The sequence below is a fragment of the Leptosomus discolor genome, chromosome 16 (genome assembly GCF_034619465.1).
Source record: "Leptosomus discolor isolate bLepDis1 chromosome 16, bLepDis1.hap2, whole genome shotgun sequence".
NCBI lineage: Eukaryota > Metazoa > Chordata > Aves > Leptosomiformes > Leptosomidae > Leptosomus > Leptosomus discolor.
Genome location: NC_141406.1, coordinates 3,009,010 through 3,153,188, shown reverse-complemented (window position 1 = coordinate 3,153,188; position 144,179 = coordinate 3,009,010).

Sequence of the window (144,179 nt, the reverse complement as noted above, 5' to 3'; positions counted from 1 at the left end):
GCTTTTGCTTTTCTTTCCCTTTTGCAGCACATCCACCCGCTCTCCTCCCCGCCTCCGGGCGCCCGCGCCTGTTTTTCTCCAAATGAAGTATTTTGCGTGATCGATGGAAGGAGTCATTTGGCCCATAATTAGGTCAATAAAATCAATGTTTATTCCTCTGATGGCCTGAAAGCTAATAAATTCCTCTTTTATATTCGCTCCCTCCGAAGATTAGAAACGAGCTGCCCCAGCGACGACGGAGCGGAGCGGGGCGGGAGGCAGCTCCGCTCCGCCGGGGAGCCGCGCTCCCCAGTCCGCCCCAGCGACGGCACCAGCTGAGCCTCTCCCTCAAAATAAAGCTTTACACACCCACCCACCCCCGCAAAGGTTTATCCCACTCCCATCCGTCCCCGTTTCTGTTTATCTTTCAAGACGAGACATTTCACAGCGAATCCAGATTTAGCCTGACCCCCCCATCACACGCACGCACGCTCCCCTCCTGTCTCGCAGATAACTTCATTTCGCCTCATTCGCTTTGGAGCCCCTGATAAAAAAAAAAAAACAACACAAAAAACAACCCCCAAAAAAACCACCCGACAACAATCCAAGCATTTTCATGAACACCCAGGGAGGTTTGAAGGCGCCTTGGAGAAATCCTATTAGAGTTAGGGAAAGTAAAACTTTTGGGTCAAAAAAAAAAGCCCGACATTTTTATTTTGCACGCAGTAATAGCGAGGAAAAAGCATCCCGCTCCTAATCAGATCAATATAGAGACACACAAATCTTTGCAAAGGTTTAGCAGTTTACAGTGGGTTCCAGACCTTTGACATACATTGCGGATTAATTGGGCACTGTCAAGAGGGGGGAAGAGGAGGTGGGATTCCAGTTAATTAGTCGCGAAATGAATAAAAACTAAACATTATCGGAATTGTCTGCGGGTCCCGGTTTGTTAGTGGGGATTTGGGGATCAGCTTTTGTGCACCGTAAATTGGATCTGAGTAGCGTGGTGCTGTCTTACACTGTCGTTTTGTGAACTGGCGACAGCTCGAGTCCATGGGAAAACTTAAAGGGAACCTGGGGCCGGTCACAGAGCCTCATTATCTCATGTCGGATACCATCTTTCGGGGAGAGCGTTTAATCAACAGTGGCACACAATCCTCCCCTCGCAACCTGGGCAAACCACACCACCTTCCCTTCCCTCCGCCCTGCAAACGGCCCAACGCCGCAAGACACCAGTCCGAAAGAGGGAGAGAGAAAACAAAACCAGACACACACACCCCCCACCCCACCCCCACCCCCCCACTTCCCGAGAGGGTGAAAGCGTCCTACGAGCCGGGGGCCGTCGGCGTAGCCCCCCGGGCAGGGGCTGCCCGCGGCCCCTCGGAGAGCAGCGGGTCCCCGGGCGGACACGTGGGGCTTCGCCCGCTCTCGCGTTTGAAGGGCTGGGTCTCCACGCTCCCTCGGGCTCTTGCCTTTCCCCAAAGGGCAGGCAAGGAGCCGGGCCCGTGTCTGGAGCGAGTTTTCCTCACGGAGCTGGACGGGGCGGTCCCCGCTGCCCACCCGCGGAGCAGCCTCGGCCGACGCTCCGCGCCCGCCCCGCCGAAAGCCTGGCACCGCCGGCTTCCCTCAGGGAAGTCACAGCTTGTCACCCGCTGCCACCCGCCTCCCCGCGGCCAGGAGCGGGGCTCCCCGGACGGGCCCAGGCCAGCGCAGCCCCGCCAAGGGTGTCCCCTCGCTCCCATCAAGGTGGACGCCCAGACACCTCCTCCGCCCCCTGTCCTGAAGGGTCCGGCTGGCAGGGAAGGGGGAGAGGCAAAAAGAGATGGATGGGAAGGACCGAGGGATCCGGCAGCACCTTCCCTCCAGCCGCGGAGAGGGGAGTCCTTACGGGGTGAAAACCTTCGGCAAGGAATGTTGCTCCCCACCGTGCCGGTGCGCCGAGCACGGGGGCTCCGGGGGCAGCACCCGCACGCCGGGGTCCCCCGGTGCTTCCCGGGGCCACGGCGGAGCCCAACCGAAACGGAGCGAGGGGAGCAGAGAGGGGGAGCCCTCAGCCCACGGGAACTCGCAGCTGGGTGTGGGTGTCCCCTCCCGCCCCGAGCCGCTTTGCGCTGTGCCCCCCTCCCCGGACGGGGGGAACAAAGACAGGTGTCCCTGGGGAGATGTCTCAGGGGGTCGGTGCGTGTCCCGGGAACCCAGCGGGACGGGGCCGGGCGGCACCGCACAGCGTGGCTTGGCGGGCGGGGAGGAGACGGTTGCGGTAGGACCGCGGGGCCAGGTACCCCGCCGTCCCGCGCGGGGCTGGGAGAGCCCCAGGGACGGACAGACGGACCTTTCCCACCGGTAAAATCCGCCGCGCACCGTTGCCGTACTTAGCGGCGGGGCCGCTGGGCGATCCCCGTCCTCCGGGCACACCGCTCCGCTCCTCCGGGGCTGAGCAAGAACGGGCCCCGGGAACGGGAACCGCCCGCCGGGGACGGGGCAGCCGCTCCCCGGAGCTGCTACCGTCCTCCCGGGCAGCTCACAGGCCTCCAGGGCCAGCGCGACACGTCCCCGTCGTCCCCCCATCCCGAGACGGAGCTTGACAAGAAGAGGGGTGGCGGCTCCCCGGGAGGCTGCGCCGGGCATCCCTCCCGGAGCAGGGGCAGAGAGGAATCCCTCTCGGGGTAGAAGAAGGTGAAAACCGCTGGGCTTTTCGGAAGGGGAAGCTTTGCAAAAAAAAAAAGGCGCATCTCCATCCGTGCCCGGGAGCTGCCCCTACAACGCAGCAGAGCCCGGAGCATCCCCGCGGCCGGGCAGCAGCCTCTGCTCCCGGCCTCCTCCGGGCCAGTAATTGGGTGTGCTTAAAATCAACCCGGCTAACAAGCCTGTTGTCCTCCTCACCCCACCCCCGCGTGTGAAACATTGTCATTAGGCGTCTAATATCTCCATCGCTTCCAGGGGGGAATGGGAAGAGGCTGCTCGAAAAAAAAAACAAACAAAAGAAAGTGTGTGAACTCCCAGCGCCCATATGCACAGCACAATGCAAAGCGGGTTAATATCAGTTAGCAGTTCTGCAGTGACCTGTAAAGTTGCCTCTCTGGAAAGATTCTTGATGTATTACTTAACATGGCTACACAGTTATCTGTCTCGGCATTAATGCGTCCATTAAATCACTGTTGAGTAGCATCAACCTACTCCCGAGTCTTTCCGTCCCCTGGGAATATGGTTTCTAAACAGGATCAAACATGTGATGCTGACAAGTCATGAGATAAGTTATAATTAATTAGAGTTTGCTACATCCACAGAATGGGTACTTGGGGGAGTGGGGATGGACTGGGCCATTAAGGACTTCAGCCGGCAGGGAGGATCTATAATATTGAGTTGGAAAACAAGAAGAAGTAATAATCAAAGGTGGCCGAAGAAAACTGCAAACCTTTAGCTTTCAGAACTCAGTCAAGATTAAAGTCGTTCTTGATGGGAAACACACCATCCCCTTCTTAATGAAAACCATGGGGAGACTGATGCTGCGGATGGCTTCTTAAAGAGGGAGAGAAAGCCTCGCTCCACGTTTGAGTGAGGACAAAAATCAACGGCACAATTTGCAAAGGGAAGAAGAGAAAGAGGAAGGAGTTGGGCAAAGGGACTCTGCCTTGCCTGGCCGAGCAGGGAAACCGCATCCAGAGGTCATGTCCCCACCCGACACACACTTTGGGGTCGTTTCGCAGATGTTCCCCTGATTCAGAAAAGCCCGGAGTATATCCCATCCCCCCCCCCCCCGCCTGCCCCAGAGCGCCCTGGAAGCTGCCGAAACCCCTCTCCTCCTGGCAGACAAATGGCCCCTCTTGCCCTGGGCTGGGGCCAGCCTCCAGCCTTCCCCCTGCCCTCTCTCTGCTGGGAATGACAGTTAAAAATCAGACTGCAAACAAGTGGATTTTGGTCTGAGCTGCAATAGCCCTTATTTGCTTTGCTTTAACAAACAGCTGGGGGGGGGTTTACTTTCAGGCTGGCTGTAAAAGCCCCGCACGGGAGGGGAAAGGCAGAGGACGGAGGTTAACTGGCGGCATGGGGTGTCTTTTCATGCCCTTAGCGAGTCAAAGCGATGGCTGGGTTTATTTGCTTGCTCTCTGCAATAAATGGGAGCCCTTCAGGTGAGAAGATGCTGGAAGGGTGGAATGACAGGACAGATTTACACCTGTCCTTACAGCTTACTCTGACAACCCCTATCGCCTACAGAAATGACCAGTGGTGCCGTGGAGTCTGGGGAAGCCAGCAGGTTCACTCTGCTTTTTTGTTGTTTTTTTTTTTTTTTTCTCTCTGTTCCCTCCCCCCCATCACCCCTCCCACCCCCCCCCCCCCCCCCCCCCCCCCGCTCCTGCTTCTTTCTCCCTTTACTCTTTTTCTTATGGCACGACACGAAGCACAGAGAGATCGCCTCGACTGATACGCTCCCCCCCCAGCCACCCCCTGCCCCAGGAAGACAAATATCACAGCTGACCCCATGGAGCCCCTTCCCAGCACCTCCTTGCTGCGCAGGGTGCCCAAGCTCTGCAGCCACCACGCTATAGCCTCCTGCTATACCACCGTTTCATCACTGGCCTCCTCCAATGCTCAGCTGTCCCCTCCCAGCCCAGAACGCAGAGTGGAGATAACCTCCCTTATGTCCTGTGTGTCCCCCCCCCTCCCCCAACCATCCCACCTCGATGACAGAGGCTGTCCAGATGCCTCTGGAATCTAGCTGGACCCAGCTGCCATCTTCATCTGTGGAGAGGACAAAGGCTGCATTCCCCATCTCCCAACCCAAGGGCCTGTTGCCACCTCGTAGTGCCTGCTGAAAGCCCTCCTTAAAGCCAGCTCTCAAGTGTGGCGTCTGGTGGAGCCAGGACCACTCAGCCCCCGCATTCAGCACTCCTGGATGAAGGGCTGGCTGCAGCCATTCAGGCTGAGGGCACGAGGGGTGTTGCTGAGGGTCCCGTCCCCTCTGCAGAGAAGGGTGGAAGATGTTTTGGTAGCCCCTAGCAAAAACCATCTTGTGAGCAAGCAACATCTTACCACCCAACCTGATGCAAACACCACTTAACAGGACCTTTGGATGCTCTCTTCCAGCATTGGTGCCTTAAGTTATATTCAAAGAGCCAAATATAAAAGCCACATGACACAGCAGGGCGTAACTGAGGTCCCCTGATGGATCCCACATGCCCACGTTAGGTGCCCACATTCCCCAGACAGAGCTCTTGGGCAGCAAAGTGCTCAGGCACAGGATGTAGGATGCCACACACAGAACAAACACCAGGTCCCAGGCTGCTCTAAGAATCTTCATCTGAAGTTTGACAGGTGCCACGTTCTGCTCAGGATCTCCAGCTACAATCCTTCTCCTGCAACAGGCAATGGGGCCAGTGTCACCCGTTCTTACAAAGAACCCAGAGAAGGTTTCTCCTCTCCCCGTGCCTATTCTTAGGCTCATTCCAGCGATGATTTCCCAATTACACAAAGTCAAACAGTTTCAACAGAAAAGACTGGGAATGCCCCACAGGAGGACTCTTGCCTCCCTGGGGCTAGGAAAGCACAGAGAACCTGACCCACATGAGGCAAGCAGGGGGATTTGCAAACAGGTCCCTCTGCTCATGGCGACAGCCCTAAGCCCTGGGCTGGGGTTATAGCCAGAGGCAAGCACTCGAGATTCCTCTAAAATCTTCAGGAACATCTAAGGGTTCGGCACTTCTAAAAATCTCTTAAGGCTTCTTCAGATGCCTGGAGAGAGATTTCACAGCTTGCTGCCCCTTAATAGCTGAGTTTTGAGTCTCTGGCCAGAAAAATAGTCCGTGCAACTTCAGAGCACCTTTTCTAGCATAATTAAGAATAATACCTCACCGTTTCACCTATGATACACACCATTATTGTGTAGTAATCATGAGACACTATCTTCCCTCGTAAAACTCAACCCAGGGAAGAAGATGGACAAGGATATCACAAAAGGGTACTGGGGGACAGGGAGAGGAGTTAAACCTTTTACAGCCTGGAAGCAGCAGGAGTGCCTCTCCCTGCTGTACTCCCTTTTGGAGGCTGAGGCTTACTGGGATGATTCCGCCAATGAAGACATCGCAGAAAGCGATGAGGCCAGGGACATCCTTTGGAAACTTAAAAAAAAAAATGGTTTGGGTTGATTTTTGCTTTTCCATTACATTTTTTTGGATACCATTTTTGCAGGCTAGTCCCAAGGAGCAAAATGAAGGCGACAGTCAATGCCCAGGTAACAGCGCCAGCAGAGCAGCAGCAGTGGAGCAGAGGTGCCTCCGTTTTCTCATCTGCAATGTGAACACTTCAGCTCAGCAATCTGCATATGACTACTCGGTAGGGTAAATGCCTTTCAGGGAAGAGGCAGAGATGCTCTTTGGGATTGGCAAGGGGAAGAAGAGGATGGAATACAATGTTATTTTGAATCGTCTCTTTTCCAGCCACTCTGGAGTTGATGGGGTGACATTTAAAGGGAGGCACCAATCCAGGTACATGACCACGCAGGCTTAGACACCGCAGTGCATCTCTCCATGGAGGTACTTACTCAGCCACTGCCGGCCAGAATTTCAGACAGAGGGTGCATTACGCCTGCGTTTGGTGATCTCGGATCAACCACAAAGACAAGTTCAAGGTCTTGTCCTCATTGCTTTAAATGATCTGGACGCTGCCTCCCAGAGAAACTACTTCCCCTCCTGTATGCTGGGATCACTGGAGTTTATACCAGGAGGAGGTTGCACAGGGAAGAGTGCTGACAGCAGGCTTTGCTCAGTGAGAGGCCCTTAGCAAGACAACCCACTTCTCACCTCCATTTACCAAAGCCTGGATGTGGTTACCTCTTGGTGGAGATCCACTTTTTTTCCATTGAGGATTTTCCAGATGGGAATGTGTGCCTGCTCTGCCCTGCTGCCCTGTCAGGTCCCAAACACGCTGGATTTCCTTCCTACTACTGCTCCCCTTCTGTAGAGCATAAACAACTCATCGAAGGCATCCCAGAAGTGCTGGGTTTGCTGCATCTCTCTGAGACACAGCCTATCTGAATATATTCAATGACCATGTCTGGGAAGTCTGGATGTGTTCAGCCTAGACATGATTTCCAGGCACGGAAGAGGGTGTGCTCAGAAACCTCAGACATTTTCTAAGCCTACTCAAGACCTGCCACAATCAGACAGTTTGTCCAGACAAAGAAGTCCTGAAGATGGAGCACATGGCTGGGAAACGTCAGATTTGGAGGAAGTTAAGGACGTTCAGAAGACACTTCCGAACGTGCAGTTTTTCTTGCATGACACACAGGGTCACTCTTGTCAACAAATATCCTATTTTAATATTTCATTAAACTTTCATGGTGTACTTTGAGTTCATGATATAGGCACAGTCAACAAACCTAAAAATCAATTAATCAGTCCCTAAGTGAATACCCACTGAGAGAGAGAAAGGCTCCCATTAATTTCTCCAGACTTCAGGTCAAGCCCTAAATGTATAAAGATCAAAAGACCTGGAGATTAGCATCGAGCAAAGTCATCAGCGGTGGGATTTCCAAGGGCCACACTCAGCCCCTTGCAAGTAGATGGTCAAAAAATAATTGACCCAAGATCTTTTAGTTCCCTTTTTTTTGCGATGGGGCAACTCTTGTTTTTTTGTTTTTTTTTTTTTTTTTTAAGAAGGGAAATGGTGAAAGAAGTTGTTTGCACTTTTCACCACAAGTGATAGTTTTCCTAGAGGCGTGTGTGTGCCTTGCACACACACATCCACACACACATCACTCCTAAGCTCCTGAGAAGATGAGTGACAGCCAAATTGCCTCGCAGCCTTCGCTCTTTGCACATCTCCCCTGCCAGGTTTGCACCGAGAACAGGTGGCTTTCGCACCTAGCACATATTTCTCTTGGCTGAGTGTTAACAGTGAAATCAAATCCTTTCCTTTGACCTAGGAATTTTGATGGGCGAGGGAAGGGTGTCTTGTTTGAGGGGGTGTGGCACTTCTTTCCACAAGAACATTTATCATTTCCTCTGCTGAAAAAGAGACCAATAACCCATACCCCGTGCCTGTTATTACCCTGTGAATTCAAAGGTGTCTCATTTTTAATGGGCCCTTAGCAATAACGCAGGCACTTCATCATTTATCATCTCGCACTGACATCTTCCTTGATGCAGAAAGCTCCTGAATGGCACTTTTAAAAGAGGTTTCAACAGAATGAGCTGTGAGGGGTCTTGTAGCTTTTCTTATAGCCGAGCAAAGGGAAGACCTGAGGCATGTTTTATGCCTTTGCACAGGGAAGAGTGACAATATCAGACACCCTATGTTCTCCTTTCTAGTATATCCCCAATGCCAGGCACAGCCCAGGGGATGAAAATCAACCTCTGAGGGCCTCATCTCCCTCTTCAGCAAGGGCAAGAGGGGTGAGATGCAGCGGCGTGGGCAGGACAGCCCTGCTCCCACCTCCTTCCCAAATCCCATGACCACATCACAGCCAGCACGGCACAGAGATGCCCCTGCACAGGGCAGAACTGACCCAAATTACTTCCCCTCCTTCCCAAAGCAAAGCAGAAACGAAGGGGTGAATCACAGCTTTGACCTACAATTTGAAGCCTGCTTTTTTCCCAGGGCTTTAAGGAAATCTCGTGTTAAATCCGTAACTGAGTCCTAAGGGAGACAGGCAAAACATCCTCTGACACAGCTGACCTCCTTTCTCTCTCTCTCTCTCTCCAAGAAGATGTTTTTCAAGGAAAGAAGCCAAAAATTCAGCTTAGGGAAATGAGCAGAGCTTGGCTGAGTTGGTAGGGCTGAGCTGACTTCGGCCAGGCAGAAGCTGCCTCCTAACCTGCTCCTATGCAAATCCCACCGCCACCACCACCGGTCTCGCTTTGGCAAGGCTGCTCTTTCCTCCTGGTAGCCAGGTTTGTGCAAACACAGTCTTGCCACAAATCCATTTGCAACGGCCTTAAATGACAACAGCTGATTTTGACGCTCGCAACAGTAAATCTTCCATTCTCCCCTCGGAGCGTTTGGCAGCGTGATGTTGATTTTCTTCTCCAAACCTTCCCTGGCAAAGGTTTCCCTATCTCATAGCCTCATGCAAGCACAACGCTCTGTAATTACCGGGTCCGGAGTCTTTCATTCAAGTGCCTTCAAGGACTTTGAAGCATGAAGAATTTTGACTTGGGGGCCCCTCAGGCAAAAGCCCAAGGATTACTTTGCTCAATTTCCTTATGAGTAAACTGAGGCACAGCAGAGAGGAACCTCTAATTTTCACGAGTCTGTTCATTCAGGGTTCCTCGTTTTCCACACTCCCAGCTCAAAAATGCCCTAAAGGCTTTAGTATTCAGGGCTGCTGAGCAGCCAAATCTTTGGCGGAAGGATTTTGCAGCACTCCAGAAAGTGAACTCCATCATTTTCCAAACCACCCACTCAGAAAAAAATCAGGGCATCCAAAACTGGTGGTTTGTTACACTCAGCTGATAATAGGGTTTGTTATTAATAAGCCCCAAATCTCAACCTTTCTGCACTTTCATTGAAGAGATATCTAGAGGGGAAAATAGGAAAGCAGGTAATATCTTCCCCCTCTTCTGCCCGAGAGCTCAGTGTGTGGGCAGAGGGTGGGATGAAGGGAGGTGTTTCCAAAGAGCTTCACAGGAGGCTCAGTGCCTGAGCTCACCAGGAGACACCTGTGTTGCAAGAAGCACGTAGAGCCACGAGCACCAGAACAGAACCAGCGCGGCCTGGTTTCCAGCAGGTCTGCCCCCACGGTTGATTGCCTGCTTTAACTGAGTTACACTAAGGCTCAGGCATGGCCTCGCCCCTCGTTTGTCCCCAAGGGTTCTGCACAAGGGTCGGACTCTCTGTTGAGTAGTTTCTCCACCGTCCGCTAACGTGTGGACGCCAGTGACAGCTTTATCACCTACTCTGGGTACCAAGCACTGTCTTCAGTGCAGATCCTCAGGTCTCTACCCAGAAATGTGTGCTTGCTATAATACGCACTGCTTTAGCAGGAATGACTAATGGTGTCCTCCTTTACCCTGCTGCCATCTATTTTCACAAAAGTTTTAGGAAACTGTCACCCTTTGGTCAACTTTGACTGAAACCACCATTTGCATTCAAAAGGTAGTAGGGGATGGGATGGGAGGGGAAGGGCAAAGACATTTAAACCTCCATTTCTTAGCAACTGGCTAAAAAAAAAAAAAAAAAAAAAAAAAAAAAAAAAGGATTAATTGTGTATTATTCACATGCAGCCAGAGAAGAAGCTACAGGAAAGAATCCATCAAAGACCGAAAGGAGATTCAGATATTCAAGGAAGAGATTTGCAAGTTGACTTATGATTTTTCCTCCAGGATCTCATTGCAATAGGCACTGTGCAAACACACAGTGAGAGACAATTTCCTGCACTAGATATATTAAAATCTAAGCTGCAGAGACAGAAAGAGTGTGGGAGGGAAAATGGGAGGGTTAAGGCGAACTGAAGTGACTCACCCCGGGTTACTTATCTGGTCAAGAATAGAGGCAGGGAGAAACAATCCAAGGCTCCAGAGTGCCAGTCCAACACTCTGTCCTTCAGAGAAGGTTGCTTCTACCTGCCCCTTTGATCTGTTCATAACACCAGGAAGCAAGGGCCACCTCCTGTCAAACCAAGAAGCCAGGCAGCAGCCAAAGAGCAGTACACGGAGAAATAACATGAGAAGATCATTCGAGAATGCCAAATACTTGTGAGAATAAAGTGTCTGTTGCCAGCAAAAAAATGATGGCATCACACGCATGCTGGAGTACATCGGCACGGTTCCCCAGCAGCCAGGGCTCTGCTCATTAAGCATCAGCAGGATCTGCTCCACGTTATCAATCACCAATGCCAGGCAGAGTAGAGGGGAGCTGTGAGCTCAGTCAAGGCCATACCCCAATTAGGAGAGCACCAACATGTGGTCCCAAGCCAGTGATCTGGATGTGTCAGGCAGGGAGAGAGAGGGGTGATAAAAAGAGAAAATAATGCCAAAATAGTGATGTAAATTAACTGCCTTGAGTAAAGGAAAAGAGAGGGGAATCTGGTCCTGGTAAAGGTGAATTAAACCTCCCTTATGTCTACGAACCCCTGAAAGAGTTAACAAAATAGTAGGAAAAGGAGAACAGAGATTCTAATTTATGGAGAGGTTCAAAGGGCTTTTGATAAAGCCCTTCAGTAGAGTCTCTGAAGGAAATTTTATAATCATGGGGTTGGGAGATAAAGTGCTGTCATAGATTAAAAACTTGTTGAGACAGAAAACAGAGGAGAAGGAAATAAATGGCAAATGACCAGCATGGAAATAATTTAGGAGAGGTGTCCCCAGGATGAATTTGGAAAGTGGTTAACTGTAGTATGACTTTATGACTAATAGCAATTAGACCTGGTAAATAATAAACAGAAGCATATTAACAACATCGATCCTGTACCCATTGCCTGTGTGTGTGCTGCAGAGAAGAGTCTGATCTAGAACAACTCATCAGTCATCTTTGATTACTTCGGGGGGGGGGGGAAGTGTAATTATTCCCATTCTTTCCCCATAAAAGTAAGAACAGAAACATTTCAACGACACCTCTCTGTCCCCCCATTCCCTTCGCGGGCAGACATTTCGAGAGTGCACTGACAAGGAATACCTGGCACCTGGAAAGCGGAGGAGCAGGATTTTTTTGGCTTTTGATTGCAATAAAGTTTTCAGCGATTCCCTCCCCCTCACTTCTCCCTTCTCCGACTGCCTTTCCTGACTGCAACCCACTGGCTGAGAAAGCCCCATGGGAGAAAGCAACCATCACGCTTTGCTGGCAACGAAAAACTATTCAGTTAAGTTGAGCCTAGGTGAGAATGCTTGCAAATACCAGGGGGATCCAAGAGTTATTATACAGAAGGGTGGGAGACCAGCAAATAAAGCTAAGCAGCAGCTAGGTATCAGCTTAAACTGGACTTTCCTAAGTCAGTCCTCTGAGTTCCAAAGGGATGAGGGAGAATCACAGTCCTGCCCCAGCTGCCGCTCAAGACCTGCTCCCGCTGCCCCCGTGGGAAGCCCCCCCCAAGCCCTCGCCTGCTCAGCCAGACGCGGCCAGCCCGTGGCTTGGGCAAGGAGCCCTCCAGAGCTGAAAGGTGCTTTGCAAGGACTGAGGATTGGGATTTACTTGGCGGCAGCTCGGCACTGAAGCGATTCTCCTGCACGCTGCGAGGAGATGCTGAGCTTCTACAGGTGCCACGCGTGGCACGGGGCACACAAACGAACTCGAGGAGTCTTTTACCAAAATAGGGGCAGAAAAGATGACAGCGAAATGCCCTTTTCCCACTTCCCAAACACAGGAAAACATCAACTACCTGGGATGCTTTCTGCAGGCTGGCTGCCCCCCACCTCGTCAGCTCTGCTCTGAGCCGCAGGCTTGGAAAAGATCCTTCGCACCAAGTCCGGCCCCTTGTTATCCGCAGGAAAAAAAAAAAAAAAAAAGAGCAGCGTGGAGATGAACCAGATTGCACTGTACCTTTCAACCAGCCTTTAATCAAGTCATGCGATCGCAGGATAATTTGGAAACAAATGAAAATGGATACATTTTAGGCATGCTGAGGGCAGGGAAGAGAAAGGCTGGATGCGGCTGCTGCATGGGCGTGAAAGGCGGTGTGGGTGTTCACGGTGGGTCCGTGCCCTCCCCGTGCCCCCGGGGAAAAGCAAGGCAGCTGCTCGGAGCAAGAAGGTGCTTGGCATTTTAAAAGAACCGGACTCTAAGCAAGGAAACGGTTGCAGGAATATTGATTGCACAAGATGGCTGGTTGCCTGCCTCGTCTTTGTGAGTCTTTCTATTTTTTTTTTTTTTTTTTTTTCTCCTCCCCAGCGCACCCACAATGCCATCCCTTTTATGACAGAATGATTTTAGTGAGCCTAAACACAATGTGCCTTACAGCTGTAATTCCGGGACTCCTCGAGCATGAATCATATGATGCACAGAGCTGATAGTGGGGGCAGAGGCATTTGCTTCGTTTCCAGACAGAGGGATGGAGTCAGACTTCCATCCGGCCGAACCAGTGCTACCACCGCTCCCGCGCCTTTTGCCAAACACCACGTCAAAGCAGGGCCAGGTACCTCTACGAGCCCTGTTTACTAAAAACCGCCCTCCCGAGCCGCAGTGTGTCTGAGGAATCAAAGCGCGGCGCTGCCGTCGAGAGCTCAAGGCATTCCAGTCCATGGTCTCTTGCAAAATCTCATGACCTTGTGTAGGCAAGGCCACAAAATTCACTTGTTTGACTTCATTCTCAGACTTTCATTGAGTTTGACTCAGGGAAAAAAAAAAAAAACCCCAACCAAACCATAAAGTAGCAGAAATAAAAATAATACCAAAGGGAACTGAGTTTGCAGGGAAGGAAATTTGCTGCCTTTCCCTTCTGCCCGGAGCTCCGGCTGTCGGGGACCCGGTGGCAGAGGCACTGTGAGCTGTCACTGCAAGCGATGGAAAGGCTCGTGGGCAGGATCGTGCCTATCCCGGGAAGATGGGCAGGGGGGGCTCTGCAGGGCACTGAGGGGAAGCAGGGATGGGCAAACTGGGGGTGACTGCAACTCGCTGCTACATGGACCCTCCCTTCGGCTGCAGCCAAGGGGCGGTGGTGGCAGGAGCCTTCGTAGCAGCCACTGGGGTTTAATTCTGTTTTAAATTTCCGCCCCTTCTTTCACTCCCTTCTAAGCCTGTCAGATCTGAACCCATCTATCCAGGCCTCCCAGAAAAAAAAGAAAAAAACAGTAAAGAAAATCTTGGGATGGAGATTTGAGAGGCAGGGAGGGATCTAAGAGCATGCACAGGTGCCTTCCACAAGCAGGATTTTGCATTTCTCAAAGGCCAAATGCACACTGGCATCATTCCACTGACTTCAGAGAAACCCTGCTACCTCGGGACTGGATTAATTTTCCTTAAGGAAATGCTCATGACATATTTTTTCACTTACTTTGGTGGAAACCAGCACTGTCCCCACCACCCTCCTGTTATACAACGCATCTCCAACACTTCTCTTACGTTTTATTTATGTAGCCTGATTCAAAAGGTCACCGGTGCAAAAAATACACAATTCCTACTATTTGTAGGTCATAGGATTTCACAGGTATGAGTGTCCTTTTATAGCATAGAAGCAAACAGCTAAGAACATATTTTGATTACCCTTTAAAACTTGCAATAAAGGTGTTAAAAGGAAAGAGTGTTTTTACGTGCCATGTCAAGCTGTAATCTACTCCATATCTCACACGCACGCTCTTCCAGCAGAGTGCAGTTGTTTCAAGTCTGTCTCCAATGTAGTTTTTTTTTTTTTTCTAAGTAGCACTTGTATAACCAGCAAAAGAAAAGCAGAAAAGCGTATCTGTGACTGGCTTTTTAAAGTAGCATTTCAACGTTGCTGTTCTCCTGCCCCAAGGAGTTACGTATGATGCTGCTATTGCCTTCCCATGGGAGGTGATAAGAAAGTTTGGGCTCAAGTTACCATCAAAAGCACTGGGCTGGTGACAGTGAACCTTTAGTGTCCTGCTAGCGAGGAGCGGCCGTACCCCCGACCCTCAGCTCCAACCCTCAGCTTTCTCCTGACCTGCCGTGTGCAGCTCCATACATCCCTACATCGGAGAGGGAGATGGGGACATGGGTCAAGCTGTGGGGTCTCTCGGGCCTGCAGAGTGCCCAGCCTTGTCTCCAGCTCCATCTATGCAGCGGAGAAGAATTAGGGGGCCTACAACCGCAATTAGAGGGGGCAAAGAGCTAAGCAAGGTAGTGGGAAACACTTAGAAGGTAAGCCTGGGCTTTGTCTCCCTTTTGCTGAGAGCTCCAGCGAGAGCAGGGCAAGGAAACAGAATACTTCTTTTTCGCTTTAGCTATCCGTCATGAAGTTGGGGGAAGAGGCCGCTTAAAATGCCATAAACTCATCCCCTAATCCCCCTCCCACTAGACAGACAGTTGTCAGGAGTGCCTGTCTTCCCAAGCCTACTGACAGCCCGCGTGTGACACCTCCGAGACACAATTATCATTAGCTGAGAGTCCCCAACAACTCCCAGAGCAGCCCCATCCCTGCATCCCGCGCATCCTCCGTGCCCCTCGCCCCGATGTGCTGCTCAAAGGCTGCCTGCAGCCTCTGCCAGCGATGCTTCTGCTCTCTCACTAGCCTGGCTTAAAAGCCACAAGGCAAACACGGCTCAACTCCTGATCAGCTTAAAAATAAACAAACGGCGGCAACTCTCCTAAAACAGGAGAGGCCAAACAAATAATTATCACCTCCCCCTTGACTCTGGCTAGCAGAGCCACAGAGAGCTGGCTGCTCTTTCTGCTTCTGTGTGGTCTCCCTTATAGACAGGCGAACATAAAGGACTAAGTCACTGAAACTTAACGAGTTACTGCTCGTTAGCTGAACCACATTAACTGCCTGCGTGCGTGCGCCCTACGGATAGTTGGGGCAAACTCATTTTATCTGTATTAGGAATGGGCTAGGACAGCATTTTCCAGCCTCAGAGTCTAAAGCTGGTTTCTAAGAGGTTTGCAAAGATAACTGGAAAACAAACCACTTGTCACCAGGGTTAAACCACTAACTCAGGGATCCACACCCAGTGGAAAAAAATAAAAAAAGGCATTAGAGGGCTGGCAGAGATAGAAATCACTGGGCCAAGAGCAAGCACTCAGCTGGTGAACGCAGCCCCGCTGATCAGCGGTAACTCCTGAGGTTTAATTGCGTGCAACTACCTGTCTGTGCTTTTATTGCCTGGGTACGAGGAGTGCCTTGAGACGGGGCCGACTGGAGCAGCCGCTCTCTGCTCTACATGCAGCGCAAGGACACCCAAAGGGAAAAGAAATAAACAAGCAAAGAATTCATACATCCATTTCAGTTTCTGCATTGTTGGAACCACCAAAGACGGAGGGTTTGTCTACTCCGGAGAAAAACCATGCTCCAGCTATTTTTGACCTATCTCTTTGGGAGTGCTGCAAGCCGTAACGCATTCAAAGAGTTTTTGAAGTGCGACAAGTATTTTTAGGAAGGAAAAAAGCAGAAAAAGTTATGTGGGGTGAAAAGGGAAGGAGGAGGCTCTGCTCTGGGTGACTTCCCATTTGGTACGGGGTAAGAGCAGCCCCATGGACAGTTAGTGCCGAGCAGCTGACAGGCTGTGGCTTGTCGGCGTGGCCCTGCCCCTGTGTCAGCAGAGCTGTAGCTGGATAATTATACTCCTCTCTCTCTCTCTGGACATTTGCACAGAGGCAAAGCTCAAGGCGCAAACCTAAAGCAAATTGCATGGTGGCATCCGTGTGCTAATAAAATGCCTCTGCCTTTGCGAGCGTGAGAAATAAGCTGGCTGGGCTTGAAAAAGCAGGAGGGTGAAGGGATGACAAATATCGTCCCCATTCATCCTTGGGGTATGGGTGTCCCCACTCGGGAAGGGTTTCAACCCGGGTTAACCCATCCCCTGTCAAGGCCTTCCTTATCTATCTCCCACAGGGGAAGTCAGGGCTAAAGCCTCTCAACACGCAGTTCACGGGGGTCTTAGATGTAAGACCAGGGCTTTGGCACGGGACTGCCAGCAACAGCAGCGCTGCTCGAGCCAGTCTTCTGCCCAGGAAGTATTTATTTTTACAAACTGGTTTTCTCTCCATCAGCAAAGCTTTTAGAGAAGCGGATTATTTAGGAATATTTGAAATCTTTGGGTTGCTGATTTTTTTACATCGGTTAACTTGGTTGTGATCTCTGATCTTCTGTAAAATTCTACAGTTTTATTTCAGGGTGGAAATTGCATACGAAATCCAAATGCACTTTATAATTCGTTTCTGTTGCCAGCTCTTTTATTTTTAATAACTTCTGAAAGCAACGAAGCTATGCTGTTTTCAGAAAATGTTTTGTACAGTCTGTCCAGATGTTCAAATACCAATATGGAAGTCTTTCGAGACAAAAAGCCCCTCTCTCCTGTCTTTACAAGACATATATTTGCTGTCGTATTATTGACAGATAACCCCCTTTGGTGATAAGCAGAAGTAAACATCAATTTTTATTTGGATTTTTGTAAATCTTTCTTTATGCCATCCATCTAATGAACTCAGCCCAACCAGCATCTCCAACTGGTACCGCACTATCATTCATACTGCTGGGCTAATAATCTAATTTTCTTGGGGGGGGGGCAGAGAAGATGGAAGGAAAGAGATGATTTTACTAAATTGCTTCACTTTGGATAATGTTCATCCTCTGGCCACTTCTGATTTATATCTGCCATTGACATTTCCAGTTTCTTAGAAATTAATTATCTTACTTGAAAGAAAGAAAAATACCCTGGACTAGCTGCGAAGGGAGCCCAGGACTGTGGGGTATGACAGGACCCAACCAAGAAGGGTCAGTAAAGCATCTCCCGCGCACTTCCCTGCCCAAAGGGCAGGTTTGGGGCCAGCAGCCACCTGCCTTGCCCCACACCCCTCCTCAGACACCCAAGGCAGGGTGCTGGGTGCCGGCTGCCCCCTTCCTCCCCCAGGTCTCTCCCCAGGCAGGCACTGCCGTCCCTGGGAAGTGGGGAGCGGGCAGGTCCTGCACTGCCCTCAGCCTGCTGCAGGCTCTGGGGGAAAAGGAGAAGAGCGAAAAACCCAACCAAGGTGCCATTAAAGTTAATTGGTTTTATTGCTGGTTTAACAGTGTCTTGTAAATCTTTTTATGACCCAGCCCAGGAACACCAGTGAGGCCTAAACTGGAGCTGGAGCAGGATGAGTAAGGGAGCGAGGACAGGGGAAGAGCAGCTCTTGCTCTGGTCTCCCCCTCCCTGATCCCCACCAGGCTGGAGAACTACAAAGTTTGGGGCCATGATGCGCAGGAGAGACTCTTGGCGATGCAGAAAGGGGATGGAATAAACCCCAAAATACTCCACATCCCTTCCCCACCCAGACAAGACCTGAACCTCCCTTTTGCCCCCATGGAAAGCTTGGCTGGGCCCATCAAAGTTTGTTAGTTCCCTGCAGAAACACTGCAGGAACCCGCACAGGTCCCATGGCTCATGAGGACGCTGCCTGCCATGGATGAGGAGAGGGGGCATCTCACTAAGGTCGCTATAGAGCACGGGAAAACCCTTTTGATCTTGTGTTCTTCCAAGGAGAAAGCTAATCCCATGTTGTGATATAAGTACCAGATGCTTCTTGGAAGAATTATACTGGGGCACAGGGTTAATGCTCCAGCTTTTCTTTAAAGTGTCCTGTGGATTATTCCCCGATTAAAAGGATTGTTCCCCAAACGGCTGGAGTGTCAGCCTGGCTGTTATTGTTGTTGTTGATACATGGGAAGGGAGAAAGGACATGGGGGGAACAGGGTGTTGGGATTTATTTCCTGCCTCAATAACCTTTCGCCCCCGCTTTGCCTGACCCCTTTTCTCCCTTAAGAGCTCACCGGGGGTGTGCTGGCCACTGCCAGAGCTGCTCACCCAGGAGGGGCGGGAGGGAGGCCTGGGAAAAGGGTGCTGAGGGAGTTTTTTTTTACATTTTTTACAAGTCCAATACACGAGGCACCCACCTCCGCCTGTGAATGAACCTGTGAAACTAGGGAGGGGGGGTGGTGGGGTACAGAGCAGGTAAAGGGGCTCAGCCCCCGCACAACAGTGCAGCCCTCTCCGAGCCCCAAATCATCCCCACTCAGCACAGGGGAGTCGCGGGAAGTGCAGGGCAAGAGAGAAGCAAATATTTTGTCTCTTTCTGCTTCCCGCTGCCGAAGGCGAAGCGGCAGGTCCCCCCTCCCCGGGGGGAGCCGCCCGTGAGCGCAGCCAGCCGCTCCGCGCCCGCGGAGGGGTGCCCCCATCCCGAGCCACCCGCGGAGCGGCCGCATCTCCCTGCCTTATCCCCCAGGTTCGCTTTTTCGGCTGTTCTCTGCTGCTTTTGAGTGCCAGCCTCAGCGAGACCCACACCCACCCGCCCGTCATCCGTCTCACTTGCACCCGAGCATCCTTTGAGCCTTCGCTTCCAGCCCCGGGACGCGCAGGGACCGCTGCCACCGTTGTGCCAGGGGGGCTCTCCCCCCCGCCCCGGGCTGGGGACAAGCTGGCAGAGGGCTTGGGCGGAGGATGATGGGCTCGGGCACCCCCGGCCTCCTCCCACTGCTCTCCCCGTTAATCTCAGTTTAACCCACGTCTGCTCCCAAGAATAAAAGGTCTCGGACCGATCATATTGCAAACGTTTAAAACCACGACGGCGCCGGGCTTGGAAGGGGGAGAAACAGCATCTTTCCAAAAGCAGAGAAAAAGCAGCTCCGAGGAGGCACAAGCACAGAATCCCTACCCTCTATCAGGGTGCAGGGACTCCGGCGTCCCCTCTTATACCTCTCCCCAAATCCCTCTCCGGTTATGGTGTGTGTCGGGGCGGGGGGGGGGGATCAGCAGAAGAACCGCTATCTCCAGGTTAGGGAGCATCACACCTCTATTTCCTCGGGGACGTAAACGAAATCGGCCCCTGCGAGGCGGCGAGGGGAGCGCTCCCCCCGCCCGCGGCCGCCTGAGCACCGTGTCTCCCGGGGGGGCTCTGCCTGCCCTGGCCCCTTGCTCCCATACAACCAGGGCTCCTTCCCTGGGGATTTTCTCCCCCTCGACTACAGATGAATAAGGGTTTGGTGCCCCATGGCACTCAGATCCTTCACAAGGGGAGGGTTGACCACCCCCGCCTCGTACCCCGGACCGCGTGTCCTGTCCCCCCCAACCCGGGCAGGCAACGCCGGGGCTGCCCCGCAGACAGACGCTAGAAGGCAAAGCGCTCCTGTTCCTCATTACAGGGCTGAGGGGGGTCCCCGCAAAGCGCTTTCAGCAGCCTGAAAACATCCCACCGTACGCCCCTTGCCCGCGGAGCGGAGCGTAACCCCCGCGCCGGGCTGGGGCGACCCCGGCTCTGCCTCCCCCCCTCCGCTGGCAGCGGTCAAGGGCTCGGTAGCGGGGTCCCACCGCCCGCGGAGGGTGTCCCTGTTCGGGCAGGACCCTTCTCCCCGTCCCGGCTGCCCCCGCTAACTCAGCCCTGCCGCTCCGCGGGGCTCCGCGCCTCGCCGCGCAGGCCCTGCTGTTGGCAAGCACCGGCGTTAGGGGCGACTGTTTTAAAGCTCCGCGATTCCTCGGCCCCGCTCCTCGCCAAACACCGCCGCAGCCATTTCCATACCGCCCCGGCGGAGCGGCGCGGCGGCTCCCCCCGGGGGCTCGGGATGCTCCCGGGGACTCGCCCGGGAGATGTTCCCAGGGCGCCGCGGTACCGCCTGCCCCGGGGGAACGGCGGCGGCTCCTCCCGCGGCCCCTCCGCAGGCAGCTCCGCTCCCCCCAGCCCGGCGGGGCAGCCCCCGGCCGCTGCCAGCCCCCAGCCCCCCGGGCCTGGCGGGTCCCCGCTGCCTGTCCGCTTCCTAAACTCGTTCGAGCCGCATCAGTGTTTGCGCGTCCTCTAAGCGCCCAGGGCGAGCGCACACCCCCTCATCTGCATCTGTCTGCATAACAATATGTTTTAGGCATTAAGCGCTATAGAGAGCGGCGATCGCAGCCGCCTATAGCGAGCGGCAGGTCGCCCCGTTTTTGGCGTTGCTCTGCCTGCAGGAACTCCTGCCCCCTGCCTCAGTCTCCCCCGGACCCTCTCCTCGTTCTTCTCCTTAAGGCTTTCAGGGCTTTTGCTCTCTGCTTGTCTTTTTGGGGAGGCCGGGGGACTTCTAGCTGGGTCAAAATAGCAGCGAGGGAACGGGGAGACACTACAGAACCGCTGAAAAGGGGGGGGGGGGGGGGAAATATCAAGGCCTGATTAAAAGGGGGAAACTCCCCAATACATCATAGCGGGGACCTTCAAAGCAAGCTCTTTCTCAAGTTGAGCGCAGAAGGGACATTTTTTCCACATTAAGTGTTGGGAAGGCAAAAGCAGGGTCCATAACTGGGAAATTAAAAAAGGAAGTAAATCCATCACAGCAAATGCAATTGGGAATATAATTAGGCAGAGGGCTGGGAGGACACAAAAGGAGGGAGGATGGAGGGAGCTCTGCCGCTGAGTGACAATACGCAGGCTGCACAGGGGGGGAAAAAAACCACCCCAGCAAATGCGATTTTGTAGGAGGCTCTGGACGAGGAATAAAATCGATAGGAACCCAAGGCGGCTTGCGGGAGGTGGGAAATGCGGGCTGCGCCCGTTCCTCATCCCGAGGCTTAGGGTGGCTTTATTTTTCTGGAGGCAGGCGGTTTGGTTTGCGAGACCAAAGGCAGGGGGGTTTTGGGTTGGTTGGTTTTTTTTTTTTTTGGGTGATGCCGGCGGTGGGGTGGAAGCTCCGGGCAGCGCTGGGCACACAGCGGGGACAGAGCCCCCGCACCCCGCTCAGCTCCTGGCCGCAGCCGCTCAACCTCCGCGGAAACGCGGCACCCCCCTGGGTGGGGTGGGGGGGGCAAAGGGAGAAAAGTGCCACTCTGGCAGCCCAAAATTCAGCATTTCCACCCCAACCCCCGCCTTGGCCAGGACTTCCCCGCTCTTCCTTCCCCAGGTATTAAGGAAAACCGAGGGCTTTGCCCCAACCCCTCCTCCCCGCTGGTGTGCGAAGTTTCGGGCACCGGAGTGGGAATTTTCGGCTGTAAAGGAAGCCGGGAGGAATTAAAACTGTCCGAACTCTCCAGGCAATGCTTAACCACATTTTCCCTGTTTTTTTTTTTATTTTTTTTTATTTTTTTTTTTTTTTCGGGGCGGAAGACAGGAAGGGCTGGATGGACGGTACGGAGAGAAGTCAGAAGGTTTTATGCGCTGTCAGGAAAAAAAAAAAAGCCGAATTTTCTTTTGTTTGTAGTATAATCTATAGCCCAGCTCTGGAAATTTAAGGAAACTACTTATATACCTATATGCACCTATTTATACAGCCTCTAATTAACACGTATACACGCGCAGAGCCTTACATGACATTTATTGTTCAGATCTTTCTTAAAAACAATAGATCTCCCGTCAGAATTTCCTATTCCCTGTGCTTCAAGTCATCATCGTTTCCACTGGGGGGGAAAAATGTGTCAGGATAATCAGCGATTTTCAGCAGCAGTGATTTTTTTTCGATTGGAGGGTTAAAAAAGAAAAAAAAAGGAAAACGAGCAAAGGTAGTGAAAACATGCAATTATATTATAAGAGTTTTTGCACAAATGAACTTAATGAGTAAAAAAAAAAAAAAAATCTGTAGTTAAAGGCTTTGCCCCCTCACTGAACCAGATTAACAGTATTTGTTGCTTTTCTAACTATACGAAACTGCAGTAATGAAAAATAATCTTGACATCATTTAACTTCCTTAAGGTATCTTTCCCCCGCAGACGCTCTGAAAGCTATTAAAGAGATGAGACGAGGTTGTATTGAACTGTTACAACGTTCGCTTTAATCAAAATTAGACGGAATCGCTTAAAGTAACAGTTAAGGAAAGCTCCCATTTTTAAAAAAAGAAATAAAAAAAATTAGTTCCTAGCATCAGCAAACTTCAGCATGACCAGCCCGCTTCCCTCTCGCCTTCGCAGCGCCAGGAGCTGCAGACAGACACCGAAAATTTGGCGGACACAAAGGCTTTAAACCCCCTTTAATAGGAACACGCTGGGGACCTCGGGATTTCCTCGCTTCCACCTTTCGCAGGCTCCGGAGCCGCTGCCCGGTCCCAGCCCCCGCGGGGTGGTGGCACCCCCTTCCCAGCCCGGTCCCCCCCCCCCCCCCCCCCCCGCCCTTCATCCGCAGGCGACATCGGATAAAGCGAAAGTGATTTTAGCTCCTTGTAGGAAATAAATCTGACATACCGCCGCTGTCATGGGACTCGGACAAGATAAGGGAGTAGCCTCTACCATCACAGCATCCCGGAGAGGCATGGCACCAGCTCGTCCCCTCCGGAGAGGACCAGGGAGGCCGGGGAGGGAGCTGGACCACAACCCCCCCCTTGCTCAGATCACAGGGGTTTGGGCAAGTTTTCTTCAAACCCCAAGTTTTTGTGAAGCTGCCAGGGGAGCTCGGGATGGCCCCGGACTGCGCCGCGTGTAGCGTAACAGCAGAGGTTATCACACCGCCGGGTAGGAATAAAACTACCGAGCGCAGCATTGGAACCAGATGCGGCGGGGCAGCGGTCCCGCAGCCACCGGGCACCCCCAGCTCCCCCGGGAGGGGCTGCCGAGACCCTCCGTTGGGGCGAAATTGGGTGCCCACGCGTGGCAAGGGCAGCCTGCCCACCCGCAAACCGGGTCGCGTAAGATTTGGGGCGGGGGGGGGGGGGGGGGAGTGAGGGGGGAGGGAGCAATAGTGGAAACCCCTTTCTGGAAAACAAAGGAAAAAAAAACCCAAAAGAAACAAAAGAAGAAACAAACAAACGCAAAGAGAGACAAAGCAAACAAACCAACCAACCAACCAAAAGGAAGCAAAAAAAAAAAAAAAAAAGAAACCAAACAAAACCAAAAAGAAACAAACCCAACCAACCAACGAACCAAAAAACACCCCAAAAAAGAAACAACCCCCAACCCCCAGTCCTTAGAAACAGATCGAAGCCGCCCAGTCCTCCCACCGCTGTCTGTAATCCAGGAGAAGCCCAAGGAAATAAAAGGCGAGATAAAAAATGAAAAAAAACCCCACTCCCCCTCCCCGCTAACCCCGGCCAAGGCTTGGCAGGCTGGGGAAGGCGTAAAAGCCGTGAGCGAAAGGTGGCCAGCGGGTGTGAAGCGCAGTGCGGGGGCCGGGAGCGCTGCCCCCCTGGCGCTGGGCGCCTAATCCCGGCGGTGTCCACCCCCCTTCCCTCCTCCAGATCCGTTTTCTCCAAGGAAAGTCACAAGGTAACCATGGCCGGCTGTAACCTAAGACCTGAGGATGGCTGGGAGATTATTTTTACATTAAGAGCTGCCCGAAGATGCAAACGTGCCTTCTGATGAGTTTAGCACTTTGGGGTTTGACCGAGGCATGTGTAGTCACCTCCCGCTAAACGTCCTGCCCCTGAGACGGTGCTCACACACACACACACCCGCAGCGCTCGGTGCAAACCCCAAGGCACGCACACCCGGACAGAGCACCCAAGGTACAAAAAGAAATTTAAGCTTCTGCTCTGAAACCGATCTCCTTTCCCCTGGATCACACTTTTGATCTAATTTGTTTCTCTGTCCAAATGACTTGGCTCAGCCTTCCCCCTGAAAATTCGGTGTACAGTTGACATCAATCATGTCTCAGTCTAGGGAGGGATAAGGATAGAATATCAGAGAGGTGACCATGCATGCCACATGATTCAAATCATCTCAGCATTGATTAATTGGGTTCAATCTGAGTTTCAGAATCATAACAACTGTTGTTCCCCTTCACATAACATCAACAGGGCCTTTAAAGCAGAGTATCCATTTACTCCAAGGCATGTGATGCATTAAGACCATCATCTTCTATTAAACCTTAAAGGCTGGATGAATTTTAGACAAACTCAATTAGCTCAAGATGGTTCTGCAGTGATTAGACATTGTTACCCCTTCCCCTTCATCAGGGATTTTTTTATCCCCTCTACTTTTTAGTAGAAAAGACAAAGTATTTTGACATATGGGAGATGCATGCATGCCTTGAGATCATCCTATTGCTGCACTGACCGTGCAGGTAACTTGCTCAAACGAAGGCAAATCCCCTATAAAACTTGTATAGGAAATCTCTCGTGAAGGCATGACCTACTTTCCCCTGGATTTAAAGAAAAACTCTTTGGATACCTGAGAGTTGGGGCATGAAGCTGTTATCAAGAGGAAGAAGGAGCAGATAGAAAACAGTGTGTGTCTGTGTTGGCCAGGAGAAGATTGTACCTCGAGCTCAGAAGAAAGGAAAAGCCAGGCAGGACTCCAGGCCCTTATAAGCCAAGTTATCCCTACCCCTACAGCCAGTAAGAAGTTGCCCTTGGGTTAGATAGTTGCTCATCTATTAACTACAGCTAAAACAGGACAGAAACACTGTCTGGGTGGACGGGGGGTGAGCAGGGTTTGAGACGGAGACTACTTCTGCGATTCAGGTTTCCATATGTTAAGAAAGATGAGCCATATTTGTGTGCGTTTGATTCTTATCTACCAGCTGGGATCACTCATCTGGGTTGTAACCGAAATAATAATGATTAAAGAAAAGCATGCCTGCCTTGTAATGTTGCAAGTATGGGCCTCCGCATCACATATATCCAGCCCCGACTGAGGAATGACCTATCACAAACGCAGCCTTGAGCAATCAGAGGAACATCATTTCTAATTACTGTTTTGCAAGCTGAAACCCTATTAAGTACCTCCCTGTTGTGCCTATTATGACTGGTTCTACACTTAAAACAAAAGCATCCTTTTTTTTTTTTTTTTTTTTTTTTTTAATTGTTCCACTTTGCATGGGAGCGATATCACTGTGATTCAGCTCAGGGATCGCTTTCTTTTTTGTCTATTTACTTAAGAAAAGCTTGGAGGCTCTGGTGGCAGAGGTTGAGAGAGATGAGTGTTGCATGAATGCTCCTTGCAGGGGGGGACAGCCTAAGAATCGTGCTGAAATCAATCCCCTGACTTAAGGCACGAGTATTTTCAAGTAGATAAATTCCACAACCAAACTTCCAGGAGAGTTTTAAGACAAGTTTACTTTAAAGCTTTACCTGCCCTGCTACGAGTATGCCATATATATGGATATATGATTTTCACTTGATACAAATGAACATCCTAGAACAAACCACGTGCCACACAGCAGAGCCTTGCCAGGCAGAGCACTGAGGACAGCATCGCCCTTCGGAGCACCAAACAGCCACACTGCTAACCCCAGTACATAGTCTTGAGCTGTACAGCTGATTCCTGGGTTTGACTGATCTTACCACCAGAAACAGTGCAGCGGGGAATAAAATAAACCCCAAAGAAACGGTAACACTAAGCACACTACTGAAAAGCAGAAGTGATGGTGGAAGACGGCAGCAAACGCCCCAAGGGGACATCCAAGTGACGCTCACCTTTGGGACTAGGACTCTAGAGCACGAAGCTGTCTCTGTATTCACAGAAATTAATCAAGCAAATTAATTAGGCAAGTCGCTGCGCTGACTGCAGGCAGGATACCCAACTGATTTGGTCAAACTGCAGAAAGTGTTGCTGGACACTTATCAGGTCCACGTACGTCTTACTTGTCAGTCACTAAGGCAGAACCAGAGCTTTGCTGTCTCTGGCTTTCACGTCCAAAAAAAGACAATTCCACTTGTTTCTTTCACAGGTCTAAGACAGGGGATGAATACACTTCACAAATACCTGAAGTCACATTTGAAAAGCAGGGGAAAAAACAGATGAGTACACAAAGCTGGACAACAGCTGATTTTCAGGCCAGGCAACCTCCAGCTCAGCCAGGGCAGAAGCAGCCAGCCTCCATCGCTGAGTTTGTGCGAGACCTGTGGGACATCCCACGACTGCACCCCAAGGAGGAAACCTAGCAGAGATCCCCTCCTGGCATCAGTCAGCGGCTCCTACTGACACGAGCAATGCTGGAATATGTAAAAGACCATAAAAAAGGAACTACTGCTAAAAATGTACAGCCCCCAGCCATTTCGTATATATATAGCCCAAACTAGCAGACACTTCTTTCTTTTTCGCTAGACAGACTGAGAGTAGCACCCCCGTACGTCCTAAGGGAGTGGAGAAAAGAACTATCATCATTTGAGATGCGCTTGAAGAGAAAGAACAACTTGAGATTCACATTTCAGCCTTCGCATCCAGGCTGGCAGGAACGAGGAGGATGGGGGCCATGAAACAGCAAAAAGCTGCTCAGCTGCTGAGTCCCATTTCCCTCGTGTGCTCAGGGCGGCAGGGCTGGGGGCACGGCATTAAAGACTGAATTGTCTGTCACCCGCAGGAGAGGGCCCACCGGCAACCCAGCAGTGGCACTGCCTGACCTGTCAACCTCAACAAATCTGTCACGGGGTCGCAGAGCAGCCGCAGCCCTTTCCTATGGGATTAAATGCCTGGAGAATGGTCTGCTACCCTGGAGAAGAGGCGAGCATCTCCCTCAGCCCTTTGTGCTCCCACGGATGGAGGTCTCAGGTGCTGACTGGATAAATCCCAATACCGAGACTTGCTACGCTGAAAAAGCAAACCCTTCTTTTTTCCTTTTTTTTTTTTTTTTGTTCCAAAACTCTACTTATAGAGGAAAGATTTCCCAAGTGCTGACGGCACGTGAAGAGGTTCTTCATCTCCCTGTAATACAAACCATCCATCTGCGTGGACCGGATTCCTTGAGGGTTGTTTATTTTCTCTCACTTCTTTTTCCTTCTTTCACATCAGCTGCCCTGTCCCTCCCCCCAGCTCTGACATGAAGTCTCAGATGGGAAACTGGAGATGGATGCATCCCTAAGAGCAATGCCGTTATCTCCTAATTTGTGGTGGGAGGGGAGCACAGCGGCACCTGCGCTTCTCAGCTTGGGCCAACTCTTGGAGATGACCCTCACGTTTCCCCCTGCAATGATACCCACCGTCCATCATCCCTGTGGGCTGCAAGCCTCCCCCCGGCAGGGACGGGATAAGTACTCACAGTAGACTCCTCCAAAGCAGCTGAAGGCGAGGAAACGAGAGAAGGAATGCACTGAACCAGACCTGGATTTGAACTTTTAAGTCTCCCTCTCGCTGAGCATGACTTTTCACTTTGAATTTGACTGATCCAGTAGCTATAAGCTACGGAGAAGAAGCGCATATGTAAGGATGTATCCATCCCTCCAGACTTTCGGGGAACTCCAAGCTGGTGCTGCCCTAAGTTTCTCCTGAGTCTCAATTTGTCTAGCATTCACCAAGTGAACTATTCCAGGAATGTGCAAGGATCAGTCCCCAGAAGAGCATATCGAGAAGGGGGAGGCTGTACAGCAACACAGCATTTCCCCCAGCTTTTTAAAGCAGATTTCTTTTCCCTGCCTTCAGCCAACTTCCCCTATGTGACCTGAGAAGTTTCCCTAATAAAAATATAGATGTAACCTTATCTAAAGTGAGTGCAGCAAATGTACTATGGATAATGCGTAATTAATAACAGAAAAATAATGTTTCCCTTGTTATTAAATCAAGGCCTCCCCTGACCTCTCACCCTCATATAAGTGCCTTTAGTTTTATGACAGCAATGGACAAAGTTATTGTGTGTCCATATATGCACGCACATCCTAGCTGGCAAAGGGCTCACCTAACTATTGCTGGAGTTAGTTTAGGGATTTTCCTTTTTTTTTTTTTAAGGTTAAAAAAAGAAATGCCTCCAGTAGTTTATATGATGCTTGGCCGGCGAATGAACTCAATCAGTGTATGAAACTAATCTGGTTCCACTGAGGAAAGATTCTGCCTCTTGCTCTCAGCGTAACAATATCTATTTACACACACACACACGTGTGCGTGGATTGCTCTTGGGCTCCCTAATGCATTTCCAGACTTAGATGGATGCTCAAGGAATGTATCAATATTTTTATATATTTACAGCATGCAAAGAGAAAACAAAGAGCAGTCAAATTCCCTCGAAAGCCTCAGCATTTTTTTTTTGGTTTTAACCCAGTAAATCTTCACTGCTTACAAGGCAGCATTTCTTCCCTGGCTGCTTTTCTTGTTTTAATAGTTGCAGACGCTCAGCCCTCAGCCATCACCACTGACAAAAACATATTTATACGGTGGGAGAGATGAACTAGGGAAAATTAACAAGTTTGGACCCGAAAGCACATCAAGACTTTAAAGGAATTGAAAAATATGAGGCCAGCCTGGTTTTCTCTGCCGCTCTCCCCTTCCCCAACACGCTGATTGCCAGCAATGCTATCTAAGTCCAGAGGTCATCGGGCTCATCTGATGTATGGGCTTCCCTTCTGATTCATTACGTTTGATGCACAGCTCTTCCAGGAGTCAACTCAGCAAAACCCTTGGGTTAATGGAAGCCACACCAGCTCCTAATCCAGTAGCTTTGAATTCTTCTGTTTGTGTTGGATAGGCACTGAGCGAAAGCCTGGTCTCCCAGGGTCAGAGAAGTTCCTTCTGATCGTCATCAGCAGGGGCTGTGAACCCTAGGTCACACATTTTCCACTGGTCCTCTACATTTACCAGACAGCAGCAATGGTGCTCCCTCGCCCTGCCGGGGACCTGCCGCTCCTCAGGGACTCTGGCAGGGAGAGAGGGAAGGGACACGACCATGTCCCTGTCATCACATAAAGCCATTTGGATGCAAGCCCCTGCCTATGCCTGTGCTTCTTTCGTTGCCTAATTTCAAGACAACTAATTTCAAGGCTCAGCCCAGAGCTGTGCCCCTCCCCAAAACGTTCTTCTCTTTGTCGCTCCCTGAAGTGCTAAAAGAAGCGGAAATATTGGATTTCTTCAAAATTTTCAGCCCAACGCTTTCCTTAAGGAGCTGGAAAGCTGTTTGCCTTAAACACACAGACGTGAGCCAGCCCCTGGGTCTCAGTATTCATCCATTCAGCCCCTCTGGTTTGAACGTATAAATCTGTGCGGAGATAAACGTGCCTTTTGAATGGCAGCCGTGCACGCAAGCGCTCCGAGGTAAATGCTCCCGTAAAAGCAGACATCTCCTCCGTCCTCCTCGCTCACACGTCTACCTGCCGTGCTTCAGCTCTGCCTGCAGAAGGGTCAACATGGGCCCCAAAGTTAGGAAAACTCCCTCCTCTTCCAGATTCATTGCTCACTTCGGTTTAATCATTCAACTGAACTAAACCCTGCCACGTTCCTTGGACGGAGTATCATGCACCAGACTATAAATACCATGCCCTGCATTTCCCTGGTGCCCTCCCTTCCCTCAAAATGCGACTCGAGGGTGTATCGCTTTCTAGCTGGACTCCAGCAAAGGCACTCCCAGCCCTAGTACTTGCTCCCGGGAAGGGGGAGAGGGGACATTCATCTTTTGACTGATAAGGGCATTTACAGGCAGCTCCTTTGAAGGGGAACTTTCCCCAAAGGGTAAGGATGCAGGTGGCATGTGTGAGGGGTGGGGGGGGGGAACGAAGTTTCCCTCCTTTGCTCTGTATTCCCAAGGGAACACAGCTATTGCGAGAGGATAAGGGCTACTGGGGGCGAGCCTCCAAACCCAGGGAGAGCAGGCAGCAGCCCAGCTTGCTGGGGTTGAATAGTCCTGCTGCCCGCCAGCAGCAAACTGGCTTTGCACTGGTCAGGATCGTAACTCACGGAGGTTAAAATGGGACCATGGAGTCAGGGCGTCTTCCTCCAAAAGGCATAATGCAGAGGATGGAAATGAATAAACCCCATCACCCTCCCCACCGCTCACTGCTCCGTGTTTCATCCCCCTTCCACTGGCTGTAGGATGCACCGACACATGTTCCCCTCCCACCAAAACCTCCCATTTATTTACTGTTTTAATAACTCTTCTGTGCCCACACAGTACACAGATGTGAATGGCTGCAGTTGCTTCAAAGAAGGCACTTTCTGTCTCCCGAGTCACCACCAGGTCTCATAAATCTTCAAAATATTTTGTGGAGCACCAAAACCAACCCTGCACGCACACACACACAGAGCGAGCTGCTTTCCAAGCACACAAAAGCTTTCAAGCTCAACAAAATGTTTAATTTCAGTAGGGCCAAGCTCTTTCCTTTGGTTTCAGAGCCTCTTGTTCAATTATTTCTCTAGGGATTCTCCCCTGAAATGAGTTAAAAAATGAAATAAAAAAATAGCTTTATCAGTCTGTAAACATCCCAACAAGATATTTTGCAAAGAAACTCTCTATCCCGTTGGGGTTTTTTCAGTGGTGGTGTTGGTGGTTTTTTAAATTACACAAAGTTTCGGCATCAGCGGTGACATTTTGTGAAGAAAAAACCTGGTTCCATCAAAACAGCATTTTCTGATGAAAACACAATTCTGCTGCATTTCTTCCCTCTGCACAGATCAGTCCCTGGGACCGGGCATCCCTTCACTGCTCCTAAAATCCCCTCTCCGAGAACTATGCACCAAATGTTTCTAAACAATTGTTTAGAAACAAATCTGCTCTGTTTAATGATAAATATTTATTCAGCTATTTACCAAGAGAACATGAAAGGCAAATCCAGCATCTGTATTTCTAGTATCACTTGCCAGGGAGTATCACTAAATACACTGGGGCACAGATATCAGAGGGTGGCTTCAAGATCACCCCGAAATTTGCTTGTGCAAAGCAGCTTTTTTTCTCCTCCCTTAAAATCAAAGGTGAAATTCTGATTTACTCTCGAGGCCACGGCATTTCTGTCAGCTGAACATCGCAGCCCTGCTCAGCTGCTCTGCAAAGCGTTACGTTGTTATGACTCAGAAAAGGCAAAATAATGAATTCACAGCCCCGTGGGGAAAACCCAGCATGGGAGTGACCGGGGGTAGCTCCTCTTGGGGCAGGGGACCTCTACCAGCACATCCATCTGGGACTTGCAGCCCTTTCCATTTACAAAAATGTCCTGTTGTGGCTTTTTTTTCCTGACTTCAGGTGAGCTTCTTGTTTCTGATTTATGCCAGCTAGCAAGAGATGAGGGTTGGTGTGTATGACACTGTACAGCACTTCTTCAGTTGCTGATATCACAGGCAGTTACCGGAAAATAATAGGTCTAAACAGGCCTTTGCTGCAGCTTATTCTATCAGACAAACCCGTGGTTTCATGTGGATGGAGAAAATCAGCTACAGCAGCAGAGCTCAAAAAAATACTATAACGATACGAATAATAAAAGCATAAAAGGAAGAAACGCTCAGGAACCCACTGCAGAAATGTTCCTAAGCAATGAAGTCCTGACAATTGTAAACCTGAAGCCCGCCAAGTTTTATCCCCATACTTAGATTTAACTTTGCTTTCCCTGAAGTAGAAAATAGCTCCCGGTCTGAGTTCAGTCTCTGGTTTGAAGGCTCAGAGCTGAAGCCTGCCAATTCTGAAGTGTCTGAATAGGCAGAAAATTAAGGATTTTAGCTAGGGTATTTCACTGCCAAACACCAAACCAGAATTTTCTCTTTACTATAAATTGGTATTTATCGTTCTGTACAATGCATAAAAAAGTAGATTAATAGAATTAGAAGAAACAAAACCCCGACTCCCCCAAATCATGGGAATAAGCAGGTATTCAGGTCAAAAATGACATACATTTTTGCAAGAAAGGGTTTTTTCTTTGTTTGTTTGTTTGCAACCAGCTATGAAATTCTGCAAAACCTAAGGAAATGCCCCTGAATGAGAGTGAAAACGACTGCCTCGGGGTTTCTTCAGTACTTCGGGGAACACGAAAAAAGGAAGAAAAAGATAAATTATGAGGTGGCACCTGAGAACCTGCTCGGCTTTCAGCGCAGAGGAACGTAATCATGTTGTTTTGCTTACTTTCATCATCGATTTCAGGAAGCCGGGAAGGCTGCTCAGAAAATGGTTCCCCAGCCTCAGCTACAATGCAGTTCCAATAATAGACAGCGTAGGCAGATGCTTAATCATCTTCAAATCATGTTTCGCTATGCCAGATCTAAAGCTCTTGGCCCGCGGTAGGACACAGTTAAGCTCCTGTTTAGCTGAAGAGTTGCAACAGGGCTTGAACGCAGTTGTCCCACCACCCGGGCAGAGTCAGGCCCTTGATGCGCTGGGAATACGGGCAGTTTGGGGCTGTGATTGACAGGCAGCTTGGAAACTTTCCACTAGAGAGGAGCTGTTAAGTTACAAACACCTTGTGGGTCCTGGGAACTATTTTTCCTACTTCTTGACTGATTTTTGACCCTTAAAATTTGTACCTACACCCAGTGCTCCATGCTGCTATCCAACATAGCACCCTTCCGCTTCAAGGTGCAAAAGAGGGAACACCTCCCCAGGGGGAACCATGGGATCCTCAGAGATCCTTTCATGTTCCCAGTAACATTTACAGCCTCATGCTCACCATCAACCTCCTAATTCCTGCCCGGAGCTGTGAGAAGAGCTTGCCTGGGTCTGAAATCCACTCCCTCCGAGGGGGCATGAATTTGCTGGGTCGGTAGGAACGGCTGTAAGATGTCTACACGTTCAGCTGGGCCATCCACGACAGCGCCCAGCTGCACTCCCACGTGAAAAGCTTTCGCTCGTCTATTTATTGCAACTGCCTGCCAGCGCCACAACACGCAGACGAATAAATACCCCTGCAAAGAGCTGCTGCTGCTCACACGGCCGGTGGAAACGGCACGAGAGGAGGAGGGAGGTGGGAAGGGTTAACTAAGCCATGTGCCACGTTATTGCGACTGGAGTTTGGCCAAGCCGCGAGGGCTGACATTGCTGCGACGGGACGGGTGCCATGGAATCCCTCCTGATGGGGAACGCTCGTGGCCTTGGTCTCACACCTCACCCAAAAGGCACCGCAACAGCCCGACGACACCAGTTCAAGGCAATAACGGGGTGTTGAAAGGGACGGCCGCTGGCATCTCCCCAGCACATCCCACCGCGCCACCTTGGGCAGAGCCGGACCGCCTGGACACACTGAGGGGCCAGCACACACCCCAGCCAACCGGCCCCGGCAAAGGCTGCCGCCAGGGCTGGTTCTGCCTAACCCTCAGCAGCAGCAGCTTCTCTGCAGAGATTCACAACAGAAGACAATGCTGGCAATGCCTTCATCCATGCCACAGCAAAGGGACACTGCTTGCTCCCTCGCTGTTGGCCACGTGCCACATCCGCAATCCTTCACACCAAATTTTCCACTGTAGCTCTTTTTTCTCTCCTTCTCCCACGGGTATATCAGAGCTAGCTTTCACCCAGCTACTCCTGGCCTGGTAAGAGCAAGGACATGGCAGTACTGAAGGCCGAGCTGTGACATGGGGATACCAGCAGTGGACACAAGCTGGCATGCACACACTGGTCTGGTCCACACACCGTGGCTCTGATTACAGCCACCAGCCTGGTTCCTCCCTGCCAGCCCCAAGAGGGATGGCAGCGCGTAGACAAGGTGCACAAATCCAATATAACTAACCCCCCTCTCCCTCCTGCCCTCACTGCTTGCTTTGGGAAACAGGATACACAGGGATTTTTCTGCTCAGGACTACCTGGGTTTATTTGAAGCATGTTTTCAAACGGTCTGAGCTGTGCTAGCACAGAATCTCTGCGATCGCTCTGTTCCTTTAGGTGGGGCTCAGGATCAGCCTGTGCCAGAAAGTTCCACCAGCGACAAGGTTTGAAGTCTATTTGGTTGAACCGAGCAAACTCCTTAAACAAAGGCTCTTTCTTCACGTTCGAGGCTAGCATGTTTCCGCTTGGCTTCCAATAAATTTGGGATGCTTCTCTGAAAGCATCCTGGACCAAAGCAAAGCGAGCAGCAACATCAGAGCTCACACAGCTTGGGAGTTCGTTAACCCATCTGGGGGATCAAACTGAGCTACTGCCAAGCCCCGCTAATTGCACGCATGCATACACGGGGCAAACAATGGTTTGCTTAAGCCTCTGTGAAAGATGTTTCAACTACCAGGTTTTACCTTGTATTTGTCACTGGGTGGGTATACCCCCGTGGCCGGTTAATGCACAGCAGCTGAGCCCCAGTAACTTGACCGTGTGTCTGAACCCGTCACACAAGAATTAAAATGCCCCAAGAAGTCTTGTGCACAGGGAGAAGCAGAGAAAGCCTGGGTGTGCTGGGGCGAAGAGCCCAGCAGCCCTGCTGCAGCCCAAGCCTTGTGCTCCCACCCAGCCCTGGCACCTGGGACCTGACTCTGCAGCTGGTCCCAGGGAGGCCAGGCTTCCCCAATGCTGTTTTTTGGGGAGGATGTGGCTTTTTCTACCTTCACGTGCTTACACCCGAATTACACCAGCATGGGTAAGGAGACCTGAACTCTGCACCGGCCACCTCCATCTCTGTGGGAGCACAGGGCTGTACATAGCTCAGCATCACTAAGCCAGAGCCGAGTAGGTAAACCACAGCTTTTCCCTCCCATCCCCAACCAGACTAATTTAGTTCTGTATTTTCAACAGGAAGGATTTGTTCCAGTATCAGAACAGTGCCAAGCATTTCAAAAAGGTGAAAAATATGCGCAAAAAACCACTCATAAATACCTCTGCTCAACTCAGGGCTAGCCAACTAGACAGAAGCGTGACATTCGTGTAGCAAAATATTCTGGGAAACAATTAATGTGGGATCCGGATCAAGAAAAATACGCTCACTAAGTCATTCAAGTAGCAAGACCAGATGGCAGGCTGCTTTCCCCACCGATGGCACTTGTCCATCGCACTGTCACAAGGCCCGCGCCGCCCCGAGCTCACCTGAACGGGTGCCAGCGGCTGGCAGGGAGCGGCGCGCGCCGGGGGGAAGCCAAGCTCTGCTGGAGCCATCGCCAGGCAAACGCCGAGCTGGCTATCTCTTTTTTTCAGCTGTGCAGTAAGTCGGGTAAAAGAGCGTCAAACATAACGACCTGGCCGGAGCTGGAGGAGGAAGGTTCAAGAGTTCAGCCTGGGAGCGGAGAGCCAGGGCTTCTGTGAGGAGAGAGTAACCATGAGCAAGGGGAAGGGCAGGGGGAAAACCCTCTTGCTCGCAGGAAGCGCCGGTCGGGGCTGCTGGCAGAAAGGTCTGCTCAGGTGCTACTGAGCTGTAACTCACAGGGCCAAGATTCAGGGGTGAGGATGCAGCTTGGCTCCTGGCTCAACAGTGGGAGCTTTGTCTCAATAGGGAGCGAAGGAATAGGCGACGTTTCTTGCCGGGCTGCTCAGGGCAGCCCTCGCAGTAGCCCCATTGGTCCAAACGGACTTTTGGGGCACAAAAAGCAGCCCCTGCCCCACAGCGCTACCGGTATGAGGGAAAAGAGCAGCGTTACTTCTGGGAAGGGCAGATTGAACCACCGCGACAACCTCTCTGATTGCAAAAGCCAGCGCCCACCTCTCAGTGTGGCTCGGACCCTTAACCTGTCTTCGGAGAAGAGAGCCAGACAACCTCCCCCTATTACAAACAGTCGCTCCATCAATCTGGAGAAACCAAATGCAGCCCTAAATGCCGCTTTGCAGGGTGGGGGGGATTTTCCTGCCTCGGATGGCGCGCAGAGGGTGCGGACCATGCGGGTCCGTGGATGCCACGGCTTTGGCCGCCAGGATGCACTTATCCCATCTCAGCCCCCAAATGCAGCTCCGCGTGCTGCACGGTGGCCCCAGGTGACGCACTGGAAGTGACTCCAGCTCCAAAAGCTCATTTAGGCGTCAACAGGGTTTACAAATTTATGGGGTCACTGTCTGTGGAGGACAAGGAACACAAATGCCTCCTGCACAGGTATTCAGTACCATCTGGGCGAGTCTCAGAGCCGCAGTGGGTATCCCCCACTCCATGTTTGCCTTTTTGGATGCTGCGCACCTGCAGCAACATCACCCCCCTCAGCCCTTCAATCCAGGGAGGCTATTTTGAACGTCGGATGGGAGGTGCAAAAAGCTCACAGAAGAACCTGCAAGCCCCTCCAGCGGGGATGGGAAGGGCACCCCCACTCTCTCTGGCAACACACCACACACTGCAAGATAGCCAAAATCACCGCTGCCGCCTTCTACCCTCTGCCCTCTGGCTTCGTGGTTAATATTTGAGCTTTCTGCGAAATCGTTCATCGAGATTTTGCCTTCCAGGAGAAGCTCTCATCGTATTAGGTGGCCCCATTGCTCATTCCAAATAATTTGCCTCCCCCTTGGAAAGAGGATCACCCAGTTTATTCTGCTTTCTTCTCTTTCAGTGGACTTCCCAAGCAAGGACAAAGTTTGCGCTGCTTTTGCAGGGAACGTGGGAAAAACAGGAGTCACTGGCGAGATTTAGAGGAAACGAGGGTTTCGCCTCTTCGAAACAAGTTGAAACCAACCCCTCTTGGCCTCTACCCCTCCAGACGGCTTCTCCGCGACGCAGCCATCGGAGGCAAGCACAGACTGAGCAAAGGCTCCTCTCGCGAGTGCCCCGGCTCCCATCGAACCCAGCGCCTTCCCCGCGGTGCAAGCGCTCGGCAGCGAGCGCTTCCAGCGTCAACAAGATGCTACATGCAACGAGGACGAGGTGTTTGATGAATCACTTGCAGAGTGGGGGATTTTTTTTAATAAAAAAAAAATTAAATTTACATCCCGCTGCAACACCTATAAGACAAACAAACAGACCAAACCATCCGTGAGCTCAGCTTGCCGTGTCATCGCATGCTACCCGGCCCTCATAAAATACTGCTTAAGTGGCAAGAACCCCTCTCATTTAGTGCCTTACCAAGATACTGGCTGTCGTAAGTTAGCAGGTGTCTTTGAGAAACACCCTCTCCCAAAATTAATATGGGTGATAAGTTTTATTTGTGGTCCTTCCTGAAGAGTGGTTAAAGGCAACAAAAGGCAAAAATGGCAAGATGGGCATTTTTCTAATTCAAAGTAAAAGGTATCTCCATCACTAGCACATACTTCTATCATATACAAAAAGAATAATTCCTGAAAACTGTAGGTAAAAGTCCCGAAACAAGCTTTGGTATGGGCCAGCCACCCATACCAGCCCATCACACGGGATCTGCAGACAAAAGGAATTATCGCAGTTGTGGAGCAGCAATGACCTCACTTCTGATTTCACTGGGACAATCGAGGAGCACGCCGATTGAGAAAGGCACCAAAATCCAGCACTGTCCATCTAACTCTAACTCACTACACTTTGTGCAGAAAAAGGCACCGAGGGTGGGGAAGCAACACTGCATCCTCTAGATTCATCTTTTATGCTGTTCTCCCAATTCTTATCAACTGGAAAACCACTTGAGGAAGCAGCACTGGGGAAGGTGAAATCAAGACTGACCTGTGCATCCTTCCTTCTAAAGTGATATTCACACTGCCACCGAGAAAACCATCAAGGAATTAAAACCAATAATTGAGAAATAAAATCACTATGAACTCTCCAAGCTTCTTTATCAGTTGGTCAGCATTTCTACAGCGGGGCGCTATTGTTCCCATCCCCCTGGAAGAGGGCGGGAATAATCAGGCTATTCACTTAGCATGAAGATAAAAACCCAAGCGAGATGCCCAAAGCCATGGAAAGGAGCTTCCCCCACCACAGGCTGCGCTGACCGGCCCATCCCCGCCGGGATGCTCCCACCCCTCATTGCCTTTAAAAACTTTCCAAGTTCCAGTCAGCCTTCCAGATTTACGACGTGTTTCACTTCTTGAACACCCTTGGACCAGACTAGGGTGATGAAAGCCCGATAGGTCTGTAGATAGCTTTTTGTGCAAAGACAGTATATAAAAGATATTGCCCCCCCATATACACACACACACTCCTCTTCCCTCCCTCCCTTAAGCGTGTCTTTTCTGAGAACTTCAGCCAAGTCCATCCATGCCAAGAACCTTCCCACACTCCACTCCAGCCTCTGCTTTACTTAAAATTAATTCAGAGACACAGTACCAGGGACCACAGCCTTTGCTGAGTCTTAATAAGACCGCAAGGAATAGGAAAGGGAAAAAAAAAAAAAAAAAAAAAAGGAGGAAAAAAAGAAAAATTGCAGCAGTTCTTGTAACTAAATCTGTTGGAGTTGTAAGTGTGGTAAATGCGTGTTCCTGCACTATTTGGATGCCTCTGCTTTGCCTTTAGCAGCTGCTGTAATAAACTTCCCAGAAAGTATTGGATTCACAGAAGGGTTACTAGAAACCCTAACAGAAACCGAATGGAAATGATGTATCAACAGCAAACCAGGGAGACAAGCCCTGCTATGATAAAGAGAGATTTCAACTAGGTTTCCTTTACTTGAGAGAGAAAATAAAAATTGCCCTGTGCATTTCAGGGGGGAGGAAGAGGGGGGCTGAGATCTAATTACAAGTGTCTTGAAATTCCTTCTGCATAAAGTTTCCTTAAAGAGCTGCCAAAAAAGCAAACTCTGGGAGATGGCGTTTGAGGTGCAGCTCTCGGCTCAGCTGAAGCACACGCGGCTTTGCCCTGCGATGACAAAACATTTAATTACGACTAACCCAATGTCTTCCACATTTGGAAACTGGATTCTTGACACACATAATATACCCCATGCTGACACGACTATTTGGCAAAAGCCGAGCCTGTGATCTCACATTAATTGCTACACAAATATACTTATTGTGGGCATGGGTTTTATACGGCTGAAGCCTCCATTTGCACATGTTCACAATAAAAACACTTCCCCCCGCCTCAAATAACGATTAACATTTTTTTTGAGAGGGCTTTTTTTTTTTTTGAGATACAGTTTTAATGGCATGAGAACTGTCTGTCGGCTTCCATTACCCCTTTGTTCTCTTCGTCTCTCACTTTACATGTATTTTTATAAGCCTTTTAAAACCAAGTCTCCTCGTTCTTAATTCTTCTCTCTCTCTTTACTTTTGTTTTTATTGCAGGGCATCAATAGAAATAGAAAGATTTTGCTAGATTAAAGACGTGGCTGTCACTTGAAAGCAAGCCCACTGATAGAGATCTTATAAGATCTCTCAGTTTCTTCCATCTAAGGCCTTTTGCGGGGAGACAGGAGGATGGCGACACGCTTCCCATTAAACCAGTGGCTAGAGGTGCGAGATACCCATCAGCAGGCGTGGCTCACCTCGCCCTTTATTCCACCAAACCCAGCTGAATGCCCGTGAGCATCAGCCCCAGCATCTGCAGAGATTGCTCCTTAGTGACATCACAGGTCTGTGATGTCACAGCTCCCGTGATGTCACGCGCAGCAACACACAGCTAACGGATGTCAGGGGCCAGAGGCAGGGTGCTCACAGGGTTTCCTCTTTGCCGTCTCACCGTAGGAAGACCTGGCCTCTTCGCCTGATTTCCCACTGAAGACCCCGCAGAGGGAAACCAGTTTACCCTTGGGTCTTAAACCCCTTGCCAAGCCAAACAGCACCAAAACACCAAAAATTCGCCCTTCTCCAGCTCCTCCATGGCACATGGCAGCCGGGCCGTGAGCTACTAATTCTGGCTCTGACAGTAATTTGCCCAATGACCCTGAGCCTCCTACCAAGCCCCCACGAACCTTTCCAGAGGCAAAGCAACAGCTAGACAAAGCTATAAAGCCCCATGAGGCTGGTGAAAATCCAAACACAGAGCAGGCTTGGAGAGCCAAACCTGAAAAAGCTATTTAAGGCTCAGAGCTATTCCTTCCATCACCCTGCTCAGAGGAGGAAGGCTCTGACAGCCCTCGCAGAGGCCCAAAGGGGCTGCCAGCAGGTGGAGGTCCCCACCACGCCCCCACTTCCCCAAAAAAGCTTTGCTGCGCAGCAACGGCTGTAATTTTTTTTTTTTTTTTTTTTCTCAGTACAAAGAAACTGTTTATTTAGAAAGATCAAGGAACCAAAAACATAGGCAAATTGCTCTACTCCTGGTAAGGCAGCAAAGCATGCCCGGCCTCGCTCGGGTGTTTGCGCAGCGCTGCCGTGCATGCAGCGAGCTGGATGCAGCCTCCTTCCCCGCAGATGCTTTCATAGTTATCCCATTGCTTGTCCAAGAGCCATCAGCTCTTTCAAACAATGACCAATTTGTTCCCTGGGGTGGCATTTCCTTATGATTCATCCCGCTTTGCTGCAGGCATGAGGGCTGGGATGCTAATACCAGAAGGATACACTCACGTGCTGGCCTGAGCACTGCAGCGAGTTTCCACAACCATCAGGGTTTTTTTTTCTCCCCCCATTCCAAGTGATGCCCAGCACCGTGGGTGCTGGGGCAGTTTTTCCACAAGCTGGATACGCTTTTTGACGGAGAACCCGCTGTTACAAACTCCAGATTTTACAGAAAGCCACCGTTGTAATGGCCTCTCGGAGTGGAAATTGCATGAAATGGCAGTTGGAGGGGGGGGAAATTCATTCCAGCAATGCAGAAGTGTCTCCCTTGAACAACAGGATGTCTTCTGTAAACACAAGGCTACCACAGCTGTTGGACAAATAAAGTGCTGCATTAAAATGTTTCATTTTATCATTGCTGAAATAGAGTGAGAAAGCTGAAGGGATCGGTTTAGCCTTTCCTCTCCCCCTCATGCTGCCAAAAACCCACCAAGAAGGGTGAAGCCTTTTTTACTTTAATGGAAGTTCATTTTCAAAAGGGCAAGTATGCCTCTAAAAAGGTTGCAGGCACTTCCCCCCCACGCACGTATATGGGGCTGCCAAGTCATAATTTTAACAACAAATCTTTTTATTTGCCTTTTTTTGTCTTAAATCCCAAGCACTTGGGATTTATGCAGTGTATGGGAAGCAGCTTTCATGACAGGAGCGAGTTTTCACACGCAATGTTTGTGTGGTTCAAGCTTTTCTCTGCGAAGGAGCGGTCCAGCAACCAGCACACGAGCAAAGAGAGCAAGATGAAGTATTTTCGGTCCCCTGATTATTCGGTATCTAATCGCGTTTGACCGGCAGGGATTGGCCACATCACACGCATCCAGCCACCCACGCAGCTCCGATACCATCTGCAGCCTGGAACCTCACACTTCATCTGCAGTGTCCACGGCCCGTTGGTACAGTGCAATGACAGGATTTGGAACAGTAAATTATCTTTTAGAAGTGGCTTATCATGGAGACGCATTCATCTCCATGAGCTGGACCGCAACCAGCTCCACTGGCTGGAAGTTCAAGTGAGGGCACGCACATTCACTATTTTTTTTTTGACCATACAATTTTGGGGTTGCAAAGCCAGACATTAAGCTGGCTGAAAGTCTAGTCCTGCAAAGTATTCTGAGTTGGCAAAGTTTTGCTACTGATTTATGTGGCGCAACAGCTCAGGGCCTGGGATGCATCCATAACATTCGTTCCATCTGTCGTCAATGCAGATTCTGTTCTCCACTGCTCGTGTTGGCAGTGCTTGATCCGAGATCTGCCGCGCTCAGTGGGGGGGGGGGAAAGGGGACGAGAGAAGAGGAAGCAGAAGTCTCCCATTGGTGCCAATGGCTTCACAGGAGGCCTCAAGTTCTTCAGATGCCTCTAAGCATTGTTTCTGGAGCGATAATCTTTGGCAGTCCATTTGGGAGAGGAAGGGAACGAGCAGCCACCCTGATTTTCAACACAATTTCAGAATCGATCTTCACCAACAGTCTCATTTCAGACCCACACTTGCCTGCACTAATAAAAGGTAAGGTCCAGAAAAACCATCTAGTCCTCTTGATCTCCTATCCTCGTTCCTTCCAGGCAAATCTTCGCTATGATCAATCCACACAAAGCACTGACTCCTTTCAGAGCAGTTAAAAAGCCCGCTAGTCTGCGAGTTGCCTTCCAAGACTACGAGCAATTCAGTCCAAGAAGCAAAGGGAGCGTTTATCTTGGGCACAACAAAAATGTCCAATCTGCCCTGGAGATCTCTGGCACGCCTGGGGCTCGCTGAAGCTCCATCCGCAAAGCAAGTGCCGAGCGCCGCGCTGGGATTCACACCAAGCGTGAGAGGCCTCTTCTGCAGATAAAGATAGCTGAAGCATGAGCCAGGCTGCAAGCCAAGATGCTCTTCCCTCCTCTTCCCCCTCCCCAAATTTGGGAAGGCTGGGGATGGTCTTCCCCCCCCCTGCACACACAACCTGTATCTGCGGCTGCACTCGGGGTGGGGTGATCTTCCCCACTGAAACGCTGATGATGCGATTCACTTCTGAATATTACCTTCTGGTTCCTCGCCGTTCTAACGCCTCCAACATCTACAAAAAGCTGGAATTTCCTGCCAGCTCAGTGGTGCAATTTCAAATGCTTTTTGGTTTTCGACTGCACTCTTTAATCTCAAGCCAGCTGGGCCCGTGCGTTAGCGTGAAGGCTGAAAGCTTCAGAGCTTTGGGCAGTTAGTTTTCCAAAGATCTCACCTGTGGGTGGAATGGTTTGCTGCAGCTCTGCATTAAATTAAAAAGAAACGCACATGCAAAAACCATGTGTCTGAGCTGCCGTGTCCCCATGGCAGCACGGAGGGAAGCTGCAGGCCAGCCCCGTGGTCCGATTTTCCTTTCAGAGAGGCAGAAATGCAGATTTAGCTCCTTATGCCAAGAAGGGCAAGGAGCAATTTGGAATAGAGAGCTGCAGGGGCTGGCAGGCATGACACGGTGCCATGAAGGTCCTCCCCAACCCCTCCATCGGGGAAGGATGGAAATCGAATTAACCTGCCTCACACAGGCCTTGGGAGGATACCTTAAAAGAGCATACCCACTCTCCCAACGTTTGTCCCATCAGACAAACGGACTTTACTTCCCGTGAGAGCTGTGAAAAAGGATCCCATCATAGACTCTACCGTGCTATTTGCAGCCCTTGGCATCACAGGAGGCTTGCAGCGATGAGGGCAGGGCCACCGCCTGCGGCAGAATGAGCAGCCCCTGATTTATACGAAGGCTTGGGAAAGATGTTCCACAGCTCCACACTATGGGGACCAGATCGTCAGCTGATGGAAGGCAACATCGTTGCTGAGAAGTTAATAAATTGGTACCAGTTCACATCAACCGAGGATCTGCTCAAGACGCACAGCTAGAACCAACATATGCACCTGCTGAAGCCACAACAGAAGTATTTGCGAATTAACCTTATGATGATAAGCCAAGAAAGGTGTGTGGCAAGAGAAGAGAGGGAGGTATGAAGAAGTCCTGTTACCCTGCTCACTCTACCACTTAAGAAAAAAAATCTTTTTCTACAAAGAGATCTGACAAGAGCTATAGCAAAACGGATGAGGAGCTGAATACGTAAAAGGCAAAACCATCACTGAAAATAAATTCAATTATTCGGTTTTGCTTAGAGAAGCAACAAAGTTTCTGACATATTTGTTATTCAGTCTGTCATTAGAGCTGAAAGATGTCTCAATAATGTTGAAGTTACATTTTTAACATCCACTCTCCTCCAAGCAGTTTGCATATTTTCCACTACGTTAGCTGATCAAGCCATTAGTTACAGTTACTTAAAAATAAATGAGCTCTATATTTTCCTTCCTCCACACTCCCCACTGTGGAACTCAACAGCAGGGGAGGGAGGACAGGGAAGAAAAGGATCGTGTTTGCAATGAAACAACCCAACAATAATGGTAAATGCTCAAGTTCAACTGTGGAAGGTGAGTACATCTAGGAAGAAAAAGCAGAAGCGTCTCTTGTCAAGCAAGGAATTGATAAGGTCCTAAACAGCAGCAAAATATGCAAAATGAAAACCATATTTGTAAAAGAAACTGCAGTTGGGAGGTTGATGGCATCTGACTAAATCCAGCAAGAACAGAGGCAGAGTGGAATTTTGTTGAGTGTGCTGATATGCATTTACTTGCCAAAATGAGTTTTAACTAGAGCTATTCTTTCTGCTCTTTAACCTAATCCGTCCTCCTCCCCATAAAAAAATACCATCAAGTCAGTCAATTTTCATGAAAAGGTTTCTGGTTTTCCCTATTACAGAAAAGCAGGTAATATTCATACTTCTATCCTCTCTTTCCCAAAATTCAGCCATGAAAAAACCCCAAAGCAAAACTGACAGTTTATGTTTTGACTGTTGAAAAACAGAATCTGAAAGCAAATTCGCTTCGTTAATTAAGCTTAAAGCAACCTGCAGAAGATGAAGATATTTTCTTCCACGCAGAAAATAAAGGCAGCACATTTTCCCAACTATCTGTGAATTGGAGGAAAAAAAAAACCACTAATGAACTTTCGGGGTAGAGAAAAATCTGAGCATGCCAGGAAAAAAAAAAAGCACGTTGCACTAATAGGTCACTGGGCAATTCTAACTCAATCCAGGCTTGATCGCGGGATACAGATTCATCCAATATATTGACCACTGGGTCATAAGAACAGCCTTCACACTCAGCACAGAGCAAGTCTCCAGCTGCTGCCCTCTCCGTACGGCAATGTCCCACTGAGATCCAGTCAGCTCCGTTGTGCTGCTCCCATAAATGATAAAGCTCGGTAGCTTTATCAGAGAAATAAATAACAAAAAAACCCTCATTGCAGTCTATAACCATATCGTTGGCCTCCCTAAGTCCTCTTACATAATAATCCACAGGTTTTGGCAAGAGAGTAAACCACCTTCACGCCCCATACTGCAGAACAGATCACCTCTCTCCAGGTGATGTTCTCAGCTCATACTGTACCACCAGTGACCACAAAGCACCACCAGCTCCCCTGTCCTGTCACAGCAGCAGGGCTTCCAAAGTTCAGTCAACAGTGAACCACAAACTCCTCCACCAACAAATCATTCCCCCACTGCATTAACAAACAACTACTTATGTGAAGAAATGAGGATGAATGAAAAATCCAGTCATAGTTGCTAAAAGAAAAACCAACCCTGTAGACCAACGGTGGTCCAGGCGATGGCTTGGAAGTCACTGCATTACAGGTTTCTCCCTGACTTCGGAGCACATGGCTGCTGCCACATGTCGTTCAACTGCTGGGGCTTTCCAACCTGTCGTTTGCCATTGGAAGATAATGTGACTTCCAACACGAGTCTGAAGGACCAGGTCCTAATAGTGCGATGCTGCAGACCATTTTTAGAATGTTTGAGGGTGCTTACAGATCTTATAGAAAGGCCCTTACTTGTAGGGGGAACTCTTGCCCTTTTTGAGACTATTGCCCCCTCTAAACTGTTCTGTGTGAGTGCATTCTGACTCTGTCATTTGCTTTCAGAGCAAGGAACACCCAGGTTTCTGCAGGTCCTCTGACCCAGCGAGATGGGGAAGACTCCCAACACCTGCACATCAGATACTCTTTCACCTACATCCCAGCACAAACTCAGTCACTGAGCTTTCAGGCTATTAAGGGCACACTGTCCAACCCCCAGAAACAGTAGGCAGTCCAAAGTGCCATGCTGGGTCCTGACCAGTTGTCCCAATTCCAAAGGGACAGTTTCGGGGGTCAGCCTGGCTTAGGCAGTGTACACGAATCCCACGCATGCGTCCTTCGTCTTAACCGCACCCTTGATGCTGGGGTGTGAGAATGCTCAATCCCCTCCAGCTACGGGGGAATTCCCAAGCAGATGGTTAAACTGGATTTCCAGCTTCTCTGTAGTAGCAGAATGGTGGTAACTCATCGGGGCGGAGGTATGGAGCTGCCTTACATTGCCCAGTGCTTTGTGCTCTCAGCGAGTCACAGGTCTATCGGTCACCAGAGTTTCATCAGCTATAGATGAGGTCATCCCTTGGCATCCACAGAGCACCTTGAGACCTTCACAGAGTCTGGTAGTTATGCAGAAACACTATATAAATAATGAAACATGCTATGGAAATGCAGTGCATTTTGGCTGGGAGAGTCACAGGCACCTTCTAGGAACCGGAGATCTGAATGTCACTAAAATCCCTGGGGAAGTGGGTACCCCATTCTCTTAGATCTTCTGAAGGTGCCAGGCACATTACTACCTGACTGCCAACTCCTCTGCTTCTGGAATTCAATGGCTCCTACGAGGCAGGAACAGCAGCCAGCAAGCTGAATGCTATGGGCTTAAAACAAAGGCCTGTAAGTCAATAAAGTTCAACAAAATAAAGTTGCTCATTTTTTGCTGCCACTCACAGGCTGCTGCAGTGTTGACTCTGAAGGGTGGGAGAAAGGAAGAGGAACAGAAAGTACGTGAACAGAGAGAATGAGCCATCAAGAGGAGACAGCAGCAGTGGACCCAGCCCAGCCCTTGCTGACGGGTGTGAAACAAAGGTCAGGGATTTGGGAGTATTTCCTGGACCAGCGGTGCCAGCCAGGGAAAGATCTAGGACCTCTTGTGCGCCTCTCCCTCCCAGCCCTAGAAATCCTCTCCTCATATGCAGGTCTCCAGCAGCTGCTCCTTCTGGTGGTGGGAGGAAGGGTAAGAGAAAAAAAATAGAATCAAAAGCTACTCAAATGCATACCATCAACAAGTGTCTCTGCTTCAACCTCTCTGCTGGAGCACAGTAACCCATTTACGAATGCCTTGGCTCCCTAGGCTGGTTACATTTTCACAACTTTATTCACTTCATGGATTAAGAGCCCGGTAGAGAGAATAAGACCTGTCTTGCTATTGATTATGCCACTGACCTCAATACGCAAGCCTGGACCCAACTTTTCCTTCTTCTTCCCCCTTCTATCCCTAAATCCGTAAGAGGAGATCAGATTTATCCCTTTGAGACCACGGGGGTGGGTGGGAAGAAGAGAAGGTGAAGTACTCCTGCATACTTCATCCTTCACTTCGGCAGCAGCTCCATTCCCATGGCTCTGTTCCTGCACCTCAAGGCAACAATCCCCATTATCATTTCAGGAGCACCCATCACTGGAACCAGCCACGTTCTTCCAGCTCTCCACTACTTTTTTGTAGCGACATCTGGAAAGACTATGGAAATATGCTCTCTTGAGACCCCAAGGCTTTTTGCCTCTATTCTCAGCACTAAATCCTGGCTCAGAAAGCTTTTCTCACAGTATTTTCCATGTTCAATGTGTAGAAGGGTAGAAATACGTAGTACAGAGAGCAGTGATGTCTACAAGAATCCTCAAGGCTGCTTGGTTGAAAGGTTGGGGGGCTTCCTGCCTCCCCCAGACTGATTTGACCAGGCCCATCTAGCGTAAACACCAAAACAAACCTTTCAGCCCACACTCAGTCAAGACATTTACATCTAAGAACAGTCCAAACCCCAAATCACCAGGGATGTTCACATTGCAGGGGGATTAAACACCCACACGCAGCGCTGAACCTTGGGACTAGCACTTAGCTTTCAATTTAGTCCCGCTCTGAACCCATGAACGAGGACAGATCTTTGCAATCCACCACCAGACCTCGGCCCAAGATCTTAAGCTGGGGTCAGCGTGCTATACTGATTGATATCAGCAGAGCTTTACAGATTTATTCTAGCTGAGAATCTGGCCACTTATGACTTAAATAGTTTTCTGAAATGTATCCAACAGGAAATCCTAAATCAAGAACACTCTGCGTTTTGAGAAGATTCCTCTCCCTCAGATCCAAACCCAACTAAAAGTTTTGCAACTTTTTCCATTTTAGGAATAAGAGCCTTTCTTCTCATATCTTCCTCTCCTCCCAAACAAATAATCAAGTACACAGGAGCCCAAAATATTTTCCCCCTCTGTTCACTTTATTCAGCGAGCGGACACTGAAGCCAGCACGTTTAAAACCAGCCAGCTGTGTTCTGACCAGCTGACATTGGAGGCCACAGCTGGGACAGCCAACTAGGCAGTATTCCAGCTGCAAACAAACGAGGCAACACCTTCAGAGAAGGGATCGAACCTGGGGAAATGGCCACGATTCAATTCAGAGCTTCCCTGCTGCTTTTCCAGTGACAGCTGCTGGTGAAGGCCAGATTCTCAGCAGGAGTAAACTGGTCGGGCTGCTTTGACTTCCCTGGGTCTGCACCAATTTACACCAAGCGAGAACATGGCACAACCTGGTTCATGTTTGGGCTTTGCTCTGCCGTCTCCCTGTTATCATCCTTCATCTAGAAATAGCTGCATTTTAGGAGAGAGAGAAGGAATAACAACCAAAATCTGTCTGGTCCAGAAATGGTTTCCTGGAACTTAAGTCCTTCTCTCTCTTTTTTTTTTTTTTTTTTTTTTTTTTTTTTCCTGAAAGGAGATAAAGTTGTTCATTGTTTGTCTTGGCTGCCTATAAACTCATGCTGCTGAGAGCAGCCTTTGATCACAGGGCTATTGGGAGGCTGACCCTTGACAGCCAATCCACTCCCTGCTCTTTCAGTCTCACCAGCCCAGGCCTGACTTCCTTTTTCATAAAAAGCCACAAATAAAAAATTATACGTATATTATCCAACAGCCCTTGCCCAGCAGTTCAGGGATCTTGATCTAACTAGCTTACAGACAACTTCAATACTGGGCTATTCCCCTCCTCAAGGATTTCTGTGATGAGAATTGGGAAGGAGAAAGTTTGTGATCTCGGACGTCCTGCCACGAGCGGCAGCAGCTCCAACCAAGCCTGTGGTGCGACGAACGTCCATCAGGGTGTATCTAACAAACGTGCTCTTTATAAGGGACAAATCACAGCCCTGGCAAGTGCTGCCAGAAGTCTACGCTTATTTCACGTCCTCTTTTCCCACTGAAAGGTTTTGGGACATTTGTGTAGGATTTGTGCGCTCCTGTGATCTGCTCACAGGGCTCTCGGCTCTAGCTGGTTTGCTGCGCATCCAGAACATTTTTACAGCATGTGTTTCCCAACCGCAGAGACTATGGGCATAAAGCACACTCTCTTCTGACACCTAGCAGGGAGTTTTTCTATGTAAGTCAGCCTGTGTAATGTGACTCATTGCTCCCGCACTTCATAGAAGAAGGAGGCTTAGTTTATTCTAGCATACTCTGGCAAGGACAATTATATTCCCAAAGCACTGGATTCACAAAGCTTGTGTAAACGATCTGAAGCATGAGCATGACCACGGTGATGTCTCCCAGCAATTCCCCACAGAAGACGACAGCTCAAGTCCTACCTTCCTCCCCAACATGACGACATGAAAAGCCATTGCAGCTGACCCACGAGACACAGGGTAGTAAGCAGGGTTTTCTAAGAAGTAAGAGGCACGCATCTCTAATATCTTTTTATCTACCAGCATGAACAAGTGAGCTTTGAAAGCTGGGGTGGTAGAATCGCCACTAGCTGGATTTATTAGCCACTCCCTTCATCAGGGGACTTGGACGAGCTGATATATATCAGATGATATTCAGAGGACTCAAATAATATCCTTATCATCTCCTGCTTCTGATCTGGGAGTCATGCTTTCATGTTCTTTGCTCTTGAATTCCTACATCGCATTTTAGCTGTTAACATCTCCAGTCCAAAATCAGTGCCACCCACATGGGCAGCAGCACAACCATGTTGGCTTAAAAAACCCCAAAATGTTCCACTGGTGCAAAAATACATGACTGTCAAGCTACCATTTAGTCTAGAGTCAGGAACGAGACACGTTCATCTTGCGCTCAGTTTTATCTGATACATTAGCTATGAAAATTATCAGACAAGCCAAATGTTCAGATTAACGTTTTGCTGTTGTGTCTGGCCACATAGTTTAAAGTCAGGTTCCAGTTAGTTGTGGTCTGAGCAGATGCAACAGTCAAAAAACAGCTAATTATTCCCAATTCGCAAATAACAAAACCAAAGCAGAGGAGGGAAATATGTGACTGGTCTATAGTTTCTCAGAAAACTTGCAGGGACACCAGGAAGAGAATCTGGCGCTTCCAGAAACCAGTTCAGCTCCAGCCATGACGTTTTCCCTTCCACTCCAAATCACCTACAAAACCTGCAAATACACGCTTAGGTCTCCCATTCTGGTTAAGATGAAGCTATCATTAGGCAGTTTGGGAGAATATGGTTAGAAATCATGAGCCACATTCAGCTCTGCTCCTATTTGAGCATCCTGGCCAGAGAAACACATCAGCTGGGACTTGCATGCTCACAAATCCAGTCGCAGTGATCGCTGCCATGTATTTTTCCCACATACCCCAAAACTCTTCCCAGCCCTTCTAAGAAAACTGTAAAAGCCACAAAACCTGCAACATACCACAGCAGAACTCAAAAAGTATTACCAGTGTCCTAAAGTGGATGTGCGTTACATAAAAAGAACCAGAATGACAAAATACAAATGTAAATTAACCCCTTCCCGGCTCTCCTTTCTCCCCCTAAACCCTGTATTTTTTCTCTAACTGTTTTAGGCTATTTACCCAAACCCCACCATTTCAGAAGATCCAACGCTAGCTATGGGATAAGCACACTGCACAAATCATTTGGATGTCACAGCCCCATCACTGCCTTTTAGAAATCAAAATTAGGGCTTGTAACCCTGAATATCTTGACACTCATTAATTGGGTGCGCAATTCCCGTAAAGAGAGAGACACACCCAAAATCCAACAAAATAAAGACACATGAAGGGTCTGGCTGTGGGGACACTGTGTCTAGGATTCTCATAAACACATGTTTTTCTTGTTAGACTCTTACTAGCATATGGAACAACATAGGAAAAAAGCCCTAAATAACACTCCACAAAGTTATTCCAGGATGATGTTGCCATGACAAAGCACCCTTGTGCCGCTCACTTGCAATGTCGTTAGCAAAGTCCTCCCAGATCAGGAGGTCAAACGCGTAAGAAACTGAGCTCTGACCCTCCGGTTCCCTTTGGTACGTACCCAGAGCCAGACGGGAGGGCAGGAAACCAGCTGCTTTCCCTACTGGTTCTGCAGCTCCGGAGGGAGCTCGGGCTGCTGAGCCAGCTGTAGGGATGGCTTCAGGCCCGCAGGACGGAGAGCTGGACCCACAAAGGAGGGAGACATGAGGGTCACTGCGAGACCTCACAGCTCCAAGGACTAAACGTCAGCTCTTAAAATAACAAACATCCAAGCGAGGCACAGAAGCTAACACACCAAGCTAGAAACTGCCTAAAACAGGCAAAAGGAAACTCAGAAATAAATATTCACTTAAACCACACTATCCTCCAGAAATTCACACGCTAAATGACTTGTGCATATGAATTGCTCATGCCCTGAGAGACACCAGGGCTCCACGTTTCCTTCAGGAGTTTTGGAAACTATTATTCGTTCTGTCCAGAGCAAGAATTGCTCACAAGGGCTCTGTTAGTCAGATAATTTAGCATCAGTTGGCTCCTCCTTATCAAAAGGAACTGGCTGTGCTGAAAGATCCTAGAAAAGCTATCTGTGCCCCTCTACGACCAGCTTTAGAGATCGAGGCCACAGACATCAGATGAGACAGCTTTGCAGAGGGCCGAGGGACTTCTGAGGTTCAGATGACACCACTGTTTTGAGTTTAGCAGTTCCTCCGCCATCGGCTGGCTGTAGGAAACCCAACAGCCAAAGGAATGTTTAATTTCAGGCAGAAATTGTGCAAGTCAGAGAAATGTCCTTTGAAGGTCTAGAGCTGGAGTCCATCTTTACTATCTGACAGTTGGGTTTAAGCATCTTTCTGCTACAAGGACTTAACGTTATTTTTACAAGATTGCCTTCATTCCTTCTCTCCAACCACGTAGCACAAGTTCATTGCAGTTTTGGTTATAAGGGCTCCTTCAGCTCCCCCGGCACAGCCAGGTTCAAAGAGTATTTTCAGGATTCACATAGTTTTTTGAGAGTTGCTTTGTGAAAGCCAACCAACAACGTAGATCTCACTGATGCCCCAGTACCTGCCACCAACTGTAGGATAAACACTCCTGGGCTTCTGGGCAAGGGGTCCAGCTAGTTGCCACACCCAGACGGGGGAGCTGTATCTCCAGGCAGCTGAGCACTAAACGAACCTCCCTGCGCCCAGCCGGGACGCCAACGATCTGGGTCCTGCTTTTGGCTCTACCACAGAGCTGCTGGATGTGCAAATGGAAATCGCTGCGCTCTGCTCTGGTTTCCTCATCTGGAAAACGGAGGCACTGATCTCAAGATCCTTAAGGAAATCATGCCACAAGCAGATCGAGAAATAGATAGTACCGAAGCAGCGTTTTGCGATGCTACATAGTTATGACACAAAACAGCAGGATGTCAATGCAATTTTAAAGTGATGGAAAATACATTGACAGAAGCCTTTTCAAGTGTAACCGAGAAGAAAAAGGATGGAAAGACCAACCAGTTTCACATGAGGGGAAAGCCGGGAACGCTCCCTCCTCCGTGCCCTCCCTTCTAAGCAAAACAAAAACATAAGTGAACTACAAGAGGGACCTGTTGTTTCACATCTGAATGGAAAAATCAGACAACTCTCCCATGGCACTCACGGAGCAGAGGTTAAGAATGAGGGGCGCAGCAGAAAGGGGAGATGCAAGATAAGCTGCTTAGATTCACATCTCCCCATTTCCTCTGCTTCGTAAGAACTGGGTCATATTATAAACTTATGCAAATGTGTTTACTTTACATTTTATTTTGGTCTTAGCCATACAGTTGTCAGCCTGTATCAACATGTCAGTTTGTTTGTGCAAACAATCATTCCTTCATGGAAGGACTTCAGTAAAAACAGACATAATGTTATGACATGCAAAAAAACTTCCTAAACATGACAATAAAAGAAAAAGCCACTAGAAGAGGATATGTTTTCCCTACCAATTACACAGCTTAAAACAAAAGAAATCACCCAGTAGATTTTTTTTTTTTCCCAAGGATAGTACAGTATCAGATCACATCGTGTCATACGCTTTCATGACGTACCACACTGTGGGTGGGGGTGGGACTTGCAGGGTGGGCACAAGGAAAGAGTAGCGGAGCCCATCAGCACTGCCCACGTGCACTCCAAGCCACCCAACACCACGAGCCCCTCCAACTCTTCCCCATGTAATGTCCGTAGGTGTGAGAAAGAAGTGGAAACAGCCCCCTGCAGTGATAAGCAGTGGGCACCAAGTTTGGAGAAACAGTAGCCCTGTGGCAGCCCCTTCAGTCTCTGCAGAGGATGTAAGGAAGCGGTGAGAGAGGACACGGGAGGGATGAAAGTGGTTTGATGGTGGGAAAGCAGCTGCCAAGAGCAGGGGACAAGGCTGGACCAACATCCACGTTTTGTTTGTCCTGGTGACAGCTCTGGGCCACTCTGCTTCCCCATTGATGTGGAAATATTTGGCCCTGCTCTGTTGTGTTCTCCTTCCGCACGGTACCAGACTGCACCATGTGCCACTCCTCCGTGCTCTCCCAGCTGCATAAAACTACAGCATCACAGCTCTGAGGAGACGTTACGTGGAACCTCCACCAACGTGCTTGTGGGTCGCAGGGACAGAGACAAATCTCCAACCTGAACTCCAAAGCCTTGCGGGCAGGTACGTGGGTTATGCAGCAGCAATGCTGTGCATTGGGCAGTTGACGCCCTCAGCTGAGCTATCACCCCCAGGTCATTAATTTTTGACCCTTCCTTCCACCTCCCCCATGACCATGATTTTATGAATCCTAGAGGCAATTACAATGTTAAAAAAATTCTGGGCTAGTGCCTTACACAGCTCGCCTAGGTGAGACCAAGACTGAGGCCAAGCAGAGAAGTGAATCTGTTCTTTCTGATTTTTCCTACTCGGAAGCCCGAATTTGGTTTGTCAGGGGCATCTGCTGATATTTTCTTCCAGGAAAAGAGAAGCAGTGGAGACTCATTCCCTGCTCAAGTATTGATACTGAATGCGTTCTGAGCATTAGGGACTGCATCGCGTGACAAGGAACAGCAACAGAGCTGCAGCTACTGACTCACCTCGGCAGCCAAAGCCCCTTTTTTGCCAGAGCTGCCTTGCTACTCCCACAAACAAGGTTTTCTGCCTTCCCCGCGAGGTTAAGTGCACCGCGCTGTTGTAAGGCAAAATAACAAGTGATAATTTAGGAGAAACAGCCACTTCACTGCAAATTCCATAGTGCTTGGTGCAAACTCCAACACGCCCGGAGCTGCCAGCCACCGAGACCCGCTACCAGAGTCACCAAGGAACCACCCAGGCACTTGGCACAAGCTCCGCTCTTGACGCAAGGTTCAGCTATGACTAAGGCGAGGGAACACATGTCCATAGATGCCTTCAGCTAGGAAACACTGATTGAGGCCTCTCCATTACCCTAGGAGCTCTCAAAATCTTCCAACAAATAATTAAAAACATTCTGAGCGTGAAAGCACCCCCGTCCGAGATGGAAAGCACGCTAGCAGCAGCTCCCAGCTTACCTCCTCGCTGCAGAGCTCCCCCAGGCAGCTGGCACAGCCGGTATTGCTGCTCGGGTGCACCCAGCGTGGCCGAGGAGCCACGGCCGAGCCCTCGCCGGAGCTACGCCGGCTTGCAGGCAGCGCTGCCGGATCCCACGCAGCCTTACCCCACTGCAGCCCCAGCCCTGCCCCGCTTCCCCCTCGTGCCGGGAGGCTGGTGCTCTATTCCTTGGAGCCTACAGAGGGCATTGTGGGAAGGCAGTGGAGGATTCCCAAATAATTCATGTCTCAGCTGGCGAGCGGGTTGGGTGGACAATTTCGGTGAGCTGCCCTGTTGGCGCTGCTGCGGCCTCTGGAGGCAAAGTCCCGGGGCGAGGGGCTGCTGCAGGCAGGGTGGGGAACACCTAAGTGCTAAGTCTGCAGGGAAACAGGCCCAAACCATGAAGAGAAAGAGGTTTTTATCCCTCCCCTGCCAGGCAGCCTGTGTCTTTGTTGCAAGGGATTTCAGCTAATGTAATGAGAGCGGTAAGGGCACGGAGGCTAGCTTATACACAGGCTGCAATCTTGTTATTGTCAGCGGGCTGAAGCTGCCTGGGGTCAAGAATCACTAATTAATTACTAAATGAAATGTAGCTTTTGGGGCTCAGGTCCTCCTGCTCTGCACACACAGCACGTGAGAGCGGAGATGGCTTCCTCGGGCACACACGGGAGCGCCTGGACAGCCCGGCTCCCTCCGACAGTCCCCTCCTGCTCGCAGAGCTGCAGCACCAGCACAAACGACCCAGCATCTTCATTCTCCAGGGCAGACCCAAATGCTCCACACAGCCAGTCCTGCAAGCTGGGGTGACCGAGGCTACCAGAGAGCTCCCCTGAACACCAGGATTCGACTTTTCCTTATTGCTGAAACACCTGGCAAACTTTGTGGATGTACTGCGCTCCGCTGGCAGCCTCCCTTGGTTCTCAGAGCAGGGAAAGCGATTTTTCAAGCTTTTGTCTAATGTCCCAGAGCATCCCCCAACACTACGGTGGAGAAGCTGACTTTGCTGGGGTGGTAGCCTTTGTACCTACCCACCTTCTTCAGGACTACCTACTCTTGGATGGTAGAGAGAGTCGTTCTCTGGCCCTGGTAGAAATCAGTCACTGTCTACTACAGAAATGTGTGGTTTCCCATTCCCTGCCACAGATAGCCATGTCATTCAGGCTCAGACGAGACACGGGTTGGGGTCTGCTCAGGGCTGGCTCATTCCCAAGGGCACGTCGTCAAAAATAAGTTGAACTGTAAGCCCTTTATTTAATTCTCCATCTTACTATTTGAAACTTTCGCAAGCTTTTGTGAGCAGACAAGGTGGGAACTGGTACCTAACCATACTGCACCAGGAGGGAATTTAAAGAGCAAGTGTATAAAGAGCTCTGCAAGCCCCAGTGAAATCTGCCTCGTGCACGCTGTCCAGGCTGGCACGGCAGAGCTCAGGAGCAAAGCACCAGCACCATGCTTTTAAAGACCAAACCCAAGGTACGGGTCCAAGCGCTGGCTGAAATTTCAAGCACTCTCAGGGTTTGTCTCTGCAAAGTCCCTGCAGCTGCTTTTAAGACCTGGCCTGTCTTCAAAACTGGAACTGCTACTGGTAGTTGTGTTCCCAGCCTATTAGAGGGAGAGGGTCTTGGCTTTTGCCCAGGCTCACTGAGAACCTCTTATCACAAGAATCTAAATTAGAAAACTAGGACAAGACTTCAAAGTTATTGATAAAAGGAAGCCAGTGACCTAATGTCATTTGAGTTTTCAGGCTATGCATTTCCACGGTAAGAATATTTCTTTTGTATATTTTGGAAGAAAATTTGTTCTTTTTCTAAATAAAGTTCTCCGAAGAATAGTAACACTTCACTTCTCAAAGCATTCTCACTTCTTTAGCATAATTTAAAACCTTCAGTGAAGTTTTGCAGAGTTTCACATCAGCCTGGAGTTACCAACCACGGAAGTAAACAGAAGTGCCTTCCTGGGGCAGATGGAACAAGGAACTCTGGCAACACTGTGTTTTTATTTCCCACTGAGGGATGGAAAAGCAGTTTTATTTCTCTTGATTCATCTTCCTGCTTCATTCTGTGCCTATGGGGCTCTACTGTACCCCAAGATGCAACAAAGATGAGATGTGAACCATGCCAACCTTGCTTTCATGAGCATTAAGAGTCTTCTGTCCCCTTCCCTGCACTGTCATCCACCTTCCCAGCCTTTAAAAACTTTGCCCGCTCCCTGAGAGAATAAATATGCTTTGTAGTTTGAGCTTCACTCATCAAATACGGGGTCTGGCAGACTCGTGAAGGCACAGGCAGAGCAAACTGCACAGCAGACTGCTTTTCCACGTGAAATGGGGCTGACACCAGGCAGTAACATCTCTGCTCGGTGAGAGAGAGGTAGACTCATTTATAAAGAGAGAAACCACTCTAATACACCAACACCGAACCTGCACCAAAGCTTCGGGTGAAGATGGAGTTGTAGGTGTGGTCACTGAGCCACCTGAGCATTACTCTGGCTTCTGTGGGTAGAGATGGCAGCAGAGTGGTAGCGGTGCAGGGCTTGGCTGGGACGGGAGCACTACAATCCTGCAGGTCACTGAAGCATGCACCACTGGGTCTTTACTGGCGTTATGATCTATAGAATGTACTGGTATTGACTGGCCTTCAGCTCTTTTAGGAAATATAACCTTAGATATATTTACATCCCAGCTCTCACACAGAAGGTTTCAAGGGTGCATTGCTCTAAAGGTATAGATGCCTTGGATTCATGCACTAACAAGGTCCTTCCTTCTCTTTACGAGTCCTTTCACAAACAATCCTGCTCTAACCAACCACTACAGCAGTCAGTCAGAACCAAATGCAGACATCAAGATTTTCCGAGCTGCCTCAGGCTGTGTAATTCTCATCCCTTTGGAAGAGAGCGGTCCCCTGTCTCTGAGTTACAAACTGAAACTGTTGCTTCACTGGAATTAAGCCAGGAATAATTACAGGTAACAGATATATCATAAGGGCACTGCACTCACTGTTAGCTATGCTAAATACACAACAGTAACATCCTCTCAGAATGACCTTGCAAAGTATTTTAAAAGCAAAGAGCACAATGCAAGGTAACTTAAAATTATTGAGCCTTAGAGGTGTTGGGAGAAGGATGCAGCAGCTTCCTGTTGGTTTCTGATATAAACTAAGCTAAATCTTGTACTGCTCCTGCTCTGCTCCTCTCTCTAAGCCTGCAGATTATTTAATATCGAAGGGGAAGGCTTCAACCTGGCTGAGAAACTGCAGGAATTCAGAGTGACCTGGAGAGAATTACAAGAATGCTGCTTGCTGATCAGATTAAAAGGAGAAGTGGCGGGGCTCCCAAGGGTCTTCTTATTCAACCTTTGCGGCCTACAATACCATGCTTTGTCTCTGATTTCTGCTCTTTAAAATGATTCGGGTTACAGCACTGGAAATGCTGCTGCCTTGGAAGGCTTGTCTTCATCCTCGTTTCACAGGGATGGCAGGAACACCTGGCAGAAGTAAGACTGAGGGTGGATACTCCAGTGCCAGCCCTAGCACAGATTTTTTGCTTCCCACTGCCCTCGATATGATCAAACCTCTGGCATGCTCATTTCTAAAAGAGCAAGAGCATTTAAAAATAATTCATTCATCCTCCTCGAGGCTGAACCTGCAAACCCATGCTACAAAGAAGATCTCTCCAATGTTTTCTGCCAAGTCTGCAAGATTTTTGAATTAGCAACCTGGGCCGGCTTCAAGGGCATATTTTAGCAAGAGCAGGGATGCACAGCACTCTCCTCATTTGGGTATTCTCCCTCTTTCTTTAGGGCCAAAGCATCAGCTGGTACCACTACACCGCTGTCTGCCTCTCCAAAGGAGAAAGCTGTACTTCTCGAGAACTACCTCCCAAAAGACTTTACCAAAACTATATAATGCAATCAGAAAGTCGAAGCCAAGACTGGTCAGTTGTGTTCCTGATGAATTAAGCTGGCTCAGTAGACAGAAGGGTAGAACAGCAGCACTTCACCAAACAATCAAACAGAAACAGGGGTCAGGCTGCTGCTTATGCAGCTGTTGTTCATAAGCTAGAAGCCCAGAACGGCAGAGGCTGGTGTGACAGACAGTTACACACATCTCACAGTTTGAACAATCCCCTCTTACGCTCTCAGAACTCCAGACTTGGGGTTTTTCTCCTCCTAAGAACCCTTTTTAATACTAAGGGCCATTTAACACATTTGACAGGACCAAATACAGACGCCCAACAGCTTAACCTTAACAGCAACTTCCACCAAGCAGTTCTGCTTTGCATCCACAGGTCGATCTTGCTCATCTTTCCAATGAAATAATTAGTTACAAAGATAACTATGTGGTTCTGCTTATTTTTCTACTCAAAAGCTAATCCCAGTATCCAAATACGCCCCAATTTAGGGAAACTCATCAAATTCTACTGTACGTCACAACCATCCATGACTCACTGCTACTCCGAAGCATCTCTCAAAGGCAGGGCATGTTAGGCCAAATCCATCTCTCAACTCTGACGATGCTACTTCAGCAGGATGAGTCTGACTCACTGAGCTGTTTGCCGAAGGCCACACGAATTTGGTGCACTTCCTCCTCATCTGCAGTTCTCTCTCGTTCTAACCACGCGTTTAGGTAGCAACTTTTGGTGGAGAAGCCTTTGATCTCTGAAATTTCTGCTCCGTTTCCGTGGTGACAAGTATAACCCACGTGATTGTGAATGAACCCTATTGTGTTCCTCCCGTTGCCTTCTTCCCCGAATTACTTCTACCTGCTACTGTTAGCAAAGCGCGGCCATCTGTACAGCTTCCACCTACCTTGAGAGAAAGATTAACTGCAGAAATTTGCCTTCCCCCCCCAACTCCTAGAAAATGAAGTAACCTAATGACTCGGAACAATCCCCTGAAGGAGGGCAGGTAATTCTAGGGTTCATCACCGGGATGAGGACGCTCTGGTTTACCAGCCACCCCCTCACCCCTACCTCCTTCAAATGAATAAACAGAACATTTCCCTTGTTTCTGTTTCGATCCCCGTGTCTGCATCATTCTGGTTTCCACCATTATTCTAACGAGCAAAATCAGCCTTGCCCCATCCCTCTCTGCTCCCGAGGAGAGCTTTCAAGAGGGATAAACTGGCATTGCAGCAGGGTGTAAACGGGTTCAAAACGCACAGAGCTAAGAACCTGGCTGAACATGAGCTGCAGGGCTCAGGGCGTTCAGCGTGCCGGCTGCCTCGGTGGCTTCCCGGGGAAAGCACGACTCCGGGTGAGCAGCAGAGCAGGGCTTCGTCATTACCCGCCATGAAACTCAAGAGGGGGGAAAAGCAAAATCAAAGGAGAGCGGGAGGTAAAAAGAAGGCAAAAGGGTGCCTTGAGGGCTCCTTTCATGCAGCTCGCTTCACGATCCACCAGTCAAGGCTCCTAAGCAGGAACAGAGACGCCATTCAGGACAAATCTGGATGTTATCCCAGGGCACTAGGGACACCACTAAAGGGAAAGTTTTGACAGGTGAAATGACCTTAATATAATTAGCCCTGCCAGCCCCTCCTTCCTCTGCCTCCTTCACCTTGCCATGAAAACGGTAGTCTTTTAATGAGATCCTTTTTCCCCCCTGTAACGCAATACCACCGGTTCTCCAATCTTTTGCTCGCACATTTCAAACGGGACATACGTGATCTCCTCCATCTTTGCTCCCCCCTCTCATGCCCCGCTAGATGGACATCTAAAGATATTGCCATTGATTCTTCTGCTGCTGACTGGGGAAGGGTTTTTTTTTTTTGTTAGAGAAAAGGCTGAAAGGAACCCTGGTAATAGAATGATTTGGCCTGCAAGTCAAACCCCCCTTGATGAACAATCAGACACAAATGTCAATAACAATTAGATTGGCCGAGGGCTCCAGTCACTTAGGACTTCAGTTTTCTGTCTACGGTGCTCAAAATGAAACCCTCAGTACTGTGATCTCCAAATCAAGTTTGGCATCAGGAATGAAAAGACATCAACAATAATAATATTAAAAGGCTGATGGCAGAATAAGAGCAAAAGACAGACAATGGGCTTGTGTGCGTGCGTGCGTGTGCACATGTGCACATTGAAGGAGGGAAATAAAAAAAGTCAGAGCTGATGTAAAAATCCATCAAGATATGAAATCAGTCCTGCCTAAAGAATGATCTAAACCACCTCAGAGTCTCCTCCCAGACAAGTTCTGCTCCTCTGGGCTTTAAAATTTCCACCTCCTGCTGTCGAACATATCAAGCACGGGAAGCAAACGAAGGGAAGAAAGCCCTTAAGTGCAGGCTGTATTTTTTCCTGTTCCTAAATTGTAAATATACAGTGGAGGCAAGAAATGCCCAATCTAATTAAGAGCAGTTGAGAAGTATGGAGACAGGGTCCTCCCAAAGGGAATGCTGCAGGTTAAAGAGGTTAAAAAGAGGAATGTTCTACCTAATGAGGCAAGTTTAACATTGTGAGCACACTTCCCACTAGTGAGGCAGGCTGGAAAGAAGGGGATTAAAGACATGGGAGACACGGCTCCACTGCAAGAGCAGGTGTGTGCTTGGCTTCAGCGATGACTGAAGTGAGGGCAAGATGTTTTAGGTTTGCAACTCAGGGTAGCAGCTCAAAGCATGGTCCTGAAGGGATCCTGCATCGAGGCCATTATCCTAAATCAAAAGCCAGCTTGCCTTGCTTCCCTTCTCCCTGCAAATGTGGGGCTCTGAGAGGTGGCCGTGCCAGACCAGCCACCATTGGCCCCTTGCTGCCTCTGCTGAGGGGGACACCAAGCTGGGAAATAAAACAACTGACACCTAGGCACACCGTGCTAACTCCCTTAGCATGAGTACTGCTCCTAAGGAGAGGTAATACCGAAAATATTCCAGTTCTTGGTTCACTGCACACAAGCCGGAGCACACCACAGCCGAGTCTGGACTGAAGGCCACAGTACTCGAAGGCAGGACTGACCCACAGCCTGGCTAGGCACCCCAGCCATGAGGATGCTCCATCTTCCATCCCAAACACACCCTCCTTTCCACCACGTACACAGGCAGGGAGGGAACCAGCAGATCCCTCCATCCGAAGGGCCTGGGTGCCAGGACGGTGGCACACTCCACAGACTCCATCTGCCCACTCTGCAGACACAGCCCACAGGAGGTGAGGGAAGGAGATAAGGAGATCTCGTGGCATGAGCAGAAAAGAAATCACATGGCGTGGGGGAGACGAGCAGCAGGCGAGGAGGAAAAAAACCCAAGGACTTGAGGATACTATCCACGGGGATTCGAGAAGATGAAAGCCATCTCCACGGAGATGGCTGCGGGCTCTCATGCGAAGTGTATAAGCCATTTCCTATAATGCAGTTCTTACAATGATGTATCTTTACTCCTGCTCTTTGGTGATTTCTGACAGCACATCCAATGCCTTGGGGAGCACCAAGTGATCCCGCACCTGCACGGAGCCCATGGCTGTCATGTTACAGTAGGACCTTCCACCTGCTACCAGCACGAGGAAAGAGCAAAGGTATCCCACTCGCTCAGCCATGCTTTAGCCATAGCCACTAAACAGAACAGGAAGGCTGCAAGGTGCAGTTCTTAACTTATGCAGCATCACTCCCTGATAAAGCACTCAAATGTTTTCTAACTGAAAGGACCACCTCTCCTCTTTTGGGTGGAAAACACAATCCGTGCGCAGGCTGTAGCTTGGTATTATTAGGTGTCTGCAGGACATACAGAGAGAGAGAAGGATGAATAAAGTACCTAAGTAAGAATATTTTTTCCTCTTCTAGACTCATTCTTCTACTGTGATTGCACTAAGCTTTTCAACTAGGCACAGTCATTAGGAGAAGGTTGGATTTGCCCTGATTAGACGTCCAGGTCTGCAGCTAATTCCTGTGTTGGGGAAGTCACCTGAAGCTGGTGTAGCAAGAGGGCAAAAGGTTGAGCCCCACTAGTGAAATCATTTAAGTGCTTTTCTTCACTTTACCTGAATGGGCTTCACTATTAATTCTTCCAAAATATGCAGTGTGTTAGCCTATATCGCAGCTGGTTAAAAGCAGAGAAAACATCATTTTTATTTACTTATTTATTGCTGGAATTAAAACTTTCTCAATAGGCTCTTTGAGGAACATTCACCTTCTTCTCAAGGCATAGGGAGCATCAGTCATTTGTCTGCTTGTTGATTTTAGACTAAAGGATTTTATTTGCAAAGGGCAACGAAGAAGAGCCGAGAGCTGGCTGGGTTTTGTTCATTTTTTCAGTTGCAGAGCCACTAGGCTAAGAAAAAATGAGAAAATCTTTACCCCCTCCCTCTCTGTTTTTCAGTGGAATTCCAGCTTCTTGGAGATACCAAATCCCAGCTCCCATTTCATACTCCTTCCTTGAGCTGATGAAAAGCCTTCATCCCCAAGCCACCTGCACACGAAACAAGCTGAAGGCCCTGGCAACTACCCTGGCCACCTCCCTGCATGGGCTTGGCATCTTCAGCCACGCACTGAGAGGCAGGATCGCTGTGGTAACCACCTGCATCTACCACAGCTGTCCTGCTCCCCTACACCAACCTGACCTGTTACCCTCACAACCCCTGCGATGGAGGCTCTGCCATTAGCCCTGCTTTAGAGACTGGAAATGCAAAGAGTGCAGCCAAGCATTTTTTTGGAGCCCCAGCTCAGGGTGGGATACTTACTTCTCACTGACTTCAATTAGGACAAAGTGCTTAAATCCCTGAGCCAGATGCCTCGCCTAGAGGGACACAGGAGCTGGTGGCAGTGCACAGAGCCCAGCCTCACTCTCCCTCAGCTTTCAAAGTGCTTTGGCATCTCCTACGGTTTCTGCAGCAGATTAGAAGTGAAACAGAAGTGCATGAACCCAACAGAAGCAAGTGTTTCCCCGGATCTCCAGGAAGGAATTAAACACACAACCAAAAAACTTAAGACAACAGAAAACGCGAACTTCTGCAGAGCAAGCTGTTCGGCAGCAGCTCTGGGGAGAAGACGGGACCTCCCACCCCCATGATCCCACCGCCCCCAGTCGCCCCGTCCCCATACCAGGCAAGTGCCCGCCAGCCCTGGTCCCCAGCCCCGAGGGGGCCCCTGAGCAGAAGGCAGATGGCCTGCAGACTGCTCGACGACACGTCTCCTTCCCTGTTTTCTCAGTTGTGGCCGGGCGTCCCCGCTCACGTGGCAGCGGAGGGGAGGGAGAGCGCTGGGTCCTCGCGTGCGCACGCTGGGGGATCGCAGCAGCTGGGGACAGGAGAGCCACCGGCCCACGCACGCACCCTGCCTCCTCCCCGGCATCGCCACCCAGCACAGGGCTCGCTGCTCTTCACCAGCCCCTCGGCCCATGACGGCGGAGCAGCTCAGCCCGGCGTCTCCGTTTAAAAGGCAGCGCTCTTCCCCACGTCTTCCCCGGGATAATGGCTGCGGCCCAAGAAAGTTAGCAATGAATTCTTAGGAAGTGGCTGTTGCTGCAAAAATAAAGTATCCATTATTGCTAAAAACTTTTTTCATCTTTGAGGGGAAAACACATACCACATGATTTCCAAAAAGGAGCTGGTCTGGTTTACAAATACAGTACATTAATAGCTTTGTAAACATTTATTCAGTATGACAGCTGACTGCAACATGTGGCATTAATTAGAAGACTCAGCAATGTAGCATATTAAGAGCTAAGTTAAATCTGAATTAGCTGGGTTTGTTGAGACTAAACACCCGTGGGGGAAGTCCTCGGATCTAATACATTATGACTCACTTGACACGGGAGACCCACAGGCCTGATTCCCAATACACTGGGGGGCCCTTATTCATACTCTATCTCCACACAAGAGCTGCAAACTCTCAAGATACCATAGATCAGAGGGTGTTGATGTTGGGATGTTGCGACAGAATGGGGCATGCGAGAGTCCCTGGCTCCCAGCTCCCCTAACCTTCCTCCTAAGGAGGTAGCGAACAGAGACAGCACGAGCTCGCTTCTCCTTTCCAGACATACAAAAAGATCACAGACAGGAAGGGAAAGGATTTTACATTCCCCTGGGCTTAAGGATCTTGCTCAACACTCCCACGCGGTCACCTTCCCAGGCTTGGGTGACACAGCTTCTGCGGCATATGCCGCTGAGAGCGTTGGGTTGATGGTGCAGCCGCCCCCGGTGCTCTGCGTCACCGGTGCCACGAGGTGCGGGCTGGCGGCACCGGGCACGGTGCTGCTGCGTGAGCTCAAACCCGCCACCCAAGTTCGCTGCTCTGGAGTCAGCCAACCGCTTGTGTTTTAGCTCAGGGGACCGAGACAACTTTTGGCGCTCTGCTGCCTTGGCAGAGTTGCAGGATGGTGCAGTTAGGAGCTGCAGCGTAAACCAAGGAGATGGGGAAACCCACGTTCTCGGTTCCTCCTCTAACCTGTTCTGTGGCTCAGAGCATCGCTGACCTCCTGCCCCTCACTTGCTTCATCTGAAAAAGCAGTGAGAAATACTTCCTTGCTTTCCTGTCCTTGCAAAGTTGTCACCAGGACTATCACAACCAGCAAAGCATTGTGAAATGCATGAAATGCCACGTGAGCATACCAGCGTTGGTGGGTTTTTACCACAGCTGCAACAGGCTGAGCTGAGGCCAGCTCGCTCACAGCAGCCACACTGGCCAAACATCATCCATCAGGCTATTCCTACCTTTCAGACCCATCTCGTGTCATTTGCATTACGTCAAATCAGGGCAGCTTGCTGACAGCCAGTGAACTTACATCAGAGCAGAACTGTCTGAATTCCAGGAAGACCAGAAGCAAGTTCTCCGTCTCAGATCAAAGCAAGAACTAGTTGGGGTTACATAGTCAGGTAAAGAAGATAGACCAGCACAGCCCAGAGTGTTGTGAGCTACCATGTCTCAGCTGATCTATGGTAACAAACATAACAAAAATCCTGTTTGCACGCAACTCTGGTGTAAATATACAGGCTACTGTATGCAGGGATAGATATTTAGGACAAACGCTGCACAAACCACCTTGGTTTGCATTCAAGCTGTTGCAAGATGATGCTTTAAGTGATTTGAGGCACTGTAGCCCTCCGTAGTCCTCTTCCCTCTCATGAGGGGTTGGCAGAACAGACCATGAAGTCACCCATCAGCCTTTCCAGCAGGCAGGTGGAGCCCGAACTTTGAACCTGAGCTGGGAATTGAAGCAACAGAGGCACTGGGGTCCCTTCTGCCAACGCTGTGCAAAGCACGCGGGCAAGCACGGGCTGGGGGAACGGGCGGCAGTCTTAACTGCTAAGGGTTTTTCACTTCATCAGTAACGCCTAGACAATTTAGCCCAACAGCAAAAATACGGACTGGTCACAACTGCCTGGTGCCAAAGGATCCCATCCCAATTACCGGTTCCCAGAGGAAGGTAACGAAGGCGAGAGGCAAAGACAGACAAGTTGCTATCTCACCAGCAGCATGTGATTTGATTAGGCAGTCCCACCTAGGCACAGACATATTGAGCAACGCAGCTATGAAACATTCAGAGTCTGTTTTCACCTTACAGCATTCAAGCAAACTTTTCTTGCCCTGGGCTCCTTACATTGGACGCCTACAAGTTTATTTGATTAGAAGCACATATGAGAGCACCTCCTGAAGTGCTGAGTCCCCACAGCCCCCGTTGATTCAAGCCCTTATTATTAGAGCTGGATAAACCATCTCAAAAGCAATAACGTTATTATCTGTGGCAGTTCCAGCTTCCCAGATACAGTATTACTGATGCTAATTGCCAAAAGCAAATAAAATAAATTTCTGCATGGATCCGTCTTCTTCATTATCCTGGATCAGATACTAGCACTCCTGTCCAAGTCTCCCCCACTTCATCCCTTCACGTACAATTTTATCCACCATAGATCTGCCAAATGGAGAGTAAAACTACTAATGTGTGACATGGACTGCTATTTCTATAATTTAAGCCTCTTTGTTCTTATTAATGTTGCATCAAGGTATGCTGCCCACTGGCCTGCAACAACTGTTTTTGAAATAGGTCGCCAATGAAAGTGAAAAGCAGAGGACAAGAAAAAAAGAGAGACATTTATTACCAAATAAATTGTATCATTGTATCTATTATAATCTTAACCTGAAAAAACAGAAAGGGCTGGTCAAAAGTTGAATGTTTGTATGGCAAAAATTTCTGAAATATCCACATTTCAAATAACTGGCTTGGTTTCAAATTGGCATGAAAAGCACAAACCCTCAGACTTTGGGGGAGATGAAACCTAATGGAAATAGTTTGTTATGAACCCCCTCCTGATCCTTCTTTTCAATAACTGACTGTCTAATTTCCATTTCAGCATTTCAAGTGGGGCTCAGCTCTTTCATCCTTTATATTACAAATAATATGTAGTATAATGGAAGACAGAATTAAGTCAAGAGGAAGCTTTTCAACTTCACCAAAAAGAAACATTTTGACATGTTCAAAATTTTTTCCAGTAAAATAAATTCTCACAGGAAAAAAAAAACCCTCAACTGCTGTTATAGTAGCTATTAGTAGAACTAACAAACACCAATGATAATTCTCTTTCCATGGCAATTTCAAAGCTATCTACGTCTTGTACATGAATAAAGTCTTCTCTAAAGTAAATTAAAACAGAATTGCAAACTCATGACTTAAACACAAATCTCTGGATATTTGATATTTACTTAAAGGTCCCAGCTCCAGGAAACAATTACATGAGAGTCTCAGGTCTCTGAGAAAAGAAAAAAAAATTAAAAGAAGCAAGTTTCTTTGCTGTTGCAAGGAAAATCTTGAAAGTATGACCCAAGGACATCCCAAACGCACAAAATCCAAAAGCCAAATAGAGAGACTTCTTTTTAAATCTTATCAGCTTTTGATGCCTATCTCATGATTCTGGAGCATTTCACATTAGCAGAAATGACCACTGAATCTGGCCCTTTAGATCACTTGCCTGCCCCTCCCCTTACCCTTTGCCAGTGCTCCTACAGTAATTGAGGTCTAAAGTGCAGCTCACTTTGGAAGCTGTGTTCTCCCCACATTTTCTGTAAACAAAGAGAGTACATTTAAGAGTACCAGGAGGATGAAGCCGATTTCATTGTACGATCAAACCTGTCATCCCTAAGTTTGAAGAATAAAATCTTACTCAACAGCTTCGGCACAGTGCTGAAGAACAAATCTCCCAGTCACAACTACGTGTCTAACGCTCTTCTGCACAAGCCTTCTCCATCAGGATCTGAAATCAAGGTCTGCACATCCAACAGGATAGCAACCACCTGGGACCATTAACTTCCCTCGGAAAGAATCAAGCAGCTCTGGCGACCCACGGAAGCATGGGGTGAGACAGCAGCACGCTGTCGGTATCTCCTTTCGTGCCAGCAAATCGACTCCATTTGCTGTCAGAGGAAACAGGCGGTTCAGCGGTGCGATCCTTCTCATCCTAATGATGCTATCTACATAAAGCAGCTGAATCGGGCCCTAAAAGCAGCCATTTCCCTTGACCATAAAAGACAGGCTAAAATGTAGATCTCTACATCTTGGAGCAGATGTACAACATGTTTAAGGTGTAATCTCTGCACTCACATACACGGAGAGGAAACCTCCTCAGATGCCCAAAGTTCAGGATGATGAATCCTGCAGTCCCTCGAGGTGTGTGTGTGTCTCCATCTCTCTGATAAGTCTGGAAACGGATATCTACCCTGTTGCCGAACCTGGATGAAATCAGAGATCTCAAAGTGACAAGTTTCATACAAACTGACAAGCAGGAAAAGGAAAACACAGGATGTGAGTAGTCACGTTTTTCCCCAACTAATAAGAGTCAACATCCAAAGCTAAAGTAGTGCCACTGAAATACGCTGGAGATAGAAAGCTGTGTATGAAAAACAAAGGAAAATTTAGAGTGTACGTATGGATGCAGATACATGTGCGCACACAAATTATCACTTGTTGTATTATTAGGCCATTCTAGATGCTGAGACTTTAAACAAAGCGATGGCATCGCAAGGTTTCCAGCAACACCTATGGTGAGATCCTCTCTTTATTGAGCGATACCAAGAGTGGTATCTGCCAAGCACGCTTGAGTTTCAATCTTTCAGTCACAAAGAGGATGCCAACGCTTTAGAGCATTGCCAGTACGACCAGAACCTCACTCAAGTCTGTCATCTTTCACCAGGACCGCTGCGCTATGAATATTCCTGCGGCGTGAGCGCTGTCGTGCCAGCACTAAGAGGACTTGGGACAAGTTCACATGTGTGTGAGCCGCCCCATGCATTCAATATATCCATGCCCTGGGAGGGGAGCTAGTTCCGGGCACAGAGCTATTCTAACAACTCCTACATGTGGGAGTGAATATTCTCCGCTTAAATATCCCCATATGCCCACACAGCCATCTCCCTCCCTATTGAGGAAGGGACTTCAATACAGCCTGATGCAATGTCTTTACCAGCCAAGCCCATCACAGCACTGGTCCGTCACCCCGGTTCATAGGAAATCCAGTAACCGCAAAGGATAACCGGTTTCCCAAACTTCCCAACCTCTCTCTGCTGCTAGTGCAAAGTACGAAACAACAACCCACGTAACACAAAGGCTGACCTTCCTACAGAAGCATAGCTGCCCATCATAAACACAGCTCCCACTCCTCTACTCGAGGATATTTTCTATTTTGATGGTCTTGAACGCTGCAGCGTGAATCTAAAGATAGGAGCCAGAAAAATGTTACAATTGCAGAAGACTCAAAACCTAGAGAGTCAGGAGGTCTGGTTCTAATCTTCAATTTAACACCAGGGTGTAACTTCAGGCAAGCCTGGGTTTCTTTTTTATTCTTTGATTGTTTTCACTGTAAGCTCTTTGGGGCAGGAACTGTGTCCCATTGTGTTGTTACAGGGTGTAGAACAATGGGCCCCTGACCTCAGCTGGGGAATCAAGAGATTACGAGAATTATTTAGAGGAAATCTGCGGTTAAACAAGGAATTGGAATCAGACCTCAAGTCCCCATCAAGTGCCAGTACCAGATGACTATCCTTTTTTACCCTTCATTAAAAAAAGTCATAATCCACATTTATTGTTGTCCAACGTTCACCATTTTTCACACGTCTGCTTGCCTGCCCAACATCTAAGAGCCTCCGCCTTCCCCCGGCTCTGCTGCCACGCTGGGTCAAAGCCTCTCGCCTTGACAGCGTCTGCAGTGGCACTGCAGCTCATTCTGCTTCTGATAAAAAGGGTATCTGGGGAAGGAAGCACAAGAAGGAAATCAAAAGGAAATGCAAGGGCTCGTTCTGTTTGTGTGCGCGCATGGGATTCTTCAGCTGTACATCGGAAATTAATTCCAGCCAGGGTGAACTCTGTGTGGTCTCACTAGCCATCCAAGTCAAACTTCAGTTCACCCCAGCTGCCAAGCAGAGTTGTGGAGGAGAAAAAGGTTCAATACAACGTGGAAAAGGAACAAAGCAGCCAAAGAGAGTGAGCTGGTGGTATTCTTCCTCCAAGTTTGGGATTTTTTCCTCCTCCCCTCTGTTTTTTTTTTTTTTTGTTGTTTTTTGTTTTTTTTTTTTTAAACAAACCACCTGGATTTTTAAGATCTGCAGAATCCCATTAAAGGGCTTTTACTCCTTCACGAATTGGGAGGCGTTTGATGAAAAGGGGTAAGGGGAGAGAAGTGTGTCTGCCTGTGGGAGGGGGAGAGAAGGGGGAAGAGGGGGAGATAATGGGGCATGGGAGCCCTTAATTTCTCCTGTCTCCCCTGCCGGTAATAGGGCTGGATGTAAACACTGCTCTGGTGAATGTTGGAGAGTGATTACAGGATAGCTGGGGAAGGAGGAAGCATTTTGAAACCACAAGTAGGAAAGCAGCTCTTTGATGGAGGGTTAGTAATTTCTTTTTTCTCCGTGCCCTCCTCCCTTGCGCAGCAGCCCCCCTTTCCCTCCGTCCTCCACCTTCTGTAAACACAGCGGCAGAAATTAGATGTGGGCCAATCTGTTAAACATTTGAAGGCAAAGTGGGCTTGGCAGTCGCTCTTCACTCCGTAGGATACAAAAGAGGCTAATAACGCTGCCACGGGCCTTTCTGGTCTCGGCCGTGGAGGCAGCTGTCCTGGGCGGTGAGCAAAGAGCCTGAGAGAAGGGAAGACGCAAACCGCTATGACGGAGAAACGTCACGGAGCAGGGTGAAAACTTCAGAAAACCAAGAATGTGTGTTTTCACAGGCATTGCCCAGGCACTGAAGAGCTGATGGCTCAGCAAACAGCAGCTCCAGGGTGTCCACTTACATGGAAGGCCCAGAGATGACCTTACCAGAGCAAACCAGAGGTTCATCCAAGCTAGTAGCTGCTTAAGGGGAACATTACCATACCCGAACACCCAGATGGGTTCTGGAGCCTGATGTTCAACTTCTGGCTGGAGTAAATCAACTACTTTGCTCTGCTTTGGTTTTCCTCATGTGGAAACAGGGAGGCAATCACTCCTCTGGAAAGAGCTTGGCATTACTGACCAGGCTTTGCAGGGAGGGGCAGTTCTAGAATAAGCCACCCATGGGGGGAATGCCTCAGCATAAACAAGTTAATCATCTGTCCGAATATGAGGTTTCTGTGCTCCTATACTAGAGATGCTCTTGCAGTTCCTATCCATACTCACAAGGAAGGGCAGAGAAATGAGAATGGGAAACAGTCTGTCTTTTAGAGAGTTTTACAAGATTTGGGGCAAAATTCCCAACCTTAGCCCTGTTAGTCTTGCAATGGATGCTGACTCCTGCTCTCTGGGCCATACTCCTCCCAAGCAGAGCTGTCAGGGGCTCACTATGCATCCCAAACTCAGCGTTTGCTTTCTAGTACGCATCAGAGAGCAGTTTTTCTTCCTTGAGCCAAGTCCACTCCAGGCAAAGAGCAGTGATTTTACAAGATCAGGGATGAAATCAGCCTTCAGGTTGTTACTACCACTCCAGAGTGGGAGATAAATACCTCCATTCTACAAAAATCCCAGAGGTACTGGCTATCTAACTATCCTAGCCTCCACCCAAAAGTTTTTCATGGATCTCAGATGGTGATTCAGCTCTAATCAGTTTTTAACTGAATATACTCTTTCGCTATAAGGCATCACGATGGTCTTTAATTAAATATCCTGCCCAATACAGCCACCCGCCGACACCTAATACTTTTTGCCCCAGGCTCATAGTGTTTTCTTGCATGACAGCACCACCACAAAAGCCTCCATTTAAACAACTGTAAATGATGAAGAGTACACATCCTGTACTAAATACGGATGGTTTACGAGCTGGAATAAATACACCAGACAGCTCTGTTGCATGTACAGAGCAATATCTATAAAAAGGTCATTATATTGCTATTGTTTATGCATGTAAGTTTGCTTAACTAATATATATATAAATATAAGGCGGTCCAAAAGCTATTTATATGCAGGCCCTGAGTAGTCTTTTGTTACGTCTCCTTCAATGCAAGAACTTGTGTATTAACTATAGGAACTGACCAGAACAGTGATAACATGAGAACTGACACAGAATGTCCTTCAGATGAGGTGTCTGTTCTCCCAGACACCCACCCACCACTCATCCTTCACACTGGTTTCCCTTTCTAGCACGCTTCTTAAGCTCCTTGGTCCATACATCTGCAGCAGATGAGATTCCAAGCTATAATTAGAGACTTTCAACTGCAGTGCAACTAAACCCCTCTTTTGCGACCATCACAGCTACAGAGTTCATTGCTGCCTTCGGGCGTCCGCCATCCCATGAATAAATCAGCTGCCATAAAAAAACCAAAAAATGTTCTCAAATACCTTCAGAGACTTTGTTTCAGTTTTTATCTCTACAAAGGTCTCTTATCTGTTGCAGGCTCAACAACAACCTGAGACTAAATGATGAAGCAGCATAGTTCTACACTGCCAGTTCCCAACCTTCTTTCCCTTCCTTCCTGTCCTTTACCCCTTTCCTCCTCTCCCTAGGCCAGATGCCTCTGTTTCTTTGAACAGGATAGAAATGAAAGGTATGGGTGGGTAGGAAGCTACTTTTTTTTTTTTTTTTTTTCTTTTCCCCCTTGATCTGCCTGTTTCTGGTATCTGAATAAACCTCTGGAAGGTAGGGAAGGTCAACAGAAAATCTTACATATAGCTATTCTCCTCTCTCTGCAGTGCAAATTGACCATTTCCTATCATTTAAAAGGACAAAACAGCTCCCTCTGTCAGATATAACTGAGGGCAGATGAGCCCAGAAGCCAGTATCGGACAAAAAAAACGTACACAGAGACTTGCAGCAGCCTCAAGCAGGACAGGCAACACTTCCTAGTCATCCCCAGATCTTGTCTACCACACTCTTGCTCTAAGCATTTTCTCAGTCCACAGCTACCTGGCACCAAGACCCAGGTCCTGAAGGCTGCAGTCTGCAAACGTCATCTGAACCTTTCCCATCACCAGTACCAGAACCACCCCATCACAGGGATTCACCACGACAGGATCCTCTTCTGGACAGCAAACCAGATGGGTCGTGGCTCTCCATCACCAGACACTCTCCCATCAGTCTGATCTCAGAAGAAGGGCTGGGACCCATTCCAAGAAGTTCAACCCTCTGATGGAGACTGGGACCTTCTTTTTCCCACCCCCTACCCCCAAATATGGGCTCTTCCCCTGAATATGGGATTTCCTATCCTGGGAACCACCAACCCCATATGCAAGTCCTCCTTACAGTCCTGGGCAGGCAGAGCAAAGGTGCTGTGGTGCTGCGGAGCACCACTCAATAAGACAGACACACAGGCAGAGGCAAATGAAGCAACGCAAAGCAGAGTGCAAAGGGTGATGCACAGCAGGGCAAAAATCACTACAATATCAGAGCATAATAATTCAGGAGTCGTTTGATGCTGTGGCCCTGGCCCTTCATTGCTCCCAACACCAGAGCCCTGTACTGGAGGGAGATGAGCTCCCTTCTATTCGAGGCTCCTCCATAGCAGCCACGGCACCGGACCAGCACAGGAGCCAGCAGGAAGTTTGCCACCTTTGCTACCACACGTACCATATTCTTATTACCCTTCATCACACCACTTTTCTTCACCTTCTCCTCTGTCCAAAGTTGGCACATGGTCTAACGCTACTTTTGTTAATGAACAATCGTGATTTAGTCATAAAACGATAAATAGCGCCACGAGTTCATTAGACATTAACAACACATTGAAGTCCAAGCGTGTTATCGCCACCAGAATATTAGAGGGAGTGCTTATCATGTGGGGAAAGCTGAGTTGTGGGCTCCCGGGAGGGTTCAAATGTCATCCATGGATGAGGAGGGTGGGAGGCAGAGTAACTGGAGATGATCAATCTCAAAAAGGCGATAAATGAAAACTTAAGATAGGAAAGCGCATTAGTTCCCACAAACGGCTAAGGATTAAACCCAAGCACAGTTATAGCCAGGAGCATAGAGTCAGCCAAGGTGCTATAAAGGCGTGATGTTATTACTTCCAAGGGATGCCATTAAAACTCTGTTTACAAACCTAATGTGCTAGGGAATGGGTCAAGGAAAGAATTATTAGCAACAAAGCTATTTGATCTCTTTTATGATCCAATGAGTCATATCACTTCATACATTAGAAGGTGAATAATGAAAACCTCAAGCCTGTTGATTTATACATGTGTCCAGAATCCTGTGTTCTTTAACCTCAGATGCCCTCTTAAGTGTGATTCATCCTAAATCAAATGGAAGATCGGGTGCCATCATCCGCGCTCTCTCCTCCCACTCACTAATTGAAATGGTGATTGACATCCTGGTAGAATAAAATACCAGTGCCCAGTGATGGATGGCCAGGGCACAGGACGGGGTCAAGATACAGGACTTGCAGATATAACTCTATCCTCCTCCCCATATGGGATGGTCCCAGTTTCACCTAACACTCCCTCTGGAATGCCAGAGACAGAGTCACTGAATAATTTAGGCTGGAAGGGACCTTTGGAGGTCATCTCTCCATCTGGACGTACTTTAGTGGGGCAGATCTGAGTGGATATAAGATCCTTTCTTTTCATGACATGCTCTCATTACTACAGCTTCACCAAAGGCACATAACCATGACCCAAGATGGTCCAGAAATTGCATCAGAAAACTGTAGAGTCCCAACGTGTCAAATACTGAGATCCTCAGAGACATGCTGGCCTCAACAAAATCCTGACATAAACCACATGGGTTTCCAACAGAAATCTGCTGCATTATAGTTGGCTTGTTCTCCCAGCTTCTTAGCAGTCCACTGCTGAGCAAGCCCAGTTTTCAGGTTCCCACATCCCAGTAGGCTTTCAGACTGTATGAAAGGTAGATTGCTCTGCAACTAGAGTATGCTGGGTCCCCAGGGTAAGTCCAGGGCAGTCGTCACAAACAACTTCAAAACTCCAGCTCATCCCTAGAGCTCTGCAATGGCCCAGCTTCTTCCATGATGAACTGTCAGGACTCAAGGCAACTTTGAAAGTGGATATAGAGCTGGGGGGAGCACCTGAAGAGGTTCAGAACACAACTTCACTTCAGCAACAATAAAAATAATAAACAGAAAACCAAGGGAAAAGAATCTGCTTTGTAGCTTTTTGTCTGTTTGTTCATTTTAAATGTTTGGTACACATACCAAACTACAGGCAAAATATCTTTTATAGTGCCCAGCACATACCACCCAGCACCATGGGCCATGGTCTCACTAAACTTAGCTGCTTCTGCTGCTGCACAGAGCTCAGAATTAGCACTTTGCACATACCGTACCATCTATTAGAGCTCAACTAGCCTGTAAAGGCCCTTTTCCCAGGAAATAAACTATTCTGTGAACTTCATGTACTTGGAATAAGGAAGTAAAAGTTTTTTTTTTTTTAATTCCTTGCCATTCCCCTGGCCATACAAGCAGTTGCAGAGGAGATGTTTTCAAGTTTTGTGAAACCACTTAGGTTAAACGCCTGCTCTTCTTCAGAAGTGAATGCCCCACTAAATGTGAGCACGTTCAGTAAGAAGGTAGCTTTCACTCACCTATAGGGAAAAATGTGGAGGGTGTAAGAATCTGTTGTTGCTGTTGAAAAAGTAACTCAAAAGTTACAAAAAGGAGCAAGCTGATTTCTTTGAGTAATCTCATTTTCTACCAACTTCATTATCAAAAAGCTAAATATTCCTGCAACGTTAAGTTTTGCAAATTTTCTTTTTCTCCATTCATCGCCAAGATATTTGGGACAATTAAAGAAAATACCGCTGAAAATCTGAGGGGAACCAAAGGCCTTATATTTCCCAGCACATACATATTTCCATCCTTCCTCACTTTCTAATAGTTTCACAACTATTAGAGGCATGTCCAACTCTGAAGGTTTTGAAGGGTTTCCAAGATGCAAGGCATAATGTACTGTGTATCCCTGGGCCTTGACCAACTGCTTTTGCTGCCCAGCAGAGAAATCGTTGCAGGTCATTCGTGATTTCCTGCTCTGTCCCGCATTATTGTGTCTTTTCTGTTTATTTGCCACAGTGCTTACAGCTTGACAATGGGTGTGAAGCAGTTTCTGACACACTGAGAACGCTTCCTTTTTGCAGACTTGAGTTCTTTGCATGAGACACCAACAAAAAAGCCCCAAACCCAAACAGACCCATAGGGTTTGCCGATATCCAGCCTCTGGAGCCCATCCAAGATCTAGACCACGATCATGTTTTTCTTGTGATGGGTGAACACAACAAATCTTGACATTGTGAACATTACATTCTGCACTACAGTACAACATTTTATTGTTATTTTTTCTGCAGCTGAAGCCAGGAAGAAAGAGAAGCTGGGCTGAAGGACCGAGGCCATGTTTAACTTCAGCAGTTTGTTAAGAAAGCTGAGCAACCAACCCGAGATAACGCTTTTGCCTTGCCAGTTTTTAGTTTCCTTTTTCAAACCTACATACAGTCCTTGAAATTTTTCCTTTTGATAAGAAACTTTCACAAATGCAGAACAGAACCAAAACTGTGGATTAACGGGAGAAGAGCTGTACTAAACACCCCTTTTGAAGAAAGCGTTCCCATAGTGGGATTAGATAATCTGAGCCTACCAATAGATCAGTAATGGTGTTCCACCTTCTACGCTACACACAGTTTTTCAGGATTGGAACAAATCTGATCTTTTCACTTCTTAAGTTTTGATCAGGATCCAAAGCATACATCTCCTTGGGCTCATCCCTGCAATGCTCCACCAAATGCTGAAGTCGACACATTCCAATTCAGATTTCAAACAAATTCATCTCCATTTCAGACACCTAGTTTGAAAACGGGCTGATCTGCATAAACATGTTCCCTACTCGTGAAACCATTTTACCAAGCTCGTCAAGTGCTGCCCATGACCTTCATAGCTGCAGTTGCTGCAGGAAGAAATGTGTCTCCAGAAGAAATTTAGGAGACATTGAATATGGGATCTCAAAGAATTTTTGATGAAAACTTGCAGATCACCTCTGGACAGGAATCCTATATTACAATTTAGACCACACTTAAACAGCTATTGGGAACAGCCAATCTTATTCTGCTGCTTACAGACCAAAGTTTTCTCTAGTATCTTGAAAATGAGGCCTATTAGTTCTTATCTATCCTCAGAACTGGAAAAATAATGACTACTCTCTTTATAACACCCTTTACAAGCCAGAAAGTCCTCATAATGCATAGTGTAACCCAGGAATTGCCACGTTCAGTTAGAACCAAAAGCCATGTAGTTCCAGTTAAGAGGGTTGGACACCAGCCTGCTATCTCCATTCTGTTTGGCGGGACCACACAGAAATGGGATTTAAATATTTATTTTCACTTCTTCGCCATCGAATGTCAAACATAACAGCCACATGTAGCGTTAACAACCGTGTTGTAAGATACGAGCAAAACCATTGAAACCCGGGGTTTAGATTTAACCCGCATACAACACCATTGATCACTGCAAGTCACAAATTATGTCATTTCAGCAGTGGAGCTACTGCCAGCAGAAGGATTAGCAACATCAGTTGTAACGAGCCACTTCGTTTTCAAATAACATTTAGAAATTTCCAGTGCCTGGAATTGCAATGATTAAACGGATAACAGAGTTGAAGATACCGGATATGGATCACTTCTGATTTTCCACTTATATCCAGTAACCCATCATAAACTATCCAGAGTCCTTTGGTCTTCATTTCTCTCACACCAGAAAACTTAAACAAAAAAAGATGATCCGTCATTGAAGTTATAGTAGTGGAAAACCAATGAGAGATAAGAAGCTGGCCACAAATTCCCAGACTTCAGATGTCCTGTTTCCAATTCTGGCTATGTTGGGGAGAATTAAGAGAAATGCCAATGAAGTGACACAAAAGCGAAAAATTAAACCAGACCTACAGAACATGAATCTATGACTTCTTCTGACTTAAGAGTGTCCACACTTGTGTATCCAGTTTCACAGAATTCATTAGTCCCTATTCCCACGAGTCAAGGCTGGTCACATATCTAAGGACCAAGACCTCAGACTGAGAGCACAGCTGGTTTAAGAAAGTTGAAACAGAGTAATTATCTTAAAAGAGCAGAGATCTAAAGAGAAGTATTGATTTTGATGACACTTTTTTTGTGGAAATGTCAGAATGTTTGTTCCATTTCTGCATTATTTACCACAATAAAAAAGTTCAAGTGACTAATCCCCCTGACAAAGTGTTCTGGTAATATTAAATCAATTTCTTAAGTTGGCCTGCAGGACATGATAAGTTTGGCATTTTATTCCAAGTGGGAATAACCTCTTTGTCCCTCTCAAACGGCAGAATTTCTGAGGGAGCAGAAATTCCTCTTTGGTATCTTCTGTACTACATATGGCTACAAGGAGGTCTTTTACATGAGTTTCTAACGTTTCCTTTGCAGTTTGGGCTACTTAAGCAATTACAATGCTATTGTCTCTTCTTCTTTCCTTTTTCAATTCCACGTCAAATCTGCAAATACAGAAATGCCTCAGAATGGAAGTCAGCAATTCAGCTGCCATACCCTTCCTTCTTCAGCTTTAGTTACACTAAAATTTAAAGGTTAGTTACACTAAGTTTATTGTTGACATAGTAGTTTGGGTCAGTTTTAATCCAATCCACCTACCATAAGCCGTGACCTCCCCAAAACAGGCCAATCCACCTGGAAAAATTAATGCTTCTCTCTTTCTTTCCACATTAAAGTAATGACATAAAATAATCAGATGCCGGAATGTGTCTTGGCATGAACAACAAACACAGGCAGCCAGCTTTATTAGCTGTTTCTCTGGAAGAAAGCTCCAAAGGCCCTACACATATTTACTAATGTGCACTGTGAATGACCTCAGATCTTCCAGGCCAGGCCAGGGCAAAAGCTCCTTTAAACATCTTTATAACTCACTTTATACGTTACTTCATTACTAGCAGGGAAGGATGGAAAAACATTCCCATTGCCTGGGAAACTTGTGGAAAGAGGGATGATGTATTGCAAATGGGGACTTGGCATAGCGATGCCTCCCAAAGCGCCTGCCACAGTGCGTGTTTTTTTTTCAGCTGGTAGCGTTTAACGGGCTATTTCAGGGACAGGGAACCGCTTGGGATCCGTGCAAATGCCTCTGCAGAACTGGAGGGTTTCGTGGCTGCTTCTCGATCTTGGAACTGGTAGCATTTTGGGGGGCAAGTACTGAAAGTATAACCCTGCTCTTAGGATAACAGGTTACACCCTTGGGGTAAGGTCTTCAGCGGCAATTCAGAAAAGCCATCTTGGTATTCCAGCAGCAGAATGCTATTGTCCAACTGCTTCTGGCAGTAGCTTGATGGTCTGGTTCAGCAGACCCTTGCTTCATCACAGAAGGGATCGTGGAGAAGTTAACTGGAGTCACCAAAGAGCAAGCATGGAAGCAGAGGGGTATCAGAACTGGCAGCTCCTGGGGGAACTACCGCCAGCTCCACTTTCCTTGTGTCCCAAAACAGTGTGTTGAGAAGCTAACAGGGATCCACGCCACCAGACTCAGGAGCCAAATCTGGTTTGTTCTGCGGCAGGAAAATCCCAAACTGGGGGTACTTGCTTCAATCAGCCACACGTTTGCACGGTATCTGACCAGGGAGAACTCTATTGTAAACTAGGACAAGATTACAGGAGGGAGAGATGCAGAAACGTAAAAGAAGGAGAGAGAGATATTAAATCTGCATATGGTTCACGTGAGAGGGAAGAAAAAAAACCTGATCCAAAGCTAAATAGAAGACCTGGGTCATGGTAGACAGAAAGCAGAGCAACGTGTAGACTGAGGCACAGATGAAAGAAAGAGGTGTAAAGCAGAGCCGGCTTTTCTTTGAGGAGCTGGGGTCAGCTGAACTCTGTGTTCACCTAAATCAATCACACTGACCAGGGAGGGCAGAAGCCAGCCAGTGCTGAAGTCCTGCAAGAGCAACCCTTGCTGTTCAGAAAGGACACCCGAGACAGGATCTGCTCCTACAGCAGCCATCAGAGACCACTGGAAATTGCTGTGTGCTCTGCTACGGAGAATCTGAACAGGAGTTATGGCCCAATGAGGACTTGTAACAATAATAGACAAGAAGCTGCACCGCTTCTCAAGCCGTTTCCAAGTTTCCACCACGTGGGCCCCGCTCTCTGGCTGACCTGGGATTATTCTTCTGTCAAGACTGGGCACCAATGCCCCTGATCCAGCTTGCCTACAGGGCTGAGAAAGTTTTCTGCTGGCTGTTGTAATAACCAGACTGCTATCAGCTATCTGGAGATGTTTCCAAGCCTTCAGGATTCTGTACTACCAGATCTCAAAAATACTTTGCAAAAGCAGTCAAATACTTCTATTTACACCACAGACTGACAGGACTCTGCCCTGGTTTCTCCAAGTTCACCCCACAGACTTAAGTCCAAGTCCCAATCTAGTGCTCTGACCAAAAGGAAACTTCACCCCTATCTTGTATGAGACAGTCTGCTCTTGTTAAAGTGTATGCTGGACCACAGATGGCAACTCTGGGGTCGTGGAATAAGGGGTCACTTAGCAAAGCAATTCACTGCAAGACGAAGCCTGATGAGGGCTTCTGACATTTCGGACATGCACGTAAAACCTTGAGAGCAAAACATTGTTCAGCCTGAACACTGAAAGCTTCTCCCAGAGAAACACCACTGCCAGGGCCTGATGGACAGAGCGCCTTACCAAAGACTTATAACCCAGTAACTCCATTCATTCAATGGCACAATTCCCCATGGTGTCAGTACAAATAAGAGTAATGACAACTCTCACAGTCTCTGGAGGGAGGTTTAGAAGTCTTCTCTTTGAAGACTCCTCATAAACGAAGCCTCAAAGTTCCATTTTCTCCCCAATTCTCAGTCGTCCGCATACACAATTTTTCAAAAAAAAAAAAAATCCAACACTCGCATAAATAAAAATATAAATGGAATCCTGTGTTCTCTCCCACACCCCATTCTTCCTCCCTCCTCTTTCCTCATTGTTTGTTCAACAGGATGTTGGCTTTGCTGTGAGGTACACCAAGCCATCTGTCAAAAACATGGAAACAGTTAACAACGCGCGCGCACACACACAGAGGCTGGAACGACATGTTACGGAGCCTATTTAAGGTCAGAATCACAGACTGCTTTCGGAGAGCAATCCAAGCCCCAAAGCTGTGTCTGCTTAAACCAAATTACAGCTTTTCCCTTTTTACAAAGGGAATGGCACTTTGCTTAAGTGGTAGCTCATCTGGGGTACACCAGAGCTGACAGGACAGCATTCTGGGAAAAGCAGACTCTTCAGAGGAAGGGCTGGCCCATACAGAAGCAACTGAAGCAGTGTGGTCTACTGGAACTCGGAAATAGCGTCCTTATCATACATATATGAAGGTACAAGGGAATGGGAGTAACATAGGAACATCTTTGGAAGCATTTCTGCTGGAATTAAAGGATAAGAATAAATTATTAGAGATTTTTAAACATCAGAGACCTTTTAAAAGACTTCCTCCTCAAGTTAGACCAGCTCTTCATACAGTATTACTCTATACCAATTGTTCATCTGTGAGCATTAGGGACTTGTAACAGATCTCAAACTGGTCTCAAGGTAGGGAAGACAGCTCTACCCGATTTTGTGGTTTGAAGCCACTTCTTGATTCACAAGACCCTCCAAAGGAGGGGGGAAGGGAAAAATATCTATTTCGGAACTGCAATCAGGCATTACGTGGTTTGCTTGGTAGAACTTCCAGCAACTTAGTACACCTCAGTCCTAGGCTGAAGTACCTATCTAGAAAGGGACCAGTAGGTCACTCTGCAATTTTTTGGTCCTTGATTCTTGATCCTTGACATCCAACAGAGCTGCCAAGTAGCAACAGTTGCAAAAGCATTTGTTCTCCCTTTTCAAAAAAAAAAAAAGTGACCTCCCACTTGTTCAGTGGTGGGAGAGAAGAGCCAGATGGCTGGACCTGAGCAACACACGTGACACTGGAGTTGGAGATCTAGAGGTGAAAGGTTCCATAAACCGATTACTGGGAAAACACACAACTGGAAACAAATGGTAATAAAAATTGCAACATTCAGAGATCAAACGCCTTAAATCATGACATTTCTTTAATTTAAAAATGCGGGATTAAAAAAAACTAAAAAGGCTCTGCAGCACATTTAAACCAACCCAGTATTTTCCAGGCGTGTCCTGAATTTATTTCACAGCACAGGTCTAAGAAAGGCAGTTATAAATAATCACTAAACACAAATGGAAAACTTGTTTTCATAAAAGCACACCTAAAAAGTCATTCTCTCTTCCAAAAATGCCATCAACAAAAAACGTGTAGATTAGAAAACGTACTTTATCCCAGAGCTTAAGTTGAAGGTATTGAAGTCAGAATATTTCCATTTGCTTTCAGCAGATTTCTATTGTCTTCAAACCTAGACAGCACAGAGAACCACAGTAACCTTTTATTCAAAGGGTCTTGTAAGGAGCAGGCCAAGAAACACCAGCGATAACAAGACCTAGTGCTGTTCTCCAGGTCAGGCTTTTGCCTCTATTAGAGTCAAAACAGTGATAAAGGAAGGAGTTAGGCCTTCATGTTTCACCCAGCTTCAGAAAACCCTTTGGAGGTTTTACCGAGCCAAGGAAGCGTCAAACTCCCTGGGTACCTCAGAGCCCCCGCTCTAGCCCAAGTTCCCCAGTTTTGGGGGCTTCGCAGGGATGCCCATACTGCGTTCATACCCTCCGTGCGCGACGACCACAGACAAAACCAAGGCAATGCTCTAAACACCAGCACTAAATGGAATTAGTTGAAACAAAGTTTAACAAACAAAAATACAACCAAAATGCACAACGGCATGTGGGGACTCGGGGCTAATCAGAACCAGCTCCCCTGTACTTCCAGCTCCCACTCAGTTTTCAACCACTGTAAATGAAAACCTTTCCGTTTTTAAGCAGCTACAATATTCTGACAACAATTTGACTAAAGTCTAAGAGTTTGCTTTTGTTGATTATTTCCCCACAGAAATACTAGGCTGCTCTTGACCAGTTTACAAAGCACTTCTGCATCTGGAGAAAAAGAAAGGTAAAAGCTAACGGCATCTCTCATACCTGGCCAGGACGTAGGGCTGAGCACTACCTGGTCCACGGTCTGTGCACGCACATTTCTACATGTGGATTGTCACCTAAAGCCCAACGCAGGCTCCTGCAGAACTTCCTGCCCTTGCAGCAAGAATCTTGCGAGTCCTTTGAGAATCCTGGAAATATTTGGTAATACTGTAAAGACCGATTTACCCCAAAATTGAGAAGCCAGATTGTGAAGGACAGTCTGATTTTCTTTTTTGCCTTAAACAACCTGTATTGCAGATTTTATGTACGTGTTTTACAGTGCAAGTTTTACGTATTAGCCCTAAAACCAGCCTGCTTTGCAGTACAGCCTGCTCCAGGGAGGGAACAAGCCCTGTGAAGGTGGAGCGGTGCTCCCTCCTCGGAGATAAGAGGGTGGAGCGGTGTTCCCCCTTCAGAAACTTTAGCCGGGGTGATCGATAAGGGGGCTTCAGTTGGAGCAGCTCCCCAACCTCCCCTATCCCAGCGGACAAACCCTGCAGAAGAGGAGTTCTTCCGGACTTGGGGAGGCCCACTCCCTTATCTACAAGTGGACACCGGACTTGAGGAGGTCTACTCCCTTATCTATAGTGGGCAAAACCCCCTTGGAGCCCCCAAAATGTTACATATTGGGCCTGCGTCCTAATTAGCATGCAAAGCGAGAAGAGGAGGGGATAATGTGAACAGGACTCACGAATATTAATGGAAAGGGACAACAAAAATACCAGTAATCAAGACACGGGCGTGCACCCACCACCGAAGAACCAAAGACCAGACCGGACCTGCGCGATGTCGCTGGACCCCAGGAGTGGTGGGTGATATTTCTTTCTTTCTCTCTTTCTTTTTTTCACTTTTTTTTTTGTTCTCTCCATACTATTAGATAAAATTAGGGAATGCCATACCTTTAACTGATCTGTGAAATATTACCAATAAAGTGCATTATTGCTGCCAATCTACTGACCAAAGAGGGCTATTAACTTGCTACCTTTGCCGAGCAAAGGGTCTGTGCTGTGCAGAGGAAAACCCCTTTTAAAAGGGAGGATACAAAAGATTCACCTCCCCCAAAACCCACCGAGTGGGACAGGACACAGATAGACCCATCCATCTCCTCTGCTGAAACATACACATTTGGGTCACTGCTGAGGAACAGCAGGGTCCAGCTCTCTTCTCTGGTGTTTCCCAAGGAGCACAGCAAGCTTAGCCTGGACATGGCCTTACAGCAACACAAGTCAACGTGAAACAAAGTCAGACTCCAACCAGTGCTCGGCTCTGCTCTCAGAATACATTGCAGATGTAGCTCACACCCTGCACATCACCTAAACCTACGTCTGCGTGTTGTCTCTTCCCCTCTTACCCAGTAATAGCGTTAATGCAAGAGGAAAGGTCACCCTTAGTTTCGATATGATTGGAATGAAGGAGGCTTTGCGTAACTGTACCCGTAACAGCTCAGCTCTGGTAGCTGCCTGGCCTTATCTCTCCTGTTGGCCTTTGTTTGCAGATGGACATGATACTTGAAGACTTCCAACATATGGTTTGCCAAACCAGTAAATTATGGTCTTACTCACGTATCCTTTCAGGCCCTTCCACATGCCCCAGGAGGATGGCAGAAGTTACAGGACCCTCATTTGTCATTTTTGTCATTTGTTTTTTTTCCTCCAATGGCTCCCCTGCCTCTATCTAATCATGGGGACGTTTCCTGTCTTTGTTCTCAACCATTCATCCTGCGAGAATGATTATTATCATCAAACAGCATCAAAATAGAAAGCCTGGAGCCAGCACCCAATTAGCATGGAGTTAGGGAATCCTGGAAGGGAGCAACGGAAGAGACCACGGACAGTGCAAACGGCAAAAATGGGCATCGACTTACGTGCCGTTCAACCACAGCATCGTCCCATCTTCAAAAATAAACCCAGGCTTCAAACCCAGCATGGGCCAAGCTTGAAACCAATAAATGTCACGTACACTTGGCATGTCACCAGTAGGCCTAGAAAACGATGCAAGTGCCAGTCCATCCACCAATTTAAACCTCACACGGACTGGGACACCACCGCTCCAGATCTCACAACGTGGGATATTATTCCTATTTCCTTAGTGCATCAAATCTCTGCTGCCAGGAAGCAATGGCAATTCTCTCCTGAAGGAACAGCGAGATAACAGAGAAGTCCTCAGGGTGTACAGATTATTTTAAGCCTTGGATCCATCTTAGAAAAAAATAACCCTATTTCTGCCTGTTGCCTGCTCAAGTTCCCCACACATATCCCATCCTTGTTAGAGCTGGAAGAAGTTCATACTTGTACATAGTTCACAAATATGAGTGAAGAAACAGTGACAACCTGGAAGATTCTTCCAGGCTGTGGGGAATTGTGGATAAGATATGACCAAAAATTTGGCTGACCAGTCAATTTTTCCTCCCAAAGTGTCTCTTTCAAGTCATTTTCTTCCCTTTCTAAGGGAACAAAACACAACATTTATGATTTTACTTTTTTTTTTTTTTTGCAGAAAGACTTATCAGCTTACCAAAAAACCTCACTTTGCCTTGGTTTTCAACTGGAAATCAGATTCAGTAAGTTGAAGAAGTTGCTAATGTCTTTATTAATGTTTTCAGCACCGAAAATATTGATTATTTGAGGTGAGAAATATTTTTAAAGCAGGTGAGTCTTTTAACCCTTGAGAAATTAGAATTTTTCCAATCTTTCACCGAACTGTTTTCATCTAAGTCACCTAGGACAGTGCAAGGAAAGCTCAGTAGGAGCAGAGTTCCTGCCTCCCCACAGCCAGGTTACTCCAGCACCCTGCAGGCACTCACTTTGCTGCTGGCTGGAAAGAACCGGGTCAGGTTTAAAAATATAAATATGTTCATAATTTGAAAGTTTGCTCTTGTGATTACGTTCAGCCTATTTGTTTTCTTTTCCCAATCACTTTTTCCACTTTCTAATTGGAGGATAATGAGAAGTGCTTGCACGCTTAAAAAGCACAAGTCTGCGAAACGGATTTTTTTTTTTTCCTTGCTCATCTTTATACACCCTGGCGCCAAACCCTACGCTGGTGTAAATCATGTACTTGATGGGAACTTTGCTCATTTATATCCAATGTGAATCCGGTCTCCAGTGTCTCCAGATAATGATCTTGTTGTGTTTAATACTGCATAAACACATCGGATGATGCATTCCCCATCTTTAAAAAGTTTGTTTAACTTTTTATGTCTCATCTTCAGTCAGAATAGCAAACAACGGGAGGGAAGGGTGGAGAAAGAGGGAGATACTAGCAATGAGATCATGCAGTACAGAGTCCGGTAAACTCGAGGGTGAGAAGTCTTTCAAACACAAGTCTATCTCTGCAAAATCAATGGGAGGGGGGAAAAAAAAAAAAAAAAGAAGGGGAGGCTAAATTTAACCCTTATTCTATTTAAAACCCATATGCAGCATTCTCACAATTGCATTATATAAACACAATTGTGTTATACTTACGGTTCAAAACAAAACACAAAACCCTCAGCTCAAAGTCCCACCCTGCCACGGCATTTGCACGCTGAAGGAGCCGTAAACAGGGAGCAGTCCCGAAGCCCAGCGCTGTGCTGGACCCCCACCTTGGCTGTGCTGGACCCCCACCTTGGCTGTGCTGGACCCCCACCTTGGCCACAACACAAATCCAACCTCCAGGAGCAACGGGCTCCCAGTTTGCCATAGGGACCCAGTCCTCTTGGGATGACCACCCCGTTGCAGGTGCAGCGAGCCCCGGACACCTGACACAAGCTGCTTTGGGGGTGCCAAAAACCCCACTCATCCACCAGGCAGCAGAGGACGAGCAAAAAAAAAGGAAAGCAAGGCACTAGCCTGAAACCAAACCACTGGATACGACCCTTGCTCAAGCCCCTCAGCAGAATTTCCAGCCCTTCTGCAAACAGCGTTGGAGATTTCTACAGGAAAAACACCAACCGCCTGCCCCCCGCCCCCAACCAAAATTCTTAGCTGCCCACTGAAACATCTGCTTGCCAGAGACATCCACCCCTGCGTGTGTCACCGCTTTCTGAGTCACACAGGAGGCCCGTACCAGTTTCTCTGCACGGGTTGCACAGAATTAAAGCGCACAATAGGGTGGGAACATCCAACACCCAACAGACTGGAGATGCGGGAATACAGCCACGGCTTCAGCTCCCACAACACCCTTCGTACTCAAGTGGCAGGGCTTGAGGTCACCGGACAAGGGCTTCCCAAAGAGGCCGAGATGTGGGTTCGGCCGTTGTGCAACACGTGACGCCGTCTGCGGTCGTATCAAAACAAACCTTGACCGATCTGACGCAACAGCCTTGGCACAGAGATGTCGGTGTAAACGCTTGCCCCACAGGCCACAGAAACATCATCCAAATGAAGGAAGATCTTTTTGGGAGAGGTGTACCAGGAAACCCACAAAGCCCTATTTCTCCATACTGCTGTCCTGGTTTCCCCACTCCAATTAACTCACAAATCAGGTCGGATTTATAGAGGACTTTCATATTCAGACTCTTGCATAGGACAGAGAAGCTCCTCTCTCTGGATCACTGGCACGTGGACAACAAGCTCCTTGTCCTCACTCCTGCTTCTGTGAAGCTCTGCTTGATCCACGTTGGTTTTTCTCCTCCCCCCCCCCCCCCCTTTTTTTTTTTTTTTAACTTAAAGACCATCTTAATTTTGCAAACACTGTACATTACAAGCAGCTTTTTGGCTCCTCAGTTACTCCAAAAAAATCAGGCTTTGTTTTCTTTCTTGGGGGTTCGATGCTGCTCAATCCCAGCCCTCTCACATCTTTGCTGGGGATGGGTCCCAAAAGCACAACAGTTGTGTTTATTTCTTTTCAGTTTGCCTCTGCAGTTTCTACTTGAACGAGGTATTTTGCAGCTGATGCTTAGCTCTGCTCCAGCTGTTTCTAGGCGAAAGAAGTGGCTAATGGGATCAGGGACCCGACCTTGGCACTCCAGGCATGTAAGCATTTAATTCTGCCACCCGATTTATAACCTATCAGACACTCCTGTGGTGATAGCACTTTGCAGCAGCATCGCAGCCATCAGCACGGAGGTGATGGACACTGCTTTTTAAAAAAGACACCAGCTCTTCAGGGAAAAGCGGCAATTCAATTATAAAGAAAATTAATTTCTTTTTTGCCATCATTATCCTCAATCTGAAAGAAATCTCGGACAGAATGACTAATCAGGCTTCAGCCAACACAACCTCAGCTGCTGGCAGCAGGGAGGCATCCCAGGAGGGGTGAAAGCAAAGCAAAAATGGTCACAGATGCCCCACACCAAGCAGGGGACCCCGTACAAACTGCTCAAGGAAAGGAGGGAGCACTGAGTCCCCCCAGAACACAGAGAAGCAGAACAAAAGCTGCTTCCTGGCCAGTGGAAAAATTGAAGGAAGGAGCTCCTCACGGCTACACCACCTTAGAAATAGATTCTTGGAGGGGTCCTGCAACATTGGCTGAGGAAGACGGTGGGAACTCCAGGTAGGAACACCAGCAAGAGGAATCAAGCTCAGAGTGGGGAGGACAGACAGACGGACAGCTACAATCCACGGCTGTTTATGCTAAAGCAGAGAGAGCTTCCCGAAACGCTGTGCTCTCCTTGACTTTAGGCTCTGGCTAAATAATGCTGCATTGTTTTGTATCAGGTTCTGCTCTCGCAGCCCCGCTGTGGCTGAGAAACAAAGGGGGCTTCATGCAGGACAAAAGGGGACTGTTCTACCTAATGAGGACCAGTTGAGAGGTATGGAGACAGCACCCTCTCACCATCGGATCGAGGGCTGCAAACAAGCCCTATCCCCTGGCTAATGAAGAGCAGTTGAGAGGCGCGAGCGGGAGACGAACAGGAACGTCTCTTAGCAAAGAGGGGTCCGGTCTCGGGAGACGCCAGCGCTGTCGCTCTACAAGGGAGAACTTGGGAGAAGCGAACACGTTTAGGTTCATCTGTCACTGTGATGGCTCCTGACCCGCCAACCTCCCAGGCCTTGCTCTCTGACCTCCAAATCTGACCTCTCCAGAGAGGCGCTGGTGCTCAGCCAGAAGTCTTCTATTGACTACCTGTCAGAGGGCACCTGCTTAAGGAACCCCATAGAAATTAAAGTCACCAAATGAGTCACGAGGGACTGTTTGAGCTGGGAAGCCGGCATTAGTCCCTGGCTGGTAAACCAATCTCCCTAATTATCTGTCAGAAGAATCTCTCTTCTTTCTATTTTCTTTTCTTTCCCCCTTCCCCCCCACCATCCCCCTTTTCCCGTCCTCTCTTCTCTTCGACTCATTATCTTAATTTCACATTAACTGAAGGGATTAAAAGCACCTTGGGAGGGGAAGGGGGGAAGGGAGAGGCAGAGACTGGAGAGACAGACTTCAAGGCTTCCACGCAGGGTGCTCACAGGAGCTCAGGCAAGTGGACCAGCAATGCTGCGAGCCGCAGAGCTGCCGCGCTGGGTCACGTTGCCACAAGCCCCATTGCCGCGATGCAATGTAGTATAAAAGAAAACAAACCCTCAGCAGAGCAGTGTAAACCAAGCCCTGTCCAAGGGAGGATGTATGGCTGTTCTTCATTTCCCCACCCTCCTCCCCTGCAGTGTAATTTTATACAGCTGCACTGGAGTGTCTCTGCTGTTTGCTGGTCTTTCTCGTCTTGGGCACTGAAAAGGGCTGTCGTGGCACCCAGGCCATGGCTGCGCCCGAGGAGCTGCTCTCTGCTCCCAGCTGAGCAGGACTTCGTCGCACCAGGGCACCATCCCCTCCGCCGTCGAGGCTGCAGCCTTGTGGTTGACTTCTAAGAGTTCATTGAATGAAGATTTGTGATCCACAGCTGTCTATTAGTTTTGTTTTTCTTAGGTAACACAAGGCAGTGGATCCCTTCACCATTTTGCAATGTTAACGCCACTTGCAGCCCAATCTGGGCAGAAAAGGACTGGGTGAACCTCCCTCACTCTGATGGGACATAGCTGGGAGCACCGCTGCTCCCCATCCTACCGTGGCACTGCAGATGGCAGAGAACAAGCCAAAAGGTAGACTTATTTTATTCAATTGCCTCCTATGCTTTTTGGTCTATTGACACCCAGGAAAGCACATCAGCTGGACACAGCCGAGCATCTGTCACCAACTGCATCCCCACTTTTATAAGGTCTAAACCGGGGGAGTTTCCTCCCTCCAAAACTCCCAGTCTCCAGTGGTGTTACATCTGAAGTTCATCAAGCACCATGTTACCAAGATAGTGTTGAGACCAATGACAACCATCTTTTTTAAACTATTTTTTAAAATTTTGGTTTTAGACAGGGAGGTGAGGTTAGTGGTTTTCACCCATCCACCAAGGAAGTCAAACTGCAGCCTACACATTGCTTCAGAAAATTCCAGCAAACTCCCCTAGAATTTGAGTGGGGACCTGAGCAATGCTCTGCTAACAAATAAACAGCAGCACCGTTGGATCCAAAATCCCTTCCTGGAAAGCACGAATGCGTCTCCCACGGCTGCATCTCCCAACAGCCCACAAGGCAGAATGCCCTGCTCCATCCAGCATTAAAAAGCTCTTACTCTGTAAAAATGATTATTTGTAATGCTCTGAAACATCTTAATTGCTATAATAGTTAACAAATGAAAAAATCAAACCAAAACACCACCAAAAAGCCCTGACAAAAGCCCCAACATGGGACGCAGTTTGTTCCCAAGTCCAGCGGTCGCTCTGAGAAGCGAGGCCAGGTGGGCTCGACCGCCCTTCCCCCGAGGATCACATCCCAGCGTTTACAACAAAGCCAGCTAGCAGGGAATTTTCACATGGGTCTAGGTTACAACACGAGAAATTTTGCCCTGTACTACTCCTAACCCCTCCAAAAGCCAGGGCTGCATTTCAGTTTATTCACAAATCTGGCTGTAACCCATTACTCTGTTAAAAGGCCAAAGATTTAACAGTGTATAACTCCACAGTTAGTCCCATTGGATTCCACAGGATTACTTTTGTGGCCAAGTACCAGCATTAAGTGTGAATAAAGACATCAAACTATGGCCTTTAGTGTCAATGATTCATCGGCAGAGTTCCTAGAAGAGAGGGAATCCACACAACAGCCTCATAGCTGTGAAGTGACCTAACTAATATGTTGTTACGCAGACAGGAAAGTTGCATCCACTGGGAGAAACGGGAAAAAATATATTGCCTAGCAGGGAAGTCACAGAAAGAGAGAACATTCCCTGCTCTGTTTTTGTGCAAGATCGTTACGGGCTGTCAAATGGCCCCTTACTCCTTTGTACGGCTGCTGATACTGGGAGCCCCAGTGTAGCCGAGGAGAGGTTAAGACTCGCTGCTCTTTCCTGTCCAAGTGACGGGGGAAAGGAGCTCAGCAAGGTGCTGGCTGCTCCTCTTATTTACCTGCAAGCGGAGCTGAGCTCACCCACAGCAAGCAAGCTCACCCCAGCATAGCTGGTTTAAGCAGGAGAAACGTCTCTCTCTTTTCCTGCCCCAAAACATCACCAGCAAGCAAATAAACACCGGACTAAAGCACAGGTCCCAGAGCTGGCGCTCCTCTTGCACTCAAGATCAGGTATCTCCAGTCACACCAGTCACCCCTTAATGAACCCATGAGGGTTTGGCCTCTGCTTTATTGGGTGAAAACATTTTCTCATGGTCAAATGATAAGGAAGCTTGATGCAATGGGCGACAAAAAAAAAAAACCCCAACAGTGGTGAAAAGACATTTTTCACATATTTTCTCCCTGTCATCTTCCAGGAAACTGATAAAACTGGTTTCAGATGTAGTTTTCATTCAAAATGCAACCATATATCTTTGGATTGAGTAAAAGCAAGCCTCCAGCGCAGGCACCGAGGGAAGGCAGCATGCCCTGCTTAATGGCCCACAGCCGTGAGAAGAGATTGTAACCAAAGCCAGGAAAGAAAGCAGCAGAATTCCCCTTTGCCTTCCCCATCAGCACCTACGAGGGAGACAAAGCGTCTCCAAAGAACTGTCTGTGCTTTCATAGGTCTGTGGTTTTACTAGCGGTACCTGCTCAGAAATATCGTTAGCTTAGAAGCAAACACACACAATGAATTTAGGAACATCGACAAGCAATTCAGCCTCATAAATGGGAAAATCATCCTCTGGGCTTTAGTTCAGAAACACCAGTGGGCCTGGAAACCAAACAGTGAGCAACAGTAACTCATCCCACCTTCACATAAGGACCCTTCACTTGCTCTTCATAGCTCAGTCTGCCTTTTTTTCCCCATCAAGGACACGGGGAAGAAATTTTCTTTATCTTCCCAGGGAAACTTCACGCATTTAAAACTATCATTTAAACTAAATCCCTTGAAGTAGAGCATTAGGATGAAAAAACGGATCATCAGCATTACCCATGGGGAACACTCAACAGCCCCAAAGCTGGGGGAGCCGTACTCCTCAAAGCCTTGAAAGTATCTTTGTTTCAAACACTTCTCTATGGATTAAAACCCAAACAAACACCATTTGCTGTAGTCAAAGGCAGCTTTCCTGAGGAGCACGTCAGGGTTTTCAACACCAGCTGCTCTCGGGCACTGAAGCCAGGCAGAAAGCAATGTCCCCTATCAGTCATAACTTCCAGTGTGACAAAACTCACTTAAGATTCCCATTTCGAGAAAACCAGACAAGATTTTGAAGTTTTCTACAAAAGTAAAGAGTCCCATTTTTTCTACTTCCATTAGGAAGAAAACCACATCTTTTCTGTTCTGGTAAAACCAAAGCCCTCCCATGCATGAGAACAACTCAGCTACAGTTTGGTGCCAAATACTGAAGGCTGTAAAAGCAACCTCCACGCTCTGTGTCCGTAAGTCACCATGGTGGGAAGTCCTGCCCTACCTCCCAGTCACCCTATGAAGCCATGGTCTCCAAGTCCCTTTCGGAAGAGGCATACAGGCATCATCCACTCCTCCTACAGGTCTGTTGCACCTCATGTGGCGTCACCAACCCCCTCTCACTGTAACACCAAAAAGTTTATTTACTATAATAGAGAAACCAGGATGAAGTGAAATGCTAGTGCTGAAATGACAAGATCCTAGTCCATTGAAACAAGAGGCTTTTGATGTTAACCAAACAAAACATGAAAGCTAAAGAAAGTCATGTCAACTTCATCTGCTGGAAAATTTAGTTGAAGTTGACAGTCTCGGAAAACATTTTGATTTTAGCCAAAATCTGTTTTCTTTTCAGGTGTAACCTGTTACAGAGTAGAGAGGGAAGAAAGGTTGGACCAGTTTTATTGGGAACATGCTCACAGAGACCCACGATACCGTGTACTGTGTTGAATTTTGCCACAGAAACATGGATACACCTTGAAGGGCACCTCCAAAAGAAGAGAGGGGTGCAGAAACCCAAATTCCTCTGCCCATGCCCAAGCTGGCTCCCATTCAAGCACCCCAGAGTGGGCCAGGGCCACCTTTTGTCTCCCTGTACCAGTCTACACGGAGGTATTTTGCTTGTACCATAGCAATGAAATCAATAGGAATTTTTATATTTCCAACAGTCAGACTGGGAGAATAATTCAAATACACATGTTGATAGTGATGGTCACACACCTTAAAATTCATTAGGAAAGGCAATGCTGCACTTGATTAAAACCAAGCACTCATGCACTTCCTTCCCCTCCAATAACTTGGAAATGAGACAATACAAGAGATAAAGAAGGAACTAGCAGCAATATCTCTTCCCTGAATGCACAGTAATGACAAAAAAATCCCCAAAGTCCAAGCTAAGAGTAAGAAATGACAGCAAGGTGGACAATTCCACAAACTCAGGTTTCTACCGAAGCACCCACTCAGCCAAACTGTATGTGTTTGGAGCAGGTTGGGTCTCAAGTTTAGTACAGATCAAAAGTCAGAAATAGCAAAGTGTCAAGTTTTACACGTAACAAGGAAAACAAGTGTAGTTAATACCACGGGCGAGCAAAGCAGCTGAATTAACGATGCCTCAGCCTACTTACAATGCAAAGCTTCCAGGCTATGCGGGTTGGGTTTCCTGGCCTTAATGTTGCATTTAAACTACTTTTGCAAATGTAACAGGCCAGAACTGTCTCCTCTGCTCAGAGGACATGCGTCCAATTTGGCTTTTGGCTGCACAGCCCGAGCTGTTCAAGTTGCAGAGAGAGATGTGATCAGGGAAATCCCTGACATGGGGCACCACGCGAGGAGGAATTCACTAGAGAACCAAATTGCTGAGGGGCTCCGAGGCGTAAGGATGACCCTTGTCTTCTGTCCAGGACTACGTGACTCAAGGCTCAGTGCCTTGACAGTCCCAATTTTTTAGGACGCGTTGGGCTCCAGAGTCTCTCGACTCGGGTTCAGCTGCGCGACTGGAGGCACAACTACCGTGTTAACATCTGCACTGGGACCTTTCTAAGCCCTGTTCAGAGGGCTACAAAAGCAGCTCGCTCTGCTTCTGGTATCCTAAATAGAGAATTCACGCTGCCTCCCTCCCTGCCTTGCCACTACCTACCACTTCCCTCCTCCCGGGACACCACATTTCTCCCAGAAAAGAACTGCTGCAGATGTGGAGCCACCACTCACCTCACCAGCGAAGCCCCAGGGTACCGTTACAGGCCCTTTCTGCCAGCCACAGGGATACGCACACACACACACACACACTAATGCAAGGAGGAAGCCAGCCCAGAACTCTGTGTTTCTTAATCAAGAAAAAAGGAAGAGCAAGCCTCCTGCTTAAGTGTTTGAAGGATGCCTCCAAGCTGCTGAAGTCCAAGTCCCCCATCTGCATCCCTTCAGACGCTCCTCTGCAGCACTCCACTGGGTTGGTGGTTTTTTTTTTATTATTATTATTTTTTTATTTTATTTTTTGCCCAGATTCCTCAGTCATCTCGCTAGTGGAATGAATGATTCATGTTAAAACACTGAAGCGAGTTTAAAGCTAACTTGCAATGTAACGGATCCTCTTTCCCTCCTGGCTCCCTGCGCGGCGCTGGCTGAGGCTCCCGTGCTGCTGCTGAACAGCTGCTGTGCTCCATCTCCGGGCAGTGCTGCTGCCACCTCGGGCGAAGGCATCCTCACCGTGTCCACCGTTGGGCAAGGCATATTTAGCTTTAGGCACGCGCTTAAATTCCACCAAAACCCGGTTGAATCAAGACCACGCAGGGTCCCTCGGCTATCTCCAACACGTATGCAGTGGCTAAGTGCTGAAAAGGTAAATAGTTAAATGAAATCTTGGAATTTTTTTTTTTTTTTTTTTTTTAGTTTTCCTGTACTCAGTGCCAAATGATTGCGGGGCTCCTTAGCAAAAAAGTAACAAAAAACCCACAACAGGACGTGTTCCAAATCAGCCACATAGCACAGCAAATAAATTCAAACACACAGGATTATCCCCCCCACACTATAAATAATAAAAACAATATACCTAGACTACAGAAACAAAACCAAGAAACAAACATGCCTTGAGCCATAGACTGATCTATACATCTGAGTATCTATCATCCTTCTGTTTCTCTCTCTGTCTACTTTGGCATGTGGCATTAACCAGATTTTGAGAGACGACCTTTAATTTGCTCACTCTGAAGCAAGTCTGTCGTGCCAGAGACTTAACAGATGATATACTCTGGCTCCAAGGAGTCAGCACTCCAGAGTCGTTGAGCGTCCCACTCCAGATCCGGGATAGAGCCGGACTAAGTGCAAGCACGTAATACTTCTATCACTCCCCTTCGATCTTTTGGACTTGCGTGGTTATTTACTACCTGGTCTGGCTGCTGGGAAATCTGGGAGGACTCAGAGCCTCCTGCGAGGACCCTCTGGAGTTGTGGTATGCCCCGGGCTATCTCCTGGATTACGGAGTTTCCATTGTGTTTTCTGGGGGAGATGGTGGGGGAGATTAACAGGAAAAACATTGTCACAAACTCGAGCCGCTGTCATGACTCACTGCTTGGCCCCAGCCAGCCCCTGCGTCCCCCACCAAGGCAACAGCGCAGAGGCTCAGCTGCGGGCTCTTCGCTGTGGTGCTTTGAGATCTTGGGACACACACTTTTAGCTGCAAGCTCCCTTCCCTAGCCGGCTGTTGGGAAGACTCGGGCTTGCACCCTGTCCTCCAGCACCCACCTGCGCCAGCCAGGCTTCCCAAACCCCCCTCCTTCCTTCCAACCTCACGGCGATCCCTCTCTTCCCCCAAGCCTGGCTGGGAGGCTTTGTTCTGCTCGCTAGGTAGGAGGGGAACTCTTCGATCTGTACACGGAGATGGAGAGAAAGAACATGACGTCCACCCTAAACCCCAGACCCTGGGAGTCATCTGCTCTGGCCGGGGATCAAAGGCTCTGTTCCATTTTTAACTGCTGCCCTGCCCCACCTTACTACTGCAGTGCATCCAAGCATGTTTTCCCATCATTTCATTGTGTGCCAGAGGATAAACAAAAGCCACCCCCTCAGTCCGAGGGAAGGATGCATTCTTGAGAACTGCTAACCCTCCTCTACAGATAAGTGCCTTTCCCACTGCGGGCTGCGACAGCTACTGTAAACCTTGACCGAGCCAGTTTTCCTGAGCTTACATGACAGAACAGCAGGCCAAAGGAGATGGATGGCTTTATTTTTGTTAAGAACAAATCTACAGATGTTGGTTTTAACCAAAAGGAAAAAAAAAAAAAAAAAGCTCTCTGGGTGATTGAGAGGCAGTGGGAGGAGGAGAAAGAACAGTCCAGAGATACGTATAGACAAGTAGTATATACAAAGTGCTTAAAAATAACGCCAGTGGGAGCTGACATCATTTGTTTACTAATGGCCTGCTTGTGCCTGGCTTTGTATAATCGTGGAGGGGCCAGTAGGGCACACAGGGCCTCAAGCCCACCACCACTTTGGTCCGTAGATTCTTGCAGGGGACAGTTTACACCAGACTGTACCCATTCCCTGTGGGCAGGGCCAGGGGATCCTCCTGTTAGACACAGGGTTAGAAATCCCCAAAACGTGCAGGGGTACTGAGAGATGCTCAGCCTTGCACGCCCCATGGTGGGACTGGCATCCTCCATGGATTGCTGCCCGGTGGCGAGGAAGTCTCACCTTGGGACCACAACCGGTCCCACAGCTCAGCCATCTCTGTAACCGGTTCTTCATCCCACCGCCACTGCTCACCGTGACTTCGAACAGAACCAACAAAATCTATGCTTGGACACCTTCATTAGGAGTCACCTCGTTACAAACCATGTCCAAACTACGAGGTCTCTAGGGCACAAAATGGTGAAAGAACATATTCCCCCAAGCAACAGCCATTTTCTTTAGGCATCATCTGAGGGGGCATTTTTAGATCTGTGAGGGAAAGAGCAAGGGCAGATATCCTGAGGGAGAAGCAGAGAGCATACTGATGGTCTAAATCCATTATCAGACCTGGCATAGGGCCAGCACCCACAAACTCCTGAATTTTTCATCTTGGAATATCAACTCCTTCATTTGGTTTCTCCCTACCTCAGTTTCCCCAGCTAGAAACAGGGATGATGGTGCAGCCCTGTGTTAGAGCCACATCGCAGATGCATTAATAAACAAATGCTTGTAAAATGTGCTCCAGGTTCCACTTAGAACCACTTTGGGGAGGGGGAGAAAAGCAGTGACGCTATTTTAAACAGAAAGCCCTGTGCCATAATGTCTTCGTTCTGTTTGCAAAACATAAATCTCACATACATCACAGCTTTGCTGAGGGGTGAGCATCCGCAGAGGAGGTGCCTGCAATAAAACATTATTCCTTGTAGACCTCAGTACAGATGGAAGATGTCTACATAAACCCACTGCTCTAAAGTGGCCCGCTGCTTTCCCACCTTACAAGTTTCTCACACACTGCACATGCCAGGATACTACCTGATAAAGCTCCCGGCTAGAAGCAAATGGGATATTTCACTCTTGGGCTCATCCAGTTGTTGGCAGAGGCTGACAACAAGGCTGGCAAGCAGCCAGGCTTTATGGTGTGTTTGTGTGCGTCAGCCACAGATACCTGACTACCAGGAAATGGAGTGAGACCATCAACTCATTACACATAAGCCATCAGATGGTAACAACTTTCAGTCGCTGGTACTGACTTGAGCTGCAGTTGAAAAGGCACTGGTGAGATGAAAGGCTCTGTATCCCATTACTAATCCCCTGAGCTATCCAGTCCCCCAAATTTTGTGGAAGTTTTAAGTTTCACCATGAAATGTTCATAAAATGAAATGCACATTTGTTGCCAGCTCTACTTATTCCTATCCAAGCATTTCCTCAAATTCCCTCCCTGGAAGCATTAGCAGCAAAGAGACTCTGCTGCTGTTGGAGCTGCTCCTCTGCTCCCACCTCCCGGGAACCCAGTGCTCCCCAGGTCTTCTCTTCAGAAACCCTTGGGCACCGGGGTACCCGTCAGCCCACGGTGACCTCCATTAGCCACCTACAGAGGAGCAAACACTTCTCAAAGGGCTGTCAAGGAGTTAAAGCCTTTCTACAGACACGCTCAGGGCCGCAGAACAATCCAGGTCCAACGTCTGCAGAAGCCCAGGGTCCATGCTGTTGGTTAAGGCCGTGCTGCCCTCAGCACCCTCTTCCTGACCAGCAAACGCGCTCTACCACCCACAAGACGACTGTCGTCTCGTCCATGCAAGCAGCGAGTTGTGATTGTGTGCGTCATTCATCAGGGAATCTCGCTTACATTTTGGAGGCCTGTGTCATACAGCTGGACTCCGGCAGAAGGCTGGGAACAATGTGGGAACACACGCAGAAACGTTCACGTCCCACTGGATTTTTTTTTTTTTTTCTCCCCCCAGATCTATCCCACCCCCAAAGAGGAAGGCAAACACAATGCTTATTAGCAGCAGGGAAATCTCTCACACATTTTCTCCAGCTACAGACCAGGGGGCAAAGCCCATTTAACATTGCTCACATGGCGCAGAGCATCTTCACACCCATGCAAAGGCTGCTTCTAAATAAGAAACAGTCCCACTAAATATGGACACCGCAAGAAACCAAACTGGTTTTGGGATATTGTTGCTCAAGAGAACAACCTCGTCCCAGGGAGATAATGAAGAGCAAAACAGCCACAGGAAGAGCAACGGTTGTAACAGAACTGGATGAATACCATTTCATCCGTTGGGAGTCTTTTTTGGAAGCACAGCATTCTCCCTCGAGGAAGGGTGAGAAACCTTCTGATAGTTGTTCAGCAAAGTGCTGTGGTCATTTGCGGGAATTCTGCACATGCCCTAGTAATGCGTCACTGCCCACATCCACACGCAGAGCCCCAGCTCTGCAGCTTCTCCCTGCGGACTCACAGCCAAGAGAACAGGAGGGTAAGCTCTAGCACAGGAACCCTGGCCCTCCCTCTCCAGGGAGCAAGCCCCTCAACAGTGCTTATGAACCAAAACGAATCCTTTCTTTTTTCGTCCACACCCCTCTGTTGAAAGCCATTCCGTGGTCATGGTGTATCCAGAGTCAACGATTTCATGGTTAAAAATACTACACCTACAAATTACAACATTTTGGGATGCCTGCAAAGAAGCGGGCAGAGCTGATGACAACGTTGAAGTGAAGCTGCCAAGAACCAAAAGTTGGCAGGCTGACTGCTGGGCTAGCCACTAGAAAAGGCCAGACTCGCCCTCCGCTGCTCACAGCACACTCTCGTAACCCGCCCCTGCTCGGGAAGAGCTCACTGCTGTCTGCTCACCTTCCCGCTACTCTGCCTACGTTCCCTCGCCCTCTCCGGGGCCAGATCTGGCAGTGAAGAAGGTGCAGAATGGATCAGATCAGCAAGTTGATCCAACAGGAACATTTTTCTTCCTTACTGGTGGGCTAATTTTCCATGGGATCAGCCGATTTAAGCAGCTCACCCTGTGGCAGTGAGAACAGCACGAGGGGGGCGGGGGGCGGCAAGGGCAGGGCAGCTGCCTACAGGCACCTGGGACTGGATGTTATGGGAAACCAAATCCTTGGGGTGCCATCTCACAACCAGACAAAAACGATTTAAAATCTGTGCTTCTACCCCTCGCTCCTCCTCTCAGCACTGGTTTTTTATCCTCTTTCTTCCGTTGGCATGAGCACCCAACAGACCAAGCATCTCTGTGAACCCAGGAACTGATCCCACCACTGACAAAATGGTTATCCCTCTTCAAAATCAACACGTGTGGGTTTGGAGTAAAGTCCCAATTCCGTAACGTTTTAGGCAGATGTTTAGCATAACTTTTAGACCTAACTCCGCAGCAAAGCAGCCAATGGGGTTCTCTGCCTTGATATCAAAGGTACTTAGAACAGCATCTCCCTACCAGACTTCAGCAGGACTCTTGTGTCTATTCCCGTTCAAAAGCGACTGCTCAGCGTGTTAAGCTACGAGCATGCACGTCTGTGCGAGGTCCAAGCCAAAGACAATACTCTCAGAGCAATGATATCAGTGTCTGGCCCAGAGAGCGGAGTTTCACTCCTCCAGTGGTCGTAGCATTTCTCTGCTTCTCCGATAGACTTGTGGCTCCTTGTGGAAAAGCCGTGGTTCCACAAACATTTCTCTCGGTGGTAAGCTCAGCTTATCCCATCACACTCCCCCTCCTTTCTCAATCACCAGCCACTCACTCCTAAATCCCATTCACCCCTCAATTATGCCAATCCAACTATTTATGGAGCCACATGGTGAATCAGCCAAGGGAGCTGATCCTGCAAAAAATAAAATAACCCTGCAGAAAAGGAGAAGGAAAGAGAGAGAGAAAGAAAAAGCGTTCAGTAAGAAGGGGCCTTAACAAGAACTGCAAAAATCCATGGGGCAAGCGGGATTTTTAAAGGGTAACTCAGTATTGCAACTACTGCCCTCACATCTGTTTACTGTTATCCCAGCGCAAGTGAGGTTCCGGATACCGGCACTACAGGGGCTGAGGCATAACAGCGCGTGGCACTTGGCTTTTCTGCTCCCATTAGAGCTGATTACAACTGCCTGAATTTCAGTGTTGTTGATCATATTTAGGGGGAGGGAAGAGGGGGGCTTTCAAACTATTAAAAAGACTCGAGAAAAGTTTTCACAAGGAGCTTTCGAATGGCTCATTTTAAGTACCTTGCAACCACGTTTTCCCACCCTGATTATCCAGTGGGTTTATCTTCAGGGAAAAACACTGGGTTCACAAATCCCTGACCCATCCCCACCCCCCGCATGAATCCGTACAGGTAAAGGGAGGTATTTGGCACTGGAGCAGCAGGGGGAGCAAAAGGAGTGGAACGGACCATGTGGACGAATCACCAAAATGGACCCTTTCAAAAAGTACCTTTCTCTTTTCCATGGAAAAGCTTGATATAAACGTATACCTCTGCCCCCCAACCCCTCCTCTCCATTTCCCCGATGCAGACCTTATTCTTCTATGATAAAGACAACGGATTTATGGAGTCATAAAGCTGACAAAGGCATGAATTTGAATTTCAGGGCCTAAAGTCTTCTACTACCAAAGATACAGTTCTGCTCAGGTGATGGTCCATCGTTACTGTCCCACCCCGCTCAGCGGGAGCACAAGCAGCCCTCCTCTTAGCTGCAGGCAAATCTCCCTTCTGCTTGGAATTGGCAGGAGGAATCTGGTTGTGGAGAGACAAGAGTGGAAAGGCGGAAGAAGGGAATTTCTGTGTTGTGGGACACTTTCAATTTACTCAGTTTGATCTCCAAGTTTTCGTGGTCGTGCTGAACAAGAGCATGTTTGAGTTTCACAAATGACTAGAAAGGGAAAGCTTGTTTGTTCTTTTTTTCCGAGCTCAAAGGGTTTACCACGGAAATCTATGGCTACAACACAAACATCAAGCAGCCAGAGCAAAGGAACAAGCCGAAAAACACCACCACATATTATCTCCCACAACAAACACTGGTTAGCAGGAAGCCACAACAACGGGAGGCAGATCACAGTGGTGGTCTCCACGGCTACATGATAACCAAAAATCAGAACATGAAAACTCAATGACCACAACAAACAAGCAGCCGAAGACACACAAGCACAAGAACAAACCCCTCACCACACATCACAGGCAGAAATGGTGGCTACAGCCTGCAAGCATCTCCATCATCAACAGGCACGTCAAGTCAGCGTCAGCCAAATCTGCAGAACATCCCAGTACAAAACACTCCCAGTAATTCATCTCATATGACCAGCCAAGAAATCATCCAATCTTATGAGAATTAAAGTGAGACTCTAAGATACTTACAGCCATTATCCTACAAAAGGGGAAAAACACCTCGCCTACGGTAACAAAACATTTCATGGGACCAATCACATCTCCTAGCCAGCCTAAGAAATCAAGGACACATCAGCTGGGAAATGAAGAGATGCTCTTTGTTTTCAGTCTACGTGCCTCTGGATTTTGAGGACAGCTGGGTGATACAGTCAGCTGGGGAAACTCCTGAAGAAAGGCAAAAACGTGCCAGACAAGTATGGGGACCACCTCCAGGAACATGGAAGGATGACTAGATACAGAAAGGCTCACAGGTCACACAAAAGACTCCAAATTAGCATCAATTGGGACAGATTAAATGAGCTCACAGGTAATGAAAAATAACTGGGGAGAAGATGGGAATGAAGAGAATGAAATACAGTTCCCTGCAAGAGGACCACAAGAAGCAGGGTTTGAGTCAAAGCAGTGAGTCTGCTGAATACTTTAGGTGCCTGCACAGTCATAGAAGTTTAAGGGTAATACACAAGGAAACAGGAAATCTTGGTTCATTGTTAAAACTGTAATTTGAGGATGAACTAAAAAGGAGGAAGGGGAACAGTAAAGATCTTTTTCCACCTACTGAGTCTTGACGGTGGGAGAACAGGGCTACACATGGTGCATGAGACGTACCACCAAGACATCCAAAGCTCAGAAGAAAGCTTCTCTCCCTGCAGGGAGAAGAACAACATATTAGAAAGGCTTTCTAAACTACAATTTATCAATGCAATTTTACTGTGTTCTGCTGATTACATCCATGTGACCAGCCATGCAAAGCCTTGCTAAGTCTGCTCCACAACACGGCCCTCTCCTTCTGCAGGATGGAGGTGGCACATCCCAGCGGCTTGTGCTCAGGCGTGGCATCAGGACTTCCCAAACTCAAAGCCTCCCTTTGCCACTGGCTAGCTGATGGAAATGGAAAAGTCACTCAACTGGCTATTGAATGAAGAGAGCAATATGTACTCGAGCTGTCAAAATCAATTCACTGCTTCAGTTGGGACTTCAGCTTATATCGAAGCCATGAGATGTATGGCCAGTCCGTCTCTGGCCCCACATAACATAAACCACGAAGTCTTTCCTCTGGCCTTTGATAAAGCAGGCAAAAGGTCAAAACGGTCCAGTAACCTGTATAAACCCTTCCTCTGTGGGTTCAAACAAAAGTCTCTGACATTAGAAACCAAGCAGCTCACCCTGTGCCAAGTCTGGAGGCAGCAAAGCAGAGTCTGGCTGCCTCACCTCTTCCTCCTTTTGTGGCTGGGAGGGTTAATGCTACGCAAAAGGCGGCAATGGGGAGCTGACCTCCCCCTTTACGTTCCAACACTGCGTGTCCTTATTCTCCTTACTTGTATTTTCTAACTACAGCCAAGTTTCCTTCTTTCCTTCCTCCTGCTGCAGATCCCCTGCCTGGAAGAAGAGATGGGACTCACGTTGGCATCAAAAGAGACCAAGAAGAGGATTTCTTCAAAATGCTCAGCATTTCACAAAGTTCACCGCACCGTTCCCCAACTGACCCCAGGGTCCCAAAGTGACCCTGGCAGCCAGGTCTCCAGCTCCACTGTGCTGACCAGGCCACTTGCTGGAAGTCCCCCTCCATCGCCATAGGGACTCTCCTCCGCAGGAGATCATCAAGCACAGCCTCAGCAGCTGAATCTTCGCAGAGCACCAGCTCGTTCACAACTAAAGGAAAGGCCATGGCACTCCGCAGGTTGCACCTTGTAGGTAAAGCACTGGCCTCATTCAGTGGATGAGCCGGGAAAGTTCTCAGCTCCCTTGTTCTGCAGACAGTAGTTAACTCCCCAAAAGTCACATGTAGTTTAAAGCAGGTGAGCGACAGACCCAAAACACAACCAAGAGACTTTTACAGCACCCTCGTGACTACAACCAAACATTTGTTAAACATTTCCTTTATGACCTCTGGTTTGACAGGGGTTCCCAGCTATCGATGCCAGCCAAGCCTCCCAAACACGTGCTGGAGCTGTGGGCAGTGCAGCGCAAGCAGCAGAAGGCAGCTGTGGCGGGGACAGGAGATGAGATCGCACGGTCTCAGGATGCTCACGTTGAGCTGCCGGCTTGGCATTGGCATCCGCTGAAAGCAGAAGCTGCTCCTCACACCAGGTCTCAGCTCTCTTGCTGTAAGGAACAGTTAACCTGATTTTCCTCTCATCTAGACTGCCAATATTTTAGGATAGGGCAAGCTGTCCAGGACAAAAACATAATCCAGGCTTTTAAATGAAGTGTGGCATGAAGTGAGCAAAGTCTAGTCAGCCTCCTGATGCTGCTTTATACGGCCATAATGAAGCCTGACCAAGAAGGACTTGGGATGCTGGAAGTCCACAATGAGAGACAAAGGGTCAACTTCTTTTCCTTCTGAATGAGGTTTCCAGGTGGTAGCAGAGGCTCAATTATTTAACTACATTTGGGTAAATTTTGTAACAGAAGCCATTCCTGTAAGGAAACCCAGGGCAGGTAGGTCAGGATTTAGATACATCTCCACACCTCTTTGTATTGGGTCACATTTCCCAAGAACTTGGGAACAGATCCCAGCGAAGCCAGGACAAGCTCTCAAGCCAGGCAAAACCAGAAGTCTGGGGCCAAGTTTTAGTTTAAGGTCAGAGCTCATCCCACCTCCAAACTCCAACAGAAAGGCCAGGATTATGAATCTTCAAAACCAAACCCATCAAAGGCCTGCTGTGGACAACTACGGTGGGGTGCTCCTCCCCTACAAGATGCCAACAGCGCAGTCTGATACATTTCTCTTTGTAATCAGGAGCAGAAGTGCCAGAGAAGAACAGCCTGGGTCAGGCATCTGCGGAAGGCTGCAGCGTACGGCACCCTGAAGGTACCCAGTTTCACCTGTGAGCAAAAAGGGAGCCCGGAGTGATCTCTGAGATGCAGAGATTCCCACAGCATAGACGTTTCTGCAGACCCAGACGATTCGCCCCCAAGCTGACACACGAGCAACTTCGTATTTTCACAGATAAAACGCCAACATCCCTATTTAACAGCTACTTGCTTCATGAGCCTTCCCACTTTGGCCCAGCACGACAATACGCAGAACTTGGCAGGATCTGGCCCAGTAACTTTTTGTGATTAATTTGACACAAATGACAAGATAATCGTACGTATAGCTGTATGCCACATGACTTTGCTTACTTCACCAGTTTGGGGTTTTTCACGTTAAATAATGACGCAGAATACGAATAAGGGAAAAAAATCTCTCTTCCAATATCTGTATCTGAGCTTTTGGAATGTGCTATTTTTAGACGTCCTCCTGCCACTTGCAGCTTTATAATATAAATGATTGCTCTGGGCATCTTGGAGTAAAACAAATTAATTTTGTTTTTTAAAAAAGCGATTTCCAGCGACTTAGTAACAGCATTTGACAGTCAAATAACTCAGGGCTCGGAGTCCCCAAGTGCCCATTGACACAGAAGTCAGAGCTGGCTTCCAGCGCATGAGAACTCTGAAAGGCACAGAATAATGCCATAAAAACACAGGGTTTTTTTCAAACTAAATAAATGACATCCTGTAATGCAAAAAACAGTTTTCAAACTTGCACACATCTGCCCCATTACTCCCCTCGCTCTCACACTCACTCTCCCTTCCAGAAAATCTATTTATTTCTCCCGCTGGTCTCAGGATGTTTTGTTTCTTGTTTATCTATAAGTGTATCCACTAATAGCTTTGGGAGATCGTGCGATTAGACCTATGCGAATTTTTTTTTGCATTGTTTTTTTTTGTGGAAAAAGAAAAGTCTTCTAGGACTAAACCACACCACAAACGCACATTAATACTAGTGACTTTGGGGTTTTATATTTTTATTTTCTGCTAAATCCCAAACCATCAAATTGGTAAATTTCAACACTTTCAGAAATACAATTTCTATTTGAAAAGACTCCTTCTTTGTATTTTTTTCCCCTTGAATAGCACTGAAATAGCATTAAAATTAAGAGCGGGGAGCAGTATCTTGCCCTTTACAAACGAGTGGCACCGCTGTGAGCGCCACCCCCCCCAACAGCAGTAAACCAGGCAGGCGGTCCGAATGAGCGAGGGGAACACTTCGCTGCCAGCACTGAGACATGGATCATGGATTCAGCATCTATAACTGCAGCAGGCAAAGCTCAACACCCCGGAACCACCCCAAGCATGGGCACAGTCTGCAACTGCAGAGGAGGAGGAAGGGTTGCTGTGAACACCAGGCTGGAGACGAGCCGGCAGCACGCTCTCCATCACGTCCACGGCAAACCATTTACTCAAACAAGCACGGCCAGCACATCAAAGAACATTATTATCCGCCTCTGCTCAGCACTGGTGAGACCGTATCCGGACTAGAGCCTCCAGTTTTTGGGTCGCCCCGTTCATGGCGGGTGGCAGGAGCCGGAGGGGGTCCAGCCACCCAATGTTTCTGCAATTTTACGATCCTTTCATTTGGCCAAGTGCTGACCGTCACGGAGATACAGCACTGACACAGAGCTCAGCAAAGAAAGTCAGGGACACAACGGAGGGACGGAGGCCAGGCTCCAAATGTGGAAAAAGGAGGGGGGGGGGGGGGGAGAAAAAAAGCCAAAGAATGCACCATTGAAAACGATGTTTCAATTAGCACGGCTAACCAGCAACTGCACGACATGCACGGAGCACATGGGCTCCGCACGCAGCTGGGATCGTGGCACATGAGGGAAGATTAAAGTCCCAACCACCAGCGTGGCAAAGGGTGCTCACCAGTCGGCAGGGCACCCGCAGCACGTCGCTGTGCCGGGCAGAAAGCTGACCGTGACCTCCTCGTACGCCCAAGCTTTCCCTGCTCTCTTGGGCTTCACCACTTGCCCGTGTTTCTGCACATCCGACTCTGCCAACCGTACCAAAAGATGTGGAGAAATTCCTGCCTTTGATTTTATTGTAGTCTCTGTCTTGCCCCTTTCTAAAGGGGATCAGGAACTCTTGAAGCAAGAGGTTCTTGGTTTCCGAGGGCAATGCCTATCATCCCCTATGCTTCTTCCATATATGTGGACCAATCCCACACCAATATGAATCTTCCCAATTTAAAATGTCACTGGATCAGGGTGTTCTGAGATCTTCTGCTGGACGTGTCGCTGGGTGGAGAAAAGGAAGAAAAAAAAGCCAGACACAATAGAGACAAATCATGAGCTTCTTGTTGTTGTTTAATTCAAGATTGGGAAACTTCAACCATATCCCCAGCTGGCAGAAAAAAACATGTGCATTTTATCAAAGAGGTGTCTATTTTCCCTTGGCTTTCAAAACGTCACCAAAATAACAACCCCCCTCAAATTCAAACCCTCCACTTCTACATGCCTTTGATGTAACTGTCCCTTCTGGCCTTACAAATCCATGGACTGCTACCTCTTACTTATCTGCCTATCAGTCTTGCTCCTGCATCCATATACATACAGATGTTATCTACCTGTCACATACAGCATGTGTCTAAACACACGTGATGTTCTTCCTTCTCTCTTTTGCTGGGATGGAGGTAACAGGTAGGCAGACAGACGAACACATGTAGAATATTACATCTAGGTCCCCGTAAGCTTATCTTATCAGTTCAGTCTAAATCTCAACTCAGAGCCTTTTGCTCCGAATTGCGAGCGAGCTGAAGCTTTAATTTGGAAAATGTGGCACTGGGAAGAGAACCCTGACATTTGGCTTAAGAGCTCAAGAGCGGCGCTATCAGCTCCCAGCCGCCTCACTGCTGAAGCCACAGCCCAAAGAAAAGATGAAGCTGTCTGTCCCCCAAAATCTAGAGGAGAAATAAAAAGGTTGAAAGGGAAAGAAACGGCCTGGGATAAAATGGGAAGTTTTAGATCTCGCAGGAGGAATGCTGCTGAAAATGAGAACCATTTGAAAGCTCTGGGGGTTATAAAGTGGAATTCCCACTCATACAGTACACAAGAGTTATTAAGTGTGTATATGAGACTCCTGTTTTACTTCATGTACATGATTATTTTATACAGGGAAGTTTGGAAAGAATTATAGACTGAGCCTGAGGCCAAGCCAAGAAGCAAGATGAGCAGCAGCTAAAGGAGAAAGGTTGAGCTGGCAGTGGAGAAGCAGCCGGCCAGACAAGGGTTATTTATAGTGCCTGGAGCATGGGAATGTTAATTGAAATCAATCAGTGGCCATGAGGACACTAAGTTGGAGTGTCAAGCTAGAGCAATTAAAAAGCCCATCTCAGGGGACAACATGTCCTGACTTCTTTTTTTTATGGGATGGAGATTAAACAGCCATTTACTTCGGAGTGGGGAAGACACAGGACGGTTGCACTGCACACATCTAAGCCAGGACCGAGTCAAACTCTACTACTGTTTCAAATCACCCACCGGTAGCGCAAACAACTGTGCTTTCCCTTGTCAGGTATTTCTATTGGGAAAATGGTGGGTAGAGGACTCAGATAGTGTAGCACATAGGTAAACGCACAATTTGCCAAAAAAAGAAGAAAAAAATTTGCTTTAATTGTATTTAAGTCCCATCCCCTCCCCTTCCCTGTTTGGCAATGCTGACATTTGGCAGCTCTGACATCTGACCTAGGGCAAACAAAGGACAGCCAAGCATTTAAGGCATCCTTCAGTCTGCTGTTGTTGCAACTGAATTGTGTCATAATTAAGTAAAAATTGTATTAAAATAAAAAGCGGGGACATTGGAGTGCCCTGCATCAGGCCAAGGAGAACAATATTGGGCCATTAGGGCAAAGGACCTTAAACTGAAAGCTATCAAGAAAAGAGTGTGCACATGAAAGTGGGCTGGGTGGTACCTCGGGCTTTGCCAGATGCCAGGAAAAGGAAGCAAAGGAGGAAAATTTAATGGCTTTAAGAACCAACACCATCATCTCGGCTACGCCAGGTGTCAAAACCAGCTTCAGCAGCAAACTGATGTGAAACCAGTGCAAGTGAAAAAGGAATCAATACGCGTTTTAATTGCGCTGTTCAAATTGTTGACAGAACGCTTCCCGCGTCTTCACCTTCAGCGAGGTGAGGCGAGCGCTCTGTTAGCTCTCCGATAAGGCCCGTGTGTGCTCTGTGTCCTTTCATTTATCGGGGAGATAAGCCCTGACTGACGAGGTTACGAATATTGGGAAATCCACAAACTGTATTTTAAGTGCTGCTGGAAGGGGGAGGATGGAGGCTTGGCAGCGCTGCAGGTTGTTTGGAAAGAGCAGACCAGATTGTTTTCCTCTTCGGAGGACCCAGCGGATCGACTGCAGGAGGCCTGAGGGAGGATCTCCTCAACGCCAAGTTCACTTCATGCCTTAGAGAAAAATCTCCACACACCTCAGCTGAACACAACTTAAGCATTCGCTAACACCAAAGGAGTCCTACAGCTGTAACGCCACCATCCATTCAAAGAAAAAAATTAATCATGAACATCTTTTGCTTTTTTTCGCCCCAAGACGACTTTTTAAAAAAAAATATTTTTAAAGAAAATTCCTGCGACGCTTGAAAATGGCATTTTTAACACTAGAAAGGGTTGAAAAGGAAACAGAATAAACCCGGAAGGGTTGCAGCTCTGTTCCTGGGAATTCTAATCCTCTATACACTAATGTGATTTCCTTTAAACCAGGACCTTTTGCAGAAAGGAAAGCCTCTTCCAGACTCTGCCTGCTCTCCCCTGCCTTCACCGACCCCGTACTAGGAACGCAACCGGCCCAGAGTCCCCAGGAACACGCAAACATTAGCCATGACAATCACCTCTGGATCATCTCGCCAGCACAGCTGGATCCCTGCGTGCCAGACCTCAGCACTGGCCAGCACTTTGTACATAATTAACCCTCCTGATGTTGCAACTTCAAGGAAGTTCAATCTGACTGCTGGCAGTAAAACACCCAGAATCTGCTGACACCAACAAATTACCCGGCAAAGAAAGCTTCGGGATTTTAGGTTCGGCTACAAAGGGTGATTCTTTTCTTCCGCCCACACTCTGGAATTGGGACGATGCTGTTGACTCAGTTGCGTTACTCCTGCTCATCGGAGGAGGCTCACACAGGGAGTGTTTACTGAGGTGCCTTCCCCAAGCAAGCAGGTGCACCGAGCACTTAAAGCACATGCAGCAACAGATAGGAAGCTGGGGCTCGGGTTCTCCTCAGCTGCCTGCTAGAAAACAGCCCTCATAGAGATTTTTCTTCAATACTCAGCAGCAACTGAATCAAGAGCAACAACGGAGTGCAATTTGGCATTGCTCACGCCAGGGTTCCTAGGACCGAGTCAGCAAAACACTTTGCGGCCACAAGAATAACGTGTGTGTTACAGCTAACGCTGCTCTTCTGATCCTCAGGAAAAGTCTATTTGCAGGAGATAAGTGTACGCATGTATGTACGTGCGTGTGAGCAAAAAGAAAACCTCTTTCACAGAGGTTTCTGTAATTAAGTTGGGGTTTGCTTTACCATGGCACCCCCTCCTGCTACCCCTTGGCCACCCAAGTTGTAAGCTGTTTTGTTGACTTTAGGCGTTTCCATTTTTTTCATAAGCAGACTAAATTACAGAGGAATTTTCATATGAAAATCTTTCATTTGAAGAGATTTCCAGCACCGCAGGGACAGTGAAGTTCAGTGTCTGTTAGCAGAACATGGGAACATATGTGATTTTGAAGGCATATAAAATAAGAAGCATGTTGTTCTGTATATGCAAGCGGGGGCAACGGAGATTAAGGGGAGAAAAGCAACGCATGGCAAGAAAAAGGCAGAAAATTGCACAGCTCACTGGGAATAGTCAGATTGCAACTCTGTTAATTTCAGACCAATTTACTTTTCCAGTTCTTTGAATCATATTAGTTTTACATCCAAGAGCAAGGAACTGGCACAGATGCAGAGGAGCGGCACTGCCTCTGTGTTATTTCCTCCCGAGCATCCTGAGGCACCACCGGGGCATCATTTAGCAGCAGCAGATTTAGCATTTCTCCCTGGCGTTGTGGTACAATGAAAAGGACAAGCCAAAACCTCTCATCAGGGGTTCCTGGGATTATCTGATTAAAATTCTACTACCAAAGGAGGGACTTTGCCCTGGCCTTTCTGATACTCCTCCAGCCCTGGATCAGGAGTTTAATTAAGGTCACCACACCACAGATGTCCTTGCATATCCTCTTTTTACCAGAGATTGATCTTCATGTCAGCAAAGAGGTATCAGGACATTGGTTTGTGCAGCAGCTCTAACTAGACACCCAGATATCTGGAAATGCCGCAGTGCCATCAAGCAGATCTACCCTTTGGCACATGCCAGATCCAGAACACACATGCTGCATCCCAATCCACGCCAGTGCATCTTAGTTGGATTTATTACGCACACACCCCTTCACATCTGCCTGTGTAATTCTGTCAGGAAACCAAGGCAGAAATACGCAAGTGCTGGGGGTTTATCCCTGCTGTTCCCAGTGACTTAGTGCAGATGGATTGGGATATTTCAGGAAATTCTAACATGGGAATTCACCTGCCGGCAGCTGTTTTCCAAAACTTACATTTGGGGAAGGACGTATCTTGCAAACACAGACACTTACAGACACACACTCCCGATTGCACAAGCTGAACTCTGTGCTACACTATCAATAGGCTTTGCATATTTTTTGGGAACAATGTATAAACAATTCCAGCAAAATACCCTTCATTTAAGCTGGTTTACCAGGTGATGCTCCCTCCTTCCCTGCTTAAGCTTATGAGAAAACTACATTTAAACAGGAGCAGAAACGGACAGACACACTGCAGCCTCACTCCTTTGCCCATGCAACCCTCCAACTCGGGATCCAACATCCCCTAACAGGTGGGAAACGGTAGAAGTCCTTGTCAAAATCACGGGCTCAGAGAAAGGTGCCAGAGGCAGTTGTTCTACCTCTGTTTGCGAGATGTACTTGTTCTGGGACGTCCTTCCTCTACCTTGGCACTAAAATAGGTCCTTTCAAAGCCTTTTTGACAACTGCAACGATCTGATGCCATGTTTCTTCAGATGCTCTGGGTATACTCCACTACAGCCATGCTGGTTCATGTCATTAGAAACTACAGGCAACCTGACTGCAAAAGCAGGAGCCTGCACCCAGCCTGGGCACAGCCCGCTTTGCTACCCACGCAACTGAGCTCAGGCTAAGGGGAAGGGTGGTCTCAAGGTTTTCCCCTTAGCTGGAGTACCCCAAAGCTCATCACCCCTCCGTTTTGGAGAGCAGCCTGCACTCAGAACACAGCCAGCAAGTTTGATCCGAGCACAGGTTTGGGTCTGTACAGACTCCAGGTATATCCTAAGAGTGACTGGACAGATTTAATTCTGCAACACACTCCCCAGAGACATTATTTTGTACAGGTAACGGGTCTGAACACCAACACTAACTGCAAGGTATCCCTAACCACCCTCGCAGTTTCTTCAGATGCCCATTACCTGATGTGCAGGACCAGGCTTACATGGGTGAGCCTTCCACTCAAATCACTACTAAGTAGTACCTTGAAGAACAAATCCAAAAATCACCTCTTAGTGACACCATCTGCCCTGGCACCGACCTTTGTCCAAAACTGCCTCCACCTGAGCAAGGCACAACCCCTGCTGTGACTGACACACAGCCCTCCCGCCCCGGCTCTCCAAGCAGAGCAACCGGTGCCGTCGGCTGGAGGGAGAAGGCTCCCAACAGCACCAGCACAACCGGCGTAACCCAACGCCCAGGGCGGCAGGCTGCCTGCATTCACACCATGCCTCTCCCCGCGTGCCATGCCAAAACCAGCAGGATCTCCCTCAGAAGTGCAGAGGACCACAGCAGAGCTATGCCAGAGAAACTCCTTCGCGTGTGTAAGATCCTAAATAAAGTTAAACAGCCATCAACCCTCGAGTCGGAGGTCTGGTGAAAACGGCACACCTCCTGCCATCAGAAACGGCAAGCTGCAGCTTCTGGATTTGCTCCTTTTGCTTAGGAAGCCCTGAAAGGGCAAAGAGCAGCTGCTCACAAACCCAGCTAGCTTGTCCACACCACCAGCACACCAAAGGTCTACCTCTCCCATAAGCATATATATTGCATTGAAAGGCTTTGGAAAGAGGCAATGGCAGAAAAAAAAGCGGGAGGAGGTCAGTAGACTGCACTAACGCAATCCTTTGCTTGGAAAACTCTGTCCCTTCAGCATGGAGGGAGTGGAAGCTGATAAAGATTGCTGCAGACTTGTTCCTACGGGGACACTGAGGTCTGCCCAAGCCCCAAAGCAATGAAATGCCCAAGAACAGCACAAGACTTATTGCAGAATTAGGTTTACTATTTCTCAAACTAGGAGCCTCTTCAGTTCTTCCCAATCTAGGGATCCCTGCAGCTCCCAGCCTGACCAGGAGAGCCAACAGCCATCCAGCCCAGCCTGGCACGTACGCTGACACTTATTAGTATTGTTACACTACTGTCTGCCTGCAGCTGAGGATCTGAGTCCTTTTGCTAAGACTGCTTTCTTCCTTCTGCAGATGAGGCACAAACACACAACAAAACATCTCAAAAAGCTGAAATCCATGATTGCCTTGCATTTATTTTGCTCCAAGTCGGGCCCAGCAGCGTCCAAGACAACATCCAGCATACTTGCTCTCACAGAGAGGTCTTTAGGACTGATCTAGAAGCTCCCTAAAAGCAAGTTAGCCTAAGAACATGCTACTCAACAGGCTGTCCTCATGAGCAGCATTCGACACCAGAAATACTCAACAGGGAGCATGAAAAGCTCCCCTATGGTCCAGGACCACTCCTCCATTAGGGACAGTGGGGTCCAACACCACAACTACAGCAAAGGTTATTTACACAGAGGATTTTCTTCCTGAGCTCCACACAGACCAGAGGGTAGTGGAGACAGCCAGCATGAAGCCCCACAGTACAGGCAGAGGACACGCACCGCACCTGCCTGCCGAGATCCCCAACTCATAAAACCCTTCAAGCCACCCCTGGGTTAAGGCTCAGAGAAAGGGAAACCAAAGATGTACAGGGCGAGAGGGGCACAGAAAGAGCAGCCAAAGCGAGGGCTGCTGCTGGAATAAGCCTGAGGGATCAGCATCCTCTGGCATAAGGCTCAGCCCAGGGACAGGATTAGGTAGGGGGTTAGTTGGATTCATCCCTTCAAGAACTTTTTAAGCCTCTGACTTTCTCAGAAGCTTATTTCCCTCCTCTGGTCAGGGAGAAGGACGCACGCAGCGTCCTGAGCAGGCGGTATGGCACACTGCCCTCACACAGCACCCACCAGCATGGGGGGGATCCTCACCTAGCGAAGAGCATCAGGTCCCCAGGCTGAGTATCTGTAGAGTGTGACCAGGCAAAACACTGCAAACCTTCCTCAGGGGACAGATCAAAGGCAAAGTAGCTCTTCTGTCCCGGTCAGGGGACACCCCAGACCTCTCGAGACTCCCAGAACATGCCACAGGTCTAATTCTGGAGTTTTACTTCATTCCACAGGAGATTTTTGACTGAATAAGGATTTAAGTCAAAGCAGTACAAAGGCTCCAAGTCCTTGCCTATGGACTGCACTGGGACTGCTCCAGCTCGGTGGAGGCAGCAGAGCCAAGAACCATCTCTGCCCGACCTTGTGCTCTCACCAACATTTCCCACTTCTGTCCTCATGTTAGGAAACAGCTGAATGACCCTTTTGAGGGATAAATCCCTGAATTTTATGCCTGAAGGACAATTTCTTTCTCTCTCCCTGCAGTTCCCTCCCACTTCCTCCCTCCTCCCTGAAAGAAAGATAAACGACTTTGCTGGAGGAAAGGGTGAAATTTCATCCTGGATCAAAACTCATGAGCAGAATACCCATGTGACGGTTTGCAGAATGTGTTTTGCATGCAAATATCATACATGCAAAGTGAAAATGAGTCATTTCACAGCAGCTCTGGCTCTAGGCACCGAGTGACTTCTCCTCTGTGACTCCTACACTTGTCTGCTTCCCCTCATTCACCAGCTCTGTCCCTGTCAGCCCCAGCTCCTGTGGTTTCCTCAGCCTGTTTGCCTGCTTAGGCTCCAGTCACTTCAGATAGAGCATTAGTTAGGAAGGAAGGAGGTAGGGGTTTTTTCGCTCTTAGATTTGTTTTACATTCTGGCTTTTACAGCTTTGAGGTTTTCGCTCACTGCTTTCACCATCGGCTTCAGTCGCTGCGCGTTGGCTCCCAAAATCCAGAGAGGCCAACAGTTTCCAAAACACAGCAGCAGTATTTGTATTGGCTTCTGAACTTGCTTGGGCATGGACATGGCTTGGCTTGCTCTCCCTGCATACACGAGCTGTTTTCTTTCATTATGGCTGTTAATTGTTTGCTTTTGAGATCTAGACATGGGGGCAAATCCATTTTACAGTAGGAGCGATCAAAAAACGGGAGGAAAAAGTTAAGTTCACCACCAGGTTTGTCTTGAGCTGATCACATAAGCTTGGAGATCAAGGGCAGAATGAACCCTCTGCACTCCCAGTCTGTGAGTGAGGGAGAGGGGAAGCTGGAGGTTTTGGCTGCCTGGATGGAAAAACAAACACCCTCCCACAAATGAGCTATTCTCACAGCCTTGAATTAGTGTTGGCGAAAGCCACCTAGGAGCAGCCTCACTGAAGGCAACGGGTCTGAAAAGATCAGAGCGAATCTCGGTGCCCTGAAGATCATCCCCGCGCAAGGTCTGCAGCCACGGCTGGGACAAGACGCGCGAGAGCCATGGAGGACAGCGAAAAGCACGAAGGAAACGCAGCTCTTCTCTTCTACCAAAAAGCCCACAAACCGAACCAAAACCCTACTTCTCTTAAATCAAACAGTAGCTAAAACAGCAAAAGGGAATCCAGGTTTCACCTCGAAAAGCAGAGCTTTAATATTTCCTGGCCATTTTTCTGGCAGCGCTGCAAACCCCAAAGCCAGTAAATAGCAGAAAGAATAAAACCCGACTGTGAAAAGGAGCGACAAGCCTTGGCTCTCACGCAGGCGCCCGGCCTGGCTGAACGCACAGAGGGGTTCAGAGCAGCCATCGTGTTCAACCACGAAGCTGAAACTATTTGTCTGTTGTTTACCTCCCCACCCCACGTCCTCCCCCCTCTTCCCTCTGCACCGATTCCTCCCCACAACTGACCTCCTCCTCCTCCCCGCCAATCAGCCAAGCCTGCCAGCATAGGGGTTACAGCATGACATAATTGCAACATGCATAAACAACATTTGCCATTAAGGGATACTTTTAATGAGAAACAGAGCTGCGAAGGGGAAGCATCAAAGTGGCTCACGGAAGGAAACCGCCTGGAACAAAATCCTACTTGATGCCCCAATTAATATGTTCCCTAATTCTATTTCCTGCACTTGTGGTCCCGCAGCCTCCTTGCTTTAATTTCTTTGGGAGGATGGAGAGGAAGGAACCTGGAAATGCAGCGTCTTCATGGCTGACTTGATGTGCAGGCAATGCGCATATTAGAACAAATTAGAGAATTAAAAAATAACCGACGACAGACTGAGGAAATGTCATCCCCAGGATAATAGTATTAATTGAGACCTGGGTTTTGCAGGCCAGGCCAGCTTTGGAAAAAAAACCCCAACAAACCAAGGCTGAAAGCTGGAGTAATATGACTGGATTAATTACACTGGGAGGTTTTTCACTCCACCCCTGTGTTCTGCCCAGCTCCGCTCTTTAAACTCAGCGACACTGTCGTGTGCAGTGTCTCCTCAGCGCAGCAAAGGCAGATGTTTTATCAGCTCACAGGCATGGCAGGAGAGAGGTCCACAGGGTTTCTGTGCCGGAGGATGAACAGGAGAGGTGATCCATACTGCAGCCTACACAAATGCAAGCGCATCCCAAGCGACTTGAAGACAACATCTCTTGCAGATCTGCCAGGCTGTGAACAAAGGGCAGCTGAGGACCTTACGTTCTCCTGACCTTGACTCCAAAGAGAAGGGTAGAGTCTACTGTTTACAGTGCTGTATACAGCTGACAGACTCTGCCTTCACAAACTAACTTGGTCTACGCATCAGATGTCACCCTAGCAGGTATGCCCAATGATTCCCTGGACCCAGGTGGAGTCACAGGGATATATTCAGAATACAAGAAATTAAACCAGTTCATATCAGTTAAATAATCCAAAGATGAGCACAGAAGAAGGAGCCAAAGAAGCAAATAACCTTATGAAAGAAGAGATACTTGGGAAGATAAACCATCTGGTGAACATCTCTGTTTAACCTTCACCAACAACTTGAAGCTAAACAGAGGCAGAAGACTCAGAAATGATGTAAGCTTTTTTTTTTTTTGCCTGGATTCCTATGGAGACAGGGCTGGTGTGATCCGAGCCTGTCCGCCCACAGTTACCTCACCATCTTTGAGTCACAGATATTTATTTAGTTGAAATACTAAACGTTTCAATAGAGTAAAGATCTCAAAGTTACATAGTTCCTACAAGTATCACACTAGAAGGAAGCCAGGTGGAAGAGAGTTCTCCTAGTGGTCCAAAAGAGGGAACACCAAACCCTCAGCAGCCACCAGAGAATCCTACAAGGTAGAAAATCACAGCAATTCAGGCTTAATTTGCTCATTAAACAATGCCTTTTAGAAAAGCTCTTCCTTTCTCTCTGAGTCCAGGCTATTACTTAGATGAGAGCACCCCAAATTATCCCAAAGACGATTATTGCCTTCGAAATGCTGGCAGAAAGGGGATGGAAGACTTCTAGGAAATCTCACACAGAAACTTGCTTTCTGCAAACTTCAGCCCTCACAAAAAGGCTGAATAACTTAAAATAAAGAATACCTTCTTTCCTCCGTGAAGCACTGCCGAGTGATAACCAGCTTACAGGACATCCAGCAATCTATCGGACAGAACAACCTGAGGTAGCCACCTGTATGTGGGCAGCACAGGCCAGAGGAGCAAGCAAGCTGCGCAAGCACTACTCAAAAGTCTCATCCACATTTCCAGGGCCGGCCTCAGCACTGCAAGAAAGAGGATGTGGGGGGACGCTGTCCCTTACATTCCAGCTGGGATTAGGACTTTTAAAGGGGGGTGGGGTAGGGAGGAAGAAACTGGGACCAAAGAGACCGAGAAGCAAACCACTCCTGGTTTCCAGCTGCGGTGAAGTTCCAACAAGATGTTAAAACCTCTGCTTACGCAGTCTCCTCCCCAGCGAGTGCCACCTCACGGCTACTGAAGAGCAAATCGCTGGTTAGGTATGGTCCAACACCTGCCAGCCCAGCTCCCATCCTGGACGGTGGGTTCTCTCCAGGTCTAAAGCACCCATCACCAAGCTGCATCTCCTCTTCTCCTGGATTTGATATATGGGGTTTGCCTTCTGCTCCCAGGCGCTCTGGCTGGAGCTGTAGGCACTGAGCCTTCAGCAGCTCTCTGTACACGCTAAGGGTTTCACAGAAACAGCCCCAAATCCGCGCCAGACTCGCTGGCTGCTGGCTGGCATATGCATTGCAGACAGGCGGCCCTTACTTTTCTCTTTCTCATTTTACTCATTTGAGACTTGTTAGGGAGAGCAAAGCATTTGTTTATGGATACAAAAGACAATGACAGCTGGCTTAAATTCTTGGCATGAGAAGTGTTTTATGTTGAAACCAGTCTTTTTTCTTTTTCAAAAACAAAATTTTTAGCCAGAATTTTTCTATACTGTCGGCATTTTCCAAAGCCTGTTGGATTCTTTTGGAATAATTTATCAACGTTCTTACTGAACTTACCAAAATCGTTCGCGAAACAAGAATGTATTTTTTTTTCCTCCTTACCACAGCCGCTGTTTTCAGAAAGTGAAGTCTGCTGTAATCAAAGATATGGTGGCTGATTTGTAAAAATAGTTTGCTAAAGAGATTAAAACCGGATCTAGCTTCTAGAGCATTTCAAACCTTGTAAAGCAGAAACAATCTGAAACGACAGCTTTTAAAATATTTTTGATAAAATCTGTCACCAGCTCACACTGGAATTTGTTTTGTTACCGAGAAAATCTTTCTCCTTGTGGAGTTTCACATTTTAATCTCTTCCACATTGAAATTGATGGAAATTAAATTTCAAAGTACATTTTACAGTTTGGGCTCGAGTCTTTGCAGGGAATCTCAGAACATAACACTGAGCATTAGATGTAAAAAAAAGTAGTTTCTGAACATTTACAGACTCTGCTATTCAGAAATCATTTCAAAATGGCTTTATTGAGTATCAAGTTCACCAGAAACACTGGATTTCCCACTTACTGAGAAAATACTTAACATATGGGAAACCATTAGAACGGTACATGATGAAGCAAGAACCTGGGCAAGATTTACCCTTGGTTTAGGTTGAGATCAGGACTATTAAAACGAGGGGCCTCCAGGCAGCCTTTAGATCACAGGTCAGTTTGGCCCAGAGAGCACACCCAGGTTGCAGATGTACGATGCTCCCCGGGGAGATCATCTACGTGCAGGTTTGGTAATGCAGAGCTTTCTACAACACCAGCACTTAAGATGCTTCCATTCCTGGTTAGTCTGCTAGGACTGAAGTCAATTCCCTAAGGAAATTCAGAAAAGCCATCTATGTTGGCCTGGACCCCGGCAAGGTCAGTTCTAACAAAGTTAGGGTGAGTTTTGAATTGCACTGGACTTAATTTTGGAAGAAGTCAGGCCACATTTTCAGAGACCAGGACCACCTAAGAAAACCACCACCAGTTTTCACTACAGTTTTCAGAAAAAACACAAAATTACATGTAATTCAGCTGTTTCTGTCACTATATAGACCCAAGTGAGGTTAAAACTCACTCCTTCGAAGCAACTTTTCCAAGGCTGGGGATTTAAAAACATAATTCACCTTAGGACAAGAAAAACATTACAACGCTTTCTAGACAAGATCTGCTGCCGTTCTGTCAGTCCCCAAATCCACCCATTTGAGAAACATCAGCAAGTCAAAGGCTTTGGGAATAGAAAACGAGGTCATGAAGGAGAACAAAAAATATAGATGCTTCCACCACTACATCAGCATTTTCCTTCGGTGATTTTCCCCTACCTTGCCTATTGCTTGACACATCATTACCTGGTAATAGGTCTCTCAGCTCTGGGTGGGAATAGGAGTGGAAAGAGCTGGTGGGAACTTAAGGACCGCAGCAAGCCGTGTGCTTAATAAAACCAGAGATGCATGTCTGGAAAAGGTAGAGCAGACATATAGAATTGCAAAAGAGGCCCTCGTTCGCACAATCTGGGGCTCAGCCCTGCAAAACTGCTGAACACCTCCTGCAACGAGTGGGAGTGAAAGGTGCTCACATGATGTTACTGGATCAGTTGCTCATTCATTACTTGACTCCTGGTTTTACTATTCTCTTTAATGGACTCCACTTCCTCTCTTTTCCCTGTATGTGTGCACTAAAAGGATCGGACCTCCACATGTGCTGACTCTCAATTGAGAAACACCCCATATAATCACAGGGAACTTTATCTCATCTGCAGCCTGCGACACCTTCTCACAGAGGATGTGCTTTGTGCTGTCCAGTCTGGATAAAAAAAATATTGCAAAACACAACAAAAAAAGACAATCATTTTCCTTGTTTAGATTTCACTGGAGCTGCCAGAAAATCCAGCTGGTTGAAGCATACTAAATGCGTTTTGCAACTATTTTCCTTAAAGTTTTCTTTTGTAAAGACTTGTGAACATTTCTGCTGTTGCCTTTCCACAAAAAGCCAACAATACTTAAGCGAATTTTTACAGTTGTTTCTCTCTTTCTAAATATGTTCTCAAGAAAGGAAAAATCAAAACTTTAAAAAAATTTACGGTTTTGTTTCTTACACAGACTTACATTTCAACTGAAGGTCAGGGCCTTTTTAAAGGTTTTCGTTCTTCAGGTGAACAAACTTTGATTGCCAACCTTCAGCCAACTACGAATGAATGAAACTACTTAACCTGGGTTGCAACTTTCCAAGACACCAAACTCTCAGCTGAAAAATGGATTCATCTATCCTAACTTAGACCACATATTTGAGTTAGTAACCCTGGCCGACTTGGTAGCTCACGAAGAGAAACGGACAACAAAAGAAACACGCAGAGGAATTGCCCTCCTGAGCTGCCTGCTTCTCTCCACTGGCACTCGTGGGAGATGACACTGGCTGGGTGATGCCTAGCTGCCTACTGCTAGAGAAGTGAAGCTTGTCAACCCCATTAAATGTTCCTGGCACAGAGACAACCTAATATTCAACAATTAAAGAGCCTGCCTTGCTTTCTTTACCTCAAGACAGAAATTAGCCACCTGAGGTTTCTTCATTGCTTTCCACAGTCCCCAAAAATCCGAAGGCAAATTTCCAACCTCACAACCCAGACTTCAGGAGTCACTCCCTAACCTCCCCCATGTTAACAGCCACATGAGATGCCACCTCACCCAGCAGGCAGCCACACCACCAGTTAAGATGGCTTGTTGCTCTGTTTCCAAGTTACAAACTGACCCTCTAGAGCTGTGTGATGGCCAGTTCGTTTTTATAACTGGCTCACATCTAGTCCTCTCTGCCTCTCCGCTCCAGCACAGGCTGACCCTCCAACAGCAGCAGAGCTGCACCTTCTCCCAGTGAGGCGCTGAGCAGGGCTGAAGTAGGGATCCGTGCTCTCCTCCTCAGCCAGGGTTAATATGGCTTCACAGAAAGCATTAATATTACAAACAGTGAGCCCACAAAACACGGGCATTCAAGTCCAACTGGTTTCATTTGGAAAAGCATCAAGAAGATCCAGATTCTACTGCATCTGGATCACAGCAGCTCCCATCGTGGGAGCTTAGTGTTTCTAACCCAGCCCCAAGGGTTTCCAGGAAATGTGGTGCCCCCTCCTCAGTCACCCCCTGTTTCTAGTCTATGTATAAGGCAAACGCTTACTTCAGATGTCCATTGTTAGGAGCCACTTCACCTGCAGGAGCTCAGCTGTTCTGCTCTGTATGATCAGAGGACTACGGAGTTGAGTAGACTTGGCAAGTCCACAAGAGCACATTTCTCTAAACCATGGCCCAGTGCAGGCTCCTTCTGCACTTGAAAGTGACATAACTTGTACAAACTCCCTCCCCAATGCCTGTCAAAATCACTCCCAAGTAATAATGCCATGCCTGGAGATGCTAACAGCTCTTTGCATTTCCACCGTTTCAAACTTGATCCTCCTTTTGGGTGGCCCTTGTCACTCACATGTACTTCAACTGCCAGCTGTTGGAGGCAAAGAGCTGGAACACGTCCACCACCTAAAAACCTGCAGGTGATCTAACCTCAGTCTGTGTGTCTGTGCCGTTCTGTAAAGAAGCGAATCAGAAATAATAACGGGAAATGAAACGTACCAGCCCTACATGGCTTAGTTTTCCAGTCTGGGATCACTTTCTTCTTCCTTTGTCCTTTTAACGGTTTCCAATACTACACTAGGAAGAAGAGAGAACGATTTGAAGCAGTGAGATGACACACATGCACGTGTATCTTCCTTTACAGTCACTTGGTGCTGGATGGAGCTGAAAGACCCCACAAGGCAGCCACACCAGCCAAACCCCGCCGGCTGGAGCCGCCCCCAGCTCCGTCCCACGTGCCACGGGGCAGCACCCTGCCCAAGACCCCTGCCAGCACCCCAGGGCTCCTGCCCGTCGCCAGGGCCCCGCCGCCACTCAGGAACTTGGCTCCCAATCCAGTTCATTCGATGGGAATGGCTTTCGCATTAGCAGATATCAGGCCTGCTCCTCCACCCCCCTCGCCCCCCGTACCACCCCTGTCACTTCCGCACGCAGCAGCACAAGCCTCGCTTCAAACCTCCAATTTGTCTGTTTAGTGTCTTCATAAAGGAGGCAGAAAATGAAAGAAAGCGGCTGGGGGGAAGGGGACGGGATGACTAAATCAGTAACTTGTCTCTTTAATTTCTCTGCCCCCCCCCCCCCCCCCATATGTCCCCTGGGGACACAGGCTTCAAAGTGAGCTACAAATATTTACTAATTCTATTAACAGGATACAAATTGTTTTCAGGGGAGCATCAACCACACAAACTCATGTCAGCCCCCCTTGCTCACAGACCCCCAGCGCACACCCCCCACCCTGGCACAGCCACATGCACTATGTAGGCAACTATTCCTTCCCGCCTCCCCAATTTTTCCTAAGTTCAAGATGAGTTGAAGGGTCAAAAAGGCAAAGGGTGTTTCAGAAGTTTAGCAGACAGCATTTGGTAAGGGGAAGGCAGCAGGAGGGGGTGGGGGGAGAGAAGAGAGAAGGAATCTGGCATGCATTAGGCTGAACAGTTCCAAACATCCATCCTCCACAGACTTGTTACTTTCTTTCTTTCTCACAGAAATTTTTTTTTTTTTTGTAATTTGTGGTTTATTTAAGTGTTGGGTTTTTTTTTTTCATATCAGCCAACAATTGTATTTTAATCTCCTTCCCCCACCCTCCTAGGCTCTTGCCTCCAAAAGCACACGCTCACTTGCAATGTTCAGCCTGTAGCTGCCAAGTAGCTGCAGCAAGGAGCTTGCAATAGTTGCTGGAAACTTGAAAGGCAAATAAAATGCTCCACCGTGGACAAGAAAGGAGTGAGATGCCCCATTCTCACCGAAATGCAGCAAAGGAGGAATGGTGGCCACTTGCACGGGCTTGTGTCCCAACGCGTATCCCACTGCTCAGACGCAGCAGTAATGGTGACCTTTCCAGCAAGGAGGATAAGGTCTTAGTCAAAGGCCACAGTTGCTGCTGTACAGTTCGGTGAGGTATAATTAAGAGTTAATACCAGCTAAGCCTTCGGCTCCACAAAGTCTTCCAGGATGTAATTTTCCACAGGACTAAATTGTTGACCCATATCTCGTTATGTTTTATGAGCCCAAAATAAGAACAGTACAGGCTACATATTTAAAAGAAATAATACTTCCCAAATGTCCAGCTACCTAAAGCAAATCCATCTGTCTGACTGGACAGATGACCAAAGCCTTCACAAATATGTCAAGACGACATCGGTTGGGACTGTGGCACAAAGCGGGCCATATCTGACCTCTGGACACTACCTGCTCCACCTGGAGGAGAGTGGAAAACTCAGCCAGGCAAGACAGCCCTGTGGGACAACAGCATGGGAAATGACTTGTAGCAGTCGTGTCCCTTTGCTGTCACCAGACTGTCAGGTGTGACACGAAGAAGATTGTTCTCTCACATCGAAGTGATGTCATGGGGAGGAGAAGGACGTGCATCACTATTTGTTAACCTTCTCTGGCATGCCAAATATTTTCACTTTTGTTCTGGGTCAAGGAGTACTAAAGATGGGGTAGAGTGTTCAGCACATTGTTGAGGAGCTGTTGAAGAGGACCTGCCTTCTGCCAACCAGATGTGAGAGCTGAAAGTCACGGTACATGGTGATTAAAAGAGAATGAACAACCTGACCAAAGATCCCCTCAATCTCAACTACAAATCTTGTTTCTTTGCTTCTCATAGGATATGACCCTGCCAGTCCTCCAGAACTTTTTCCACCAACAGGAAACAAGTAGATAAACCCCTATATTTTAGTGGAAATCCCCTCCCCCTAAAACCAACCAACCCAAACTCAACACCCCCAGCTTTTGGGGGAAGAAATGGAAAGGCATAAACACACAAACGCAGCAAGTAGAGAGTCCAGATGAGAAAAGGGAGAGCATTGCACCCTGTTGCATGCCACCTGCCTTCAGGTAGTTATCTCAGACGCACGTACTAGAAGTCACATTGTCCCCGTCTTATCAGTGAAAGAAATAGGTACCTCCAGAGGGCAATTTAAATCTCGGGTGGATTAAAGTGCCCTTCGGCACTAAGCAGTTCAATAGTGCCTGAAATTAGCCAGGATTAATCTGGGCCTTAATCAGCAAATGGACTTTTCATTCCACAGAAAGTGTCAAGATTGCAAATTATTTTTCATTTCAAATGAGGACCAAAAAAACCTCCCCAACATTTCATTTTCCCCATGATTTATTTTTAAATTCATTTGAGTTAATCAAAATAAATATTTTCAGTCCCTTCAAAACATTCCCATTTAATTTTACACATCTTTAATTTGTCTAAATACAAACTGCATTTTAAAAATTAAAATTTTTTTCCCCAAGGAGAAAGAATAAACTCCTTTGGTTTGCAACTACTCAAGTCAGACCTCTGACTTTATTTGCCTCTTATGTTCTTAAAATAAGAATTCATGAAACCATATCCATTTGCACATAGAAAAAGAATCACTTTTCATCAAGGTGACGAAACTTTCTGAGAAGAAACCAGTACAGTGACATTTTCTGAACCGCTTTGGGTTGGCACGACCTCACTAGCCTGCAGAGGAAGACAAGCCAAGGGCCGGACAGGGCTTTGGTGAGTGACTATTTATCCCAGTCCAGGATCCAGAGAAGCTGAACACTGTTTACTTTTACTAGCAGCAAATGACAGCGGACCTATCTTCCTCCTAGTATGTGCTATCATGTTTGACTATTGCTCGAATAACGTGGCTCTGTTAGGAATATCAATCTACAGCAAGAGTCCTCTAAGACACAGTTCAAGAGGGAAGGAAGGAGGGAAGGGGGGGCGGGGGGAAATCCACCACTGAATTAGTTCTCTGATAGTTTTCAAATGTTCAAAATGTCAATCTCCTGGCAACACCTGCACATGGCACATAGACCTTGGCTTTCTGGAGTCCCTGCAGCATCTTTTCAAGTAATCTACGGGAGAATAGAAGGATGTGGCCTTGGAAAAAACCCTCTAAGTGCATAAACAGCTGTGGCCACATTTCCTACATCTGACATCTCAAGGTTGCTGCAAGAGGGGAGAATGAGGACAAACACGGCTCTATAACAGGCTCTCCAAAGAAAAGTATTTCCCATGTGTTAGTTATTCGTTAAAGAGTTCAGCAACCAAATTTGTAGAAAGATTTAACTGCTTTCTGGTAGCTGATTTTTGCAATAGCAGCAGTGTAGAAGATTTCTGCGCTGCCTGTCTACAAATACCTGTGGATATCCAAGCACACGCTACGTGGATGTTTGGCTAGATAAAGTTATAGATGGGGTAAAATAGTCAAACAAACATCCTTACTCATATGAGTGGACTTACAAGGATGATGAGCATTACACAAAGCGACCACAACAGTCAAAATCATTACCAAAGCGCGGGCATTATGCTAACGGAAGATAATCCGAAGGATAACCTACAGCAGTTTCAGTTACTGTCATAGCTGCACCACATATAACACTTGGTATCACACCAGTATGACCAAGGAGGCAAATAATTTCCAAACTGGGAATGAAACAGCCCTTCTCCTGGGCAGATCTGACAACACAGTGCTCACCCACGAAACGGTGCAATGAATCCAAGTGGCTGGGGTAGCCATTAGCGCTTTCTGGTTCGCTCATCATACCGCAGAAAGGCCCGAACATCGATCGAAGAAGGGATGTCTGTACAACGCATACTAGTACTAACCAAGTCTGCCTGAGGGGCTGGGGGACTCATCCGAGACCAGGAGCCATCTCCAACCAAAAGCCGTAAGGCCAAGCAGAACACCCTCAGGCCGGAGGGAGCACAGGCACGGGACAGCCTCTCCCAGAGCTCTGATCTGTGCTTCCTCCGTGCCTAGCTGGAGAGGGGACATGAGAACCACCTATCCACACACCCAACATCCACAGGCCCCAAAACCTCCACCCTCTCCCAGCCGTCACCGTGGCCTCAGTCAGTCCTCAGGCAGCAGAAGCTGGAGAAGCACGGTGGAAACATCAGATGACACCGACCTCCAAGGAGCGGCTACAGCAGCCAGCAGTTGCTGAAGGGAAGCCTCATTCCTCCGCGCAGGCCGCAGGGGAGGACAGCGGCGAGCTGGCAGGGATGGCACCAGAAACGGTGCCTTGAGCTGACACCGAAGCCATCTGCCTACTGAAGGATGAGCTTGGACTGACCACATCCCAGTGAAATTGCTCTTAAAATTTGCCTTGCCACACTCTACAGGAATCCTGTTTTGCTCCTAGTACTCTATTTGACTAAACTCTGCATTCCTCATGCTATGAAACCCAGAGATAATGATGAATCTAGGATGCATCTCATAAGCACAAATGCAATAAAGCCATTTAATAGAGGCAACTTTGAATACTGTTTGCTGAGCACTTCATCAGGGAGCAGAAGAGCTGCCGGGGCTGCGGCAGGTGAAGCCAGCTGTTGTGGAAAATGAGCAGAGAGCAAGAGGCTGAGTCTCCATCTATTCCCCTTGCTGGGCTCAACTCTCCATAATCCTTAAAAAGGGAGGAAACCAACCAAAACAAAGCCACTCTGCGTCAGCCTGTTCTGGCCATACATCCTCCCTACTGCAATGGCACTCAGACCATCACAGCAACCCAATGAAGTGTTGCTGTAATTAAGGTTTAATGGAGCTGCAAGACTGTGTCATAGCAAAGAGCCTTATAACAGAGGTGGAATGCAATTTACTACCCACCAGGTATAGAGCAATAAATCTGCAATATTTATTGGCAAGAGAGAGAAATGTGATCCAGAATTCCATATGCTGCGTTGGGGGAGGAGATGAACATCACTTCCAAGGAGGAAAACTCTCTTGGCTGCTCTTACCCTCTTACTGTTCTGTCCTGGAACAGGGATAGTATTTATGTGTGGCAGCCATTCCCAAGGATCCCAAAGCACCTTCCAAGCTGCATACAGACAGCACCAGGGAAGCCTGCCTGCTCCAAGGGCAGGGAGTGGCAGCTGGTACCCCGGCGGTTAAGGAGGGGAGGGGATACTGTAGCTAGCACATCTGGCCAACCCTGCATTCTTGCAATATGAGCCCCAGGATAATGTGAACACAAAACCTCGGGGCCAGCTGTACAGCTGGTGTAAGCTAGCAAAGGCACACTGATTTGCACCCACTGAGGGGCTGGCCTCAGGGTTTTCTTCCCCGGCTCCTCCACCTCTTTCACTTGAAACTTGCGGGCAGGCAGTAAACTGCATGTTATTCAATTTACTGCCCTCAGAAGGGGGAAAAGGCTGAGCAGGCTGCAGAGCTGAGCCTGCTGTTCCTGAGGAACGGAGGCATTCCTAGCCTGCTGCTTGAGACCACTAAGCTACCCGTTCTGCTGTTGAGACAGGGGAAGCATCTGTTGCACTTCCAGTGCGCTGGCAAATTTGGGTCAAAACTAACTAAGTAAAAATCACGCGCTTCAGTGGCATATTGAGTGCGGCGACACTAGCGACACTATGGAAGTAGAGGTGAGGGGATGCCACTGACCAGTCCTTAAGGCACAGAGACAGAGAAGCAGTAACTAGAGAAGATCCATGTTTCTGAAAGGTCTCAAACTGCACAAATGTACCGTCAGAAAGCACGTGTGCACACGTAAAGGAGACACGCATCCAGCACAAGCAATACACGACTTTATTAACTTTTATGCCGAGAAGGAGGGACACACGTGTGGGAATGGGGCACACCACATTTTTCACTGTCCTGAGGTGGATAGCCAAATGCCAGTGTTTGAGAAATACTACCATTAGATAAAAGCAAAACGCAGAACTACTGCCAGGTGGAAAAACAACCAGAGAAAAGCCACAGTGCCCCAGTCCTGGAAGGTGCTGAGTACCTGTGCCGGAGACTGTGGGAATGACAAATGGCTAGTCCCTCCCCGGGGACTGGATTAGTTGCTTCCTATGTGTCCAATAGACATTTTCTCCAAAACAACTAGCAGGTGGCTAGTCCTGCCTCCTGAATGGGCTGTGGCAGATGCAGGGCTGTGCTGAAGGGGAAGCTAGGGTTTCACATCCTTTAATTCCCTGCTAGCTAACTGGGTTGTCGGAGGGTCACAGAGATTTGTTTGTGTGCATGTGCGAGTGTCGGGAGACCAAGCGATGGACAAGAGGGAGTTTTCCAGAAAGATTAATCCTCTACCAGAACTGGCTCTGTCCCAAGAGTGACTCTCAGAAATGCTGGCATAAATCTACAATTAATGCTGTTTGCTTCAATGGAGTTGCTTGGGAAGTAATTGACAGCGATGTTTGGCCCACTTGGTGCTGATCCCATGGCTTATGCTCTCATTTTCCTGCTCTGAATGAATTTCCCACATGAATTTCCTACTCCTCTCCACAGTTCAAGTATTTAGGGCTACGGAACTACATCACTATAGGAGTGATTCCCATTCAAGACCTCAGAGAAGATGCGCTAGCAGCGATACAACTTGTACCTGGCACCGTTTGTCGTAACTTCACGGCGACGTTAGTGCTCTGGCTCCTTTCAGCCGGGAGGAGGCTGAGGACGGGGCCACGGGGTCCTTCATGTGGTTTCAGTACGAGCGTGTTGCAGACCTGGCAGCCTTTCAAGATAGCGTCTGAGTTCACTGTAGATGTGCCAGGACGATAACCTTGGCCATATCTGCCGAGACAAAGGCTTCAAAGGCTCCTCACGGGTCTGACTTCCAAGTTGAAAAAGTCCATCATGTATTGACTTAAGGAACAAGGTTGTTACCAGCCGGGAGTGCACTTGAGAGGCTAAATCCTCCCAGGAACGCAGAGAAACCGTACATCTACCCAGAATGCAGACTCCCATCCTAAAAGGGGTTGTGTTAGCAGGCAGCTTTTTAGTTCATCACTTGGCACGGCAGCACGCCTCTGTGGTGTTGGTAGCTGTCTCCCAGCCTACGTGGCAGCAAAACCCAGCAGCTTTCATCATATATATCTCCAAGAACTCTGAGCAATCTCCCCCCCAGTTTGCATGTCTGAAAGTTTCTTGTGGCCCTAGTATATTCAAGTACCATATGCACATGGGACAGCAATAACCTGTGTGTTGTATTGACAGGGTTCAGGGGGGCAAAACGAGGGTTTTTTTCCATCCTGGGGTTTAGACCATAATTCTAAGACAGTGCCAGGTCCCACCTAGATGCCCTGGTGTGCACCTCTAACTGCTGTTGGCCGAGATGCACAGTTTTGGGAAGTCAGGGTTACCTGGGAAGGCTGAAGCCTTATTTCCCTGGCATACAGGAAAAGAAAAAATGAGGAAGGTAAGACCTACCATTTCTATAACCCATTCTTTGCAAAAATCTCTTTGGTTGCCTCAAGCTTTCCACAGTGATGAGAGCTCAGGTCACACTAAGGTGGGGGGCACTCAGGATCCCCTCCTCAGCTCTCCAAGCACAAAAGGGAACCCTCAAGACACGGGGCTTTGCTTTGGCCCGTTACACTCCGTTTGGCTTCCTTCCCATACAGTGCGAAGTGCCAGAGGCTTCCTATGTCTCCTTCCAGAAGGTGAGATCCTTTCTGGAAATGGCAAAGGACACAAAGAGGCTGTTTGGGATCATCCGCAGCCTCTTCCCATGACCGCCCTGAACTCTTGCACTGTGCCATCCTCCCTGCTCTTCCCTTGCTGCCAGGGGCTGAAGGCTGATTACCTTCACAACAGCCGTTTTCAGCCTTCAACCCCCTACGTCTTCAAGGCTAATACCAGACTGCCCGTATCAGTCAGCTCAAAGCCTCCATGTCCATTGGCTTCAATAACCTCCAGGGCTGTTCTCAGAGTCAAACCTTCTCCATCCCCTGGAGCTCCCACACCAGGGCCTGGCTGTAAAGTACTGAGGGCTAATCATCCTGAAATGAGCCACTTCTGCTCCGAGAAAAGCTCGGTCTCTGGCTGAGGGCAGACACAGTGCCTCCCTCCCGAGGGCACTCTGAAGCGCTCTTGTGCTGCCTAAACACAACACAACAAAGATTTTGTTACTGGGTTTGGTTTTTTCCTCCCTCCTTCTCGCTGCCTACAGAGCCAAAGGGCCTGTTTCTTTTCCTGTTACTTATCAGAAAGGTTTATTTGCGATTGCTTGAGAGGGGAAAAAACCCTCTGTAGCCACAGGCAGACAAGCTCAGTGCTCAGGAATATAATGGCTGGAGCCTATGGGCCCATATGCTCGCCATCCTGCGAGGTGGAAGGCCAGCTCTGATCACATCCAACTGCTCAGGCTACAACTGATCAGGTATGGCTGAATGTCAAAAAACCAGGGTCGGGTTGACTGGGGGTTGTGGCAGGGAGGGGAATCGGCAAGGAGCTCTTTAAAGCGTGTTGCAGAACTGGGAATTTTCCTGTTTGGGGATGTCAGGGCTGCAAACACAGACACATATACAGTCCCCCTGAAGGGAGGGAGGGAAGGAGGAGGAGGTTATATTTTCCCTGTCAGCTGCTATAGCATCCTCTGAGCTTCATGAGAGAAAGAACGAAGCTTCCATACTGCACCGAATAATTCCTGCATTTTTAGGTTCTTATTTCCTCCTCCCCAATGAACTAAGACCTAGGAATTCAGCTTGTTTGTTGTTGCTTTTGTTACTGAATATCCATGAAAAGCTCAATGTCCCTGGGAACTAATTAGGTATTAACCCTGCATTATTGCTGCATATCAGCCATGGAAACATGCCATTTGGCAAATCTCCTTGAAATATGGAAATATTGAAGGATCAGGTGAAATGGCTGAAAAATTAAAGAAATAGGAAGATTTCTGGTACAGGGAAGAAAAAGAGGACATATTTCAAGCAAAAGCAACTATATGGTACTCTTTTCTACAGTTTCTATCAAATTCTAAACAAAACTACCAAATAGGAACAAATCTGTTTGCAAAAGAACAATGAGGTCTCAGCTACCACTAGGAATTGTGTCTGGGAGAGATGTGGGTGAGGTTGGGAGCTATAGGGGATCTATTCCTAACCTCAACTGCTTTACTTGTTTTGTTCTTAGCACCTCACCACAACCCCGGTGTTTCTGGGCAAGATACTTTTGGAAGGTCACCTCGACCCGATCATATCTTTAGAGACCTGAGCCTTCAGTGATGGCAGGCAACAATTTCGTATTTTGGAGTATCTTCTTACTTCTACACATTGCAGCCTTTCACAGCACAGCATCGCCTCACACAGAAGCACAGACCACTAATGGCATGATACGAATAAGTGTGTACATATCTGTATTTTATTACTCAAGCCATTTCAGGAATTTGCAGATAATTAACTCTGAATACTTATTAATCTAGTTTCCCTCAAAAATCTTCCCATTTGACTTCAAACCCTTATTTGTGGTCCAAGCAGCAGCACACTTAATCATACTGAACAGGGTCACAGAGCAGCTTTGAAGAGGCCTTAAAATATCTGAAGACTCTGAAATGAAGCCATCGGCAACAGGACTGCTCTCATCAAGCCTTCTCTCGCCACAATAAGCCACACACATCCATCCCTCTCCTATGTCTCAGGGGAGGCAGCAGAGCTCCTGACCCCTCCAGTGACAGGGCATACAGTCCCCTCAAACCTGAATGCTTCCACAACACTGTCAGCCTAGCCAAACACCGACTCAAGTCAACACACTGCTGAACCAAAATATTTTGATTTGATAAAACAAACTCAACAACTGTTTAGACTTTGGCTGACCAGACTCACAATGGAGGTTTCCTTTTCAACTTCCCTATTTATTCTCATCTCTGCCATCATGCACTTAGGTGACCACAGCCAAATCTACTCCCTTCGCCTTTCCCCCAAATCCCCTCAGATGGCCAGTTCCCCTGGATTGTCTCCCACTGCACACTTGCATGGAGCCAACACAACTGTAGACGTTTTCAGGAAACCCTAAACGTGGCTGTAATGAAGAATGATTATTACAGTTCTTTGCTTTCAAGTTGTTGTAGAAGCATTTCCCACAAACCCAGTATGGAAGTGTAAAGCTTTATTTCAATTAAGGGGTTTACAGAATTCAGTGGTCCTCCCCAAAACATCCTTGTCTCCCTATTACAATGAAATAACCCTGCCCCTGATCACAGCTACACCCGGCCTCCATCTCCCCTTGCACAAAACAGACTCTTGAGGGCTCACAGTGGGAGGTCTATTCTCACATCAAATTAAAGCCAGACAGAATCAATTAAAGGAAAAAGGATGGGGTCTGCTGAGATGACAGAAGGCATTTGGGGCAAAATCTCACAGCTGAATGCAGGAGAAATGCCATTCCCCAAGGCTTTCTTGTTCCTCCATGGAAGCTGGGGTCCAACAACATCTCTCCAGACAACTCAAGACAGCCAGTCCTAAGTTGTTTTTTTTTTTTTTGCAGTGGCTCATCGTGCTAAATAGCAAGTTAGAGACAGATTGAAGAGGATATGAATGTAGGAAATTATCAGAGGAGGGACTTTCTGTAACTGGGAGAGAGATGAATAATGGCTATGCTTCCCTCCATTACTCAGAGATGACTAATTCCTGCGGGGGCCCTGAGATAAGAAAACCAAACCCAGATTTTGTACCTTGGCAAAAACCCACAGATGAACGTATCGTTCCTCCTTCTTAAGATGCATTCTCCACCTTATACCCTTCCACAACCACTACCTCAGGATCCATTCTACATATTCACACATATTCCTATAGCCCCTCAGAAATGCCTGCTGTGCCCATTCCCACCTTTGTCCTCTGGTGACCCAGGGCTGTTCCCTTGTGCCTTCCTGAAGGCAGACGTTTGCCGAGGGGAACGGCAGAGCGCTGCAGCCCATACCCTCAGTAACAGATGTTGGCTTTGTAACTTTAACCCCCCTTCAAGCCATCCCCCTCCCTCCCTCCTCAGCCGGCACCTTCAGCATACATGCCATCCAATTTGTTACCTACAAGGAAGGTCAGGGTCCTGCTGGGTGCCATACATCTCTCAGCTTGGGGCACTTAGTTTCAAATTTTTTCTCCCACTAAACAAGACGTTGGAGCAGAGAAAGAACAAGGCAAAGAACGTGGCTTGAGAGAGGGGCTGATACAGGCCCTGTCTGGTGGGGGAGGATTTTTCATTTGGCCCATACCCTAAATTCTCCAATGTCCTGGCAACAGGCACAGATTTCCAGGGGTAATGCCTCTGCAAGCTCCTGAGATCTTCAGCTTCCACTGGGAGCAAGTAAGCAGCATTAGCTCTTATGAGTTTGCCTTGCTGGGCTGATTTGTGGTGTGAACATGCTCTAATTAGTCATTTAACTTAAGAACTAAGACTCCCAAGAGAAGACTTCAGAGGGGAATTTAGAGCTCTAGAGAATGAAATTATCAACTGCCTAATGGAACTGTTCAGCATCTCCTTTTCACAATCTCTGTCTCCCTCTGTCCATATGACTGTCTATTAAAAATAGGTGGTATGAATACTTCCACATCTTTGCCAAACCTTGGCTTCTGTAGCCTCCCCTGAAATCACTTGGGTAAATTCACATCATATTGCCTTCTGGATTTGGGCTGGGGAAAGAAAGGTGTCTTTGTTCAAGTGTATGGAGCTAGTCAGCAGCAAGGGCTGCTTCACGTCTGTCTGATAAAATGGAGGGGAACACAGAAGCTGCTTAAAAACTCCAAGCCTCCAGCATGCAAAGGGATTTAGAGATGGATGCTCTGAACACCAGACTTGAACTGGACTTTAAACTAAGAATGATCTTAGTTTAAATCCTGATCCAAGCATCAAACCTGAGCCTACATCTTAAAATGATTCCAGTGTTAGCTGAACACTCCCCCTCTCCTGAGATTATCTGAAAGTTTCTGTAAGCAACTACGATGGAGTGCTAGTGTGTGCTACTTTCCTAACATACATCCCAGGGACTGGATTACACAGGTCTATGGTATTCCCAACTCCAGTACTGCCATGCTGAGCAGCCTTAGCACAGTAGTTTCCCCAGCTTGTACTCTTCCTGACAGAAGAGACAAGCAAGCGACTTTGTGCACGGTTTGGCAAGTTCCCAGCTGGTGTAGCACAGCTCTGCTAAGTGATTTAATCCTCTGAAAAGACATAGGCTGTGCAACTTTGGGCTTCACATCAGATTATTGTCCAGCTTGCTGGCTGCAAAATAAAACCTACTCCTAGACTGGTGAGCCTACTGGGGAAACCACCGGGATTTGGGAAACTTGCAGTATTCAGATTATCTCGATGGGTACCTCAACTATGACACTGTTCAAGGACCCAGAACATTCACTCTCAAATCTTGCCTAGCGCAGAAGGGGCTCAAATCTCATTGACACCTACTTCAGGCTGTGAGACTCTCCCCTGCACCCGTGCAGAAGCTCCTCTACATAGCTAGGCTACAGGCACCATCCCATATTTGGCCTCAATCTGGATCCAGAGAACCATCCACAGTTCCTGGGGATGAACCAGCTAAAACACTCTTACTAGGTTCCCAGCTCAGCACAGAGGACGCTGTGATGTCCCTGGAGGCACCAGCTCTCGGTTAACTCCACAAAGTGCCTGGGCACCCTCATGTCATTCCCTTGGAGCGAGCACCTACTTCAGGCATCACAATACCTAAACCAGGTACACGAAGCGGGTATTATGGTATGTGACTCGGATTGCCGATCCTGAACTGCTACTGTCCAGCTAGAGGATTTGAACAAGTTGCTTCACCTCCCGGTGCCTCGGTTTCTTTATCCCTAAGGCAGCAAGACTGATTCATAGTACAGTGCAGTGAGATACCAACTAGTTCCAGGTGTTTGTGACTAAAACGTGCTTTACAGAGAATGCTGAAAGGCTCAGTACATGGGTTGCTAAATGAAACTGAAGACCTGCGAGATAGCGATTAATTTGGTTAAATTGTATGCCAGTATTTGAAAGTAAAACCAAGCAGAAATCTTGGTCACTACTGCGATTCTATAACATTCCAAATTCTTGTTTCCAGTAAATAATAGCCTTCTCATGCCCCCACCCCAAGAGGACCGACCTACCACAAAAACCCCCACTAAAATCTTTCTGATGTTGCCACAAATGAAGTGTGAAAAGCCTGCCGTGGGGTCAGCTCTCCCCATCTTCTGAGCCCAGGTTTGCAGCCAGCCAATATCACATGCACCTACAGATCTGATCATGACACTTTCATTAGTCCTTGCACTGTGCGCTCATGCAGGGTTTGGCTGATCTAATAAGCTCCACGTACCACTGCCTGGCTGGCCATAGCTGCAGAAGAGAGAAAGGGGGAATCTGACCAGTCCTACAAACCACTCGTGGTATGTTTTCCCTATCCCACTGAACAACACCATCACAAGATCTCCTTCCCAGGTCCTCTGCTAGAGTAGTCCAACTCTGAAATTCAATGACCTGAAAACAGCTCAGTTTCCTCCCCAAACCTTTCTAATCATAGTAAAAGCGATTATTTTATAGGTGAGGCTAAAGGTCTCCAATTTCTTCTTCAGTAGAACCACTTTTAGAGGAGGTCTTGCAGAGATGTAGGGTTTTTTTGGGTTTTTTTGTGGGTTGTTTTTTTTTTTTTTTTTGAGACTGTCAGACAAATCCTTAAGCTCTCATCTCTTGGAACTCTAAGCTGGAGTCAAAGGCCATAGAAAAGACTCTTCAGAGTGCAGTAAGCCACCAGTTCACCTTATCGCGCTAGGTAATCTGTTCGTCTTGTCCAGTATAGTGCCTGCAGTGGCTTAGTGGACTCTTTTCAGAGTTCTCCGTGGGTTCTTCCCCCAGGCACAGCACTGAATTTAAAGGGAACGGATAGTACCCACTCGCAAAAAGAAATTAAATCCTTGCATGTCCTTTGAAACGTTCTAATGTCATATTAATAACACATTTTATTCTGAGCCCTGGGTTTCCCAACATTGCAAGGAGCTACTAATAGCAATTCACACAAGCACAGAACACTTTGTTTAGCTCCTCTCATATCATAGCTCAGGCCACCAGAAAGCTGCTGTGTTCTTCTGAGAAGCTTAGTGAGAAAAAATAAATTATCATCACCCCATGACAAAAAGAATTGCAGCTGATACGGAGATCAAATGAATCTATCGACTGAAAAAGAGCAAGCTTTGCCTTAAACTAATATTTTGAGGAAGAATTCCTGTGCTAGAAACACCTAAACTCAGAATTAGGCTGCAGGAGGTTTACCAGTGAGGAATTCCATCCGTCACTAACAACAATGATCCAGGATTTTCTCCTCCAAAGATTCCTATAACATTCAGAAGACGATCCAATGCATCACAGTCCAGTCTCACTGGACAAGAATAGTCTTCACAAGGCTATGGCAACCCTCTCGGCAGCAAATCATGGAAGGAAAGGGTTAGTATGAGGCCCACGAGTATTGGTGGGGGCCCTTTACAACTCCTTAAAGGACCCTCAGTTCCCTATCCATGCATGCTGGCAAATACTGAGCTGGATTTGCCGAGTGGACTCGTGCTGTTTTGCACCAGCAGGAGTGCGAGGAAGCTGGTCGCCGGGCCCGAGCCAGCCCCTTCCCAAACCCCAAACCTGCACCTGCGGCCACCCAGGACCATGGACAGCAGTTCCCACTGCGAGACCTCCACCGCGCCGGGTTTCCAGCCCCCTCCGAAAAGTACACCACAGGGCTCAGCAAGAGGCTTGGTTTTCTTCCTTACCCTTGACTGTAAGCTGAAAACACTCGGGTGAAATACCATGAACCAATTCTGCTCATCCCGAGTGCTGGAGTTCTTCAGGGAGTGCACGTTAGTCCAAGGAATCCCATTGTCTCTGCTGAGTTCTGGTGAACACCGTGGTGAGAACAGGGCAGAGAACTTTAAATCTCTCTAGCCTGTTGTAAACAGAAGCCTGCTGCCCAGTCCGTGTCCTGATAAAACTAGGACCTAACGACTCAGCTTTCACTGTTAAGTCGCCCTTGGCTTCCAAGACTCACTTAAAGGACCCCTGTGCAAAGGCCAAGCTGTAACACACCAACATACTCTATTTACTCCATATCTCCCCTTATGCCATATGAATTCACCAAAGCAAGAGACAGTGTGACAGCACCTCATTCTATGAGGTGTCAATGCTCTTTTACCCAACTGAATTTACCGCAACACTGGATGTGCCCATCACTGGGTGTATACGTCCTTACACAAGGAGAGGAGAGACAGTACATTCATCCCTACCGTAGTACTACTGCAAATGATTTTAAATAGCAAGGCCAGTACATCAAGAACTAATTATTAATTCCCTCACATTGCCTCAAAATAAGTGGACCATCAGCCAAATTTAGCCAGCTATCAGTGTCACGTGTACTTCCACTAGGAGCACATCACTAAGATACTACAAGACCAGTGCTCCTACAAGGCGGCTTCGTTCTCACTCAGCATCCAAAGTTCAACTTTGAGGATAAGGAAAACGAGAGAAATGGCTAGTGACAGTGAGCCTTGATAGGGTCATGGGCTTTGCAACAGCTTCAACATGCAGGCGGGTGAAAACATCACACTCAAAGTAAAGGGACAGAGGAAATAAATAAAGAAGGGGAAGGGGGAAAGAAAAAGGAAAGGTTGATGGACAGTTGGACTTGTTGAGGGTGAAATCAATTAAAGTGCATCAAATCCAGAATTCATGCTTTTTCAAAGTGACAAATATGTGCTGGAAACTGAGAAAGACAAGGGGAAAATAATGTCTTTGACCTCCCGGAGACCGGCTGTTCCTTCCGTCAGAGGAGCCAAAAGTGAAGTGAGATGCGTTCATGATAAATTGTAACAGCCAGGCAGCCACCTTAAAAAAGAACGAGGTGAAAAGGTTACAGAAGGGACCCAAAATGCGAAGAATTCAACCAAACATCAAGATAAATCAACTCAGGCCCCTGTGTATGCGTACCCAGCCTTCACAGAGCGGCTGCGGCTCATCTCAATTTGTTAGCCTTACTTAAAGTGTAAGAGACACGCACACACATCATGTTTATAAAAGCTTTTGAACGCATTGTTGCAAAGGCCAACTCACTTCAGCCTTCCAAAGCTAAGGGATGCAGTGACCATGCTACCTGCCATCCTATTTGTGCGAACTGTTAGACAATCAGAGCATTTCTTCGAAGCACACAAATATCACCAGCAATCCTGTGCTCTGTTCAATTCAGCTGTGTTTTAAAAGAAAGCTTCCAAAGAGCTAAACACTTCTCTCCTACTAAAGCAAACATAAAATAGTCACACTTCTGAAAGCTTCAGAGTTTTAGTACATCTTATTTTCTCTTGCACTTAGATACCATTTTCTGGTTTCGAGCTTCAAAGCACGATACAAATATTTGTCTGGATGCTTCCACTAGCACAGCAACTTTGGATCTTTTCCCTTACTTACAATAAGAAAATATTAATTCTGATGATTACTCTCATGCAGAATAGTTGAACGGAAAGCTAAAATACATTAAGAAAGCGAAAATATATTAAAAAACCCCCAGTAAGCATATGATATCTACTAATAAAATCTTTGAAACACCCCTCTAAACATTGCACCCTGCTGGGAACGTCTCTATTTTCAACCCACTAAGGGTCCAAGCAAACATCTCAATCAAGGTGAAACTGAACTCAAAATTCAAAAATGATACAACTCCCTTCACAGTGGCATTTTCCACATAAGGGGAGACTTCACAAGTATTCGCGAGTCATTTTGGTCAGAGTTCTCACCCTGGATCAATTCTAGCAAAGAGCTTCCCCAGTGACGCGTTCAATGGTTTATGCGAACTGCAACAAGCCAAAGCAGCATTTTGGGGCATATTTACTGCAGTTCTGCACCTTTGAAGCAGGGTACACACACCCAATGTACCTCCCAGTGAAACACTCACACTCTGCCTTCAAACCGCCTCCCCACTTCAGCCCATCAAGTTTTCAAACACCAGGTGTTTGCGATACGGGGTCCTTCTTAAACTGTTGACCCATCACAATGGACACCACCCCGAGACCTCCAAGCAAGAGTTGTCCAAGCCTTTCTGACTGCTTATGACAAGAGCAGATTGACCTTTGAAGAAGTTATTGAAGAAGGCACGTTCGCTCTCTTTTTCTGAGCTACCGACGGCACTGAAGAGACTCTATGAAGCAGTTTACAACAGTTCAGATATGATCAGCGAAGTCCGTTCACACTCCTGACTGTTGGGCAGACGGTGACGTTAGGGTGGCCCTAAGCACAGGAGCTACAGGAGACTCCCCACTGCAGCGTGGAATTTCTCATGCCTGGGATCCCAGCTGGCATCGAGAGCTTATTGTTGCAAACGCTTGCACCGACGGGAACGAAGTGTGCATTGATGTTGTAGCTGCGAGGAAGCTCAGCTATCAAGTCCTAGCTGGCATCCTCACAGCTCTGCCTTCAGAAAGCACTGGTGATCATCTTGCCAACTCCTCCTGACACAGACGCCCACCCCACTGTTGTTGCATTCTTCTTCCCGACAACCTTCTCTGGATGGTCCCTTCCCTGAAACAGCATGATTCTCTCAGGGAGACACGAGTTCACATCAACAAATTCTTCCCGACACTGCCCTGAAGCACTTTCGCTATGATCAGCTATTCAGAGTGATGGGACACACTAGTTAGATCTCTCTGTGTGTTTATCAATCCCTTCTCAGCCATTTTCCTCTGTAAATCCGTCAAATCTTTTTCTTCAAGCTCTGTGGGAACAGTTAGGAGCTATCTCCTCAGAGGTGCCTGCCCTGCCACTTGGATTTCATCCCCCTCCTGGAGAAGTTAGACATCAGCAGTCAGAGGACTGGCCCGCACAATGCAGACACAGCAGCAGTGGCGCTACTGCCAGTACCCTTGGAGTGACGGGGCCCTTAGAAGATCCCTTGTCCCTGTGCAGGGGACTGGGAGCAGTCCTCTTAACCTGGGACAGAGAAGAAGGAAGGGGGAAAGCCCAGAGATGAAGTCAAAGGAGTAAAAAGTCTGTAACACCCCAAATCAGACACCAACAACTTGTTTTGAGCTGAGCCAGGGCAGGAATCGAGCTGGTCCACAGACACACAGGACCTTACAGGATTTTAGGGACACAGAATGTGTACAGTGTATTGGACGTTACATGTATAATAGTATTTCAAGTCTCTACTGCAATTACCCTTAAACCAACATAGTGCAAGACATTTAAATGGTATCGAAGAAGGAAAACCACCCGTTACAACCCTGACACAGATGTAAATGAAATCACACACCGCCACCAGTAGATTTGAGCCATACAAGTTTCCTTTTATTCTTCCAAGGAATTTGCTGCCTGGAAAGTCATACATCTTCCCTTTTAAATAGGGAATATCAGATGGTCTGTTTGGCCTATATTCATGCTTGTAACCTTCATGGACAGCAGTGAATTGCCAGCCAGTCTAAATCTACATAGATGCTGTCCTATGAAACTACACTGTGCTGCTTATATGCAGTTTGATTGTGCAGATCTAGGTCAGCTTCCTGCATCCTGACAAATGTCAAATGAGGATGCTTATTTCTCCTTTCACACTTGTCATCAGCTGAGCTGGTTATCATCCCCATTTTGCGGTCAGGGGAATGAAGCACAAAGCAGTGAAATGACTTGGCTGAGGCCACTTTGCAGGCCAGTGCCTGATTTGGGAATCAAGCCCATGTAAGCAGGCTTCGGGTCCTCCACACCATCAGCCAGGGCAACATCATGTTCATAAGACTAACTTTTGATGCTTTTGGGAAGATATACTTGGTGGGGGGGTTAACAGTATCTGTAGATACCACTAATGAAATTTTCTCAACCACCTACCTGATGAGTTTACCACAGAGTTTCAGGTAGCATGTACAGCATTCCCCGTAGTGACAGACAGATCAAAATTTAGGACCAGCTACCTATTCCTTGCTTGCTCACTAGCCAAAATAAGCACTAGGGGTTTTGGATCCTTTCTTTAAGCCCTGCAGAATGGGGCAGGAATCTCACAGAACAACCCTTCATGCTCTATTTAATCAAGCTCACTGGATGCAAGCATAGAGACAAACATGAGATTATATATACGGAACCAACAGAACATTTTACCATCCAAAAAAAAGGGGTTCTGTCACTATGATTGAATAGCTTCTGCTCCTGCTTCTGATGTCTCATGTCAGAAGGGGCAGATGAGAAAGGACCACGTGGCAGAAACAAATAGCTTCAGTAAAAAGAGTCTGGTAACTAGCAACCAGACAGCTCTGTATCAGACACATCCACGAGGGGGGAAAAAAGGTAGCCAAGAGCCAGACAGCAATTGTTATTCTTTTAGGACTGAAGTTTGTTTGTTTGTCCAAAAATATTTGCCATCTGAACATCAGCATTTTTTTTTTTATTTTGGTTTTGGAGTTTTTGTTGACTTTCACTAAATTGCTTTCATTCACTGCATGACATCTTCCATCTATTGCAGTGTTGCAGTTATTTTTTCCATCTCCTCTAAGTTCTTTTACTGTTTTTATGGATTTCAAAGTAATTTGGTGCTGAAGTATCTTGGGTGAGTTTGGAACGGAGATGAAGCTTTCAATGCTTTAAGGAAGAAAATAAATCTTTTTTAAGCTACTGTTTCATCACTGCTCATTATAAAAATGAACAAAACTTTTACTTTTTTTTTTTTTTAAAAAAAAAGGAAAACCATCAGTAAAATGTGCCTAAACAAAAGCTCCTCTTTGCTGGTCCTTGACATTTGGCTTCTCCACAACTGCTGCCACACAAAGCCAGGTTGCAGCTCTGGGATTTAGGCCACGTAAAAGGCAGTTTTATTTTTAGTGGGACAGAACTATTGAAAGAAGAAAACCCCACAACGAACCTTTTTCCCTCTTTCAAAGACTGCCTCTAGAGAAGGAACAGAGCAGAGACACTTAGTGTTCAGAGTTCAGCCATAGCATGTCACTAACACACCACTTGCCTCCACGCATGGTATGAGAACAAGCAGGGCTGGGGAGCCTCGCTGCTGCGGGCTCAGCTGCTCCCTGACAGCTTCCAGCCCAGAGCTCCCACTTTCCCCCAGAAGCCAGTCGGTGCGTTCGCCAAGCAGTTCAACATCATCACCTCTCCTGCCTGACCTGAAGGAGACCTCTTCTCAAGAGTACTTGCCGCAAAAGTTGCTGCATTGCTCTAGACTCAAAGAGATTTAAGACTTTCTAAGGCACCCTTAAGCTTTCGTTTTCCTCCACCCTGTATGACTCCCACCTCACGCCTTGCTTAAGCACAGAACAGTGATTTCTGTTGGGATGCAAGCCATGCAAGGGTGCCTACGCAGTCCTGAGACTGTACCACGCTACTGATCCACCACCATGTACGTGACTTTCATCTGACACATTGTATAGAAGGGTCAAATCCAGCTCCCCCTGAAAATCCCAGTACACAGTGTTTGCTGTTGATATCAAGACCTGACCCCAATGCACAACCCCAAAGCAACATGGCAGAACAGATGACAGATTTTGGCATGGGATTGCCTTTCCTGATCACCAAGCTTTCTGCGTTGTTAAATGAAATCCATCACCGACTGAAACAAGGCAGCTTCCTCCAAAAGTAAACCCTAGAATGACTGGTGGGGCAGGGAATTCAGCAAAAGGGCTACAACATTGTGCCACGCATGTAATTCAGTTGGTTTAATTCACAGCTTTCCAGCCTTTGGGAACCTTGACCTGCATAGATTTGTGAAGGACCTGAAGCTTTAATCCCCACCTTCTCCCCTCCTGTACAACTTCCTACACCAACCCTCTGGGATATTAAATCTTCCACTTGCCATTTTCTCCTAGGCAGAGAGGACATGAGTTTCCTCACTCCTCAGCTGAGCTGCCATCAAGAGCCATGAAATACGACAGGAAGGCAACAGCGTGGACTTGTGAGCGCTGCATGCGCAGTCACAGGAGCTGCAGGACTGGACAAGCCATTAACAGCAGCACGTGGCACAGCTGCCTGGAGCACAGGGTCCTCAGCGGTGTGTAAGGAAGGGCACGGTTACACTTGATCAAATCAGAGAAGGATCAGATCGGAGCAGGACAGAGCCAACGCTTGGGCCGAGGTTGGACATGCACAATATAACCTGAGCTGAGCAAGGAGCTACCGTTCACATTTGTCTGACTTCAGGGGTGGTGAATGTACCGGGCTGACAGCTTCAAGGGCTGGAGGAGGGAAACAAACCCTCAATTTATGCATGTAACAGCTACAGGAGTAAACCACTGCCTATTTCCTACTTTAACTTGTGCTTCACTGCTATAGCTATAACTAAGGCGACGTGAACTGGTGAAGCAGTCTGCCTCCCTCACCAAGAGCTCTGCCAATGCGGATGTTTTTCCAGAAACTCACATGTCACAAAGCCCAGCATGGATCACAACAGCAGCAGAGCGTTTCCAATGAAAACTATCTGGGTGTTGAACAGCCTTCCAGAGGAGATTTGCATGGCAATCCAGCACCTCACGCTGAGGGCACACTGCAAAGCTTTCCTCCTCCTAAAGATGATCTTATTATGAGCAAGAAGTTTATACAGATTACCCCTCCTACCCCGAAGGACTGCCTTTAGCCCCTCCTTTCAGTATATACAACATCAATCCAGACACAAACCCAAGTATTTTTAATAAGCTAAATGAGTATCGCACTTGACCCTTACCACAGTTTTTACCCCCAAAACAAGAGTTGAATAAAGAAACCCCAGAAGGAACACAATACTGTTGTCAGTCCGTACACTTCTGCAGATGATATAAAGCCCCAAGATGGACAGCATAGCATAATGTTTCCCCTGTATAGCTGGAAACCAAGAAGAGGAGGAGATACTTTGCAGGGGGTTGCAGAATTTATACCACAAATCCATTTGACCACTGTGGCCTACTAGACTTGAGCTATCCAAGGCATGCCACCACAGCTGGACTGATCAATAACCAGGGAAGCCCATTTGTGCTTGTGTAGGAACCTGGGTCATGCAGAAGGGACAGGCACCACACAGAG